The 126,946-nt window shown below is 56.7% G+C and overlaps 3 protein-coding genes across 5 annotated transcripts; 1 reads left to right on the top strand and 2 right to left on the bottom strand.

The window, feature by feature from the left end:
* Nucleotides 1-12,708: 12,708 nt before the first annotated feature.
* On the top strand, nt 12,709-33,504 carry Tollip (toll interacting protein). 3 transcript variants are annotated; one of them, XM_003465687.5, is made up of 6 exons: nt 12,709-12,895; nt 21,154-21,303; nt 23,038-23,220; nt 23,974-24,126; nt 24,797-24,887; nt 30,854-33,504. In XM_003465687.5, the coding sequence occupies exons 1-6, from the start codon at nt 12,863-12,865 to the stop codon at nt 31,066-31,068; spliced, it is 825 nt and encodes a 274-aa protein (XP_003465735.1). In that variant the 5' UTR covers nt 12,709-12,862; the 3' UTR covers nt 31,069-33,504. The 3 variants fall into 3 exon arrangements, with proteins under 3 accessions (XP_003465735.1, XP_023419027.1, XP_013003499.1); XM_013148045.3 differs by lacking the exon at nt 21,154-21,303 and having other exon boundaries at nt 12,725-12,895; XM_023563259.2 differs by lacking the exons at nt 23,038-23,220; nt 23,974-24,126; nt 24,797-24,887 and having other exon boundaries at nt 12,724-12,895; nt 30,854-30,913.
* Nucleotides 33,505-40,478: 6,974 nt separating this feature from the next.
* On the bottom strand, nt 40,479-66,148 carry Muc5b (mucin 5B, oligomeric mucus/gel-forming). The gene is made up of 47 exons (XM_063249779.1): nt 66,085-66,148; nt 65,516-65,777; nt 65,324-65,438; nt 65,117-65,207; nt 64,882-64,988; nt 63,519-63,720; nt 63,031-63,156; nt 62,619-62,736; nt 62,402-62,540; nt 62,145-62,258; nt 61,908-61,977; nt 61,549-61,686; nt 61,276-61,440; nt 61,075-61,169; nt 60,233-60,359; nt 59,857-60,112; nt 59,211-59,266; nt 59,003-59,103; nt 58,624-58,775; nt 58,356-58,494; nt 58,160-58,273; nt 57,413-57,592; nt 56,914-57,153; nt 55,458-55,614; nt 55,054-55,182; nt 54,797-54,941; nt 54,671-54,714; nt 54,391-54,596; nt 46,730-53,999; nt 46,374-46,552; nt 45,986-46,157; nt 45,304-45,560; nt 44,967-45,153; nt 44,646-44,880; nt 44,375-44,553; nt 44,232-44,301; nt 43,951-44,051; nt 43,646-43,677; nt 43,336-43,516; nt 43,000-43,098; nt 42,860-42,897; nt 42,505-42,618; nt 42,225-42,311; nt 42,017-42,139; nt 41,834-41,882; nt 41,504-41,606; nt 40,479-41,128 (listed from the first exon to the last, which is right to left on the bottom strand). Exons 1-47 carry the CDS (start codon nt 66,146-66,148, stop codon nt 40,936-40,938), a joined length of 13,521 nt encoding a protein of 4,506 aa, XP_063105849.1. The 3' UTR covers nt 40,479-40,935.
* A 14,850-nt stretch (nt 66,149-80,998) lies between these two features.
* Nucleotides 80,999-105,763, bottom strand: Muc5ac (mucin 5AC, oligomeric mucus/gel-forming). The gene is made up of 50 exons (XM_063249780.1): nt 105,697-105,763; nt 104,471-104,542; nt 104,341-104,350; nt 103,348-103,650; nt 103,090-103,204; nt 102,668-102,758; nt 102,251-102,357; nt 101,946-102,159; nt 101,731-101,856; nt 101,537-101,651; nt 101,280-101,418; nt 100,526-100,636; nt 100,034-100,103; nt 99,820-99,957; nt 99,572-99,736; nt 99,029-99,123; nt 98,529-98,655; nt 98,182-98,437; nt 98,049-98,101; nt 97,715-97,815; nt 97,328-97,479; nt 97,034-97,172; nt 96,846-96,959; nt 96,580-96,759; nt 95,805-96,044; nt 95,374-95,530; nt 95,069-95,197; nt 94,830-94,983; nt 94,448-94,491; nt 94,187-94,365; nt 94,115-94,121; nt 87,086-93,787; nt 86,748-86,917; nt 86,260-86,434; nt 85,904-86,154; nt 85,640-85,823; nt 85,350-85,557; nt 84,858-85,036; nt 84,468-84,555; nt 84,266-84,369; nt 84,153-84,184; nt 83,630-83,801; nt 83,413-83,514; nt 83,212-83,249; nt 82,711-82,833; nt 82,532-82,636; nt 82,170-82,289; nt 81,938-82,010; nt 81,755-81,866; nt 80,999-81,490 (listed from the first exon to the last, which is right to left on the bottom strand). The coding sequence occupies exons 1-50, from the start codon at nt 105,761-105,763 to the stop codon at nt 81,265-81,267; spliced, it is 13,134 nt and encodes a 4,377-aa protein (XP_063105850.1). The 3' UTR covers nt 80,999-81,264.
* Between the last annotated feature and the right edge of the window lie 21,183 nt (nt 105,764-126,946).

A 126,946-nucleotide genomic window follows, 5' to 3' on the forward strand; every position in this document is an offset into this window, starting at 1 on the left:
TACCCAGTGCCTGCCTCCACAGGACTCACTCTGTGGCTCGGGGAGTCTCTGCAGGCCTCTGCAGCTCATCTTCTGTGCACTCCGTGCTCTTCCGTGGAACTCCAGCCCTCTTGGCCTGCTTGGCTCAGGACTACCTGGTCTCTGCTTCAGTTTCCCTTCTCTTTGAGACACAGACTCACTTCATCTGTCCCCTGCCTCTCTGGTGTTACACACTTCATTGCCTGGTGTCCACTGACTTGAAGACAGCTGCTTGGTAGATTTTTCTGGATTTAAAAAATGTACACAAGTTGTTCCACAGACATCTGCCCTGCTAGCTCTCCCCCTGTGGGGGCACCCAGCATGCTCTGTGAGCTCCTCCCTCTGCAAACACGTGAGCCCACACAGCCGCATGGACAACCTGAGCCTGCAGCCCAGCACAGCCTGGCGCCCCCTCTTGCCCATCCAGTTTGGAGAAATAGACGGTGCTCTCACTGCCATCTATGTCTCTTAGCATCATGGAGGTTGAGAGCCCCTGCGCATACTTGCTGAGCATTTGGGATTCTCTGTGCTTTACTGATTCATGGAATTAATGTATTTATCTACCTCATGTCTTTTTCCTTTTGATATTTAGGAGTTATGCACATATTGTGTAAGTATGAGGGTTTTTTTCACTGTATTTAGGCTTTGTGAACATTTTCCTCTTGCACCTGTCTCTTAGCCTTATCTATAACACCAATAACCAAAAAACCTTCCATACCACTGTATTCGCAATAAAACATCACTTAGAACTGTGCCTGGCACCTAGTGAGTGCTCAAAGATGGTATTTATCCTTATTATTATTTGAGAATCCTGCGTAAACACATGCAGAACACTCACCCGTGGCTTTTGCCCATGAGGATGCTCTGCGAAGGTCGAGACCCCTGCCCCTGGGCATGGAAAGCCAGGATGAGTCTTCTCACAATGGCATAGCGAGCCCCCCACCCCCAGGGGAGGTGTCAGGCCCTGAGTCCTGGCAGTGTCTGAGGAAATGGAAGCACCTTCTCAGCTCACCAAGTGTGAGAGTTAGGACCCCTCCACAGTCTGCTCTAGAGACAGAAACACGTTTGGCTGGGCTTCCCTTCTCGGTCCTCCTTCCAAAGACACCCTCTCCCGTCACCCGCATGGCCGCGCCGCTCGATGTCACAAAGCCCCATGAAGCCCACTGGTCCTCACACCCGTGATGGTTCCTGCGGCCCCACTCTGGAGCGAGCCCCTTGCTAACCCACTTAGCTCTTGTTTTCCTGCTTGTAGATTTGCCTTCCCTGTTTCAGGGGTGGCCATCCGGAGCCCATCAGTCAGGCCACCCTGCGGGGCTTGCCTGTCCCCCACAACCCTAACTGATGACCCCCTCACACACTGCCTCACTACTCCTGCTTAGACGGTTATGTGAGTCGCAGAACAGTGACACCTTTTCCCGATTTGAATCCTTGTGATCTCAGACTCTGAATCTGTCAAGCGTTCAGGGGCTGAATCAGCCCTTCGGGAGGTGCTTTTTGGTCTGAACTGCTTCACAGGATGAATTCAGCAGATGGGCAGATGCCAGCAGGGGCTTCTGTTTGCTTACTGTTCTGTTTCACAGAGGTGTTGGTCCAATTTGACTTTTGGGGAAGAACAGCAGAGCGTTTTAGCTGTGGACTGGAACCTGGAGCAGCTCGAGGCTGCGGGACCATGCGTATCCTCTTGGCTTCCACCCCGGCTCCTCTGCTCTGCCGCCCCCCCCCCCCGCCCGGGTCCAGTGTCTCAAGCTTGGGTATTATGACGCGTTTTTGGTTTCTCCCACGAGCCTCCCTTCTGTTTTCTCTTTGTCTTCATTCTTCTAACCCATTCTGCTATTATTACATTATTATTATTATTTTGTTCCGGACATTGAACTCGCGACCTCGTTCTTGCCTGGCAGGTGCTTATGCCACTGAGCTAAATGCATTTGAGAATCATTCTGTTAAAATGCACTTAAAACCCATTTGGAGTTTTAATGAAAATTGCTCTTTTAAATGCTTTAGGGGACAATTGATGTATTTCTAAGACTGAGGCTTCTGCTGTCACATGGCAGATATTTCTTATCTTATTCAGCTCTTCCTGAATGTCTTTAAATAAAGTTTTATGATCTTTCCTTCACTTTCCTGCCCATGTTTAAGAAATTTTATATCCTGAATTCCTTAGTGTTGGGGTTTTCTCTGCCACATGGTATTTTTACAGAACTGGGTCTTCTGGCCTTTGCTGCTCTGGACACATGTATATATCTGACCTCTATTTGTCCTGCTAGACCACTGTGGGCCCCCCCCACCTCACCTTGTGCCCAGGCTGATGCCCACAGGGACACTGGCCGGTGGAGCTCACAGGAGGAGGAGACCAGAGAGGAGTCTGAGGTCCAGGGTGGGTGGCAGCTTCATCCTACCAGAGGCCAGAACCTCTGCCAGGGACCCTCTTTCCCTGGTCACTGCACCTCCCTGTGTGCTCAGGAGGCCAAGAGTAGTCTCAGCTGTCCCGGGGGCTTCACCATGCCTCACTTGTCCAACTAGCTCCACCCCACCTCTGTAAATAGTCCACTCACAAAAGCTGTACCAAAGGTCTCTTTCAGCTCGCTTTGCAGTGTTGATTTTTGGTGCAATTCTGTTGTGTTTGGAGAGGAGGCACTGTACAATGATTTCTATACTTTTAAACCAGGTATATTTATGACCCACAATGGGTCCAGCTCGCTCACTGCCTTGGGTATGGCCTCATCCAGATGCAGGACACAGCTGGCGCTGAACAAGGTGGATTTTGACTCACCCAGTGAAGGAGGCAGAAAACATGGGGGACCCCGAGGGGCTCAGGAAGAGGTCACTGGATGGGACCTGCTGTGGGACCTGGGCTCCTGGGTATGGGACCTCGGCTAGTATCAGAAAGCACGGGCTTATTCTGGATTGATGCTGTCAGGTAGCACAGGTACTTCCATGACTAATGATGCTGACCTAAAGGGGGAAGGCAGGGCTGAGACTGGGGCCAGAAAAAGTGAAACAGCAGGAGAGTGTTTGCTGGGGCAGCTTTCACATTGCTCCCTGAGCGGCTGGGTTTGTGCTGATGCACTGTAGTCACACAGTGACCTTGTACTGCTTTACTGTTCAGCTAAATTGCATATTTTTATCCAAATACAATGGCCAGTTGGGAGTCGGCCTTTTCCACGTTCTCTGGTGGAGATGAAGGCCTCCACGGAGACTTACTGGGGGTGTGGCCGAGGAGAAAGCTTTGACAGTGGCATTGGAAAGAAGTCCCCAGACTCAAATCATCAGTGCCAGAAAGAATGCACTCAGATTCGTGGCAAGAGGTCTCAGCAAGACAGCTTAACATTTACTTCTGCAGGAGAACAGAAGCATGAGTTGGCGGGGTTCAGGATAAAGGAGGCAGAGGTGCATTGCTAAGTTAGAGAGAGGGGATGTAGGGTTCTGAGGAGATGGCCAGGTCATTTAAATCCAAAATGGTGTTGTTTTGTCCTTGTCCCCCCCCCCCACCTTTTTGAGACATATGCAATTCAGGCTGGCCTTGGGCTTACTTTGTAGCCCAGGCTGGTCTTGAACTTGCCATATTCCTCCTGCCTCAGCTTCCTGAGTGCTGGGATTACAGGAGTGTGCTGCCATATCTGGTTTGCCCTTGTGTTTTGACAGAAAAGACAAAGCATATTTCTCACAGTAGGCGAGGCCTCCACAGCTATGCAGAGGGAAGAGTGGCAGCTGTTCTCTTCTGGTTTGCCATTGCGCCAAAAGTGCTTGTGGTAGCTAGCGCTTCAGTTCTTGCTGGCCACGCCAGCCATAGGAATATATGGCAGGTAGCGCCTTGCATTTGGCACATGGCTTTTGGATGAAGACAGAGTGTAAGAGCAGATGCTGAGAGACAAAAAGTGGGATTCCTGGTTTTGCTTGTTTTCATTTGCTTCTCCTACCCCCAAGTCCCTTCTCCAGAAGTGACAGGTTGCAAAATCCCCACCCACTTCACCCTCAGATAAATTAGTGTTTTTCCATCTCTTGAATCTGAGTTGGCCGTGTGATTTCTCTGGCCGCATGATGTTAACAAATTTGACATAAGAGGAGGCCTGAAAAATGCTTGTCCATTGGGGTTTGCCCTCCAGCTGCCTCCGGATGCCCCAGCAAGGCTGCTGGACAAGTGATAAGGGATTAGGTGAGCCAAACCCATAGCCTACAGCTGGACTTGCAGTCGGGACTGTCTGGGAATGGCCAGACTCCAGCCAGTGCACTGAACTGCCCTGCAATCCCAGGGTGGGGCCAAGGGGTGAGCTAATCCCACGCAGGCCAGACTTCCCCGCACAACTGTGAATCAGGCCTGCTTGTGTTTCAAGCCCCTAAATTAGGGGTGGTTTGCAACATAGCACAGATAACTGGTGCACCCCTCACTATCCTGCTCTGTGCTCAAAAGCTCCCAAAAGCCATACACCTGGCTTCCCTCAAGCCAGGGTCCTGTCGGGTTCAGCCAGCAAAGCCATTGGAGGAGAACAGAGGGAGGCCAGGAAGACCCATGTTAAAGCGCTTCTTTCCAGGGCTACATCTGCAGTTTCTTTCTAGGCAGCTCCCACTGTCCTAGTATCAGCCCTTTTCCTGTGCCTTGGGGCCCTTTCTCCCACTACCCTTCATTCCTTTAAGGCTGCCCACACCCTGAGACAATCATTTCCCTAAAGTGCCTTTAACTACAAGCACTTTCTAGGTGACATTTGGCATCTGCATGAACCCCCTTTGGTCTAGTAAGGATGGATTGTTGAGTCGCTTTGCTAAATTCTTACTTCTAACTTTTACTCACATAGTAAAACTATGTGATAATCACAGCACTTATAGTTTCTTTCTTTGACAACAGTGCTTTGCTGTTTTCCTCTAAGTTTGTAAGACCTAAGCTTAAACTAGCCACTCTGTCATCTATTTTGAAGATGTCTTCTTTTGTCATTAACTTTTTATTATTGAGACAAACTTGAATATATTGAAATACACAGATCACGGGGCTGGGGATTTAGCTTAGCGGCATAAACGCCTGCCTTGCAAGCAGGCAGTCGTGAGTTCGATCCCCGGTACCGATAAAAAGGAAAAAGACAAAAAAAAAAGAAATACACAGATCATGAGTACACAACCGAATGGTTTTGATAAACTTACATGCTGTTTTTACCACTTGTTATGACTTCAGTTTAGATGGCCCCCAAAGCCCCATATGGTCATAGGATTACAGACAGCTAAGTTAGGTAGAAATGTCATAGGCAGTCAGACAGGTCTGGGCACTTGAGAGATCAATGCAGAAGACAACTGTGGGGCAGGGGAATATAGCTCAGTGCAGGCCCTGAGTTCAATTCTGAGTTTAAAAAAAAAAAAGAGAGAGAGAGAAAAACAGACAGCTGTGGCCGGAGGCATATTCACTGAAGGCCAAACCTCAAGCAGACTTTTTTGATCTAAGGTAGCAAGGGTACATGGGTGGCATCACTAACCTTGGTCAATAATCTATAGTGTTAGTCTTGGTTTTAGTCTTAGTGGTTTTAGTTTTAGTCTCAGTAGGCAGGAGAGGGTGGCCTACCCCTAGTGAGATAATGGGAAACCTCTGAAGGGTGACACCAATAATCCCAAGCCTCCATTCATCCCCATAGGGAATTGGGGCACAATTGTAATGTAAGAACACAGTTATAAAATAACAAACCTATAGGTATTTCACAGAGAGCAAGTAGAGGTCTCTGAACAAATTTCTGATCTTGACAATGTCTAAGCCCAACTGCATACCTCTGATAAGCACTGAGTGAAAGTAATTGTCTATACTTTAAAGCACCCTGGACTAATCAAAGAAACCTTTAACTATGCTCACTCTGTAAGGGCCCCCTCCCTTTTATATTATGATAAACAATTCCTTTGTTTCAACAAATCTGTTCAAGACCAGCCTGCCTGTCAACATATGACACAATGCATGTAACCAATCATGTAACATTTTGTTACTTGCTTTGTACCTCCCACTTCTAAATTCTATAGAAACTAAGCTCTCTGTAAACTCAGGGCTGTTGCCTTTGTGGAATTCTCCCTCAACAATCCGCTAACATGAAGCTCCAACCCTCTGCAGGTGTAAACATTAAATGCTGCCTTCTTAGCTCCTCCGTGCAAGGAGTTTTCCTCTTAGTTTGGTTTGGCTTGGGAATTTTCCCTCAACAAGGCACAAATGTAAAACTAGCATGTTAATCTTCAGATGTGCCTCCAGTCAGAGCCCTGATACATCTCGTCTTCTGCACTGCCTATATGTCAACCTCACTTAATTGTCTATTACCAAGATTAAGGTGTGAGTGCTACCCACCCTGAGTAGCCTGACTAAGACAGAAGAGGCAGAAAGACACTGTTGAGATCCCTTGTTGCCTTTGCTACCATCCACCCGCCATAAATTGTTTCCTCTCTGCCACATGCCACCCTGCCTCCAAAGCCAGCTGACTCTGAAATGAAGCCTCTACAAACCCTGAAATAAGTAAACCTTTCCTCCTTTGAGTGTAGGATATTTTATCTCAGCAAGAAAAGTAACAACCACACCAGTCTACCCCAATCGGATACATAATGTTTCCAAAGTCTCCACCCCCATTTGAGTCTTAGAGTGTCCTTCTGTTTCCTGAAATTACCTATCTGATCTTACATACCATCTACCTGTTCCCTGCAAGCCCTAACACTTCAAACTCATTTAAAATTTCTCTGTCATACAGGGTAACATCTGTGTCATATCTGAGTCTAGTCCTATTGATTGCTGTGTCTCTTGGCAGCAAATTAGTTTTTATTTTCTTTCCACAGATCTTGGCATCTGTTGTTGTTGAAAGTTGGAACTCTGCGATGACAGCAGACGCAGTCAGCTCTTTTCCTCTTTCTTGTAACTTATGTAACATGTGGGGAGGGGGAGGAACCAGCAGAGACTTGGGTAAAGGCAACATGGCATGGAAATGACTGTGCCTGGATGCAGGCAGAGAGCATGATAAGACCCTCTGCCTGAACAAAGAGAAGTGTGTCCCTTATATAATGATGATCAGAAGGCAGGTGACATTAGGCAAGAAGAACCCAGTAAACATCTATGGTCAAAGTTCTCTGGCAGTCTTGCACCTCAGTGAGTAGAGTCCTTGAAGTGTCGACATAAATTCTCAGATGTCTCCAGATGTTCCTGAAGCTTGCCAGTGATAACTTTGGTATTGATCTGAGATTCCTGCTGAGAGCTGGTTTCCTGCAGATAGTAGTGCTTCTGCTGGCAAGCAGGCTGGGGCCGGGAAAGTCAGATCCCACTAGGGACTTCCATTTCCAGGGCCTTAGCACAGGAGTTGCAGTTAGTTTAGTCAGGACTCAGCCTAGATGTGAGGTTTGTTATATTATGATTAGCCCCAATGCACCAGAGGTTGGGTATTTCTCTAGGACACCTCAGACCAGGTAAGGAGTGGCTGGTCTGCTTGCTGGTCTCTGGAATCTTGCTGCTGTGCTATGTGGGGGTGGGGGTTATTACAGATAGTTAAGTTACTTAGAAATATTGTAGATAGTCAGAGGGAGCTGGACCCTCAAGAAGTCAGGTCTCAGGACAAAGAGCAATGGTTACGCTCAAATACTTCCCTTAGGGATGAACAGCAGTGGTTGATACCCTAAATAGACATCGCTCCCCAGGAAAGCCCTTGTCTGTCTCCTGAGCACTTGCCACAGGACTTGCTTCCCCACTTGATCCCCATTTAATCAATATTATCTAAGAGACTATACTTATAATTGTTACTGGTTGACCACAGTTCACATCCACCTTGTGACTTTCCATTGGATCAATATTACCTAAGCCACTATACCTGTAATCTTATTGGCCGATTATAGTTTTGTCTCATTTTAGATCCGCCTTACTTTGTCATTTAGCTCTATAAAACTCCCTTGAGAAGCTAGGGTTCCCATTTACCGGCTTGGATCCCCTTCTGCATCTCTTAGACAGCAGCGCCCTTTCTCTTAATAAGTTCTTTCTACTCTTAATCTCTGTTGTTCCTAACATTCTTTCTTCAATTTTAGAGAACAGGAAATCTGTATCCGACAGCTAGCAGGTTGGGAGCTGTATTTCCCCTTTATACCCACACTCCCCAGCTGCCTGTTGGGTTCAGCTTGCCTTGTTCCTTGGTGCTTGCCGGGCTGGCGGAAGGAGCTGGGGAAGCTTCCCTGCTGTCTTCAGGCTTAGTCTTAGGCAGGCATGACACTTCTGTCTCTTAGGCATTGCAGGATTTCTGCCCTTTCCCCAAGTGACTAAAGTCTTTTTTGTTTTTGTTTTTTTTTGAGACAGGGTCTCACTCTGTAGCCCAAGATGGCCTTGAACTCACAATGATCCTCCTGCCTGAGCCTCCCAAGGGCCGAGATCACTGAGGTGTGCCACCATACCTGGCTTAAAAATTGGGGTTTTTCTTTGTTGTTTTTTCTGTTCCTTTCTCCACCTGCAGTGGGCTTTCCCAAGCCTCTGAGAGTAACAGGGGTTTCTATTTCAACCTCCCAGAAGAAAAGTGCCTAAGAGGTTAGCATTTCCTGCATCTGTGCCCCACTTTCACCTCAATCACCAGCTCATCACTACCTCCCCAGTTTCCTAACTCTTCTAGCTGAATCCTTCTACTTGGCAAGAGTTTGTAGCCCCTGTCAACCTCTCTGTGCATTTGGGGCCACTGACTGTGCTGAGGCCTCAGCCCTGGGCAATTCAGGGAAGTCACAAACTTGTAGTTTGTCAGCCTTTCCTGCTCATTTATTTATTTTAAAGCTAACAGTGATGATATTCCCAGCTCTACCTTCCCACACAGAACACAGGAGTCCTAGGAGCCTGGGTTTTTTTATTTTGTTTTGTTTCCTTTTTCTTTTTTTTTGAGACAGGGTCATGCTATACAGTCCAGGCTGGCCTTGAGCTCACTTTGTAGCCCAGATTTGTCTCCAACCTGCAACAATCCTCCTGCCTCAGCCTTCTGAGTGCTAGGATTACAGGTGTGCACCACCACACACTGTTTTAGGGACCTAACAAATAATTTTTGAAAGACAAATAATTTTATTGTTTATGAAACAGGGTCTTTTTGAGACAAGTCTTAAAATGCTTCAACTCATTTTGTAGCCCAGGCTGGCCTTGAACTCACAGCAATCCTCCTGCCTCAGCCTCCCAAAGTGCTGGGATTGTAGGCATGCAACCATGTCCAGCTACAAAATAGATTTGTACTCAAGCAAATACATCAGAGTTTTCTTTTGCATCTGTTCTATCACGTTCCTCTGCTATTTAGAAACCTAAAATATGCACTAGTATGATGAGGGTAAGGGACCTTGTAGCCTTTCCAGTAAAAACCCTTGATATTCATCAAGAAATGTGTATATAGCTCAATGGCATAAGCACTTGTCTGGCAATTAATTACAAGGTCCTGAGTTCAAGTCCTCATACCAAAACAAACAAAAGAAATATGAATGAGAGGCTACTATTTGTCACTGTTTGGGTGCTGTGGCAACATCAGTGAACAAGGCTTGTATGCACACGTGCATGCATGAGAGATGCTGCAGGGTGTGCCTGAATAATCTCCCAAAGGTTTCAGTGCTGAAGTCTGGGCCTCCCCCTTGGAGATCCTCAGAGATGGCAGAGACTTTCAGAGGTGTTCATGTCATCAGAATGTGCCTTGAGGGCACTCTGGGGCCTGGGTCTCTTCCTTTTGCTCTGCTACTTCCTCTTGTCCTGAGCTGAGTGGTTCTGCTCTCCTCCTGGCTGTGATGTACCACCATAGGCCCAGTCAGCCATGCAATGAAACTTCCAAATTCTGAGCCAAATAAATCTTTCCTATTAGTTGTCTCAGCAATTTCTTATAGTAACAAAAAGCTGATGAGTGCAGAAACCTGGAAAGTTATATTTTCTCCTGGAAGATATCAAATAGAACAAGATATCCAAGATGGAAAGTGCTAGAGAACACTGGGGAGAGAGAGTGATTTTAAACAACATGTTCACAGTAGGCCTCATTGAGGAAGATATCTGAGCAGACTTGAAGGTAACAAACTGAGCCACATGGACATCATGGGGCATATCAGGTTTTTGTGCTATATAACAGAATAAATGTAGCGGCCTAAAAAGCTGCATAATCGCCACACTTTATCATGGTTTCCATGAGCCAGAAGCTCAGGCACTGCACAGCTACCTAGGTCCTACAAGGCATCTGACTAAGGCATCTGCTGGGCTACATTCTCTTTTGTGGTCTTGACTGAGGAAGGATCCCAGCTTCCACCAATGGCACACAGAATTCTTTCCCTAAGTTATAGGGTTATGGATCTTGCTTCTTCAAAATAACAAGGGGCAGATCTGCTGATAAGATAGTTTCATAAAACCCGAGGTACTACTGGAATGACACTCAACCGCCTCCATTACAGTCTATTTCGTAGAAGTGAGTTGCAGGTCTGGTTCACACTCAGGAGGAATTATACAAGGATGTGGCATCAGAAGATAGGATCCTGGATCTACCTTAAAATCTGTCTACCACATTAGGGACAGCTAGAGGCAGGTGCTGAACCCAGATGACCCTTGCTGGAGACGCACATTTTAGGACTGTCAGCATATAAAGTAGATGGAATTTGAAGCAACGGAATTGAGAATGTGGACAAACATGTCTGAGGAGTCTGACCCCTGAGGTACTCTAGTATCAAAGGAGAGATTAGTGATGGAGACTGAAGATGTGGATTTTGAGACTAGAAGAAAACAAGAGGCTATTGTTATGGTTTGAGTCTGTAGGTCTCCCTAAAACCTTATGTGGTTATGAGGGCAGGCTTCTAGAGTTTGTGACTGATGCAAGGTCCAATGCTGGAATTATGGGTGTGACTCACCCTAGGATGGGTGTGGCCTATATACAATACAAGGGACAGAGTCTTCTCTCTGCACTTTTTCCTTTTGCTCTTGTTTTTGCTGTCTTCTGCTGCCATGAACTGATGCTCCTCTGCCATGTGCCATTCTGCCTTGGAACCAGCTGATTAGAGACCAAAACCTCCACACACTGTGAGATAATAAACCTTTCCTTTCTTCATTTTGGGTGTTGGGTATTTTGTTTCAGCAATGAGAGAAAAGTAACCAAGATAGCTATGATGCCCTGAGTGCCAATGCAGAGCAGCCCTAGGAGGAGTGACCACCATATCCTAGAGGATAAATCTACAGGTGCCCAGTGTGTGTTGGGGGGAAACAGGATAAGCTAGGCATGGTGTCATACATCTATAATTCCAGCAATGGGGAGCCTGGGGCAGGAGTTTGGTCATGTGCTTGCAGCCTGGACTACAAAGTGAGTTCAAGATCAGACTGAACTACACAGCTAGACCCTGTCTCAAAAAATATAAATAAATGCAAGATAAAGCTTGCATCTTCTATCTTTGTCTCCTTTACTACCTGGCTCCACACATACACGTTAATCACTTAGGGAATGATTACAAAGTTTATTGGCCCTAAAAGTACCTAACCTGTCTTATTCCCCATCAAGGCTGAGGATGTTGATATCAGTGTGATTAATTTTCAGGAGTGGTAGGAGCTACCAATTTTCAGCTTTTATAACATCCAGTTCAGACCCTCTGAGTGATGCCTACAAGTCTCCAGACAGTGTCCTAAGCCTGTAATCACATTCCTAGAAAAGCAGAGAGCCTCAGAGGCTGCCCCAAGATAAGATCACCTCCCCAACAGGAGTCTCATGATAGAAACCAAAGCTGCCACTCTCTCTCTCTTTTTTTTTGGTTCCGGGGATCAAACTGATGACCTCGTGCTTACAAGGTAGGCGCTTATGCCGCTGAACTAAATCCTCAGCCCTAAAGCTGCCACTCTCACACAAGGACAGTCGACTCACAGGATCCAAACTGCCTCTCAAACCACGAGGATTCCACTAGAGCTATGAAACAAGAACGGAGGTAACAGTCCCTGGGGCTCCAGTCTTCCACAGCACCCCATAAAACTCCCTTCCTTTGCAGGCCGGCCAGTCCCCTCGGCCTCCTCAGCCCTCCACCCGCTTCAGCTCCTTCAGCTGAAGCTCTTCTCTACCTAAGCTTTCCTTCGTGAGGGGGCTGCCTTGGTTTTTGTCAGAGCTGTGCCTTCTCCCCTTCATTTTTTCTTACTAATTAAAGCTTTTTCCTGTAAAGTGGTGCTGAATGTCCCCATTTTAATTTCCACTACCACTGAAGCAAGGACCCACACTAGCCAGTGCTAAGTCCACGCTAAAGGGAACCAAGGACTGACAGCTCAGCTCGGTGGGAGACCCGAGGACAGGTCGTCGTCGTCCTCGGGACACCTTCCAGACTCTCAAGCCAGAGCACGAATCTGCCCTGCCTCTCCCCTGGCCCACTCCTAAGAACTGAGGGTAAACCAAAGGCCTGGGTGATTGCCGGCCTCACTGCCATCTGCTGTTTGCGGCCACTAAACACTGCGACTTTCCCTTCACTAGCGCTCAGACATCGGCAAGTGTCGATTCTACTGCTAACTAACCCCGCGAGCTGACCGGCCCTGCCCGACTGCCTTGAGGCCATCTTCGTGGTCCTGGGACTGGGGTGCCCGCCCATGGTCGTGCACTCGCAGCCAGCCAGGCACGGAGCCATTTCTCCCGGTTCTTGGTTCAAGGCAAAAGCTATGCGCATGCGCCCACTAGGCGGCTGGACCACGCCCTCAAATCGCGCACGCGTGCGCAATGGCACTGGAAGAGGGTGGGGCCGGGCGGGGCGCCTGCGCAATGGGCGTATCGGGGCGGGGTGCGGTGGCTGTCAGCTGACTGGGGCGGCAGCAGTTTCGCTGGGACAACCGACGGACACGCAGGCTCCGCGGGGGCGGAAGAGCTCTCCCGGCCGCGTCACTGTTGGGTCGGCTAGGCGCGGGGGCCGCCGCAAAACTATGGCGACCACTGTCAGCACGCAGCGCGGCCCGGTGAGGGGGCCGGGAGTGGGCGGCGACCTGTGGCGGCGCGCGGGCTTCGGGCCGCGCTCGTTCCCTCAACCGCGCGGGTGGCCCGCGCCAGCGCCCACGGGTCTTGGGCTGGGCCCCGACTGGCGGGCTCTAGGCGGAGGAGGCCGGAGCTCCCGCCCTCTGGACCCCAGGAAGAAGAGGAGAGGGAGGGGGAGGGGAACTCAACCTTGATGGGCCCCAGGAAGAAGAGAGGTTTCCTGCCGTGATGTACCATCAGGAAGGAGGGCTCCTGCTGTGATGGCCCGTAGGTGGGCGATGAGGAGAGTCCACAACCTTGTTCCTCCCCAGGTGGGGGAAGGTCTTGGCCCCTGGTTGTTCCCATGAGAAGGAGAGCTCCTGGCTCAAGAGGTTCCCTGGTGGAGGAGGCTTGGCCCTGATTGCCCCTGGGCTGGAGAGACCAGAGCTCGGGTGGCCCTCGATAGAGAAGAGTCTCGCGCCTCATTCAGACTCTGAATGAGGCAGTTTCCTCTCTATCTCCCGCTCAGAGCAAGGGCCATGCATCTGGGGGGTGGGGTGGGGGCTGTTATTGTCCCGGTTCAATGCCTCAGGTTCTTCATTTGCAGATGATAGAGTAAGAGCCATGAGCTTCGGGGACTCTTGGAGCTGGAGATCCTGTTGAGGGTTGCCTGGGTTTCCACAGCGGTGCTGTCTGTCCCTGCAGGAGAACTGCTGGACTGGTCTCTGGAGAGCTCCCTGAGACTGACTGGGGTTGGGGTGCTATGAGCAGTGCCAGTGTGCAGTGGGCAAGCAAGGCTCTTCTGAACACACCGCAGAGCCTCTTGCCTAGCGTCCAAGCACCACATGTACTTGTGAAACCCACAGTGCCCAGGACTCCTCATTTTTACCTCTAGGTGTTGACAATCCTGTTTCTTCCACGAGCAAATAAAAGATTCCTTAGTTTAGACTTTTTTCCCCAAGTTTGGGAAAGGTACTTATTATTTTGGTCTTTTTCCTTTTTATTGGTACTGGGGATCGAACTCACGACTGCCTGCTTGCAAGGCAGGCGCTTATGCCACTGAGCTAAACCTCCAGCCCCCTGGAAAAGGTACTTTTTCTGAGGACTTTGAAGCCTACCTCCTTACTTACTACCCTTGATGTGGCTGCTTTCCAGAGTCAGTGGAAAGAGGGTTGCCTCTTGTGTCCCTTCTCTTGTCTTTCGTCCCTTCCAGAGAACTACAGCAAAGCTTGGTTGTGTGTGCAGAGCAGACAAATAGAGTTCCCTGTGCTCTCCCCTCCTCGCATCCTCTATAAAATAGAAGGCATAAGGCACCATGGGGTCTGGGTGTCTTTGTCTTCTGAAACAGCATGTCAGCTAGTGTGCGACTGAACTTGCATTCCTGTGGTGGTGTGCCCAGAGTGGCTTGCAGTGAGCTGTCAGCCCCTGTTGCTGAGAGAGACTATCTCTGGTGGCTACACAGAGCTGGAATAAGTTACATGCTTCGATGAGTAATTGGGAGTGGCAGACAGTGTTTTAGACTTGTGAGATCTGTGGTGCCAAGTTCTGATGTTTGCTCTGACTTCATACTCTCCAGTGTTGCAGAAATCACGTAGTCACGTATTTATGCTGTAGGCAGATGAACAAGTATTTTAAGGGCACCCTTAGTGCTCTACAAGTGAGATTTGGGCTTTAAGAAGGTACCATCAGCTGGGGTCTTGAGTTTTCCAGGGGTACCCAAGGAGTCCGTGGTGTATCCATTCAGCAGTGTGAGTGACGACAGTATTTAAGGCAATTGTGATAACAGTCAGCTCTGTAGGTGTGTAAGATAAGGATAGAGGGCTGCATTTGGTGGTTTAGGTGAACTGGGCAGTGAGAGTTAACAGTTTCCATCAGGTCTGGAGTCCACAAATTAGGTGCTGTGAGTTTGTTCCCTGGGCTGGTTGGGTCCATCTGTTTGGGACACTTCACTCGGCTGGAAACTTGAAGCAGCAAAAGTGTGGGGTGGGCTACCACTGAAAACAGAAGGATTTGAAGACAGAGAGGGAGGAGGATGATGGGGTTGCATACCCAGGTAAGGAACTGTCTCTTGAGCTTTATCTGGATACTGCACACTTTCTTGACATTTTAGGGGGGCGCACCATCTGAAGTTGCCACCTTTCCCACCAGACACTTAACCGACAATGACTTGCTGCAAGCCCTCTGGATTCACTGACACTTGTAAAGATCTTTTGGTCAGTTGCTATTTACTATGCTACCCTTGTTATGCTGTGGAGTGAGGAAAGTATGGAGATAACAGGGTGCTGGCTTCCAAACAGAAGGCCCTGAACAGCAGCCTTCTTCCTATCAGCTACTGACAGGGTCAGACCATGGCCCAGGGTCTCCCACCCTGGACCTGGACCACCACTTGGGCAGCTAGCTGAGGTTGACCACTGTCTTCCTCTGTGAAGGAGGAGTAATGGATGGTCACTTTGCCTGGTCTGAGACTGCCGTCTGTCTGTAGTCAGGACTTCTGGAGGTAGGGGGCAGTGGTGGAGAGGCCCTGCCCAGAAGCATCTCAGCCACCTGTGAAGGAGTCTGTGGTCTGTCAGCAACTGGTGCAGTTCTTATTCTGGGAGATGTAGTGCTTCCTACTTAAGGATGTTTTGCTGAATAACCACCGAGGGATGCCGCACTCTGCTCTGTATCCACCTATTTTGAAAAATGCCTATATTTTGCATTTTTAAATTTTATTTATTTATTTATGTCTTTTTGAGACAAGACCTCACTATGCATTTCAGGCTGGCCTTGGGCTCACTTTGTACCCCAGGCTGCTCTCTAAATTGCAGTGATCCTCTTGCCTCAGCTTCTCAAGTGCTGGGATTACAGGTGTGCACCACCATGCTTGGCTCTTACATTTTAGAATTAAAGCACTTGATGAGTTCACTCACAGTGAGTGATGGTGGAGGGCTGACCTCTGTGGGGACTCAGCTGGAGGTGAGGCATTAAACCTCACTAGACCTGTGGCTGGAGGCTGTGTCAGGGCAGGGCGGCATTTCCAGTGGGACTCCCTTGTGGATGTGGAGCCTGCTTTTGGAGGTGCTGGGTGTCAGCAAGCTGGGTCTGAAGCAGCCAGCCTTGCCTGTGCCCCTTGCAGCCTCTTGCCTAGGCCCAGGGCCCTGTCAGTTTGGCGTGTGTTTGGTGACTATTAGGGTGGCAGGGTGCTATTTGAGTTGGGTCATTTGTTCCTGGGGACTATGCATGAAGATGAGCTTCCTAATCAACCCGACTATCTAATTGTTCTGAAGTGCAAGGCCAGGCAGATGCCTGGTTCTTTGCCCCTACTTATTAGGGACAGAGGAAGAGTTTTATCTAGACTTTGTGTCTTCACAAATCTGTGGTTTCCTGTAGCTTCCACATCTGAGTCGGTAGCCTGTGTGCGCGTGCTCATGACTCAGGTGCTGAGCAGGCCGGCAGGCCTGTGTCTCTGGGTCCCACTGAATGTCTCATTCTTGGGTTTTGGGGCACAGTTACTTGTGTATACGAGAATGTTACTGCGGTGTCTTCCTGTCAATCAGACTGTGGCCGTGAAACGGTGTCCGAACTGGCCTCTCACCTTTACTTACGTTATCTGATAGCAGCATGGCTCCTCTTTCCTTTCAGGGAACATTTATTTATCTGATGTTGTCTTTCATTTTTTGACTTTAGGGTTTATCCAGTGTTATGTTTAAGATAGAGTCTTCTATACAGAGTATAGCTGCATTCCTAAACACCCAGTCTTAAGTAGTTCAGGTCTCACTGGAACATATTAGTCTTGTTTTTGTAGTTACAAACACATACACTTTCAATACTTTTATGCTTTTATTTGTCCCACTTGTTCCTTTTCCACTCCTTGCCTTCTTTGGGATTTTTTTAAACACAGGTTTTTAAAAATTCTAATTTACACAAATTCAATTCACTAGAAATTCTCTACTTACTTGGAAAATATGTAGTGTATTTCTGTTAGTGGTTACCATAGACATTTTAACATGCACAGTGATGGAGCTCTGGGGTCAAGCATATCATCCACCTCCCAGATTGGTGCAAAGATGGACCAGCCTTGTTTCGAGGGCCTTCTCCCAGTCCAGGAGCTCCTGCAGGGTGTGTTGTGTGCTGTGTGTGGGAGGTCTGCTCTGCTGACTTCTGGCCCCTTGCCTCTGAGTCCACTTCTGGTCTGTCTCCAAGTCACTGTTTCTCTTCCACCCCTTGAGTTTTTCGTGTAAAGTAGTTGAGGCTTTTAAGTGCAGTGACAGCTTTCTAGCTTTGGGCAGTTTGCCATTCACAAAATCTTTCCTTGTGGACTCCTATGGTGATGGGCCAAGGCCACACAGGCCCTGGGAAATGGCTTCACTAGTGAGCTGCTGGGTGCCCAGTACTCAGTTCTCATTTCTCAGAAATCTTGCCCATTCCTGTGGCCAGGTCCCTATACTGACTTTACTCTGACATCATCTGGATAGCGAGCTGAGTGCAGGTTGTTTGTATGGGTGCTGGGGACCCTTCAGAGGCAGGAAAGAGGAGTGGCCAGCTGTAAAGGTGGTGGGGAGGGACAGCAACAGTTTGTCTTGTGTTCATAGACCCCCAGTGATCTGTCCTCCCTTTGTCTCCAGGGCAGCAGCCCCGTTCTGGCTTAGCCAGGACATGTCACTCTTGACACAGCTGCTGACTCTCCATGGCAGGTTTTTCCCTCATCCTCCAGGGTCTCACTGGTGCCACAGCTTCACACACTCTCAATTATTGTCTGCTCTGCTCTGAACTCGACCCATCCAGCAGCCTTCTCCTTGGTTGTCCCAGACACACAGGCAGGTCATTCCATCCTGTTGCTTAGGCCAAAGTCTGGGATAACCTTTCCTCTTCTGTCCCCTGTTTCCTCTTCTAGTGGGCTCTGCCCTCTGGGGACACCAGCACTGGAGTCCCACAGCCTTCCTCATTCACTCTACCTGTCCTTGTCTGTGATCAAGCATGAGGCAGGCGTAAGTGTGAGGCTCAGCACACCCTACTTTCTGGCCCCTCTCTCCAGTGACTCCTGGGGCCATCTCTCAGGTACAGGAACACTCCTGTGTCAGCTTGTGGGACTTTGGCCTGCAGGTGTTGCAGATACTTCTGTCTGGGGGAACCTGGGGCTCCTTGGGGGCCTGTCTTTCTCTTGGGGTGAGGCAGAGCATGTTAGTGCTCACACTTGTGATTTCCATGCCTTGGTGCCCAGGGGAGGGATTGTTGGGTCTACACTGAGGCTTAAAGTGCGTTACTACTACCAAGTCACAGTGTTCATCTTTATCTTCAAGCAAAACTGTGTTTAAAAACTGTATTATGTATCCGTTATCTGGATTAATCATTTCTTTATGTTCCCAAAGATCAAAGCATGAATGTGAACCAGGATAAAACATGTATTTTTATATGGCAATTTAAACATTTCCTTCCTCATAAAGTGGCAAAAATACATTTTAGGGTTAACATTGAATTTTTAAAGTACTTTAAATGCATATTTACTGATGACATTCTCCAGTGCTGTTGCTGACGAGAGAGAATTGAGGCCATCGGCTGGGCTCACCGAAACTTGGGGAACATTAACTTTGTTAGCAGAGGAAGCTCTTCATGTGTAAAAACTGTCCTCACTGGGATGAATTTAGTCTAAATTGAGAACTCTTCAAGGACTTGCAGCAAGAGGCAGGCTTGGCTGTCAGTGTATTGCATAAGCTGCTGTTCCAGAGGGCCTAAGTTTCCCCCTCCACTTCTCTTGCTCTCCTTCCCCTCTTCCTCATTAGGTTAAGTTGCAACTTTTCCTAACAAGCTTCTGATATGGGGATAATTTTATATTTAAGGAGAAGCTGCAGAGATGATAGCGAGTCTTTTTTGCTTTTTGAGACAAGGTCTTGTTCTGTAATTTAGGCTGGTCTTAAATCCACTTTGAAGCCCAGGGTGATCTGAAACCTATAGAAATCTTCCTGCCTCGGCCTCCCAAGTACTTGGATTACAGGTGTGCATCTGTGCGTAACTAGTCTCATCTAGCTCCCCTAGGGTTAGTGTGCCCATCACCATGACAGCCATGAAGCTGACTTTGGTCTACTCTTACTGGTTCCAGATTCTGCTTGCTCCGTTATGGCACCCCATCTGACTTGGTGCTTTGCCTTTGACCAGCATGTCTCTCTAGTCTGGACTGTATTTCAGGGTCCCCCTGTTTTTCAGGGTCATGAGTTGGATGAGGCACACTGGTCTAGCTCCCTGGTGCCAGCTGGGGATGGGCTTGCTCCCCTGGCCTGCCCAGTATGGGTATCTTCTTCCTTAGTTTACTTCTCTGCTCTTTTTTTCCTCCAGTCATACTGTTTAACTCACATTACAAAAGCCCTCCTTTCCTACTTGTAATTTTTTTGTTAAATCCTTACTGAAAAATAAAAGCAGTTTGCTTTTTTAAAAATATATTTTCCCCATTAAAAAATGGTCCTACTAAGCAGGGGATTTAGCTCAGTAGCATAAGTGCCTGCCTGGCAAGTGCGAAGTCGTGAGTTTGAGCCCCAATAACGCAAAAAAAAAAAAAAAACAAAACAAAAAACCAAAAACAAACAAACAAAAAAACGGTCCTACTCCAGTGGAAACTGGAAGAATATAATACAAAGGACACCTGATGCCTGGAGGTCCCAGCCCCAAGAATGGAGCAGCATGCCATGGCTCTTCCCAGACTGGCTGGCCACCTGTGAGCTGCATCTCAAGAAGCACAGCCCCAGTAGAGGCTGCCAGGCACCATGGGGAGCCAGGGCAGGCCTGGCAACCTTGGCCGCACAGGCAGTCCTTTGCCAACAGGAGCTGCCTAAATGAGGCTGGGATCCTTCCTGGTCCCTGTCTGTGCTTGTGTTTCAGAGGTATGGAGGGGTGTGCCGCTGGCCTCCTGTGGGAGTGGCTCCTCCAGCAGGCAGGGACACTGTGTGCCGACCCATGTGAGGAGGCAAGTTGGTAATCTTGCTGGTGTGATTGGTCTATGTGCTCTGGAAGCACCAGGATGGGGAGACAAGGGCGGAGCCTGGCTTTCCTGGAGCCTGTGGTGGAAACACCCAAACCTTCAGGGAGAGTCCCCCATGGGGACTGTGTGCAATATCTTTCAGCAGCGTACCTTGCCTGACTCACGTCCGTGGCACTGGTCTCCATCACATGAATGTTGGCTGCTAGGACCCCTGTGGGCAGCAGGGGCTGCAGGCAGGTGACTCAGGCCACTGAAGGGCTGGAACTTCTCCCCCAGCAGCTCACCCCCGTGTCCATGAAGGTTCAGGCCTGGTGGGCTTGGTCATCACTCTTTGATATCATAGACATTCTTACATGTGACCTCCAGACACTGCACTGACCATGTACAAGGAGGAGCTGTCATTGCAGAGTTGGTGGACCTGCCTTACTGAAGGTATAGACAGCCCTGTGCTCATCCCTGCGGTGGCCTCCACTGCCTCCAGTCCTTGGCCCCCAGGCAGGTGGGCCATTCTGACTGCCAGTGTCTTGCTGTAGATCCACAGGATGCCTTCCTTAGGAGTACATCCCTGGATCTCACTCTCAGTTTCTGTGCCCCAGGGACCTCTGCTGAGCCCAGGCTGTGAGCCTTGGCCAGGGGCTTGCTAGGAATTGCTGCAAACCCTTTCTATGGTTTCCTCCTGTTTCTCTAGATGACTTCTTTTTTTCAGAGGCCTTCTGGTTTCTCCCCAAACCCCTGCATTCCCCAAACCCCCACTCTGGGGAGTGTCCCCAAGGACCCTCACTGTCAGGAAGCCAGTCAATAGGGTTAAGAGAGAAGAGGCAGAGAGCAGAGTGGTGAGCCGTTCTGAATAAATTTGCTTCTTATTTTTCTTCCAGAATCGAATTTGAACCATTTCAGTTTGAAATAGTTGTTTTTTAGGACAAAAGGTTTTCCAAGTAACTTTGGTTCCAAGTTCATCTCGTTTATGTGTTTAACCCAATGATAACCAAAGTTCACTGGCCTTGCATTTAGTTGTGATCCAAGAGAGAAAAAAAAAGATCATGGACATAGACCTCGGAGTGGGTCCTGGAAACCATCCAGCAAGCCTTATTGGAGGACAGATGCCTGATTTTAGGGACTGAAACATATTCCTATCATCTCTGGACTCTGGCTTGTCCTAGAGCAGGGAAGCCCCAGGGAAGGTCTGGTGGAAACCCTCATTCCTTGTCCTCATTTGTAGAAGGGGAAGCTAAGGAGGCAGGGCACATCCAGGCATGATCAGGAATTGGGGTGGGGGCTGACTGGCTGCTGACACTGTCCCCTCTCTGCCTGCAGGTGTTAATTGGTGAGCTGCCGCAGGATTTCCTCCGCATAACACCCACACAGCAGCAGCAGCAGGTCCAGCTGGATGCCCAGGCAGCACAGCAGCTGCAATATGGAGGCACATTGGGTACCGTGGGCCGCCTCAGTATCACTGTGGTGCAGGTGGGCACTGGACTGCCCTTCCTGTTGGGGGGCTGGCACCAGTGGGGGAGGAAAGAGGCAAGCTGGGCTCCAGGAGGCAGTATGGATTTTGGCCCTTTGTAGCATTTCCCATGTGGACAGATGGAACTTTTCTGATTCTAGTGTTTCTAAAATCTTGTATATGAGGTTGAAAACTGACATATATGAAAAAAATACAATTTCCCAGGGTTCTTCCTAAAATAATTTAAAATAGGGGCTGGGGATTTAGCTCAGCGGCATAAGTACCTGCCTTGCAAGCAGGCAGTTGTGAGTTCGATTCCTGGTACCGATAAAAAGGAAAAAGACAAAAAAAAAAATTTAAAAATTATAATGAACACTGGTGGGCATCTGCTCTGTCCTAGGCACTATTCCTCCCCCAGGGAGACTCAGTGGCTGGGGTGCTGATGTTGCCCAGGACCACACTAGTGTGTGCCCAGCAGTGACATCTCAACTGCACAATTCTGTTCTGTCCTAACCATGTGTGCCCACGTGTTATCCAGGGACAGTTGTCTCGGTTACATTTCTCTTGTTGCTGGACACAATACCCAACGCCCAAAGTTAAAGAAGGGAAGGTTTATTTAGCTCACAGTTTGTGAAGTTTTGGTCCATAATCAGTTGGTTCCAAGGCAGGGTGGCATGGTACAGGGACAACCATTCATTGGCAGGTACCAAAAGCAACAAGAGTAAAAAGAGAGGGCCCAGGAGAAGACTCTTTCTGTACCTTATACTGTTTGCAGGCAACCCACCTAGGTTGGGTGTAGCACTCAACCCATAAGAAAAGGAGGGCCCTTTAGGGATGAGTTGCAGTCCGGCACTCACTCCAGACATGCAGAAAAGGACCCTTTCTCAGGGAAAGCAGAGAGACCCATGCCAGTGCAGGGTATGGCTGAGGGCTGCACTGCTGCCTGGATATCTAAGGGCTGTACCTGGCTTGGGAAGGTGCTGCATTGTCTTCTTGTGGTCACTCTGGTGGGTTCAGAGGAGTCTCTCTTGGAGTTGTGATTTTCATCTCTGGTAGCCAGTGACAATGGACATGTGATTTCAGTTATTTCACATCTACTCCTGAGTTGTATGCTGAACAGTAGGTTTTTAGGTTTTGTTTTTGTTTGTTTTGAAAAAAGGGTCTCACTATATAGTCTAGGCTGACCTTGAACTTGAGTTGATCCTCCTGCCTCAGCCTCCTCCAGAGTGCTGGTGTTACAGATGTATGCCATCCCTAGTAGTTTTTTGTGCCGCATCTTCACCTCATAAGGGCTCCTGGTTTTGCTCCCTGTGACACAGTTCACAGCAGACCATCAGACTTGGAGGTGGGGCTGGAGGACTGTGATTTGGACACCTGGTGCAGGAAGAGGGTATTCTATCCTGTGAGCTGAGAGGCTGCCATGAGTTGCAGGAAGCTGAAGCTGGGGAAGATGCCTCCAGGTCCGTAGGACTCTGGAGCAGCTTAGCTCTGGGGCACCCCGCCTCCTCCCCTCCTCTCAGCTGTGTACTGTCAGGTGAGGCCTCATGTGCTTCCTGCCAGGGTTGGAGTGACTCTTCACTCCTGGAGTCCTGAGAAGCAGGTTAGCAGCATGTTCAGATAGATTTGAGTGGCTGAAGTGCTTGGCCCAGGAAATGTGGCAGTGGACAGTCTGAGGAGGCCAGCAGCTTAGGGAAGCACCCACCTTTTCCTCTGGTGCTGGGCACTGCATCTTTCTGAACTTGCGTTTATTTCAGGCAAAGCTGGCAAAAAATTATGGCATGACACGCATGGACCCTTACTGCCGCCTGCGCCTGGGCTATGCTGTGTATGAGACGCCCACGGCCCACAACGGTGCCAAGAACCCTCGCTGGAACAAGGTCATCCAGTGCACGGTGCCCCCAGGCGTGGACTCGTTCTACCTGGAGATCTTCGACGAGGTGAGAGCTGCCTGTGTCTCGAGGCTGCATGTGGCTCAGATGGGGCAAGGTGTGGTGTGCTCCATCATCTGAGGCCTGCTGGTGACAAGGCGCACGTCCCCCCAGAAACAGCACCGGTGGCCCAATGTTAGACACGCTAGACAAAGTCGATAGTGTTTAATCACAGATAGGCTGAGTCCCACGCATGTCTTGGGATGCTGTTTCTGTAGCACATGGTGCAGGTCTGGAGCAGTGAGCCCTGTATGTCATAGTCCTGTCAGGAGCCTGCATGCAGCAGGCTTGAATGCCAGGCAGGAGCCCAGGGGCTGAAGAGATGCCTTCAAAACTGTCTCTGGGCACCAGATACCTCCTGCCACAGGGCTGCATACAATAGGGCTGATTATGGAAAGGGTAAGGGTCTCACTGCTGCCCTCTGCCATTTCCTGTCCCTTCCCCAATCCTGTCTGGAGGGGCAGAGCTTGTGGAAAGGAGGTTGGGCTGTATGTGTGCATCTGCTTCCATCTTGTGCCTGCCTAACGTGCTTGGGTCTTGGGGGTTGGAGCAGCAACTCTGGAGGTCCTCCCTTTCCTGTCCTAAACCTGGCCTGTACCAGCTGGTGGCCAGCAGCTAGGGTAGAGGGATGGGCCTGAACCTTACTTGAGCAGGAACTCCCTGAAGGGGCTGGGAGCCTTGCAGAAGTCTCATCACTATAGCCCCGGGGAATGTGCCCACCTCTGTGCCTTGATGTGCTTGCCTCCCTCTCGTCCCCCTCAGCGAGCCTTCTCCATGGATGACCGCATTGCATGGACTCATATCACGATCCCGGAGTCCCTGAAACAGGGCCAAGTGGAGGATGAGTGGTACAGCCTGAGTGGGAGGCAGGGTGATGACAAAGAGGGCATGATCAACCTGGTCATGTCCTACACGGTGAGTGCTGGGCTGAAGTGGCCTTGGGGTGGTCAGCCTGGGCCCACTGCATGGCATTGGCTCCAGGGCCCATGGGCCCTTCCCAGGAGGCAGTGGCTGGCCATGAAGTATGCAGCATCTTGGTGGGGACACAGGCAGTGTGAGGGCCCTACCCTAGGGCCATGGAACAGAGGCTTACATGTGCTTGGCAGTCGCCCAATGTGTCATCCTCCCACCTGCTGCCTCCATTCTCAGAGCAGGTCAGCTCCTGGGACCTTGGTGGGGGAGGGCGGTCACAGGCAGGCAGGTTAGGGCTCTCTCCTATGGTGCTGGGCAGGCATTCTGCTACTAAGGTACATCCCCAGCCCTTTTAAATGTTATTCAGGGACAGGGTCTTACTAAATTGTCCAGGATAGTGTTGAGCTGCGAGCTGACACTGGGCTGTTGTGAGACGCTCCTTGTGCTGACGTTTTCTCTTGGGCAGCAGGTTCCGAAGTGTCCCTACCAGGCTGCTTCCTTGAGTCTCACTCTCCCGACTGCAGCACCCAGTTGTCATCTTCTGCTTTGCCAGCCAAGAAGGGGTGCTGGGTGTTGGTGGGGCCGATGCGAGTCCTGGGCTCCGTACTTGCAGGACCATTACAGTGAGCTGGAGATGAGATTTTGACCCCACAATCCTCTTGGTGTTTTTCAGTCACTGCCTGCTGCCATGATGATGCCACCCCAGCCCGTGGTTCTGATGCCAACCGTGTACCAGCAGGGCATTGGCTATGTGCCCATTACAGGTGTGTTGATGTTTCTCCTTTGGCAGATACTAGGGTGGAGCCCAGTGTCACAGTGAACTTCCTAGCACATGTAGCAACCAGAATCTGTGCCCTAGTTGTTAGCCTGTGGGCGGGGAGTGACCTTTGTGGAAGTGTGGAAACGAGATCTTGATTTAAACGCTTGTGTGTGCGAGTCCATTATTCAAAGCCTATAGTCTTGTTGGTGGAGCACACTGAGTCTTCAAATGAGTACTTTGTGTTAGAATCATGTACCTGTGTGAAGCCACCACTTGCAGCAGCACACGCCATCATGTTAAAACACAACTTTGTATGCCTTTGCATCCTTGGATTTTGTGTTAACCTCTTGGTCACCTCAGCCATGACTGGTGTAGCACCCCGCAGCCATACCACTGGCCAGGTAGTTTCCAGGTGTTACCCAGCAGGCAGAGGAGACTGCAGCCTCAAGAGCAGAGATGCCAGGGCCGGTTCGCAAACACCTGTTCCATGCCAAAGTCCAGGAAGCTGAGATCACAGCAGAGGCTGGTGGTCACACTGCCCCAAGAGGACCAAACCAGAGTCCAGGGTAGTGGCAGGGGGGGGAGGGCACCCCTGGCCCAGTGGGCCCTCTGGTTGCTGGTGCTGGCAGCTGAGTAGTGTGAGTTCATCTGGGGTCCTTCCAGCCAAGGCAGAGAGGCTTGTCGATGCCTCTAGCCACCCAGCGTCTGAATGGAGCAGAGAGAGCTCCAGGAGTCAGGATCTTACCTCAGAGCTACCTGCACTTGGCTGCATCCAGCCCCAAGAGTAGGCAGCACTGGGCCATTCCAACTGTGAGTGCATTTGGGGATTTCTGAGCCATGACTGCTTGCAGGAGTAAAGGGAAGCACTTTTAGAGGAGAGGGGAGGCCCAGCATCCATGGGAGACCTTGCAGTGCTGGCTGTGGTAGAAAGCTACCCAGTTAACGGGATGACCCAAAACTAAAGCAGCTCAGTGTTCAGGGCTCCAGGAGAGACCTTTAGCACAGGATGGCAGCACTACAGCAGGGACATAGGGACCACAAAGACCTGGGGATAGCTGCTGGTGACAATCAGGCTCAGTGATAGTCTCTTGCATCAGAGGAATGAGGGCCGAAGAAGGAGCCCCATCTGGAACCAGGTGAGCTTTTGAAACCACACAGTCTGTTCTCCCAGTTCTTGTGACCAGATGCCCAAAGCAGGAGAGGCTGGGCCGTGCCTGCCAGAGGCTCTCTTGGGGCCTCCAGTGCCCTCTGCTTGTGGCTACCCCACCCTGGCCCATGGCTCAGTCTGCACACATGCCTTCCCTGTGTGTCCGTCTTCCTGTCATTGCACGAGGGCCATCCCACTCGCGTGCAGCTGCATCTCAGCTCTCTGAATCTGCAGAGACCTTTAGCCGGCATGGGGTCAGGACTTGACGTATCTGTGTGGGGGTCACGAGCCCATCCTCTTCAGTTACCAGCGCCACAGTACATTTGGTTAATGGAAAAGCAGCTTCTAAAGAGGCGATGGCCTGTTTTTCTCTGGGTCCTGTCCTTCATTCTCTGTAAATGCCTTTAAAATTTGTCCTAAAATGTTTATTTAAAGAAAGACTAGGATTCCTTATGAGCAGAGCCTTTGAACTTTCCTTTTGATATACATTTTAAAATTTTGGAAGTCTCCTACATACAGAAAAGTTACAAGAGAGAGCAAGTATTTTTCTGTTGGAACTTCGGGAGGCTGTGGGCCCCACCCGCCATAAGCAAGAACGTATCTCTTTGAGTGCATGCATGGGCACTGGTAATCCTCATCCTGCTCTGAGAAGGGCACTAGCCAGGCCTGGCCCCACGTCCATCTGTCCAAGCTGTTGCCTGTTGTCCACTGTTCTGGTGGTGACCTGCTGCTGCCTGAGGAGGCTACTCTCGTTCATCCCTGCTGTTGACTATTTGTGTGGCACAAGGTGTGACTGCAGGTGATGGCTCATCCTTAAATGTTTTTTTTTCTTTTTTTCCCGTATCAGGGATTGAACTCATGACCTCATGCATGCCAGGCAGGCACTTGTGCCGCTGAGTTAAACCCCGACCCCTGAACATGGTTCCTGTTTCTCACAGACTAAACTGCCCACTGCAGGTGTTGCTGTGGGGCCTCACAGTTCGTTCAGTTCCCTGAACAGAAATCTGTTACTCTTACTATTTATATTGTTTCCCAGAGAGAGTTCTTCAGGTGGGGCTTGCTGTCCCCTTGGCCTGTTCTGCGGCCACTGAATACACTATTTCCTGACTGGCACCCCAGGAAGCCTCTGTTTCCTTGTGCATTTCCTGCCTCCACCCTGGACTACTAGCTTCCAGGACCCTGGCGTCCCTTAGTTAGTTGAGACTCAGTTGGACTACTAGCTTCCAGGACCCGGCATCCCTTAGTTAGTTGAGACTCAGTCTACAAGCATCTGTAGTTTAGTGATCTTAAGTGTTGAGAGGCTTATAGTTGAAAGTTGAGCTGGTTCTTCCTGAGTCGTGCAAATCCTGAATACTCTGAGAGGCAGCCCTGACCATCTAGAGCATCAAAAGTCCAGTGCTTAAACTATATGCTCACTCACACATTTTGTGCTTCATTCTGCTCCGCAGTGGAGGCCTCGGGCCCATGATTCGAGTATGGTGCGTGGGTACTGGGTCAGAGGTGCCGCCTCCAGTCCCACAGGAAGTGGGCAGGCACAGCCAGGCTGACTCCCCAGGGACCATCTGCCCACACGTCCACACCCACTGAGCACCAGCTGCCTGGTGGTGCACTGGGGAGCTCATCCTAGAAGCCCCAGGGCAGTGGTGGCTAACCCATGGCACGAGTGCCACAAGGGTTGTTTGTGTCATTGAAAGCTCTATACAGTTCACCATCACTGCCACAGCTGCTGCCGCTGCAGCAATCTGCTTTCCAGCCAGAAGCCCAAGCTCAGGTCCTGGGAGCCTATAGAGCCAGGGAGTCCTCCTAGGTCCTTTCCCTCTTGTTTTCCCATAAGTCATGGTTCTCACCTCACTGAGTGAGATGGTGGAGAACAGGACCGTGGTGTTCAGAGCTTTCCTGCTGTTGTAGCCCTGGGTTTTATTTGATATTTTTTATGGTTCTGGGGATTGAACTCAGAACCTTTGCACGGAGCTGCATCCCCAGACCTTTTTTAAATTTTCAAACAGGATGTCACTATGTTGCTAAGTGGCCTGGGCTGGGCTCACACTTGTGGTCCTCCTGCCTCAGCCTCCCGAAGCAGAGTGATGGAATCATAGCAACACATCACCTCATCTGGCTTCTCATACCCCACCCCCAGTGCTTGGATTACCAGATAAATGATTTTCCATCAAAACAAAGATAAATACCTAATAGGCATCACATGGTTGGGTGGGACTTGACCTTGACTTTGGAGAAGTATGCCTGAGTAGGAGAATGGCGTGATGGACCACAGCCTCTGCTGGGTTTCTGAATTCCTGGGGCAGGGAGCTATTGTGTGTTGCTTACACTGGTGGCCCAGCAAAGCTGTGGGCTGGGGAGGTCAGGCCATAAATGTAGGTCCAGGTCTGCGTGTGCATGTCAGGAGTGGTGACACTTTGTTGTCACAATGCAGAGAGGGCAGGCAGCACCCACTGCATGTTGCCTATTTTAGACAAAATGACCTCATCTAATTTCCCTGATCATCTGGGCTGCTATTCTGCTTCCTATTTGCATGCAGCATGGAGAGAGTTGGTGGGAAGATTAATTCCCACTGCCGCCCCAATGGGGCCTCTGGTAAACACTGCAGGTGAACCAGACCTCAGGTCTTCCCACTTGCTGGGAACTACAGCTCCTCCTGCTGTGGCCACAAATGAATGTTGCTGTCTGTACCATCCTGTGCCACCGTTTCTCTGCAGGCCTGCAGTGCTCAGCTCTGGGCAAGTGCTCATCCAGTCCCATGCACTGCGACATCCATGGTTAGAGTGCTCTGAAGTACAGTGTAGTGAGGTCCTTTTCTCCTACCCATGAAGCTGTCCTGCGTCAGGCTCTGTGGGCTTCATTGTGTGTGCAGGCTTCTTAGAGGCCTTCTCAGTGGCTGCCTGGGACCTGTACTTCGTGAGGCCAGGCAATAGCCATTAGGTTGCAAGGGCCCCGTGTGATACCCATGGTCATCCCCTGGCTTGTGCTGGCCTGGGCTGTGGGGGTAAGTGGGGCTTTGGTCATGTGGACCACGTTCTGTCTGTGAATGGATGGTGTGAGTGCACTGTGGTACTGGCCAGAGGTGATGGGGTAACAGCACAGGCTCTGGCTTGCTGTCTGCTGCAGTTCTTCCTTGCTTTGGCCCAAGTCCCAGGGCACCTCACTTGTGCCTCACTGGGGCAGCTGGGCTCTCATCCATCTGAGCCTGCCATGTCCCCAGGCAGCCACTGATGTGTCTGCTCCCACAGTCACCCAGGGCTTGGTGAATGATTCCACACAGTCTTAGCAACAGTCAGGCTGGCATCATCCCCTGTGTACACAGTGGCCCAGTCCCTGGGGCCTGATAGAACAGGTGACAGCAGAAGGTGCCTCACCTGCCTCCTTCCCTCACCCGATCTCTTAGTTACTTTTCCCGTTACTGAGACGGAATACCCCACACCCGAAGTTAAAGTAGAAAAGCTTTATTTTTGGTTCACAGTTCATGGAGGTTTCATTCTATAGTCAGCAGACTCCAAGGCAGAGGGACATGGCAGGAATGGAATCACAAAGCAGAAACAAGCAAGCGACAGTGAAGCAGGAAGCCAGCCTCATTCAGGTCACCTGCCCTTTGGGCAGTGCCACCCACACCCAGGGTGGGACACTCTTAACCCCAGCATCATGCCCTAGATCCAGCCTGCTCTGGAAAGCCCCACCTGTAAGTGTTTGAGGTTCAGAGGGGATATCCAGGTATATGCCATAACACCCACCTAGGCTGACTGTGTTGGCCTATGCTTGCTGACCTTTGTGTGGACATAGCGCCCTGTCTGTGTGCAAGGCTGCCTAGATCCTCTGTGACAGGCTGCTGTCCCAGACCTGGGCCGGGCAGCACCTGAACTGTCATCCTCTGTGATGGGGCATGTGGTCCCCACCTGACTTGACGTGGTTTCCCTTCTCCTTGTTACTGAAAGGCCAGGCAGCAAGGGACGACAGTGCCACAACCCTTGCCTGTAAAGGGTGGTGACAGCCTGTCTTGGGTTGGGAAGGCAGGTGTCAGGCACAGAAGGGTGTATAGTGGAGGATGGGTAGAGGGCTGGAAATGCTGGCTTTCTGCTCCTTTTTATATCCAGGCTGGCCTCAGACTCAGGCCTCAGCCTCCAAGTGCTAGGTTTACAGGTATACGACCAAGTCCAGCTACTTTTAGGGCTCCTGATACTTTGTTTCAGCTAGCATTGGAGGCAGCATTCAATTTCATTTACCATCTTCTAAATGTAATGGGAGAAGAAAAGCCTTGCCCCCTAAGTGATGACTCTGCCTCACACTCTGGGGGGCCTAGTGGGGAGGATTGTTCACACTTTTAAAGCTTAAAGAAGTAGCAGCATTGTAAGACAGTGTGGCCCTTTAGAGAGAGATATGTGGGAATTCTGTGATATGTGGTTGCTTGGTGTCACCACACGTCCTGTCTCACCTGCCTGTGTCTTCCAACCTGAGGGCTGTGTGGCTTCTGCCGGCTCAGCCTGCAAGGCTGTGCTGTTGACTCTGCCTTCACTCTTTTGTTGCCTCTTCCTGTGATCATGAAATAACTTAAATGAGGTTTGAAAGATCTGATTTGCATTTGGGACAGAGACATGAATTTGGAGAGGACATTGCTTGTGGAGAAGCCCAGCCTCACCTGCTGTCCAGAGAGGGTGTTGGAGGCTGCCAGCTTCGTACTCCTGCAGGGTCTCTGTCTTGTGCAGCTCGTGATGGCCTTTCCCTTCAAGGAAGCTGGGAGAGTGTTGTTTCCTGCAGCTTGAGCCAGCCTGCACTTTGTGTCACTGATGTTTTTAGCAGACTTGTGTTGTTTCTAGGAATGCCCACCGTCTGCAGCCCTGGCATGGTGCCCATGGCAGTGCCCCCACCAGCCGTGACCGTGCAGCCCCGCTGTATGGAGGAGGACCTGAAGGCCATCCAGGACATGTTCCCCAATATGGACAAAGAGGTGATCCGCTCCGTGCTGGAAGCCCAGAGAGGCAATAAGGATGCTGCCATCAATTCCCTGCTGCAGATGGGCGAGGAGTCCTAGACCTGTCTGTTGCCCTAGGACTCGCCACCCCCGGTTCCCTGGGGTCCTCATCCCAACAAGATTCCTCTGAACCACTACCTGTACCCTCTTCCTCAGATACCTGGTGCCCCTCCCCACCTGTTTTCAAGATGCATGTGGGTCTCAGTTCCCAGCAGCCCTCTTGACTACCAGTGGGGGTTCCCTCCTCGTCTTGGTCGGATGATGGTGGCATAGTGCCACAGCACAGACCCACATGCCTGTGCTGGGGATGTGTGTCTCTTCCTCACACTGCTCTGGAAGGCATTCTCATAGAAAGCCACCCTCTGCCAGGGCATTAGAAGCTGTCGAGCATCCTTTTGAGCTTTTGAGAGACACAGTCACTTGGCTTGTTTGGGGTGGACCTAGTGACTTGCAGCATGCAGACCCCCATGCCCTGGTTTCCAGGTCACCTTTAGAGATCGAAGCCGAGCGTCCGTGTTCCTTCCTGACAGTGTTTAGAGCATGGGTCTCTTGCCTGGTTCCGCTGGCCACAGAGCTGGCCTGCCTCTGCCTTGCCCTGGTCACTTAGGCCACACTATGTCCTGCTGACCTTGCTGGCTCCGCAGGCCTTGTCCCACCTTCTCTTCCTAGGGCCTAGGGTGGCGCTACTGTGTCAAGGCACTGTCCGTGCTGTGCGCCAGTTCTAGTTGGGGGATGGAGTTGAAACCTAGTGAATGTTCACATTGGACCTTGCTGAGGCTGAGCTGCTGACACCTGGCTGCCCAGTCACTGCTGTCACCTCTTGTGGACCTGTGTTCTGGCTGCAGGCAGATTTAGGGACTGATGGGTGACACCATGTTGTAAGACTCAGAGCCTTGGGAGACACCTCAGAAGCAATGCACTTTTATGTAGGACGTGCACCGTTGGGAAGCCCTGTAGCCTGGTGTGTCACAGTGTGTAGCCCACAGTGCGTAGCCCACAGTGCGTTGCTTCTCGTTCTCAAGGGTATTTGTACCCAGCCTCTGAATGTGAGAGTCTACTGACATGGGTGTGACCATCAGACCTGACAATTTGGACCTCTTTGAATGATTCAGACTGAGTAAGTTAGTGCTTAAATTTCAGGTGTGTCTGTCACCACCACCCCCCCAACCCCCCCCCCGTCCCCACCCCATCAAAAAAGAGAAAATTTTAATCTCAGCTGCAAAATATTGCTTTCTACCATGATTGGGGTGCTTTTTGTCAAATATATTGATCATAAATCATTATTTTTGTAAACTGAAGAAGAGTGGGGTAGTGGTACAGGTGGAATGGTGGCACTGGGTGCTTTTCTTTAGTTGCAAATTGTTAAGGCTTTTCATCTTGTGGTAGAGAAGAAAGACACCAGTGTTTGTTAAGTAAGTTTGACCACCCACTTTAACTAGCCAGTCACTGGAGGTCTTCCTTCCAAGCCACTGTGTGGTCTTGTGCCTGCAGCCGGCCCCCACCCTTGGGGACGGATGTGTTGGCAGAATGGGATTCCCTTAGCTCCATCAGCAGACTTGGCCCAGAATAGCGCAAGCCTGCCGCATCTGTCCCCAGGCCCAAGTGAGGCTGCAGGTGCCTGGCCTCCACCCTAATGTTGCCGAGCTGCCTGCACTGCCCCTGCTGAGCGTGTCCTGGAGAAGGCTGTGACTCAGAGCAGTCTCTTTCCTTTTTCCTGAACACTTTATTTTTTTAATAGATCAAAGATGTATCACATTTTCTATGGCCTTAGTCAAATAAGATCCTTCATCCCTCATTCTGTGCCACTTCCATTGGAGCCTGTGGTGTTGTGCCTGTCTAGTGTGTATGGTGGGGGGGGGGCAGCAAGGCCACAGTGCCTGCTCAGGGTCTTGAGCACAGCCTGATTCACTCAGCTCACTGCCAAGTCCTCTTGGTGTGGATGAAAGGTGTCACCTCAGAAGGAGTGGCTTGTTCCCAGCTTGTAGACAAAAGTGGCGGTGGATTGAGGCAGGCACGGACGGGAGCTGGGCCCTTGCTGGATCTTGCTGCTGCTTCTGACCCTTGCTCTGCAGAGTCAGGTTGCTAGCAAAGCCCCAGGGATGGACGGTGGGAACAGCCTTCCTGGGCAGGTGTCAGGGCAAGGCCTGGGCCATGTTTTTTGAGGCAGATGTTGGTTGGATTTGGAGCCCCTGAGCATTGTAGTCTGACGTGGCCTCCAGCTCTGTGTCACCCTGTGAGTGAGACGTGTGTGCGTGGCTTTGTTGCACTCTTCCCCTCCCCAGACTGCCTCTTCATTGTGGCATTCGCTGATGTGCATGAGGCCCGTGTTGGTGGGTGTGATTCTCAGAACTTCTCTGTTTCTACGGTTACGTTCACAGGGGGTCTGTGTCCAGGTTTTCCTTTGATTGTAAAATACATTTCTACTTTTCAGCCTTCTAATTTAATAAGTGGCCCATATAAAAATAGAGAAATAAAGTCCTGAAAGGGGAAATTTGCCATTCTTGCACCTGAGTGTTTTGTAATGTAGCTCGCAGCATTCAGGAGAGACTCGCTGGTCAGGGTCACCGGCTCAGGGTTCACTCATTCACAACCATTCCAGGACTTCACAAAGGAAGACTAACTGGGCGAAAGGAGTGGCCCGTGGGAAAGGCTCAGATTCTGCTCCAGGTCTGCTGTGGTGGTGGCCACTCGTCCTCACTGAGCATCTTGTTAACTTTGTTCTTACGCTTGGAACTTCTCCGCCAGGCGACCTGGTGTGGCTGCCCTGCTTGGCTGTCCCTTGCTCAGGGATCAAGTGCAGTCAGAAGCATGCAGGTGTGCCTAGTGCCTGCTCACCACAATTCGAAGCAGCCCACCATGTGCTGCCACCCACCTGGCAGGGTGGGCAAGGCTGCCAGCAAGATGGTCACGATGTGGGGGTTCTCTGTCCTTGTGACCAGAAGTCATTGTGTGCAGTGGCTGCAGCTGGCATGGCTTTGTTCACCCAGCGCTCGTCTCTCCTTGATGCAGGCTGTTGGGAGTGCAGGATGGGCATCTCTTGGCAGCAGGTGCTGCTATCGTGGTAACTTGGATCTCATCCTGAATGTGGTGTTCCTGCTAAGCTTGTGATCTTCTGACCATTAACTTGTGGCAGTGTGAATGTGTTTTATTCAAAACAGCTGACAGAGTTGAGTTGTCGTTACCATTGGGCATGATGTGGAGAAGCAAGTGACATATACTTAGGAAGCTCCTCTAGGACCAAACACCTAAAGTGTTGGGGAGAAGATGTAGACATCTTTCTTTATGTGTAGGGCTGAGCACGAGAAAGTAGAAGTTCCTAAGGTTTGGGGAGTTGGGAGTGTCCGCAGGCTGGGAAAGAGCTCAGCATCTGTGGCTGAATGCAGAGCTGCGAGGCTCTGGGTGCAGGGCGTTAGCTGTGGCAAGCCTGGAGCTCCAACTGCTGGCATAGGGCCTGAATATGAGACCATGACCCTGTCCATCTGGGACAGCAGAGGGGCAGTGCCTCCATCAAAAGTGGATTTAGGAAAGAATCAACTCATGGTGCAGAGACAAGCAGAGGCAGAGCCTGCGCCATTGTGGCTTCAGTCCGGGAACCTTCAGCTGTGTTCCTGCTGGAGGAGGATGTAGTCAATGTGGTGTCTTGGGTTCCAGCACTGACAGAAACCCAGCTGTGCACCTGCAGGAGACAAAAGGTGCCAGGAAGCAGCTGTCTGCAGTGTCTGCAGAAGGGAGCCTCCAGGGTCCCACACAGAGCCTTCCCAGAATGAGGTGTGCTGGGCTTTAAGTGCTTTAAAAACAGACTAAGCTGCAGGGCAAGCGAGGTTTAGAACACAAGGTTTAGAAATAAAAAACAGGCAACTGGAATGAACATCACAGATGACTCACGAGTAGGTTGGACAGCTAAGGAAGTGGGGCTGGAGAGATTGCCCCGGAAACAGCAGGTGGAGCCAGGGAGTCAGAAACAGGTGAGCACTGCGAAGAAGGGCCCACTGGAGAGCAGACACCAAGAGCAAGCGCTCCAGGGCAGCCCGGTACAGGGCCACAAAAAGCCCAGGGAGCGTGAGGCAGGTGTGTTTAATGCAGCCCACATGGGACACTACAGCTCCTCAGGGTGCTGACGCAGAGGTGAGCTGTCCATCCTGAGGCCCAAAGGACTCCTAGGACAAGAGAGAAACGAACACCAGGCATTGCAGTGAAGGAGGCTCTGCTCCCTGTTAGAGGGAGAGGAGACTTCACCTTCATTCCTGAGTGAAGCTGCACGCTAAGATTTTCAGAGCCACATGCCACACCACACTGTGGGCCAGTTACCAGGTAGGGGATGCAGCCTCTCTGAGCCACTAGTGTTTCTGGACCTGTGGGCCAGAAGAGTATAGTAAACCAGGATCAAGCGGGACCATGCTACTTCTGAACCTTCCGCCCTCCTGGTGGCCTTGCTCTGGGCTCCGGACTCTGGGCACTGAGCTGTCAGCTTTTACTCAGGTCTGGGCTTTCACCAATCCACTCCACACACAGGGCAGGTGTGCTGTATTAGTTTCAGGCCCCCTTGAACCTTTCCTGCTGACATGCTCTTTCTGATACTGGCCGAGCACCGGAGGCTGAGTATCCATCTGGTTAGGCAGGAAATGACCAGAGGGCGCATCATGAGGTAGATAGAGAGGCCCCACCGCCTTCCTTGGGGACTCAGGATGGACATCTCACCTCTGTGTCAGCACCATGAGGAGCTGTAGTGGCCCATGTGGGCTAAGCAAAAGGTACAGTCCTTGCGCCTGTGAGGCCCTTTTCAGCTGGCCTCAAGCTGGCGGCCTGGAGCAGGGTGAGGGGTTAGGAACTCTGGCCCAGGACCTGTCCTCATGAACACTGTCAGTGAGACCCGTTCAGACCTCATCTTGGGCCTCTGGCCTGAGGTGCTGGCCCTGGCTCCTGCCTCAGCTGTGTGGGGAGGCTGAATTCCTGCTTCCACCTGGTCTTCTGTCTCCACCACATTGCACAGTGGAGAGTTCCTCCTGAGGTCCCTGCCCCCATGCTCCCTCCCCTGGCCTTCATGGGCAGTGTGTCCTCCAGGTCCCTTCACTCGCTACCAGAAGCGTCATTCAGCCTTTACTCCCAGAGCTTCTGGCATGCCAGCGTCGGCTCCAGGGTTTGCTGCCATCAGCATAGCAGCCTCCACGTGCAGCTATGTCTGGTTTGTGCCCTTAGTGTGACATGCACACATGTGGGCAGCCTCCTACCCTGTCCACTTAGCAGCCCACTCCACACTGCCATGCTCCCGTGTCACACTTAAAAGCTGTCCTGGGTGTTGACTGTGCTGGCGCATGCCTGTAAGCCCAGCACTGGGGAGGCAGAGGCAGGAAGTTTGCTGTGAGTTTGAGGCCAGCCTGAGCTGCCTAGTGAGACCCTGTCTTAAAAAAAGTTGTCCTGGAGAACATAGCCACCCCTCAGCTGCCAGCCCCCACTGTGTGTCTCCCCTGGGGACACTTGGTTGTGTGTCAGAGCACTAACCAACACAAGTGTTATTTGAGTCTCCCTTCCTGGGAGCACACTCTGCATGTTCAAGAAACGCTGCTTTCCCTTCTCGAAGTCTCCTGTCTGTGGCCACGTTTTCTTTGGGACCATTGGTCTCTGGTTTTAGTGGCTGTTCGAGGTGTTAACTCTGATACTCACTCTAGGTACTTCGCCCACTCTGCTGTTCGGCTTTCTTTTGGGGGGGGGGGGCGCGGTTTGAAACAGGGTCTTGCTATGTAATTCAGGCTGGCCTTGAGCTCAGGAGCTATCTTCAGCCTCCTGAATGCTGAGTTTATAGTCGTGTACCACCATGACTGGCTTTTTTGCCCCGAAGATGCTCTTGATTCTGTTTCATGTAAACGTTTTCTTTTTTAAAAATGTTAAATTGATTAACCTTTTCCCTTATAGTTGGTGGGTTTTAATTCATAATTAGAAAAGCACTTTAACTTCTCTTTCTGGGCCTTTCTGTCACTAATCTGAGAGGTGGCTGTGTCCCGGCGCGGGCACGAAGGAGGGCTGGGTGGGCCAGGCTCTGGGTTCCATCCCAGCCCTGAAGAAGAAAGATCGAGCTCTGCAGGGTGCATCCAAGCCTGACTGTCCTGAAAGGCCTGCCACTGTTGCCCAGGCCCAGAGTTTCCTCCCAGCTACTGCCTTCTGTTTTCACCACAGCTGTTCTTCGTGTGCTTTTTGACTGTTCTTGTTGGAACTCAAAAGGAACATTGTGGTAAGTTTGTTTAGCGCTAGATAAAAGGGTGATAGTGGTTTGGCTTGGTTTGATTTGGTTTTGCAGTTCTAGGGATAGAACTCAGGATCTTTGACCTGAGCTACAGCTCCAGTTCCATTTTTAAAGTTTTAAACTTTGAGACAGAATCTTGGCAAGTTGCCCAGGCCAGACTTGAACTTTCTATCCTCCTGCCTTAGCTTCCCAGAGTGCTGAATTATAGGTATAAGCCACTGTTCTGGGCTTATAAATTAACTCAGAAAAATCCACATATGAGGTATTACGAGGTCAAGGATCCCCACAGCATTTCATGCCTCCTGTGGGTGTGGACCATTCTGATATGTTTGCGCGTAGGGTTCCTACTGCCCTGTTGTCTTCTGTGGTGCTTTTTAGCCCACGCCGCCCTCTCCAGTGGCTGTCAGGCAGATGAGGTGACAGGTGTCTGCTGGCTGAGCTCAGACCTGCCACCCACCACAGCTTCGCTGAGCACTCTAGGTGTTCGTGGTCCTCCCATTGATTCTCCAGAGCCTTCTGTGTGTGTTTCAGGTCAGCTGAAAGGAGCACTGGCTCTGTTTTCCTTTCCGCGGCGTAACTGCCCTTGGCCTCCACAGGAGTGGACAGGCATCTGTTCGCCCTGAGCCCCAAGGCAGGCTGAGGTCAGAGGGACCTAAGGACTCCCGCTCCAGGGCAGAGGGCAGCACTGGCAGCCGCAGCCAAGGAGACTGTAGAGAATGTATCCCGCTGCCTGCTGGGCAGCCAGACACCTCCGGCCCCAGGTGCAGAGCAGCCCCAGCTAAGCCTGGACCAGATCAGGGCAAAGAGCAACGCCCCAGGAGGAGTCGGGTCCCATGGGGCTACACCCTGGCCAGAGAGCTCCTATATGTGGACCCCTTCCAAGATGCTGACAGAAGAGCTTAGTGGAGGGTAAGGCCAGTCACCAGGCCAGGAGAGGGTGAGGCCCGCAGCATACCACTCGGACACCACTTGTAGCCAGATCAGAACATAAGCAAGGAAATCGTGGAGCTTCCAGGAACTCTCCTGGAACACAGCATTCCCAACCCCAGGCAGGGAAGGGTGTTCTTAAATGAGACCCCGTCACCAGCCGTGAAGAAAGACGGCACCTGTGGGGCGTGGAAATGATATGGTGTCTGGCCTCAGGCGCCATGCGCACTCTGGATCCAGATCGCACACGTCTGCCCCACTCACCCTGCCAGCCCAGAGTCTCATCCTTTCTCCTGCCACTCTTAGCTAACACTTTGGCTCAGAGTCTCACTCCTTAGGTTCTTCTTTTTTTTTTTTTTTCTTTTTCCTTTTTATCGGTACCAGGGATTGAACTCACAAGCTTGCAAGACAGGTGCTTATGCCACTGAGCTAAATCCCCCGCCCCTTTGCTAGGCACTTCAGACACACATGCCCAGCTCCGTGCCCCCTACCTTACCGAGGGCAGCTGGCACCCTGCTTCTCCACGTGCAGCAAGTGAACTGCATCTGTCCTTGCTCTACTCCCTGGCACCACGGTCTCCCACCAAGTACCAGGCGTGGATCTGTTCTGTCTCTGGGTGCTCTGCTAAGAGCTCACATTTGCAATTTGGAAAAGACATTGTGAGTTTTCAAGTAGTACCGCTTTTCCTGTCTTTTTTTCCTTTTGGAGCTCATGAGGGTATTGAAACTTTGGATCTGATCTCAGTATCCTAAATCTGAAAAAGAAAAACACACATCCTTTTACACCTTTGAGCTTTTTATCCCATTTTGTTTTCTGAGCTTTGGCAGGACATTAGCCTGCCAAAGGGGCTTGGTGATTTGATTGTAAACGTGGATTCTTTGTCTCTATCTCTGTCTGTCTCTCTCTCAATACTGGGCATGGATTCCAGTACTGATCCCTGAGCCACATCCACAGCCTTTTTTATTTTTATATTTTGAAATGGTGTTTCCAAGTTGTCCAGGCTGATTTTGAACTTTAAACCCTCCTGCTTCAGCTTTCCCAGTCATGAGCCACCACGATGGCTTGAATGTGCATTTTTGATAAGGGCTTTGTGGAAGCCTCTCACACTGGCACTCCCCTAAGACCTCCATCTCAGAAGTGTCTGTCTTCAGGATCTACCATCCCCAGGCAGGGGTGTCTCCAGGTCCCTCAAACTTCCTTGTGCTGTCTTAGCTCCTTTCCTGTGTCTGCAGATAATGGCCAAGTGCAGGATTGAGCTCCTGAGCTCCCTGCAGAGAACGGAAGCAGCTGCTCAGCCACCAGAGGCTTCCTTGATGGAGAATTTGTAGTCTGCGACCCCCTCATCCCCCCCTCAGGCTGTGGCCCCTGGAGGCCACTTCTCACCCTTCCTGTATAGCTGAGCCCAGAGCCAGGTGTGGCACCTTCCTGTCCCCACCCTCATATAGCAGCCCTAGCCCTGAGTCCTGCACAGCCCAGGCCCCTGCTGCATCCTTTGCTGGAATGTAGGACGGGAGATGAAGGCAGAGCTTGTGGGTAGAGGCATGGATAGGCCACGTGCTGCACCCTTACTGGTGTCTAGGCCCCTTCAGTCCACAGCTCCTCATCTTCGTCCATGACACACTGACCTCTGTGCACCTCGTAGGTCTCTCCACTGGCCGGACTCTCCAGCCTGCCCTGCCAGCCAGCAGAAGTACTGCTCTCTGCAGGGAGCTCAGCCCCACACTTGACCATCATCCACAGACACGGGATAGGAGGTAAGACAGGACTAGGAAATTTGCAGGACCTGGAGATACCCCCAAAATCTATAGCAGACACTTCAAGGACATGAGGCTGGCAGAACGCTTTGACCACACAGGCTTGTTAGCCCTCCCTGCCATCTGGGCAGCCTTATACAAGGGGCGTGCTTCTCTTCTGTCAGGCAGGCAGCTTTGTTGCTCTCGCCTGCCTGCAGCCGGTGGGGACAGGAAGGTGCCACACCTGGCTCTGGGCTCAGCTATACAGGAAGAGTGAGAAGTGGCCTCTAGGGGCCACGGCCTGAGGGGGGCGCAGACTACAAATTTTCCATCAAGCAACACACCTAGTTGCTTTCACAGAAGCCTGTCATCTGGTCTCCTCGTGTTTCCTCAGTTCTCTGTGTCAAGTGACTGCGCTGGGCCCTGCCTGGCCAGCTGTGGCCATGCACCTGTACCCTGAGGCCAGTCCCCAGGGGCTCCTCAGGCTTGAGAGCACTGGCAGTCTCCTCACTCTACCACGTCCTCCCAGTGACTCTGTGGCCCCTACCCTTGCAGGATCCTACTTCATCTTGTCTGCTGGAACAAGGGGCAGTGAGCCCAGGCATGGAGGCAGCAGGAAAAGACACCAGAACAGACACACAATGGCAGAGTTTATTGTAGCAAGAATCGACCCTGCAGGAGGGTTCCCCTGGTCCCAAGTCCCGGCGGTAGGTGGGCTGTGGGGTCCAAACATGGCACACTGCCACTTCACTGACAGCTCCTGGGCCTGACCTTGCAGGCAGGCCTCAGTGACAGCCGGTGCCGTCAGGAAGGCTGAGACCTGAGGGTCTCCCAGGCAGGACCCGTGCCCAGCCCTTCCCAGCAGGCCCTTGCTGGTCCAGCACCCTCCATGGTGCTGCAGGGGAGGGGGAGATGAGGCAAGGGAGCCCTCCGTGTCTCCACGCACTCCAGAACAGGTCCCCAAGGTCCTCATGGTCAGTGGTGTGTGCCCTGGCTCCAGGAGTCAGAATAAAACCTTCCAGCCAAAACCTAGACGGGGGCACCCATGGGGGTCATGGGCAAGGGCACACAGGCCGTGGTGCAGCTGCACGCATCCACCTGGGTGTAGCTGTGCTGGATGGCTGTTCCATTGGGACACAGCAAGGTCACGGCCAACTGGTGGGTCCTGCTCTCCTGGCAGCAACTGCAGTGGTGCTGCATAGTCTGGGCCTCCATGGAGTACCTGGGAGCAGTACAGCTGATGAGGCAGCCCCTTTGTCCACCATGTGATGAGGGCCTCTCAGACCCTATTCTGTCACCATAGTCCCCTTCCTGAGCCCACTTCTCCCCTGGTGACCCTGACTGACCCCACCTCTGGATACCTCTGTCTCTGAACACTTGCCCCTGGCCTCCAGCCACCTGAGAGAGCCACCTTCTTCTGCCCTCTAGCCACTCCTGCACATAGCAGGCCACAACTTGGTGTCCAGAGCTAAGGCACCTGGTGCCCATGTGGCACAGCCCAGGATCTGCACAGATGGACATGGGGAGGGCTCTGTAGGAGCCAGCATCCAGGCCGAGGGCCCTGGAGCCTGGGCAGGGAGGCCAGGCACCCACTCACTTGGACACTCCAGGGCAGGTACCCTCGCAGAAGGTGACAGTGACCACAGCTTCACAGCCCTGGTGCTGCAGGATGGTCATCTTGGCATGGACTTGGCAGGCATCTGGGCAGGTGACAGACAGTGCTGAATCTTCAGACACTCGTTGAGACCCAGCTGGGTGCTGTCCACCCTCAAGGCAGGAGTACCACCCCCTGCCCCCATAACCTGAGGCTCAGGTGGGCTCAGGGTATTAGGATCCCACTGCTACCCAGAGGAGAAAAATGTACAACTTCCAGCAGGCACCCTGGGTGGGGATTGGACAGGCTGGGTAGGAAAGTGCCTCAGTTTACCCTCTGCCTCTTCACAGGTGTAGCAGCAGCCAGTTCTCCTGAGGATCCCCTGTAGGGCCAAGGACAAGGGTAGAGCTAGAGGTGGAACTGGGGCCCAGGGTGGGATCCTGGGGTGAGGACTGTAGGGCCTGTGAGCTCTGCAGGAAATAGGCGGGATCTTGCTAGGCGGGATTCCCAACACACCCTGCAGAGGGACACGTCTGGACAGAGTGTGGGTTGTGGCATCAGCACAGGGACCCCGTTCTGGATCTTGCAGTGGTACTCGGTGCAGTTGTCCACATGACTGTTGATCCAGATCTGATTGGTCTGGAATGCAAGGTGAAGGCAGAGGCTGCTCGGCACCAGCTCAGGGCCAGCCCAGTGGGCTCCTAGGCAGGCTCCACCCCCTCACCTGCAGCATCTGGCCCTCCGGAGTGAAGCAGGCATCTGGCACGCAGTTCCCACAGCACTGCCCGTCCGTGCTGAAGTGCACAAAGCCCTGGGGCACAGGACGTAGGTCAGTCTCCCTCAGCCCAGCCTGCCCACCAGCCCATGTCCCAGGGCCCAGGGCCACTTCTCTTCCCCAAAGTCCAGCTCCTCCAGCACTGCCTCTGTCCACTGCTGCCTCCCAGAACCTGACCCCGGCCAGGGAGTCCTCGCCCCACTCAAGGAGGGTGGGCAGCTGTGTGCACCTGGGAGCAGGGGTCGCAGGTGTCCTCCTCACACTGTACGACCAGCTCCTGGCTGGCCCCGAAGAGGCAGGTGCATGTGTGGCAGGGAATGACTGCTGAGAAGGTTGTACCGACCTACAGAGGACATGGGGTGGCCTCAAGGGCACTGGATGCTGGCTGTGCCTTGCTGAGAGTCCCCAAGGCTGGCCAAGCCATCGCAGTGTGGGGCCCAGCCCTGAAGGGCTTTCAGCAGCCAGTGCAGCCTGTGTCCCAGCCAGGGCCCACAGCTTGTGCTTGGACGGGATGTGCAGACCCGAGTGGACACTTGGACCTGGGGCTCCCCCGCCCCAGCCGCCCTGCCTGGCTGAACCCTTACCCCGTAGAGCTTGCCATCATACTCGCACAGCTTGGGCTCTGCAAGGCAAGGGGACCGAGCGTAGCAGTGAGGCCGGCCAAGTCCCTCCACACCTGGAGCCTACCGGGCCCACCCCACCCCACCCAGCCCTCCCCGCTCACTGCAGTGGAAGGTGGGGCAGCAGTGGCCTTCCTCCTGGACCAGCTCCTGGTCTGGGGGACAAGTGGACAGGGCCTGGCGGCAAGTGGTCACGTTGCAGACTGCAGAGATATGGGGCCTGTCAGAGTGCTGCCCGCTGGCCTGGGATCTGCCCCCTCCTCCCCCAGATCTGGAAGAGCCAGTTTCCAGTGCATTTTTCCTTGAAGGCTGGTGTACTCTGTCACCCGTGGCCCCCAGGTCCCCGGGCCTCATGCTTAGATAGAAATCAGAAGCACTGTGACCCGCCCCCTGATCCAGCAGGACAGGCTGCCTCTTCTTCCCCCACTTTCTCTGCTTACCACACAGCATCTCAGGGCAGCAGGGGTTGTTGGCCTGTGGCCTGCTCACAATCACAAAGCCATCCTGGTCACACTGTGGGGCAGGCCCCTGGGCCTCACACTGTATTGGTGTGCACTGCACCGACATGGAGGTTGCGTCACACACGCAGGCCTGGCAGTCACTGACCCATCGCTGGCCGGGCTGGAACACACACAGGGCGGGTCTGAGGGCCTCAGCAGCACAGCGTGAGGAGGGCTGGAAGGACAGCCCCATCCCGTGGGTGCACCCCTCCCCTTCCCTTCTCGGCCCAAGTAAGGCAGCACTACTCACAAACTTGGGGAGTCCATCTGGCCCCACACAAGCTGCAGGGAGAGAAGACGAATGGTCACAGGTATTAGAGCAGCGGGCTGGCAGGGAGGGGTCAAAGGGACAGAAACCTCCAGATCCTGGAGAACTCGGGGTATGAGGCTGACAAGAGGCAGGGGTTGGGGCAGGGACGGAGAACTTGGCTCCCAGTGGGCCTCATGGTGGTGATGTGGGGCAGTGGGCCCAGGAAGACAGGCAGGACCTTGGCCTCACTGTGACCACTGCTGCCCTGTCTGGATCAGGGCTCTGGTTATGCAAAGGGTGCTTACGGCATTCTGGCACACAGATGTCCTGGTGTGAGCTGAAGAGGAGCTGACCCTCAGGGCAGAAACAGCCCTCAGCCAGCCCCCCACTCAGGGGGCTCTGGTTCCTGCAGGGCCAGGAGAGTGAGCCTCTGAACCAAAGCAGGCTGCCTGAGGGTAGTCAGGCTTGGGCATGACTGGCCCAGGAGCTGGTGGCCCCGGGTTTGGGGCTGCACCCAGTCTGATCCTCTAGGCCTGACCAACCCTTGGCACAGCTCCTCCTGCAGAGGTGCTCCTGCCCCGCTTACCTGGAGTTGCAGGAGGCTGGCTGCACCGGGCCACATGACTGGTACACCTTGGTGGCTGGGCAGGGGAGCTCTGTAGGCACAGAGATGGGGTCAGGGAGGCACCCCACAGTTGGGAGGCAGTGCCCCAAGGCTGTCCTGCTTACCGCATAGCCCACTGGTAGCATTGCGCCAGTCTGTGCACACGCCCCGGGCTCGGCAGAGGGCTGCATAGACTGCCAGGCTCTGACAAAGCACCTCCGGGGGGCTGGCCTGGCAGTGATCACTGGCGCAGCTGCTGAAGAAGGAGTCGGGCGGGACGAAGGCATGGCACTCGGCAAAGACCCTGGGGGTGGTCAGGGCCGGCCTCAGTGCTCAGCAGCAGACTCACCGCCAGGGACACCCTGGACCCATCCTGGCCCTGAGAAGAGGACTCACGGGCTCAGCAGCAGCTCACAGAGTGGTCCTGGCGAGCACAGGGTGGAGGTGGTAGCTGTGGAAATGCTGGGAGCTGGGGGCCAGGGGCTGGCACTCGGGGGCGGGCCGGGTGGTGGCCTGCAGTCCTCTCTGCTGCTGTCGGGCACCTGCCAGGATGGGGCCATGTGCCCGCAGGTGGGGGCCATAGTGCCACCCGGCAGGCGGCAGTCGTCACTCTGGCTGTTGGTGCAGGTGCCTGGAGAGTGGGCAGGTCACTGAGGAATCCGGGGAGCCTCGGTCCACAGCAGCCCTGCCTGGGGGCCCAGGGCAGGGGGCACTCACCACACTGGCCCTCTGTGTTGTGGCTGAAGTGGCTGTAGGGCAGCCAGACCTGGAAGGTGCTCCTGGTGAAGGCAACGCTCATGCTGATGGCTGGGATGTCGACACGCATGCTGGTGGCCACTGTCACAGACACGCTCACACCGTTCTTGCTGAAGCCCCCACTCACTTGAACGCCATCAAACAGGACCTGGGTGTGCCAGGGACCCATAACCAGGGCAGGCCAGCACAGAAGAGGCTGCTCAGGGCTCTGCCTTGAGCATGCTCTCAGCTTGGTTTCCCTTCGGGGCGTCTGTTCCCCCGGCTTCTCCACACCTGCCCCGTACCCCTTTGAGCTCACCAGACTCTCCTCTGTTCCACTGGTGCCAGTGGTGGTGGTGAGAATGATCTCCATGGCCTCATAGAGCACTTGCAGGGCACGGGGACAGCTGGTGCCGCTGACCGTGGCCCTGCAGTAGTGGCTGTGGAGGAGGATGCTCAGGTTCCCGTAGCGCGGGCGGATCTCTCTCACCAGGATGTAGGTGCAGTTGCCCAGGAAAGAGTAGGTCGTGCCATCAAACGTGGAGTAGTGCCTGTGCCCCCACCCGCTGCAGGCACCTGTGGGACACCACTGGCTGAAGCCCCTTCCTGGCCTCTCACCACCCCATGCCATCGCCCTCCACAGGGGCCACATGAACCCCCAGGCCTAAGTTGCCTCATTGGCAAAATGGGTGTCACAGCTCAATTGTCATCCCCCAAATCTGTGTCTGCCTTGGACCTGGGAATGTCACCATGCAGATGATGGGGAGGGACTGTTCTGAATGACCTAGGTGGTCCTCAACTCTTAATTCCTAAAGAGACAGAGAAGGTGAGACATGGGAGGAGGCTGCAAGCAATCAGGGCAGGGGTGGAGAGGCCAGGGTGCCCAGGGCCCTGGACTGAGCCTGTAGCCACACGCCGGAGTCTTGGACACCTGGCTCTGGGACTGTGACCGGGAGCTGCCTGAGCTCCCCCCATGGCTTTGCCCCCTCCCCTGAACTCACACTCGCACTCGTAGTGGGTATGACAGGGCCGGCTCTCCGCCCACACTTTGACAGGCAGGTGTTTGTTCACACAGGTCACATTGGCCACGGGCTCTGGAGGCAGCAGGACCACCTGGTTGTTGCCTTCGCACCTGGCCACTGTGCAGTTGTCCAGGGTCCAGGACTCATTCACCTGGGTAGGGAGAGGTGAGTATTCTCCTAGGTGCTTGAGGGCCCCAACCTGGCCCCCAGCGAGGTCCCTATAACCTCATCTGGTGTGCCTTGCCCTAACTACCAGGGATGCCCAGTCACACCAAGGGACCAGCCAGGGCACACAGACATCAGCAGCCCTGGCCAGACCTCAAATGCTGTGCCCACAGCAGGGGAGGTGGCGGACAACTGGACCCACCTGTCGGGGAGGGATGGCGTTGTCACAGCCAGGGGGTGGGGAGGGTGACACCGGCGTGGAGGACACTGGTGGAGAGGATGTGGGGCAGGTACCCTGGGAGCGGGTGATGTCACAGTGTTGGTTGCAGATGGCAGAGAAGTGGCACCCGGCTCTGTCAGTCTTATTATAGATGACGTCCCCTGTGGAAGAGAAAGCTGTCATAGGACAGAGCTACAGCCCAGGGGACAGGCAGGCCAGTGGCAGGGACAGCAGGCAAGGCTCACAGGGATGACAGAGAGGGTGGGAGGGCTTTGTGCCCAGACAGACAGATGCAGGCACACAGGATGCGGTAGGGCAGTGCAGGTCCACCTACTCACCAGGTGAAAACAGCTGTCCAAATGCTCGGCAGAAGCAGGGCAAAGGAGAGAAGTGTGGGCTAGAGAGGACAGTGGGTCTGAGCGTGGTGAGATTCGAGGAGGGGGCCACTGACACACTGAAGGTCAGTGGGCTGCTGGTGGGGACCAACGGGCTGGCGACAGTCCCTGGGGTGGAGGAAAGAGGCGTGAAGGAGCCCGTAGTCATGGGCAAGGTGGCTGTGGTGGTTAGCTCTGCGGTGCTCCAGGCCAGTGGTGGGGCTGTGCTGGAGCTGCTGGCCAGGGGTGAGGTGACTGTGGGCATGGTGGCTGAGGTGCTCAGCGCTGGGCTGGTGCCTGGGGACCCTGGAGTACTGTGAAGGCGAGTGGTTGTGGGAGCAGTCCTGGATGTGGCAGTGGTCAGGGTCCCAGAAGTCTGCAGCCCTGAGGTATGTGGAAGGTGGGTGGTGGATGCTGGCAGCGTAGGGAGACTCCTGGGGATCGTGGGGATGCTGGTGCTGGTGTGGGTTGTGGTCTTGGTAGAGAGTCCTGGCTCAGTCCATCTGCTGGTGGCTGAGGGGACAGGGACCTCGGTGTGGGGCCCAGGGGATGGTGTGGAGGCAGTGGTTGAGGTGCCAGGGCAGTGGCTGCGGTCACAACAGAGCACACGTACATTGTAGTTAAAGCACACAGTGAAGTTGCCTGTCTGGTTTTCGTTTCTGCAGGTCAGGCCGTTCTGCAGGCTACAGTCCACCACCTGCCCAATCTGGTCGATGCTCACCTCTGGGTACCTCTCTGCCCGGCACTCGATCTTCTCAGGTGCTGGGCACAGGGTGCCACCTGCGGCCCTGATGTATTCGTAGGTCTCCATGTCCCCATGTGGGACTCCCGATGTGGGGTGGTCCACATCGAACCACTCTGTCCACTGGCACCTGGGCTCACAGCTTGTCGTGCCCTGGCTGGTGGTAGCCTCAGTCGTGGTGCCCACCTGTGTCGTGTGTGTGCTGACCTCGGTGTGGAATGTGGATGGCCCAAGAATGGATGTCGTTTGCATCAGGCTCGTGGTCAGGGATCCTGTGGGGATGGTGCCAGCGGTGCCTGTCAGGATTCCTGTTTCAGGCCTGGCTGGTGACGTCCATGAGGTCCCAGGGACCAGCGTGGAAGGCCCAGAGGAGCCCAAGGTGCTGTGAGGCCTCGTGGTGGTGCGCAGCGTAGTGTGTGTGGGGACAGATGTGAACCCTCCATGGCTGGTGGTTGCAGTGGAGCCTGGAGATGTGGTGGGACTGCTAGTGCTTGCTGTCATGAGGGTGCCCACAGAGCTGGTGGCTGCTGTGGTGCTGGCTGGCCTGCTCGTGGGCTGAAAGGAGGGGACCTGCGTGTGCATGGTCACTGTGCCCACAGAGGTAGCTGTGCCCTGTGTGGTTTTGTGCGGCACGGTGCTGACCATCACTAGGGTGGTGCTGGGTGTCCCTAGAGTGGTGGTCAGTGATGTAGTGGTGGCTGTCCCCGGTGTAATGGTGTATGGAGTGGTGGCCATCCCCAGAATGGTGGTGGCCGTGCCCTGTGTAGTGGTGTGTGGTGTGGTGGTGGCTGTCCCCTGTGTAGTTGTGTGTGGTGTGGTGGTGACTGTCCCCAGTGTGGTGGTGGCTGTCCCCTGTGTAGTGGTGTGTGGTGTGGTGGTGGCTGTCCCCTGTGTAGTGGTGTGTGGTGTGGTGGTGGCTGTCCCCTGGGGAGTGGTGTGTGGTACGGTGGTGGCTGTCCCCATGGTGGTGGTGGCTGTGCCCTGTGTAGTGGTGTGTGGTGTGGTGGTGGCTGTCCCCTGTGTAGTGGTGTGTGGTGTGGTGGTGGCCGTCCCCTGTGTAGTGGTGTGTGGTGTGGTGGTGGCCGTCCCCTGTGTAGTGGTGTGTGGTGTGGTGGTGGCTGTCCCCATGGTGGTGGTAGCTGTGCCCTGTGTGGTGGTGTGTGGTGTGGTGGTGGCTGTCCCCTGTGTAGTGGTGTGTGGTGTGGTGGTGGCCGTCCCCTGTGTAGTGGTGTGTGGTGTGGTGGTGGCTGTCCCCATGGTGGTGGTGGCTGTGCCCTGTGTGGTGGTGTGTGGTGTGGTGGTGGCCGTCCCCTGTGTAGTGGTGTGTGGTGTGGTGGTGGCTGTGCCCATGGTGGTGCTGGTCATCACCTGAGTAGTGGTGTGTGGTATGGTGGTGGCTGTCCCCCGAGTGGTGGTGGCTGTCCCCTGTGTAGTGGGGTGTGGTGTGGTAGTGGCTGTCCCCTGTGTAGTGGTGTGTGGTGTGGTGGTGGCTGTCCCCATGGTGGTGGTGGCTGTGCCCTGTGTGGTGGTGTGTGGTGTGGTGGTGGCTGTGCCCTGTGTGGTGGTGTGTGGTGTGGTGGTGGCCGTCCCCTGTGTAGTGGTGTGTGGTGTGGTGGTGGCTGTGCCCATGGTGGTGCTGGTCATCACCTGAGTAGTGGTGTGTGGTATGGTGGTGGCTGTCCCCCGAGTGGTGGTAGCTGTGCCCTGTGTGGTGGTGTGTGGTGTGGTGGTGGCTGTCCCCTGTGTGGTGGTGTGTGGTGTGGTGGTGGCCGTCCCCTGTGTAGTGGTGTGTGGTGTGGTGGTGGCTGTCCCCATGGTGGTGGTAGCTGTGCCCTGTGTGGTGGGGTGTGGTGTGGTGGTGGCCGTCCCCTGTGTAGTGGTGTGTGGTGTGGTGATGGCCGTCCGCTGTGTAGTGGTGTGTGGTGTGGTGGCCGTCCCCTGTGTAGTGGTGTGTGTCGTGGAGATGGCCGTCCCCATGGTGGTGGTGGCTGTGCCCTGTGTAATGGTGTGTGGCGTGGTGGTGGCCGTCCCCGTGGTGGTGGTGGCTGTGCCCTGTGTAGTGGGGTGTGGCGTGGTGGTAGCTGTCTCCATGGTGGATGTGGCCGTCACCAGCCCCATCGCTGGTGTGCTGGTGGTGGAGCCCCTGCAGTGGCTGGTTTGGTCACAGCACAGCACACGCACCCTGTAGTTGTAGCACATCTGGAATGGTTCCATCTGCTCCCAGTTGTAGCACACAAAGCCAAAGCTGAGGTTGCAGTGCACGTGCTGTTGCAGCTCCTCGAGGGTCTTCAAAGGGTCCATCTTAGCCCGGCACTCGATGTCCTGTGGCTGAGGGCAGAGATTGCCACCTGCAGCCCTGATCTTGTCATAGGTCTCCACGTCACTCCCAGTGATATTGGATGAGGGGTAGTCCACGTCGAACCACTCTGTCCACTGGCATCTGGTCTCACAGCTTGTCATGCCCTGGCTAGTGGTAGCCTCAGTTGTGGTACCCGCCTGTGTCTCTGTCATGCGTGTGCTGACTTCGGTATGGAGTGTGGGTGGCCCAAGGATAGATGTCGTTTGCACCAGGCTTGTGATCAGGGATCCTGTGGGGATGGTGCCAGTGGTGCCCGTCAGGACTCCTGTTTCAGGCCTGGCTGGTGACGTCCATGAGGTCCCAGGGACCAGCATGGAAGGCCCAGAGGAGCCCAAGGTGCTGTGAGGCCTCGTGGTGGTGCGCAGCGTAGTGTGTGTGGGGACAGATGTGAACCCTCCATGGCTGGTGGTTGCAGTGGAGCCTGTGCTTGCTGTCACAAGGGTGCCTATAGGGCTGGTGGCTGCTGTGGTGCTGGCTGGCCTGCTCGTGGGCTGAAAGGAGGGGACCTGCGTGGGCATGGTCATTGTACCCAGGGAGGTAGCTGTGCCCTGTGTAGTTTTAGGTGGTGTGGTGGTGGCCGTCACCAAGGTAGTTATGGCTGTCCTAAAGTTAGTGTTGGCAGTCTCTGAGGTGGTGGCAGTTGAGGTGGTGGTCGCCATCCCTTGTGAAATAGTGTGCAGTGTAGTGGTAGCCATCCTGAGGGTGGTGCTGGACATCCCCTGTGTAGTGGTATATGATGTGGTGGTGGTGGTGGCCGTGCCCTGTGGAGTGGTGTGTGGTGTGGTGGTGGCTGTCCCCAGGGTGGTTGTGGCCATGCCCTGTGTAGTGGTGTGTGGTATAGTGGTGGCTGTCCCCTGTGGAGTGGTGTGTGGTGTGGTGGTTGCTGTCATTTTGATGGTGGTGACTGTCCCCTGTGTGGTAGCGTGTGGTGTGGTGGTGGCTGTCCCCCAGGCAGTGGTGGCTGTCCCTTGTGTAGTGGTGTATGGTGTGATAGTGGCTGTTCCTTGAGTAGTGGTGTGTGGTGTGGTTGTGACTATCCCTTGAGTAATAGTGTGTGGTATGATTCTGGGTGTCCCTTGAGTAGTGATGTGTGTTGTGGTGGTGGCTGTCCCTTGAGTAGTGATGTGTGGTGTGGTGGTGGCTGTCCCTTGAGTAGTGGTATGTGGTGTGGTGGTGGCTGTCCCTTGAGTAGTGGTGTGTGGTGTGGTGGTGGCTGTCCCTTGAGTAGTGGTGTGTGGTGTGGTGGTGGCTGTCCCTTGAGTAGTGGTTTGTGGTGTGTTGGTGGCTGTCCCTTGAGTAGTGGTGTGTGGTGTGTTGGTGGCTGTCCCTTGAGTAGTGGTGTGTGGTGTGTTGGTGGCTGTCCCTTTAGTGGTGTGTTGTATGTTGGTGGATGTCCCTTTAGTAGTGTGTTGTATGTTGGTGGCTGTCCCTTTAGTGGTGTGTGGTGTGGTGGTGGCTGTCCCTTGAGTAGTGGTTTGTGGTGTGGTGGTGGTTGTCCCTTGAGTAGAAGTATGTGATATGGTGGTGGCTGTCCCTTGAGTAGAAGTGTATGATATGGTGGTGGCTGTCCCTTGAGTAGTGGTGTGTGGTGTAGTGGTGGCTGTCCCTTGAGTAGTAGTGTGTGATATGGTGGTGGCTGTCCCTTGAGTAGTTTGTGGTGTGGTGGTGGTTGTCCCTTGAGTAGAAGTGTGTGATATGGTGGTGGCTGTCCCTTGAGTAGTGGTGTGTGGTGTAGTGGTGGCTGTCCCTTGAGTAGTGGTGTGTGGTGTGGTGGTGGCTGTCCCTTGAGTAGTTTGTGGTGTGGTGGTGGCTGTCCCTTGAGTAGAAGTGTGTGATATGGTGGTGGCTGTCCCTTGAGTAGTGGTGTGTGATGTGGTGGCTGTCCCTTGAGTAGTGGTTTGTGGTGTGGCGGTGGTTGTCCCTTGAGTAGAAGTGTGTGATATGGTGGTGGCTGTCCCTTGAGTAGTGGTGTGTGGTGTGGTGGTGGCTGTCCCTTGAGTAGTGGTGTGTGGTGTGGTGGTGGCTGTCCCTTGAGTAGTGGTTTGTGGTGTGGCGGTGGTTGTCCCTTGAGTAGAAGTGTGTGATATGGTGGTGGCTGTCCCTTGAGTAGTGGTGTGTGGTGTACTGGTGGCTGTCCCCAGAGTGGTGGTAGATGTGCCGTGGGTAGTTGTGTGTGTCGTGGTGGTGGCCGTCCCCATGGTGGTGGTGACTGTCCCCTGTGTGTGTGGTGTGGTGGTGACTGTCCCCTGTATAGTGGTGTGTGGTGTGGTGTTGGCTGTCCCTTGAGTAGTGGTGTGTGGTGTGGTGGTGACTATCCCTTGAGTAGTGGCGTGTAGTGTGGTGGTGACTGTCTCCTGTGTAGTGGTATGAGGTGTGGTGGTGGCTATCCCTTGAGTAGAAGTGTGTGATATGGTGGTGGCTGTCCCTTGAGTAGTGGTGTGTGGTGCAGTGGTGGCGGTCCCCATGGTGGTGGTGGCTGTGCCCTGTTTAGTGGTGTGTGGCATAGTGGTGGCCATCCCCGTGTTGGTGGCAGCTGTCCCCTGTGTAGTAGTGGGTGGCGTAGTCGTGGCTGTCCCCATGGTGGTGGTGGCCGTCCCCTGTGTAGTGGTGTGTGGTGTACTGGTGGCTGTCCCCAGAGTAGTGGTGGACATGCCCTGTGTAGTGGTGTGTGGTATGGTGGTGGCCGTCCCCATGGTGGTGGTGGCCATCGCCTGTGTAGTGGTGTGTGGTATACTGGTGGCTGTCCCCAGAGTGGTGGTAGATGTGCTGTGGGTAGTTGTGTGTGTCGTGGTTGTGGCCGTCCCCATGATGGTGGTGACTGTGGTATGTGGTGTGGTGGTGTCTGGCCCCTGTGTAGTGGTGTGTGGTGTGGTGGTGGCCATCCTCTGTGTAGTGGCGTGTGGTGTACTGGTGGCTGTCCCCAGAGTAGTGGTGGACGTGCCCTGTGTAGTGGTGTGTGGCATGGTGGTGGCCTTTCCCATGGTGGTGGTAGCTGTGCCCTGGGTAGTGGTATGTGACATAGTGGTGGCTGTCCCCTGTGTAGTGGTATGTGGTATGGTGGTGGCTGTCCCTGTGGTGGTGGTGGCTGTCCCCTGTGTAGTGGTGTGTGGCGTGGTGGCCATCCCCGTGATGGTAGTGGCCATCCCCTGGGTAGTGTTATGTAGTGTGATGGTGGCTGTCCCCATGGTGGTGGTGGCCGTCGCCTGTGTAGTAGTGTGTGGCGTGGTGGTGGCTGTCTCTGTGGTGGAGGTGGTCGTTGCCAGCCTTGTCACCGATGTGCTGGTGGTGGAGCCCCTGCAGTGGCTGGTTTGGTCACAGCACAGCACACGCACCCTGTAGTTGTAGCACATCTGGAATGGTTCCATCTGCTCCCAGTTGTAGCACACAAAGCCAAAGCTGAGGTTGCAGTGCACGTGCTGTTGCAGCTCCTCGAGGGTCTTCAAAGGGTCCATCTTAGCCCGGCACTCGATGTCCTGTGGCTGAGGGCAGAGATTGCCACCTGCAGCCCTGATCTTGTCATAGGTCTCCACGTCACTCCCAGTGATGTTGGATGAGGGGTAGTCCACGTCGAACCACTCTGTCCACTGGCACCTGGGCTCACATATGGTGGTGCTGGGAGCCCTGCTGCTGACCTCATGGGTTTGTAGTGAGGCTGATGAGCGGGACCCAGTCTGAAAGGTGACCTCTGTGATTGGCAGAGAGCTTGGTCCTGTGGACAAAGTGATCTCCCTTGTGAAGGAGGTCACAGTGGGAGTGGACAGTGTCCCGGGAGTAGTGAGGACAGGTGTGGATGTGTTGGGTGCCAGGGAGAAGCCGCAGGGCCTGTGGTCACAGCACAGGACCCGCAGCTCATAGTTGTGGCAGTGTGGGGGACTCTGCTCGCTGTTCAGGCAGATCAGGCCATAGGCTGGGTCGCAGTATACCTTCTGGTGCAGGTCCTGCATGGCCAACTCTGGGAACTTCTGTGCCCGGCACTCAATGTCGACAGGTGCCAGGCACACAGGGTACCCCTTCTCCTTCAGGGTCACAAGTGTCTCAAACTCCCCGCCTGTCGTGTTGGACTCTGGTTGACTCCCATCAAACCAAGGGGACCAGTGGCAGATCTCTCGGATGCACACAGTGGACATGGTGGGCTCATAGCCTGCACAGGTGGGATAGGCCACTCAGGCTCCTCTGGCCCTCACCCCACACAGGAGTGGGGCAGGGGTTACCCAGGGCTGGCCCAAGGCCTGCTTGGGCTGTTTCTCTCTGAAAGACCCAGCCTGGTTTAGTCTGCGGAGCACAGCTGGACAAGGGAATAATGCCATAGGTGAGAAAGCATCTGGGAACGTTTTAGGCCCCTGGCACAGCCCCACCCAGTCACTGTGCTGAGGGAGCCCCATGGCAGGCAGGGCTCAGGGCCAGGATGAGGCCCAGCCCAGGAAGCAGGTGGGTGAGTGGGACCAGGTGAAGCCAGGCACTTGCTCTACACGCCCCTGCATCTTCCCTTTCCCAAGTGTGGCCGCGCTTCCCCCGGAGGTGCACCTGCCTACCTGTTGTAGAGAGGGCAGCAGAGGTGGTGGTGAAGGTAAACGGCACTGTGGTCGGTGTCCCAGGACACTCTGTGACCCTGCGGATTAGGGTCCCATTGTCTCCACAGATGGCAGTCAAGCAGGCACCAAGGCCATCAGTGGTGTTGTAGATAGTGTCCCCATAGCTGTAGATCCGGTCCTCGTAGGTACATGTGCAGGCTGGGGACAGCAAGGACCATCTCACTCAAGGCTCCAGCCTCAGCCCTCAGCCCCAGCCCCCAGCCCCTCCTTACCCTCAAGGCTGTGATCACACTGGAGGCCACTTGGGGTGCAGCGACTGGAGGAACAAGACACTGAGGGCCTGTGCAGCCCAGCCCCCACCCTGCCACTTGGCCGCCCGCCACCTGCCCAACCCTCACCAACGCTGGCAGTTCTCAGCTGTAGGGATCAGTGTGTCGATGTCATAGTAGTTCCCATCCTGGTCATAGCAGCCGCACTGGGCCACACACTTCATCTGGTCCTCGCTAAAGTAGGGCTGGCTGCGTGGGCACTTGGGGTAGCAACCTGGGGTGGTGTGGGGGTCACTGGGCCTGAAGCCCTCTTGGGACAGGGCTGAGCAGCCCAGTGACACCCTTCCCGCTTCACAGCAGGGACATTTCCCTGGGTGCACCCTCACCTTCAAGGCCAGGCAGGTCCACTAGGCAGCGGCCACTGGGGTTCCGGCAAGTGCGCAGGCAGGGTGCCCCACAGGGCTGATAGTGCCACTCACACTCACCAGTGGGATTGTAGTAGTCACAGAAGAGTGCTGGGCACAGAGGGCAGAGGCTCAGTGGGTACCTGCCAGGCCCCCTCACCAGTGTGTCACCCAAGGGTTCCTTTCCCCACACTTGGGGCCCTCCGCCTGGGCATCCACCATCTAGGTTCCCACCCTCGGGCCACCTTGTTTGGGAGCTGCCTTCTGGACCACACAGGCTGACAGTGCACACGCACGCGGGCACACAGTGCTTGTCTAAGTGTGGCCATGCACCTGTCAGCCCCAGCCACTCAGCCCTTCAGCACCACGGACAGAGCCCCACTCACGGCAGATGTCAGGCGTCCTCCAGGACACACACACACCCACGTCATGGCAGGCCTGGGCATAGGCAGCCACGGCGGTGCAGAAGCACTCGCAGTCACCCCCTGAGTCGCAGGCGCATGCATCACTCACGCAGGCCTCATAGTACTTGGTAGAGTCGACCTGGAGTGTGGGATAGAGGTTTGGAAAGCTATGGTCCACCTGGTCAGAGTTGCTGAGTTTGGGCGGTCCTCGGGGCAGCTGTAGGCCAAGCCCCCACACTGGTAGTCTGATTTCTCTGATCCCCAGGCAGTGAATGCCTCGGTGTGGCCTGAGCAGTAGCTGTCCCTAGCACTGAGGTCCTTGTTCACCTATCTACCTGCCCAGAACCCACCTGTCCACCTCCACCTGCCTGCCTGCCTACCTGCCTGCTTGGCCAGGTCTGCCTGTGTGCCTACTTACCTGTCAACTTGTCCATCTGCCAACCTGTTCAGCTGCCTCTCCACCTCTCTTCCCACCTCCCTTTCCAGCTGCCACCCATCCACCATGTATCGGCCCACCTGCCCACCTGCTCACCTGTGAACATGTACTTGCCCCTTGGATTCTCGTATCACTGAGTCTTATTGTGTGGGTGACTCAATCACTGTAGCCTGGTTTCCCCTCTACCTGTGTGCCTGACCCCTCTGCTCCTGCTTGCCAGGATCTGTATCACTCTGCCTTTCATTGGCTGAGTCCCCTTCTGCTCCTCATTGCTCCTTGGTGCAGAGCCCCTCCCCACCCTGAACCTTGCTTCTGAAGGTAAGCTCCCTGCTGGGTCTGTCCCTGTTCACAGCAGTGAGGCTGGCACCCAGGACATGCCCTGTCACAGGCCCCAGCCGAAGTGCCGTGGGGAAGTTGTGGGAGCCTGACTTCCAGACCCTGAATGCCCCCAACATGGGTGGCTACCTATCTGTCCTCGTGAATGGGCAGAGCCCTGGCCCAGGCTGCTCCTGGGGGACATAGCTCAGAGGGCACCCCATTCTCATTCTGCTACATGGCAGCCTCTGCAGTTGAAGTCAACTGTCAGGCTACACGGGACCTTCTCAAACGGTGCATGAGGCAGCCAGGGCATGCTGGCCACTTGCTCCAGGGATATGTGTGGGAGGGGTGGGTTCACAGTTCGGGGAAAGGATTGTGAGCACCAGCTGGTCCTTCACGAGCTACCCCTCTTATCCTGACCTAGGAAGCCAGTGGACCTCAGTGGACCTTTGCTAAGGTTTAGGATATGGCTTTTAGAGCCTCTCCTGCAGGCTGATCACCTCCCCTGGGAGCCCCACTGACTCTCTGTCCATGCTGTGGGGCCATCAGTCAGCTTTGTGCCAGAGACAGGGGCCACAGGCACCTGCCTGGTGGGAGGTCCAGACGCCCCGGGAACAAAAAGCAGCTGCCAACCCCACTGGCCCTGCCTGTCAATCCAGAGCCCTGGACATCTCTGGGCCCCACCTGGGAGTGGCAGGCGGCGAAAGTGGCGCTGTTGATGATGCTGCACTGCTTCTGGGCCCAGGACCTGCGGTATGGATTGGCCGTGCAGGGGTCCTTGGGTGCCAGGGCGTCCGGGCAGGAGGGTGACAGCTTCCAGCTGTTCCCGAACTCCAGCGTGTCGCTCACCACAGCCTGGCTGCGTGTGGTCAGGTCGTTGACAGCGTTGTCGTCGAAGTTCCCACACAGGCCACAGACCCTACCCTGCAGGAGAAGGGAGACGTGGAGCCAGGCAGCAGGGTGGAGGAGCCTTCAGAGCCTGACCAGGAACAGCAGCACCCTGTGAACTTCCAGAGGGGGATGGGTATGAAGGGGAGCTGGCCGGGCACATGGCCACTCCTGCCCCCTGGAGGGCCCTTTGCCATTGCGAGGTCAATGGGCAGGACGGCTCACTTAGCTGTGTGCCAGTGCTCCCCTTGGTCAGCATGGGTTCCACGCTCTCAGAGTCCCCCGCAGGGTTCACCTTGTAACTCTGCGGCAGCCAGATGAACACACTGGTCTTCCGGTCCCAGGACACGGCCATCCCACTGCGGGTCTCAATGACCAGGAAGATGCCCATGTAGCGGATCTTGTAGGGCAGGCTGTTGCCGGGTCCCCTTTTCACCACCTTGAAGCCCCCTTCATGGAGGATCAGCTCGTAGCTCTGCAGACAGAGGCACACGGGGCAGGAGGAGCTGGGCCTGGAGCTGCCAGCCCCGGTGGGGCTCCAGAAGCTCAGGGCTGGTGGTGGGAGGGGTGTGGCCAGAGGCAGGCAGGATGTGCTGGGAGTAGGGAAGGCCTCGTGCTGTAGGGGAGCCTCCAAGGCTTGCATGACCCAACCCTCCCTGTGGGGGCACCACTCTGCCTTGTGAACGCTGTCATCTGTGGCTGGACACAGGTGCCACAGACGTAGTGAGGGGAGCCGTGGCCTGAGAGCTCTGTCCACACAGCCCAGGATGTGACCTCAGGAGAAGTGGGACCATCCTGAATGACCTGGGCAGCCTTAAACCCAGTGACAGAGAGAGGGTTGACACAGAGGAGGCAGCCAATAGGATAGAGGCAGGAGGTGGAGGGTTATGACCGCTGGCTGGGTGCCTGGAACCCCTGACTGGGCCTGTCCGAGATGTGGCCTGCCAGCTTGAGTCCTGGAGCCCCAGCCTCAGGACAGATCCATGGAGGCCTCTGTGGCCTGGGAGAGGGAAATGGTCCCCACACTACGTGTGCACCCCACCTCAACGAAGATCTTGATGGCCTTGGAGCAGGTTGTCCCAGTAGTTCCACAGGGAACATTCTCAGTGACCACGCGGAAGGTCCCATTGGTGCTGGCAGAGCCTCCACAGTAGTCCTGGAGCAGGTAGAGATGATGCAATACTGTCATAGGCCAAGGGAGCCAGCCTGGGGTGGTAGCTGTGTGAGGGGCCACGCACCTGGGCCAGTGTGTACTCGCAGCTGCCGTCGAAGCTATATCGTTCACCATCGAAGGTGATGAAGTGGCCATCGCCGTAGGCCACACAGGTGCCCAGGCAGGGCCGGTTGCTGCACTCCCAGCGGCGGTTCCTGCAGGTGCTGGGGAAGGCAGTCATGGTCACCTCAGAGACCCCTGTGCCGACTGTCACGTGGGGCTGCAGGCCAGCACTGGGGCCACACTATGCTCCTGTGGAGCCTCCCTGCCCTGACCCGAAGCCCGAGACACACCAGGTGTTGCAGCCCACACGAATGGTCTCCCCAGGCCGGTAGCTGGCCTCGTTGTGCACGCAGGGACAGTCCTCCTCAGCCACGCAGCCCCCGCTTCCATCAGACACCAGCCCCAGGGGGCAGACGCAGCCTGAGATGCAGTGCCTGCTGAACTGTGGGACACAGCTGGTCAAGACCGAGTGTGGTGAGCTTGCTGGCTCCCCCAAGGTCATGGACCCGACCAGGGGACACTGCCCATCCTGGGAGTGCTAGGTGGAGGCCACATAAGCACAAGGGTCAGGGAGCCCCACAGTCACCACCTGCAGCAGCACAGGGGTAATGGGGCCCAGGAGCTGAAGGGCCACACCCTCTCCCCACAAGCTGGGGGCCCAGCACTCACGCATTCCACATCCAGTGTGTGGCAGCTTCGGAGGCACTCAGCCCCAGGGCTGCCGACTGAGGAGTTGCTGCAGTCAAGGTACACCATGGGCGCCACACACCCTGGGGGACAAGGCACAGAGCATGTCACAGGCCAGGCAGAGACCCGCCCAGCACCATGAGCCCTGGTGCCCAGCCCCCCTCACCATGCCTGGGCAGGTGGAGGATACCTGGGCTCCTCTGCAGCAGGGTTCCCAGGCAGCTCAGCTTCCCACTCTCACATGAGCTGCAAAAGAGGGCGCACAGCACTGCACACAGCGTCCCCGCCTCACCAGGCTGGGATGGTGCAGCTGCTGGGGTCTCTGCCAGCACCAGTCTGCAAAGGCTCTTGGGGGCAGGAGGCAGGTGGACTCAGGCTTGGGTCTGATTCTTAGCTCTGGCTGCCCTTGGAAGCTTCCCCATCCCCCAAAGACCGGGTGCTCAAGGCTTGGCCTCACTGGGGTGCACTAGGGAGACTGTTAGGAGATGGGCCCAGCCTCTCCCCAGTCTCTTCTCTACTTCCCCGCCATGGGATGCGCAGTTTTGCAAGCACAGCAGCCAATGGACTGGAACCTCCAAGGTGGGACCTCCTCAAGGCCAATGTGGAGTGGAAGCAGGGGCACCGTCTGCTGAGCAGCTGGGAGCTGGGGGCAGAAGCCTTGGAGGGTAACCCCCACCCCACTGTGGCCCCAGGACCACAGTTTTGGCCTCCTCCCTGAGGTCTGCTGCCATGGTGCCCCCACAGAAAGCTCTGGTGAGGAAGATCCGCCTCAGAGAACCCACTGGCTGGGAGTGGGAGGCCAGCAGGAGCATGGCCTGGAACCCTGGCCTCCTTACCACACCACACCGTCATCCTGTACAACCTCCCGGGGTGCCACCACACTGCCACGGAAGTAGCAGGGGCACTCATGGGCTGGCACACAGGCTCCCGCCTCATCCAGGAAGGTGCCTGCAGGGCACGTGCAGCCATCCACGGGCACAAAGGACACACCACAGGTGATGTCGGCCTCACTTAGGCCACGGCAGGTGGGCTGGCAGGTGTCCACCACATACGCATAGCTCTGGGTCTTGGGGCAGCTGCTCATGTATTTGGCTGCAGGGTGGGGGCAGAGAGAATGATGCAGGCTGCAAGGCTCGCAGAGAGGGAAGCGCCACAGCCGCTGCCCTCCAGGGTCCCTGAGATGCCCACCCAACCAGCCCACAGGGCACTCACTGCAGACGCCATCCCGCCAGCCTCGGAGCAGCACGCCCTTGGTGGCGCAGGCATGCACATAGGAGGACAGTGCGGCACACAGGCAGTCCTCACTCCTCTCGCAGTTGCAGGTGTCAAACATGCAGTTCTGGGGACGGGCGACACGTCAGGGACCCCCAGGACCCAGGACCATGCCTATCATCCATCCCATCCCTGCCAAAGACAGAAAGCACCAGAAGGGGGCAGCCCTGGTAGCTGTGCTTGCTGTTAAGGACACAGTGGTGCCCCAGGAGAGGGGATAGCAGGGAGAGGGGAAGCAGAGGCTTGGGGCAGAGACCCAAGGAGTGGTGGGAAGACAGGAGGCCAGAGAGGTTGTGTCCCGGAGGGGGCCCCACAGGACAAGGACAGGTAGAGCTCTGACCACACGGGTTGGGAGGGTGGGTGAGGTGGGGAGGGGCGACTGAGACAGCAGCAGCTGGAGAGGTAGGGTCCACCCGTGGGGTGGGCTTGGAGATACAGTGGGGTCTGTATCTGGAGACCCTGGTGCATTCAGGGCTTTGGCTTCCAGGAACGTGGCCCAGAGCCACCTGCTATGGGTTGAATTGTGTCCCTGCAAAGGCTGGCTGGGGATGGACCCAGTGCTGTGGCTGGAGCCTCACTGGGAAGAGTTTTGCAGACAGAACTGAGATGAGAGGAGGCCGTGAGGAGGGCCCTAGTGCGGTAAGTGGTGTCCTCACATGAGGGATGCCAGGACATGGACACAAGGCAGCCACCCGAAGGCCAGGGCAAGAGGGGCCTCCCCAGGCGCCTCCCATCCATGCTCAAACTGCAGGGCTCCCACACGATCCCTGTCAGGTCCTCACCGAGTGGAAGGGTACAGGGTTCACGGTGGAGTGGCAGGCAGAGAAGGCCCCAGCAGGGTCGGTCAGCAGCGAGCACCAGTGCTGGGCATAGTTCTCTGCAGACGAACACATAGCACTGCCCTCCTGCCCTGAGCTCCTCTGCCCCTGCTCAGGAGCTGGGGCCCTGCTCCCTCTTAGCCCTGGCCCAGGGGAGAGGGGTACCGTTCTCCACGCTGAGCGAGCAGGGGTTCTCGAAGCTGTTCTTGGCATTGGGGCAGGAGGCCTGGGTCTTCCAGGTGTTGGCGAAGGCAGCGCCTGTGCCCTCTACCACCCCGCTCAGGGCCGTGAAGTCATCAGCCTGGTTCTGGTTGAAGTTTCCGCACAGGCCTGGGCCAGGCCAGAGCCATCAGTGGCCTCCTGGCTGCCTGCAGTATCTGAGGCGGCCTCCCCATCCCTGTCCACCACTCATCCCCTAGGGCCGCCCTGGAGTCTCACCGCACATCTGGCTGTGGTATTCTGGGTCCAGTATAACATGCACCTGCATGATAGGCACCAGCTGCACCTGCAGCTGCAGACCGAGCCCCGTCTGCACCAGGATGAAGAAGGATGTGGGCTTGAAGATGGTGATATTGGCTGTGGAAGAGGACATGGCTAAGGGGATCAGTGGTCCCCATCACTACCCACAGCAACCAGGGTCGGGACCCTGTCACCCCATTTCTCAACTAAGCAACCAGTCCCTGGGCCACTCTGGAACGAGACTACCAAGAGCCGGCCAGGTTGGACCCAGCTGGGCTCTGGGGCCACTTGCCTGCCCTGCGGGTGTCCACCTCACCTAGCCAGTAGGGGCCACATACCTGCCGACACAGGCAGCTGGGTGTAGATGGAGTTCATGAACACAGCGCCACTGGCCTGGACATGGATGGCCTGGGGAGCAGAGGGATAGGCTGGGGTCAGTGCCCACTGTCCACTCAGAAGGCGCAGCAAAAGACTACCCAAACCTGCCCTGAGGAAAGGGTTGCCCTTGCCCTGGGGCTCCCTGCCTCTGCCACTCCCAGGCCTGTGGCACAGGGTGCAGGGCAGTGCACTCTCACCGTGTCCCCGCCATTGAGGCTGAGTGTCACCGCCTTGAGACAGTTCTCGGTGTCCGTCAGACCACACTTCTGAAGCTCCACCAGCACGGTGAAGGGGCTGTCTGCGGCGCATCTCTGTTGGAAGCCAGGCTTCATGGGCTAGTGCAGGGTGGGTGCAGCCCCCAGGGTGCTGCTGGTCCCCAGGTTTGGGCTTCCTTCTCCGCACTGGCCTGTCCAATGATGGCTGCCAGGGCCCCCCTGGGCAGAACGGGCCTCACCTTGGACAGGACGTAGCTGCAGTCACCGTGTATGTCATAGAGCTTCTCATCGTAGGTGGAAATGTGGGACCCACCTTGCACAGAGCAGGTGCCGGGGCATGGCCATTCCTGGCACTGCCACAGCCCCCCAGAGCAGGTGCTGCGGGGAGACCATGAGCAGGAGGGATGTGAGACCAGGGGTCCCCTCCCCCACAGACCCCTGAGGTTGGGGCCCTACCAGGAGCTGCAACTGGTGTTGAAGGAGGTCCCAGGAACAAAGGTGCGGCCGCCATGCATGCAGGGACACTGAGCCAGGGGCAGACAGCCGGCATGTGTGATGTCATCCAGCACCGTGCCTGGGTGGGAGCGGGTGATGAGCACGACACAGGCCAGCTGCCCAGCACATAGGGATCTTGCCTCAAAGGAGACCCCAGCTAGGGCTCTACCCTGCTGGGGCCCAGTGTCTGGGTGAGCACTGTGCTCTGCTGGCCTAGTGTCCCCTAGTCCCGGGACTGTGACACCTGTCTGCCTCTCTCAGGAAGCACCCCCCTTGCTTTCTATGGTCAGTGTCCACCTGCCCTGGACCCTTAGGTGAGACCCATCCTGGGCAGGGGCAGGGCTGGAGGTGAGGCACAGGGTATGGGGCCTGCCTGGGGGGCAGAAGCAGCCGTCCACGCAGTGGTCCTCGCACAACTGGGAGCGATGGGGGTTGGAGCAGGTGTCAGTGCAGGGCGAGCCGCACTCCTGGTACTGCATGCCGGATGAGCACGTCTGGGCTGCTGAGGGAAGTAGAGCTCAGCCCTGCCTTGAAAACCCTGCCCTGCCACATTCCTACCCACCGCTTCCCCATGATCCTGAGGTCCCCAAGGCCAGTGTTGGGCTAGGCTTCTCCCTGCACACCTGAGGCCATGGCAGTCCTGGGAGGCTCTGGCCAGCACCCACACAGATCCTGGGGGCCACATCCTCCCTCTAGGCCCATAGGCCCCAGCATCTCCAGGCCCTGGGCCTCACTCATGGCTCTCCCCGAATCCTCTCTTCACCCACTTTTGCTGTGGCCCCTGAGTGCCCCTGAGCCTGTGTCCCAGCCACACACCAGGCCTCCATGTGACCCTGGCCCAGGCCCTGTGGGAGCACTCACGGCAAAGCTGGGGGCCCCTCCAGTTCTGTGGCTGGCCCCCACTGTGGGCACACTGGCGAGAGTATTCAGCGAAGGTGGCACAGGGACATGTGGGACAGCGGCACAGGTCCTGGACGCAGGCAGCCACATATATGCTGGCATCCACTAGCCCATTGCACTCGGAGAAAGCAGGGCCAAGCAGGATTCGGCGGCAAAAGTCCTCCTGAGGGCATTGGGAAGGCTGGGCACTCTCTGATCCCTGGGCAGGTGGCCATGTGCCTGTGTGGGGACCCTGCCCCTCACAGACCAGGCCCTATTCCACCTTAGATTTCCTTCCACAGACCCACCCATCACCTACTCCTCCTTCCATCCATACAACCACCCACCCATTGATCTACTCATCCACCCATCCATTCATCCACACAACCCACCTTCCATCCACTCACCCAGCCATTCATCCAGCCACACCACTACCAACCATTCACTCATCCCACAACCACCGCTCATTCACTCATCTATCCATCCACACAACTACCCACCCACACATACCCACATACCGATGCACATACCTACTCATCTATTCACCCAACCATCCATCCACCCACTCCCCCATTCATCTGCCCACCCATTCACACATCTATATATCCATCTATATACCCACCTATCCATCCATCCATTCATCCATCCATTCATCTGTCCATCTGTCTGTCCATCCATCCATCATCCTTCTATCCACCTGTGGTTCCTCCTGACTCTGAATCACTGAGCTCAGAACTTTGCTTGGTTCTGGAGTGTGGCCCAGGACAATGGACTCTCACACGCAGGCTTCAGGACATGCCTTCCCATGTTTGAGTACACAGGAAATGCAGACCCTGGGTGAACCTGGGGTCCACCCCCGGTGGTGGCTCAGAAAAAGGGGAGGCAGAGGCACCTGTCTGCCTCAGGAGGCCCTAGCACCATCTGCCTGGGACAAATGTGCTCCTGCCCAGGACCCCAGCTGGCTGTGTGGGGCTGCAGCCCAGGTTTCCTTTATGATTTAGGGGTCAGGGATTCTGCTCGTTTGGGAGCCCCTGGAGCTTCAGGGCAGCGTCCTCCCCACTTCCTCAAGGGCTGCTTGCTCCAGCTCCCCATGTGCCCCGCGGTGCCACTCATTTCAAGCATAGCTGCCTCGGTGTGCAAGGTAGAACTCCCCACAGGGGTGTCCTGCTTCCTACACTGCCCCCTCAGCTGGACCCCAGCGAGCAGGGGTCTTTCCTCAATGACTTGAGGGCTGGGAATGCTCTCTGCCCACCGGGGACATCTCTTGGGCCTCAGCTGGACTGTCCTTGCCCTACATCAGTTGCCCTCAGGCTCCTGCTGACTCCACACCCCAGGGTGTGCTCACCCCGTCCGTGCAGTTGTCGGGTAGCGAAGGCAGCGGGTCCTGGCACAGCTCCATGGGACCATCAAGCTTCTGCAGATTCCCAAACTGGAACGGGCTCAGCCTGGCATCTGCCAGGGAGAAGGCTCCGCATGGGAGGCTCTCCAGCTCCGGAGGCTGGGTCCCACCCCGCCCAGCAGTGCCCCTCCCTCCCCCCTTTCCTCCACCACCCGCTCAGCCCCTGACCCTGGCCCCTCACTGTGCACGTAGAACTCGCTGACATCCGGAAGCCCATTGAAGTCTCCACACAGCCCGCAGGTCTGGTTGGTGAACTTGGGGTCCAGCTCCAGCTGGGGGCAGGCAAGGCAGCTCCAGCCTCAGGCCTCTGCCCTGGCTCCACAGCCCCCTAATTTGGGCCTGGAGGTTCTCTCCCACCCCGGGGTCCCCTGAGGCCAGGCATCCTCACCAGAGCACTGTCCTCTCCATTCCACAGGAAGGTCAGGACCAGCCGGACATTGACTTTCACATAGTCACTGCTCTGCTCCACCAGGAGGCCAGCACGGCTGTAGGGCAGGTCCTCCCTAGGGGAGTGCAAGGTCAGGACCAGGCTGCCTCACAGCTCTGGGCACTGCCCTAGGTGCAGGGCTGGGCCACTCACCGCTGCCCGTTGACCAGGACAGAGCCGTTGGACATCTCCAGCACCAGCCCATGGGTCTTGAGCACGACTCGGGTGATGGTGGGCCTGGCACCCATGAGGCTGCGGCGCAGTTGCACGTTGAAGTCCTCGTAGGCAGCACCGCAGTGTGCGGAGAACACGTAGTTGCAGAGGCCAGGGAAGCGGAAGACGGCGCCATCAAAGGTCTTGTAGTGGAAGTCGCCCCAGGTGCTGCAGATGCGCCCGGTGTGCGCCGGGTTCAAGGCTGCAGGGAGCTAGGAAGTAGGCGACTGCCAAGCACCCCTATTTCCTGCCCAGCTCCCTTGGGCAACCACCTGAGACCAGGTGCCCCATTGCCCTGCTTTGCTCCCCCAGCGCTTGACTCCCCCAAGACCCCAACCCATCCCTGGCCCTCCCATAGGTCCCAGGGCTGCTGGCCTCCTGGGTGGTCAACAGATGCCACTAGGGGGCACTGGCCCTGGCCAGGGTTGCCCAGTGCCCATAGGTACCATCCTTACCCCTAGGCCCGGCAGAGCCCTGCCCCCAGCTGGCGGAGGCCACATCCTACTTACGGCTCACATTGGGGAAGACAGCGAGGGGTGGGATGAAGGTCAGGTGCCCGGCAGACGAGGACATGGGATAGGCTGCGAACAGGGCCAGGTCACTCTGGGGATAAGGCTGGGGAGACCATTCTCTAACCTTGCTGTATGAGTCCCCCCTCCGGCCATCGAGGCCTAAGACAAAAGACAGGGCTGTCTGGCTCCTTTTAGCCCCTCCAGACCCTCCTGGGCACTCCTCATCTGCTGACCCACTCTGGCCCATGAGCTCTGCCCTGCATGTTGGTCTCCCTGGGAGCCTGACCCGTCTGGCACCCAGCACTGTCTCCAAGTGGAGGCCAAGGAGACCCACCCTACCTGCCTACCACCATCTACCCTGGCACCATGTGCAGTGAACACTGTGTCCCCTGGACTGAGCTCCATAGGGATCTGGATCTCTGCAGGGAAAGGGGTGGGAGTCAGCAAGGCCTGAGTCATGATGGCCACCTGACCATGACCACCAGCACACTCCTTACAAGGCTGGAGTCCTCCCTGGCCTGACATGACAACCCTACCGGCTCTCCTGGTCTGCAAGTGTGGGGCAGCCTTCTCATCCTCCAAGGGACAGAGAAGAGGTACCCACCATTCAAGGAAGAAAACAGAATCAGGAAGCAGCCTGGTCCCAGAATGCAGCCACCCAGGGTGTTCAGCCCCCTTCCCTGTTCCTCGGAGGACAAAGGCCAGCTTTGTTGGACACGGTGGGAGGTTCCCAGGAATTACTTAGCAGAAACCCAAGATCAGAACCAGCCCAGAGCTGGAAGTGGGAGTTGGGTGGGCCGCACGAGGCACCAGCACAGGGAGGGCACCTAAGGTGTTCTCCCCTCTGCCACCCTGGCCCCAGCCTGAGAGAGGCAGCACCACCCTCTCGTCAGAGGGACGGCTTCTCTGCAGCACCTACGGCTCTGCAATGGCCTTCTGAGGCTGACACCCAGGCTCTGCGTGCAGCCTGCTCGCCTAGCGCTGTGGGCAGCTCACTTCCTGTTTGCCTTTCCCACCATGGCCTGCTGACATTGGAAACCACAGGGCCCGTTCATCCCTCCTCTCCAGCCCTGCTTGACTGCATTTCTCAGAGGTACAGCAGCTTCTGTGTCCCCCCGGCCTGATCCTGTGGACCCTGACCCTGACAAGGGTTTTGGCAGTGCAGTGGCTCCCCCACTGCAGGCCACTCTTCCATCTCTGGTCCTGGGTTCTGCTCCCGCTTCTGGTGCCCTTCGTGCTCTGGAGACATTAAGGCCTCACTGCCCAGCTAGTGCTGGGACAGCTCATCGCACCCTCCAGGCCTCGGGTAACCAGGCCCAGGCCACAAGGCCTGGAAGAGCCCGAGATGGGGGAGCGTGGCCAAGCCCCACGGCTGGCCTCCAGATTGAGCAGCAGGCAGGGGCTCCAAGGAAGGGAGTGTGGGGACAACACCCCCTCACCACACCCTTCACAAATGGAGGGGTCTCAGGCTGGGTTTCCACCTGTCCAGCCCAAGACAGTAGTGCCACTCACAAGGGCTGTGCAGCCCCAAGGTCTGAGATGCCTGTGGGGAGACAAGACGGCTGGCCAGACTTGGCCCTGGCATGAGACTGTGGCCAGCACCCTGCTTGTCTGCTTTGCTTCAGCCCTATCACCTGGAGGTGGGGTCCACTTGTGGGGCCTTCTGACTGCAACCAGAGCACAGAGGGCTGTCCCTGTCTTCTCTGAGGCTGAGCCTCTCAGAGCCCTGAGATGCCAGCCCCTCACCCCTGGTGAACTGCCATGCCTCTCCCAGCCCACACCCTGCCCTAATGCCCATCCAGGCTGGGACTCTGGGTCCCTGACCTGCTGCCCCTGTGAAACACAGTTGAAAGCCCAGGGCTCATGGGGCTGGGGACACCACAGTGGGCAGTAGGAATGGCCTGTGCCCTTCAGTAGAACCCACAAGAGACAATGCCTGGGGAAGATGGCACCCGAGGTGGGGGCTCCGGCCTTACCTGCCAGCTGCACCAAGAGTAGAGCCTCGAGGACCCAGGCTGGTGCCCAGCTCTGGCTCCTGGGGCCCATCCTGAGGGCCAGCAAGGTGGGCAGCAGGTGAGGGAGTGGGGCTCGGCACCTGCTCCCAGGGGCCTGGGCTTATGTAGCAGAACTCCTTGGCCCCCTGCCCACTCTGGGCCATGCGGAGCAGTGTCCACTCCCCAGGGCAGCCACGTGTGTTTGCTCTCGGGGAGGGGCCATGGAGAGAGATTGTGGCCTGAGGAGGAAGGATTTGCAAGGCTGTGCCACCAGTCGTAGGTGCCCCCCCCCCACATATCCGAGGGCTGGAGGGAGAGGCTGGGTGCTGCCTGTCTGGGGGGGACCCCTGAAGTGTCAGCGAGTAGGAGGGGGTCCTGGGGGCCTCAAAGTCACTGCTTAGCTCAGGACATGGGACCTGAGCACACTGATTAGCCCCATTGGGGAGCGCTGGGGTGCGTGCTGGATAGGTGCCTGGTCTGGTGCCTCGTGGCATTCTAGAATGGGGCTCCAGGCCTGGGGACCCCACCCGTGGGGCTGGCCAGAGCCTCTGGCAGAGTCTGGAGATCTCTGGCCTCTTCTCTGCTACAAAGGCCAGCTCGAGGGGTAACTGAGGCCCAGCCCAGCCCTGCTGAGACAGCATTCTGCTTGGTCTCCCTCTCCTGTGAGTGGCAAAGGACCCCTGGGCCTGGGGTCTGCCTGGACCTCAGCTGGCGGGCACCGTGACACATGCACAAGCCACAGGGTGGCGGTGACGAAGCCCAGGCGTGCTGCCCACCCGGAATGCTCTTGCTGGGCTTCCAGGGGTGTGGGGCAGCCTTTCCCAGCAGTGACGGTCCTCCCTGTGGGCACTGTGACTTCTTCCTGTTGGTGCAACTTGAGCTGTCTCGGTACCTGCTCTTACAGCGAGGTTGCCAGCTTCAGCCCTACAGGCCCGCGTGGGAATGAGACATCCGGATGCAAGAACGTGGAAATGTTCCCAGGATGGACAGACTTGGGGTGGGGGCCCTGGCCTTGGGGACTTGCCCACCATGGAGAGCCGTTGGGTGGTTTCTAGGTTGCTTTGCTTTGTAAATGTGCACCCGTCTGCTCCCCTCTGAGGGGAACTGGTAGGGGCGGCACTGCTGGAGAAGGGGAACCCATCAGAAAGTCTCGTGAACACAGTGAACACTACGGCAGGACCAGCACCCCTGAGTCCACGTGCAGGAGGCCCCACAGGTGCCAGGCACACAGAGACAGCAAGTGGGGTGGAGTGGGAAGGGGGCGGGAGCAGAGACGAGGAAGCCTAGCAGTGCTGGCTGCAGTGCCCCAACGTGCACTCCACCAGGGCCACAGCAGGCATGGTGTTTCAGGGGCCTCTTGCTGCAGTAATCATCCTAAAGGGCCTGGGACGAATTTTGCTGATGGGGCCCCACACACAGCCAGTGGCCCTGGAGACTGCTCTGGTGTGCTGCCTCCACCACACGAGTGGCCAGGTTGGGGGTGGCATGGACTGGCTAACCTGGCTCTCCACCCCAATGCACCCTCCTGGTTGTGCTTGGGCTACTGGCTGTACCCCAACCCTGATGTTCCCAGGTTGGAGAAGCCAGTGCTAGGCAGCCAGGGCTCTCTTTCTTCCCCAGCCCACTGGCAGCAGTGCCACAGAAAGGGCTTGAAGGATCCAAGGACCAGTTCCCACACGTGGACCCTGCAACCTCCAGCCCCCATTGCCCTCACCTCTGGCCTGCTCACTGATGCTCATGGACACCATGGCATCTAGCCTGGAGCCAGCATGGACATTGCCCACTGCCTAGACAGCTGCTCCCCAACCTGCCCGATGGCTGGGCAGCTGCTGTGCTCCCCAGCCTCTCCCAGGTGGTGCCAACAGCCTGCCCTCCTCACCCTGCCTGGAAGGGCCCCATAGAGGGGCATGGGCCCGCACAGCATGGCACAGCATGGCATGCACGGTGGGCCCTCAATGCCCTGCCCCTGGTCCTGCCCCGTCCTAGGACAGCCGGACCACTGCCACCACCCCAAGGGTCCGCTGCAGAGACTTCCCGGATGCGGCTACCCGGCCTGTTTGCTCAGCCGCAGGGAGTTTACCTCTTCACAGTTGAAGGACTGGAGATAGGGGTAAGAGAGGAAAGGGACACAGCTGGCCCGATGAGGAGGTGCCTGAGGCCTTCCCGGGACCTAAGGTCACGTCACCACCACTGTGCCAGGAAGTTGCCTGTGGCTTGGACCTGGGCGTGTACCTGTCTCTCATTCCACCTCTGATTGCTGGGCCAGCAGAACAAAAGGGACTGTGCTGGGCCATGGAGGGTCTGGGGTGCCCACAGTCCCTGTGGATACAGACCCCACCAGAGCCAAGGTGGCCATGGTGGCCATGAACACAGAGCCCACAGTGAGCTCACCTACCCCACAGGAGCCAACCTGTGTGCTCCCACCCCCTGGGGCCTCTCCATGCACCCTGCAGAGGCAACCCCAGAGATAACCACCTCTCCCACACAAGCTGCACTCAAGTCCGCTGCCCACCACGAGCTTGGCCACGACTGGGGCCGCCTAGCCCCTCCCTGCTCAGCCTGCCTTTCCCTCCACCTGCAAAGCAGCGCAGATCCGGGACACAGACTCAGAGCCACCAGCCCAGGGCACCATGACCTGACACACAGATCTGAGCCCCTGCTGTGCCTGCTCTGGTGTGCACCTGGGCACAGGCTCCCTGGCCCCGAGTTTCACCGGCTCACTGCTGAGCCCTGGAAGATCTGCCACATTATTTTCCACAGTAGCGGCACCAGTCTACACCCCAGCCAGGCACCAGGGTCCATTGCCTCTCATCTTCACTGCACCCGCTCTCCTCCTCACTCCCTCCCTGGACCAGGGGCAGGGTCCAACCCCGGGACTTTCTATCACTGGCGCTCAGCCCTTTTCATTTTATATTTTTGACACAGGGTCTCACTAAGTTGCCCAGGCCGGTCTCAAACTTGCCATCCTCCTGCCTCAGCCTCCGAAGCAACTGGGCCCGTGTCTGGCCGATTTCTCCCTTTTTGATAGCAGTTGTGGTTTGATAAGGCTCTCTCCGGCGGCTCTGAGGCTGAGCACAGGGAACTGGCCACTGACATCTTCTTTGGAAATGCATCTTCCTGAGCACTCGCTCTTGTGTGTCTTTGATCTATGTCAAGTTCTTTTTTTATCATTGGAGGGAGGTAGGGTCTGGCTTCGTGTCTCCTTGTGCAGTATCGGCTTTTCCAGCACCGCTGTTGTAGGAGAGAAACCTCTGAACCATGCGGGCAAGCTGGCACCTGACTCCCTCCCCAGGGCTGCTCTCCAGCCGGGCCCCGGTGCTGATTCCTGCCACTTCACACCAAGCCTCACAGTCAGGAAGCCAGTCCTCCAGCTTGTGCTTCTTTTTCAAGAATATTTTGGCTATTCAAGCTGTCCTGGGATTCTGCATGAATTTCAGGGTATATTTTTCTATTTCTACAAAAAAAACTATTGAAATTTTGATAAGGGTTGGGTGGAATCTGTAGATTTTCTGGAGGTATCATTATAACCTGACTAATATTGTCTTCAATCATGAACACAGAGTATTTTCAACTTTAGTCTTTAAATTTTTTTTCAGCACTGCTTTATAGTGTTCAATGCACATGGTTTTTGCCTCCTTGGTAAACTTGTTCCTAAATCCACTGTGTCTGTGGAACTGTTTTCTGATTATTCCTTGCAAGGGTACAGCAGCTTGCTGAATGCATTCATCAATCCGAACCATGATTTGGTGGGATTTTAAGGTGTTCTGTGTGTAAGCTCTTGCCGTCTTCCTGCTCCTCAGCTTGGGACGCTTTATTTCTTCTTCTTACTCCTCTGGCTGGAGCATCCAGTACTATGTGGAATGGACGTGGAGAATGCCAATCCAGGCATGGTGGTACACATTTGTAATCCCAGCACACAGGAGGCTGAGGCAAGAGGGTCACAAGTTCAAGTCCATCCTGAAAATTTAGCGACTTGTAGGACCTTCTCTCACAATGAAAAATGGAAAAGCTGGGATGTAGCTCAGGGCAACGGTCCCGAGTTCAATACCCAGCACCAGCATAAACAAAGTGGTGAATGTAAGTATCATTGCTTGGTTCCTGATCTTAGATGTGACACTCAGTCTTTCACTACTGAAGATGAGATTAAACATAGGCTTTCATAGAGACACTTCACCGTGTGAAGTGCTTTGCTCCTATTTCCACTGCGCTGAGGAGTTTTTTAATCATGAAAGGATGTTGAACATCGATTGAGATGATCATGGATTTCCCCACTCCATTCTGTAGTGTAATTCACGAATTGATTTTTATATGTCAACCATGTGTGCACCCCAGGAATGAAGGCCTCTTGTTCGTGGTGTGTAGTCTTTTTAAATGCTACTGACCAGTTTGCTGGTATTTGTTAGCTGTTCTTGTGCCGTTATAAATGGGGAATATTGGACTTAGTTTTCTTCATATTACGGGGTCTCGTTATGTAGAGCAGGCAGGCCCAGAACTCACTACGTAGTCCAGATTGGCCTTGACCTTCCAGCAATCCTCCTGCCACAGCATCCTGAGTGCTGGGATTACAGGCGTGCACCACCACAGCCACCTATTGTTATTTATTTGTCTTTTTTGTTTTTCTAGTAATTTGTTTTGTTTTGGTTTGTTTTTCCCTCTAATACAGAAAAGATAGGTATACATGTAGAGGCCTATACACGCATAGAACTTCTCCTAAACAGAATACAAAAATTGATTATATTATGTGTGATGAAATGAACAGCCACTTTGAATGAAAAGAAACATTATGGTGTCCATTGTCCATATCATCATGCTGTGAAATCCAGTAATGCTTTTATTCTTTGTTCAGAGTGGTGTTAGTCTGTTTTGTATTGTTTAATTTCAACATAATGAAGGTATGGACAGCTAATTAAAATGAGAACAAGAGACATTATGGCAGCCATTGCTGATTTTCCTATCGTCTGGTTTTGAAGCCTTCATCATTCTGTTCTGATCACTTTAATACTGTTTTGTTTTGTATGAATTCATTGAGTGTGAAGATATGGACAACTATTTGGAAGAAAACAAAAGACATTACGGTAGCCATGGTAGATCTCCTGTTACTTGCTTTGAAATCTGTGTCACTTACATTGTTTTCTTCTGATATGCCTTGTTCTGTTTTGTTCTGTTTAGTTTTACCCTCTTTAAAATAAAAAAAAAATGGAGTTTCTCTCTGTGAGTTTCCATGTTCCCTCTTCTGCTCTATGTTTTATAATTGCTGCTCAGACCTTTATTATCCCCTCCATTTCTCCAGCTTAGGGTCAGTTCTCTCTTCTTTTTCTAGTTGGTTCACAGTCAGGTTATTGATCTGAAATCTGTTTGTATTTCTTCCTATTGTACCAAGAATCGAATTCAGAACCTCATGCCGGCCAGGCAGGTGCTGTGCCACTGCACTGTATCCTGGCCCTTTTTCCTTTTCTAATGTAAGCATTTGCAGGAATAGATTCCCTTCTTACTCCTGCCTTGTGTAATCTTATACAATTTAGCGTGTTATGCGTTTCATGCATCCAGCGTTATGCTTGGTCCAGTTTGCCTCGTGGTTTCTGGTTTGACCTGCTAGGTACTTAGGAGTGTGATGTTTAACTTCCACAGGTTTGTGAATGTTGGCTTTCTTTCTATTACTGATTTGTAGCTCCATCCCTTTCTTGGTTGGAAAGCACACTCTGTAGGATTTCAGTCTCCTTTAGTGATTTGGTTGTTGAATTTTCTTAAATTTAAAATTGCAGAGTCATGTTTGCAGCGTGTGATGGTGACATTCGTCACAGGGAGCTGATGTGTGTACAGGATACATCTTCGTTCTTTTTGCTTCCCTTTGCCTTCCCCTGCCTCCTCTATCTCTTGGTCCTCTTCTATTCTGGATTTTAGTCTTTTAAAAGTCTTCTTTGAACCTAACACAGAATCCATCCTGGAGAACACCTCATCCGCAGGTGAGGACCACGCAGGCCGTGCTGTTCCTAACATGACCTGTGTGTGCATCGGACCAAATCGTCACGTGATTCCCTTCCAGTCCTTGCTCATCTGCCCGGTTCTGCTATTGAAAGTCAGTGTCAGAGTCTCCAGTGATTACAGAACCATCCACCTCGCCGTAGCTCGGTCAGTGCTGGCTTCAGGCATGTGGGACTCTGTTGCTTGGGGTAGATGGTTGTGACGGCTTCTTGTCGAAATGATCCTTCTGTTGTCTCTTGCCTTGTGAACTGCTTTGTCTCATGGTATGACCATCCAGTTCTCCTTTGCTTAGGGTTCGCATGGAGTGTCTTTCCCACCCTTCACCGGCTGCCTGTTTGTGTCTTTGGTTCTAAGTGGAGTCTCTTCTAGACAGCATTTTGTGAGACTGGATGAGGGTCTTGGCCAACTTGCCAGCTGCTGTCTTTGCAGTGGAGTTTAAATCCATGGACATTTAAAGTAACTCCTCACAAGACCGGACTCAGCTCTGCGTTTTGCCACACTTCTCATCTTTCTGTTCCTCATTCCCTCCACCACAGTCACCTGTGTTTAGCTGAATTTTTGAAGTGACAGCTTTGATTCCTTTTGTATTTCCTTTTGCATGTATTCTACAGAAGTCTTCTTTGTGCCAACCAAGGGAACTACATACAATGCTCTGAAGTTAAAGGCTCTAATTTGAATCAATACCAACTGAGCCACAGTCACACACAAAACAACTCCTACACAGCTCACTTACCTCCTTTCATGCTCCTGATGTCACAGATTATAAACATGAAGTTACACCCAAAAAGACAAGAAGCTGGCTTTTATATTTGCCCATGTAAAGTGACACCTTGATTCACAAACTCAAATTCTCTCCATGGTTTTGGTCATAAACAGAACTGAATAAGAACTGAATTGAAATTCCTCAAGGTCAACACTGAACCTAAGCACTGAATTTGATTCAGTTCTCATCCAATTCAGTTTGTGACCGGAATCGTGGAGAGATGAAGATTGTGAACCAAGGCACCACTGCAGGTCATTCCCCTGGAGATCCAGCCCTTCCCAAAGCTCTGAGTTCCTTTGTTCCCACATGAAGGCCGGCATGGCACTGCTTTCAGGGCGAGACCCGTGGCGACGGCCCCTTTGGGTTCTGTATGTAGAAGAAAGTCTTAATTTCTCCTGAATTTTTGAAGGCCTGTTCTGCCCAATGTGGAAATCTTGATTGAGGTTTTCTCTCGACACCTTCCACACATCTCCCAAGGCTCCCTGGCCTCACGTTCCCACTGACAAATCCCGCCTGAGCCCTTCGGGGACTTTCTTGTTTCTCAGCTCCAGAGTTCCTGTTCGGTTCTTCTTCTGTTTCAAACCTCTTACTGTGCACAGTGCTGCTTTCCTGATCTCCTCTGGCCCTTCTTCCTGTCCTGCTTTGTATGTACGGTAGTTGTTTTCAGTCTCTGTCTACTGGAACTGAGGTTGGGATTTGCTCAAGGATAATTTTTCTTAGTTAATTTTATCTCTTTGAGTGGGCTGTGTTGTTTTGTTTCTTTATAAACCATCTACTTTTCGTTGACAATCTGGATTTGACTATTGCAATGCAGTAATGTGGAAATTGAATTCTGTCGCTTCTTCAGCATTGTCTTCTCTTTTTCTTTTCTTTCTTTTTGCTGAACACTATAGTGATTCTTTCTTTCTTTCCTTTAATGCAGTCTTGCTAAATTGCCTGGGCTGGGCTTGGGCTCATGATCTCCCTGCCTCAGCCTCCCAAGTGCTCACACTGCAGGTTTGTGCCACCATGCCTGGCTGAGGTCTATTGTTCGCGAGATGTTTTCAAACTTCTTTTGCAGAGGCAATGCTTTCTCCTGTGTGCACACTGAAAACTGTTCTTTCAGCTTGCATTCCACTCATGTTCTATTAGGCTTCCTCAAACACTAGACCCCTCTACAGATTTGTCAGCTTTTGGCATTGAGATGGGCTCATCTGAGCCCAGGGACCAGCCACAGGTGCAATCTTGCCTGGGCGTAACCACAGCTTTCTAAAGTTGCTGTATATTAGTGGGGTGCTCATGGGTGTCCCGATCTCCTGAGGCTGTTACCCTGGCTATCTGGGCCTTTGAGGGTCTGCCAGATGTCTCCTGCTGTAATCTCTCATCCCAGGATTCTGAGAGTCTGCCAAAGGCAAGACTGTTCTAAGCAGTGCCCTCACTGTTCCCACCTGTGTTCCAAGTTCAGTGAGACAGCTGGCGCCTTGTATCAGTGCTCCAAGCGCCCACCACGCAGGTCAAAACCACAGCACAGGCTTTGCAAGGTGGCCTCCCTGCTCCGCTGCCCCCTGGTGCTGGGGGGCTGCCCACGCAGTGGGGTGGAGCCACAGACGTAGGTTGAACCGCCCTCCACCACCCTTTCTTTGGAAAAGTTTTTCCTTGTTGGACATCTACTCGTTTGCTGCAAACCTGCCTCCAGAGCCTGATGAAGTTGGCCAGGAAGCTTCTTGTTCTGGTCCATAGATGTTTCTATGGAAAAAGAGTGCTTAGAACTCTGGAACACTATTTTGCCGGTTTATTTTTATTTTTTAAAAGATCCCATTCTGAAAATAGTAGCCCATGAATCTATACACAGATTAATGAAAGCTAAATAAATAAACAAACAAATGGGAGAGAAGAGAAAGCCCTTCTGACAGCAGAGCAACAGGGAACCCTGGGAACCCATGCAGCAGTCTCGGCGGGCAGGCTGTGGGCTGGGAGCCTGTGGCCCAGCACCTCGGAAGGCCCTCATTGACTCCCCAGGCAGTGGTACCTACCAGTGGAGAAGCCCTGAGCCACACCACGCAGGTGGGCATCTGGCGTCTCATCTGGCGTCTCGTACCTCTGGACACCACAGTCCGGGACAGACTCGGCTCTGCTGGGTCCCACCGAAGCATGCACTAGCCTTAACATTCCTCATGAGGCCAGGTCTGTAGCCACAGAGTCTGAGTAGAAGGAGCAAAGCATGACTCCTGTGGCGTTCAGCCCTGGACCAACTTGGGTAAGAAATGAGCGGCTGTGACAGGTGCAGCCTGGGTGATGGCCCAGGTCTGGACTGCTGTGTGCTCCTCTGGGTGCGATGCCAGGGAACACCTGTGTGTCTGAGGATAGAGGGACATGAGTGTGAAACACCAGTGGTCCAGAAACACGTGCGTGCAGAAAGAGCGAGAACAGAATGCACACTGGGCCCGGGGGAACTGGCGACAGGGCACTCTGGCCTCTGCTGTATTTCTGCAACTTTATCTATAAATTCAGAATCGTATCAAGAAGAAGTGTAAATGATGTACAATAGATATTGTGAAATGGGAAGACACTGTCCGAAAGGAAAGAGGAGCTAGAGTGGGGGAAGGGGAGCGGTAGGAAGGGAAAGGGAAAAACACGCAAGATAGTTAAGTTTGTTAGACTGAGTTTCTCCTAGTTCACTGAAAGGTTTGTGCTACTATGGTTTGGAGAAGTTTTCACGCCCATATCTTGTACTCTGAGTAACGATTTTGACAATAACAATGTGCAATGTATTAACTATTGTTATGCTATTGTTTCAAAATTTTGTTTTATATTTTTCCATAAAATTAAAGAAAAAGAAAAAGTCCCCAGAAATCTTGGCACTGATTGTGATTTGAAGAGCCGACCAGTGGGCCATCAGAGAAGGACTGCCCTGATGGCTTAACCCAGACCTGGACATGGAGGTGAATTCCGGACGGGGAGGAGGAAAGGGCCCTCGAGGGGAGGGGTGCTGTCTCTGGGCAGCAGAGGCGCAGGACCATGACCAGACCCGCCCTGGCAGCATGCGGAGTCCCAGCAGCCATGGGTACTTAGTCCTCCTCCCTGCTCCTCCACACCCGTGGTCCCAGATGGGGCCAGGGCCCTGTCGCTCCTCAGGATGCGGGGCAGGGCTACACAGAGCCAGAGCCGCTGCATTTGCTCAGGATTAGACAGCTCTTGGGAAAGCAAACAGCAGGGTGCAGCATCCCATCCCTGGATGAAGGTGCCAAATGTCACAGGCAAACAGGCCCTCCCTTCCCTCCAGGAACCCCATGTTGACTTAGCACCGCAGGATTTGCAGAGGGGCCCTAGGCAGCAGAAGCCACCTTCCCGATGGCCCGGTGCTGACAGATGCACCTGGCACCAAAGCTGCTGGACATCCACACCCAGGACCTGCTGGCCCCATTGTTGCTGAGCCCACCCCCCTGGCCTCTGGGCCCAGGGAGGACCAGGCCTGGCCAGGAGACACAGCCCAGTCCCCTCCAGGAAGGGGGGCACAACCTGTGCTGCAGGGCATCCCCTGAAGGGATACAAGCCCAGGAAGAGTGCTGGCCCTGGCCTTGGTGCCCAGGTTGTCCTGCGCCTGCCAGTCACCAAACATCAGGGCAGAGCCAAGCTTGGGAAGCAGTGTGTAGTGAGTGGAGTGGCCGAGGGGCCCACAACCTGGGGCTTCTAGATCCACCGTGGGGATCCCCACCCTACCCAGACCAAGGGCTCAGTGCACGAGTGGGGGCGTGGCAGAGACAGCTGTCACCTGGGAGCCACTCAGCCAGGTCTGGAGGTGGTGCAGGCGAGGCGGTACAGGGTGGTCACCAAGTCACTGGTGATAACAGAAGGTGACTGGAGAGTGGGAGAAGTGGCCCCTGTCCCAGGTCCACAGCCTTGCTGGCTTCTGTCTATACTGTGCTCCCTCGTGCTCACAGCAGCTATCACCACAGGCCATGACCCAGTGGTGGCTGGGACCCTTAGTTACCCCAGGGCTTGCTGCTGTGACCCCTTGCAGTGGCCTCTTCTATGGGCACCACAGGTACATCTTGGTCTCTGCCCTGCCCTCTGTCCCTTAGTGTTTGTCCCTGAGGGCAGGAGAAGCAGACACTCATGCCTGCCCGGGGAGCCTCCCCCAGCTCCTTCCTTCTCTCTGACCCTTAGACAGGTCCCCTGCGCTCTCCCCTCGGAGTAGCCCCAGGGCCCTGGTGCCTGGCTCGGGTCTCCAGCAAAGCAGCCCCCCTACGTCAGAGCTGGGATAGAGTCTGTGAGCGCCACCCTGGGGGTTCAGAGTGAGAGGCCTGGTGGAGGGGCTCATCCAAGCCCTGCACAAGTCATCTTGCCAGGGAGTCCTGGCCCTTTGCCTTGCAGAGGTCATGACCGGTGCTTCCCCCAACATTGATCAGGGCAGACCTTGAATCCAAGCCTCCCCAGGCCAGCCCTGCCCAGGCTCTGCCTGCTGCCTCGGTGACAAATGACAGGTCGTTCCACCCCCTTGATCCCCAAGGGTGGGGGCTGTAGCCAGCTCTGCACTCCCTGTCTGCGACTTGCGCAATCTGCCGGACTGTGGCCAGGGCCAGGGCCACAGCCGGAGGGCAGCTGTTCCCACCTGGGGATGTGCGGTAGGGTTACTTCCTGCTATGCCATGTTCCAGGCAGGGAGGGACGAGGGATGCAGTGACGGGAGCAAATGTCTGGGGGGTAGAGGATTAGTCACCAAGGAGTCCACCCCGGAGAAAGAGGGACACCTGATCCGCTCCGGGGGCAGTGCTGATCAGGGCCTTGGCAAGCTGAGGACGGTGGGTTCAGCCAGGTACCCAAGCAGAAGTTCAGGGCCAGCCACCTGGAGCCCAGGGCACAGCTGGGAGCCAATGGCCAGTCCGCAGGGGCAGCTCAGGGACGGGACCAGCAGAGCTCAGTCACCTAGGTGGAACCCACACTCAGGCTTGCCAGGCTGCCCTGATGCAAGTGGCACAATGAGGCGTGGAGTCAAGGCCTTGTGTGGCCTTGTCATCCGGGGGCTGGACACAGCTGTGCCCCGACCTCCAAGGTCCTTCCATGGGACCTTAGCATGCAGTGCCTCGAACATCACTGCAGAACCCAAGGCTGTGTGCCTTAAAGGAAGGCGAGCTCCTGTGTCAGCTATGACCTGAGCAAGTAGAGAATGGAAAGATAGGACACAGGGTTGGGGGGCAGACTAGGCAAGACCCTACCTCATGGCAGCCCCAAGGAGCAAAGATGCCCAGGGCTGGGCTGGGGCACTGGCTACCCGGGGGAGGGAATGCCAGCCCAGTGTCCACCCTTTTGCTGGGCCTCGGTTTCCCCTGAAACGGGACATGGCCCCATCCAGCCTGTCTGCAACCTGGTCTCCCCCACTGAGGGTGTGTGCCCCCAGCCCAGCCTGCATTGTTGTGTAGGGCAGAGCCTAGCCTGTCCTCTGCCCCAACCACCTGGCCAGGACTGGTCACTTCCTAATTCCTGTGCCCACTCCTGGACCGTGGGCCCTCCTGGTTCTGCTATGTGACAGGCCTGAACCATGGCCAGCTTCTCAGGGAGTTGGGGCACCTAGGCCTTCAGGAAGAGGGGCCCAGGCATCAAGGCGAGGGTGTGGGGTGGATGCAGAGGCAGGAACAGCTGGGCCCAGGGCCTTGGCCACCCGCAGGGCCTGTGGGTCTGGAGTAGGGTACCATGTCACACACCTCACAGCCTCGGGAGGAGCCCAGAGCTCGGGGCAAAGGTGGAGCCATGTGCTGGGCGTGGGAGGGCCCCGTTCTGCTGCCCGCGCCCCCCCCCCCGCCCCGTGTGCTCAGCCCTCCGCTCCCCACACATCTGCTCACTCATCACCTGTCACTCTCTCACCCACTTGTCTCTGGCCACTATTCATTCACTCTCATGCCACACAGTCATGTGTTCACTCTTCTACCCCCTCACCAGTTGCTCAGCCCCTCGGCATCCGTTCACACCCTCGCTCTCACTGTGCTCTGGGCTCCTCAGGGCCCTAACCCTGTGGCATAGATTGCAGGTCTCACCTGTCCCCCAGCAATGCATGACCCTGTGCCCCCACCGCACAGGCAGCAGGACTCCCAGGTGGCCCTCACTGGCTGCTGGCACTGGGCACACATGAGCTTGGGCAGTGGACCCGCCTGTCCCGTGTGGACGCACGCGCAGGTTCACACAGAGTACACATGGTGCAGTACTGCAAACACGTTTATGCAAAGATCGTATGTGTCCCGAGGAGGGGTTTAGCAGGGCTGAGCCTGTCACCCAGGAGCCCAGCGTGGTACTGGGGCCTGCATGGCCGAAGGCCTGCACCGAGCGCCCATTCTCCATAGCCCCAGAGCCAGTGCAGTCCATTCACTAACAAAGAGGCCATGGCCAAGTGGATTGGGCAGGTGGTGGGGCCAGGTCTCAGGAGCAGGGGTCTGAGGACTTGGGGGTGTCTCCAGGTGCTGCAGGGTCACTGTGAAGGCCTGGGTCCCTGCTCCTGGCTCTCCCTGGACTCTGCTTCCCAGGACGTGGGCGCCTGGCACTGCAGACCCCGGCAGCCACACTCCTCCACCTGGGTGTAATTGAAGGCCCGGGCAGATCCATCCATGCAGCGCAGCATCACCGTCCTGCTCGAGGTCCGGCGCTCCTGGCAGCAGTGGCATCTGTGCTCCATGGCGCTGGCTTCCAGGGAGTACCTGTGGGCACAGCTGTCATTCCTTGCCACCCACCTAACTGCTCACACAGCTGCCCCGGGGGCATAGTCACCAGTTCTCCCCACTGTGGTGTCCCCTGGAACCACAGCAGGTGTTACCGAGGGGGAACCAGGGTGTCATTCTCAGTCCACATCAAGCTGGGCCTCCAGGCCATACAGTGCCCTCTGCCTACCTTGCCCGAAGCCCCCTGGCCCCAAGCCTGGCCGCACCCCACCACCAGGAACCCCAGGGCAGGAGAGGCCGTACTTGGCAGTGCTGTCCCCACAGACGCCCTCACAGTAGGTGAGGCGCACGGGGGTGGTGGAGCTGCAGTTCTGGTGCTGGATCACCTGCTCGCGGTGGCGCAGGGTACAGGGCCCTGGGGAGGCACAGGTGTGGGTTTCCGGGACAGTATCAGCCCCACCCCGCCCCTGCAGTCTCGTCACGTACACTTTTGAGGCTGCGCTGGTGGCGTCGGTGGACAGAAGAGGCAGCAGCCATCCTGGCTCAGGTGGGCCTGGGCCTGGGCCAAAGACAGGGTGGCCAGTGCAGGGGCAGGGTGGGAGCCAGGATCCCAGAGGGTGGCTGGTCCTTGTGGGGGGGAGGGGTGAAGGCTCCCACAGGAAGGTGACAGGATGGGCAGTCCCACAGGAGGGCGGGCAGGCCCTGCAGGTCATCTCACCCGCGTACAGCTGAGAGGGGGGCACTCCCTCTTCACTGTCACCACCTCCAGCCCGTCTTGGTAGCGCTCACACGTGTGGGTCACACAGGGGTCCCCTGGGTCGGTCCAGGACTCACCAGGCTGGAAGGAGCCGGGTCACAAGGTGAACCTTCCTGCACCTGCTATATCTGTGTCCCCAGCCCTGCCCACCAAAGTGAGTGTCCAGGACAGCTGCACAGCCTCTGTTCCCATGGCAGAACCTGGCCTTCTGGAGCTCGGACAGTAGCTCTGTCCCCAACCTGCCAGGACCCCCAGCCACATTTCCCAGTCCCCCACCCTGCTGGAGTCTGCCTTGCTCAGTGGTGGCGGCAGCAACAACTCACAGAGAGTAGGCGGGCTGGGTGTCCGGTGCTATTTCCGGCGATGACACAGGTCTTCTGTACACACTTGCCACAGCACTGCCCGTCCTGGGGCTGGTACTCAAAGCCCTGTGTGGAGTGGGGAACGCTGGTCTGAGCTCAGGTGGGCCCCTGGGGCTGGGGCAGGTGGGGCCGGCACTCACCATGGGGCAGTGTGTGTTGCAGAGCTGGGTCTCACAGCTGACTATGAAGCTGTCCATGTCAGGGCCACTGGGCACTTCACAGCGGCAGGTCTCACACGGGTTTGAGGAGACCACGGTGCCGGGCTGGGGCAACAGGACCAGGACTGAGTGAGCAGAGCTGGGGGAGCTGTGCTACCCCACCTTGCAGGCATCCCAGCAGCCCACCAGGCTGACCCTAACCCCAGGGTGGCCCTTGGTGTCCTCTCCCAGTACAGAGCCCACAGAATGCCCAAGGGTGGTGCCAGTGAGTACTCTCAGGGCCCAGCTGGCACAAATGGAGCCAGGACCCAGCTCAACCAGGGTGCCACGGGGAATCACCCCTGGGACTCCGGTGGGGGACAGGACACCTTAGGCCTGGGCTCACCAAGCTGTGCTGTGTTTATTGTGCCGCTCTGGCTGGGGTTTGCACCAGGGCTTTGAGGCTCTAAGGCCCCGAGTCTGGGGGCCTCGGGGCTGGCTCACCTGGTAGAGGGTCCCATTGATGTTGCATGCTGTCCAGTCTGCGGGAGACACAAGGCTGCACCTACCCTGCACCACCCACCAGACCCCTGGATGCAGGCAGGTCTCACCCACTTGCCCACCCTCCATGGAACTCGGAAGGGTCATCTGGTGGCAGCACCGTGGGACAGCAGCTAGCATGACTGGCCAGGACAGGACACTCACTGCAGTACTGGCTTGGGCAACAGTCCCTCTCCTTGTGGGTCAGGACCGGGATGGAGCCTTTGGGGCAGTCTTGGGGCTTGGGGCAGTAGCTGGAGTTGCAGACTGCAGAGAAGTGACATCATCAGGAACCAGACTACTCCACACACACCATCCCTGGGGTCACCAGGAGCAGAAAGCGGCAGCTCTCTCCAGTACAAAGGGCCCCAGCCTCACTCACCACAGCTGTACTGGGGGCAGCACTGGCCCACCTTGGTGATCATGGACACTGGCACGAAGCCAGGCGTGTGGCAGGCGGGTGGCAGTGGGCAGATCTTCTGGTGGCAGTTCATAGACTTTGTGACTGGGTCACAGACACATTCCTGGCAGTCCACACTGATGTACTGGCCCGGCTGTGGGGAGGACACGTGAGTGTTTGGGGTTGGCTGTGTGGACAGGGCAGCTGCAGCCAGGGTAACACGCAGAGGCTCAGGGCACAGGGTCCAAGCAAGCAGGCTCAAAAGCACAGACGATTCCCGGGCTGGCGAAAGGGGTCCCAGGAATGGCAGGGCGCAGACATAGCTCAGCACACACAGAGGAGACAGATCCCACAGCTCCCTGAGGCAGGCAGGTAGAGATGTTGGGCACCTCCTGGCTTCCCTTCCTGGGGCCCCAAAGGCAGCCAAGTCCCCACCCCAGCCCCACACCCGCCTTTCCAAAGATCTGGCCCCCAGGAGCCCAGAATGACCTCCATCCGCACGCACCTGAATTGGCTCCCCGTGGGGCCCAAGGCAGCCTGCAGGGAGAGACCAAAGTCACAGGTCATGCATGGGGTGGGCGTGGGGCAGGAGACACCCACCGCACCCTCCGCACATACTAGGACAATCTTCAGGCACACAGACGAGGTTGCTATCGCTGAACAGCTTCAGGCTTCCAGGGCAAAAGCAGCCTTCTGTGATGCGGTAGGCCTTGGGGAGGACTCTGCAGGAAGGAAGGGTTGGCTGGGTGCCCTGTCCCCCGGAGGAGTCCCAGGGGCCTGGAGCTCCCAGCTGCAGGTGGAGTGGCACCCAGGTACATACAGGGAGCTGGCGTTGTCACTCTGGTAGCAGTAGGATGGGTCTGACGGGCCGCAGGGCTGGTACACTTTGTCCTCAGGGCAGGGGAAGGCTGCAGGCGGGGATCCCAATGGGCCAGCTCAGGCCAGACCTCTGGGCTCCCCAGCCCTGGCCACCCACTGAGCCCCAACATCTGCACAGAAGCTTCCAGGAGCTGCCTATGACCATTCCTGGGTCCAGGCTCCATGGCCTGAGATTCCCTGCACCCAGCTCCCCAGGCCACAGGCCCCAGCCTGGAAGCCTGCCTTTCTCCTGTGAACCCACTGGACTTTGCCCTGGGCAGGCCCTCTGCTTCCTCTGCTGCCTCCTCCCACAAGCCTGCCCAGGTTGTCCCCAGGCAGGCCAGGCACTCACAGCATGAGTTGTTGGTCCAGCTCCTCCAGTCCACGCACACGCCCTGGGCCGCACACAGCAAGGCATAGAGCTCCAGGCCAGAGCACACCACCTCCAACTCCATATTGTGGCAGTGGTCAAAGACACAGCCTTCATGGAACGGTAGTGGTGGGATCACAGCGTGGCAGGGTTTGAAGACACTGCAGGGGGCAGGGATGGCACAGTAGGTGCAGCCTTGCCTGTCCTTCCTGGTCAGTCCCGCAGTGGGGGTCCCAGGCTGGGGATGTCCCCAAGGGGTAGCCGTTCTGCGCACTTGGAGGTCAGCTGACTGGCAGATGCATCTTTTCTGCAGAGCCTCATCCCCAGACACCCCTGTGCTGGCAAAGCTGGGTGTAGCCCCTGTGCGGACCACAGGGTGAGCCGTGAAGGCTCAGAGACTGAGCAGCTGATTGAGTCAGGCCACTCTTGCCCCTCCTAAGCCAGGCTGTCTCACCACCATGACAGGAAACTTACTCAGTCAGGATCAATTCGCAGATGGGCGATGCTGGGCATTCGGTAGGTGGGGGGGTTGGCACCAAAGAGGTGGGTGTTGGGAGTGGCCCACGGCAGAAGAGCTCGTCAGGGTTGTCCACTCTCCAGTGTAGGGACATATCTGAGCAGGAGGTGGCCACTGCTCCCCCAGGCATCCGGCACTCGTCCTTCTTGTTGTTGGTGCAAGTTCCTGGGGGAGAGGACTGGTGAGCCAGCTGGGTGGGGGTACGCAGTCCTGCCCCTCTTCCATGCCAGGCAGGCCCACAGCTCACCACACTGGCCCTCAGTGTTGTTGGCAAATGTGCTGAAGGGCACCTCCACCGAGAAGATCAGGCCTGAGAACATGACCTGCACGCCCAACTCCTGGATGGTCACATACATCTTGATGCCCACGCGGGACACGGCGATGCCATTCTTCTGGAAGCCAGGGGCGACCACCTCACCATTGAAGAGGATCTGCCAGGGGCGTGGCCATGGGGTGAGCACAATCCTCTGCATCCCCACCACAACCCGAACCGCTGGCCCCACAGCCCCACCTGGTTGGTCATGGCCCCCCCAAACAGCCTTCGGATCAGCACCACCCGGTCCTCATGGTACTCGACAATGATGGACTGTGGACAGGACACCCCGTCCTCTGTGTCACAAAAGACGTTATCCACCAGCACACGGAAGTGGCCAAACACCGGCACAATCTGCTGCACCAGCACGTAGGTGCAGTCGTCCAGGAAGGTATAGTAAGTGCCGTCAAACGTGATGTAGTGCGGGTCGCCCCAGCCACTGCACACACCTGCAGGCAAGACGGTCCCTGTGAAGCAGGTGTTCAGCCCCAGCACACTCCCCACCCCATGGGCTGCCCAGCCTGAGTGCTGCTGGAACCAATGCCCTCGCTCACACTGGCACTCGTAGTGCTGGCAGCAGCCGTCCGCATCAGCCACCTTCAGGGCCGGGTAGCCATTGGCGCATGTCAGTGGCTTCAGCTCTGGGCACTGGCGTGAGTCCAGGGAGATGATGTCATCACCCTTGCAGGTGGCTTGCTGGCAATTGGGCACTGCCCATGTCTCACCTTTCTGTAGAGGTCAAGGCAGCAGGGGTCGGAACTACCTTCAGCCCTGCGATCCCACAGAGAAGGCCATGCCCTGGGGACCCCACGGTCCTGGTACCACCCAGCCCAGCAGGCAGAGGTGCTGCTTTGGGAGCCGACCCCATCGTGGCCCCACAGCTGTGCCGTCTCACAGTGTTTACCACTGCTTGCTCCCCACCATCCTACCTGCGGGCAGATGCCCTCCCAACATGGAGGCAGACCATACACCACAGCAGGCCCCTTCCAGGATGGGACCCTAAGTGACATGTCTGGGGATCGTGAGAGCCAGGAGGGGTTACCTTCCTTGGTGGGAGCACATTTAGGCACGATGGTGTAGAGCTGTGAGTGGGCAGAATTGGTGTGGGGGATGGGCAGGTGGAGTCCACACCTCTGTCCACGTGGCAGTCCCAGTTGCACCAGGCATGGTAGCAGTGCCCATCAAAATCTCTCTGATGGTATATGACTGACCCTGTGAGACAGCAGTGCACCATGGAGAATGGAACCCTGGGTCACCCAGCAGTCGATATCAGAGGTACCAAAGTCAAATAAGGATGACAGCCACAGAAGGGAAGGACAATAGCTGAATCACAAGCACTGGACCATCCCTTCCTCTTGCACAACACAGAAAAACACTCACCAGCAGGATAGAGCTGGCCAGACACGTGACAGAAACAGGATGTGGATGAGTTGACCACAGAACTAGAGGATATTGTGGAGGAAGGCCTTGGAGAAGTGGTTTCAATGGCAGAGGTCTCACTGAAGGGGCAGCCATCAGGCACTAGGCAGCAAAGCACGCGCACCTCGTAGTCCAGGCACTGCCCCTCGGGTCCCTGCTGGTCACGGTTGTGGCACACCAGGCCCACGTCCCGGTCACACTGCACCACCTGGCCCAGGGTGGCGATGGGGACCTCGGGGTAGAGCCGGGCACGGCACTGCAGCCTGGTCACCTCCTCGGGCCGGTGGCAGATGCTGTGTCCCCTCTGGAGGATGTGCTGGTAGGTCTCCACATCCCCACCTTGAGGCCCTGGCTTGGGCGAGTCCACGTCAAACCAGGGGCTCCAGGAGCACTGTGGCCTGCAGTCTGAGGTGCCAAGGTGTGAGGTGGTGACTGAGGATGTGTGACTCACGGTGGGCCCAGAGACAGGAGTGGTGAGGGTGTGGGACCTGGATCTTATGGTGGAGGTAGAAGCAGAGTGGGTAGTGGTGGTGGGGATGGTGGTGGTGCTGTGGTGTGCTGTGGGACTAGGTGTGGAGGTGGGGGTGGTGTTAGGGGTGGAGGTGGTGGTGGATGGGGAGGAGGAGGCACCAATGTAGGTAGGGCTAGGGGTGGAGGTGGAAGTGATGCTAGAGGTGGAGGTGGTCTTGGAGGTGGAGGAGGTGCTGGGCTGAGCTCTGGAGGTGGCCGTGGAGGTGGCCGTGGAGATGGAGGCAGAAGTGGACGTGGTTGTGCTGATGGAGGAGGTGCTGGGTGTCTCAGTGGTGGAGGAGCGGGCTGTGTGCACAGAGTGTGAGCTGACTGCCCTCCTGGAGGCTGCTATGCTTGTGGAGGTTTCGCTGGTTCCTCTGGTGGAGGCCTCAGGTGATGGGCTGTGGCTGGTGGTGCCCTCCTGTGTGGCCGTGGTCACAGGTGGCAAGGTGGGGCAGCCATCGGGCACTCGGCAGCAAAGCACGCGCACCTCGTAGTCCAGGCACTGCCCCTCGGGTCCCTGCTGGTCACGGTTGTGGCACACCAGGCCCACGTCCCGGTCACACTGCACCACCTGGCCCAGGGTGGCGATGGGGACCTCGGGGTAGAGCTGGGCACGGCACTGCAGCCTGGTCACCTCCTCGGGCTGGTGGCAGATGCTGTGTCCCCTCTGGAGGATGTGCTGGTAGGTCTCCACATCCCCACCTTGAGGCCCTGGCTTGGGCGAGTCCACGTCAAACCAGGGACTCCAGGAGCACTGTGGCCTGCAGTCTGAGGTGCCAGGGCCTGAGATGGTGACTGAGGATGTGTGACTCATGGTGGGCCCAGAGACAGGAGTGGTGAGGGTGTGGGACCTGGATCTTATGGTGGAGGTAGAAGCAGAGCGGGTAGTGGTGGTGGGGATGGTGGTGGTGCTGTGGTGTGCTGTGGGACTAGGTGTGGAGGTGGGGGTGGTGTTAGGGGTGGAGGTGGTGGTGGATGGGGAGGAGGAGGCACCAATGTAGGTAGAGCTAGGGGTGGAGGTGGAAGTGATGCTAGAGGTGGAGGTGGTCTTGGAGGTGGAGGAGGTGCTGGGCTGAGCTCTGGAGGTGGCCGTGGAGGTGGCCGTGGAGATGGAAGCAGAAGTGGACGTGGTTGTGCTGATGGAGGAGGTGCTGGGTGTCTCAGTGGTGGAGGAGCGGGCTGTGTGCACAGAGTGTGAGCTGACTGCCCTCCTGGAGGCTGCTATGCTTGTGGAGGTTTCGCTGGTTCCTCTGGTGGAGGCCTCAGGTGATGGGCTGTGGCTGGTGGTGCCCTCCTGTGTGGTCGTGGTCACAGGTGGCAAGGTGGGGCAGCCATCGGGCACTCGGCAGCAAAGCACGCGCACCTCGTAGTCCAGGCACTGCCCCTCGGGTCCCTGCTGGTCACGGTTGTGGCACACCAGGCCCACGTCCCGGTCACACTGCACCACCTGGCCCAGGGTGGCGATGGGGACCTCGGGGTAGAGCCGGGCACGGCACTGCAGCCTGGTCACCTCCTCGGGCTGGTGGCAGATGCTGTGTCCCCTCTGGAGGATGTGCTGGTAGGTCTCCACATCCCCACCTTGAGGCCCTGGCTTGGGCGAGTCCACGTCAAACCAGGGGCTCCAGGAGCACTGTGGCCTGCAGTCTGAGGTGCCAGGGCCTGAGATGGTGACTGAGGATGTGTGACTCACGGTGGGCCCAGAGACAGGGGTGGTGAGGGTGTGGGACCTGGATCTTATGGTGGAGGTAGAAGCAGAGGGGGTAGTGGTGGTTGGGATGGTGGTGGTGCTGTGGTGTGCTGTGGGACTAGGTGTGGAGGTGGGGGTGGTGTTAGGGGTGGAGGTGGTGGTGGATGGGGAGGAGGAGGCACCAATGTAGGTAGGGCTAGGGGTGGAGGTGGAAGTGATGCTAGAGGTGGAGGTGGTCTTGGAGGTGGAGGAGGTGCTGGGCTGAGCTCTGGAGGTGGCCGTGGAGGTGGCCGTGGAGATGGAGGCAGAAGTGGACGTGGTTGTGCTGATGGAGGAGGTGCTGGGTGTCTCAGTGGTGGAGGAGCGGGCTGTGTGCACAGAGTGTGAGCTGACTGCCCTCCTGGAGGCTGCTATGCTTGTGGAGGTTTCGCTGGTTCCTCTGGTGGAGGCCTCAGGTGATGGGCTGTGGCTGGTGGTGCCCTCCTGTGTGGCCGTGGTCACAGGTGGCAAGGTGGGGCAGCCATCGGGCACTCGGCAGCAAAGCACACGCACCTCGTAGTCCAGGCACTGCCCCTCGGGTCCCTGCTGGTCACGGTTGTGGCACACCAGGCCCACGTCCCGGTCACACTGCACCACCTGGCCCAGGGTGGCGATGGGGACTTCAGGGTAGAGCTGGGCACGGCACTGCAGCCTGGTCACCTCCTCGGGCCGGTGGCAGATGCTGTGTCCCATCTGGAGGATGTGCTGGTAGGTCTCCACATCCCCACCTTGAGGCCCTGGCTTGGGCGAGTCCACGTCAAACCAGGGGCTCCAGGAGCACTGTGGCCTGCAGTCTGAGGTGCCAGGGCCTGAGATGGTGACTGAGGATGTGTGACTCATGGTGGGCCCAGAGACGGGGGTGGTGAGGGTGTGGGACCTGGATCTTATGGTGGAGGTAGAAGCAGAGCGGGTAGTGGTGGTGGGGATGGTGGTGGTGCTGTGGTGTGCTGTGGGACTAGGTGTGGAGGTGGGGGTGGTGTTAGGGGTGGAGGTGGTGGTGGATGGGGAAGAGGAGGCACCAATGTAGGTAGGGCTAGGGGTGGAGGTGGAAGTGATGCTAGAGGTGGAGGTGGTTTTGGAGGTGGAGGAGGTGCTGGGCTGAGCTCTGGAGGTGGCCGTGGAGGTGGCCGTGGAGATGGAGGCAGAAGTGGACGTGGTTGTGCTGATGGAGGAGGTGCTGGGTGTCTCAGTGGTGGAGGAGCGGGCTGTGTGCACAGAGTGTGAGCTGACTGCCCTCCTGGAGGCTGCTATGCTTGTGGAGGTTTCGCTGGTTCCTCTGGTGGAGGCCTCAGGTGATGGGCTGTGGCTGGTGGTGCCCTCCTGTGTGGTCGTAGTCACAGGTGGCAAGGTGGGGCAGCCATCGGGCACTCGGCAGCAAAGCACGCGCACCTCGTAGTCCAGGCACTGCCCCTCGGGTCCCTGCTGGTCACGGTTGTGGCACACCAGGCCCACGTCCCGGTCACACTGCACCACCTGGCCCAGGGTGGCGATGGGGACCTCGGGGTAGAGCCGGGCACGGCACTGCAGCCTGGTCACCTCCTCGGGCCGGTGGCAGATGCTGTGTCCCCTCTGGAGGATGTGCTGGTAGGTCTCCACATCCCCACCTTGAGGCCCTGGCTTGGGCGAGTCCACATCAAACCAGGGGCTCCAGGAGCATTGTGGCCTGCAGTCTGAGGTGCCAGGGCCTGAGATGGTGACTGAGGATGTATGACTCACGGTGGGCCCAGAGACAGGGGTGGTGAGGGTGTGGGACCTGGATCTTATGGTGGAGGTAGAAGCAGAGGGGGTAGTGGTGGTGGGGATGGTGGTGGTGCTGTGGTGTGCTGTGGGACTAGGTGTGGAGGTGGGGGTGGTGTTAGGGGTGGAGGTGGTGGTGGATGGGGAGGAGGAGGCACCAATGTAGGTAGAGCTAGGGGTGGAGGTGGAAGTGATGCTAGAGGTGGAGGTGGTCTTGGAGGTGGAGGAGGTGCTGGGCTGAGCTCTGGATGTGGCCGTGGAGATGGAGGCAGAAGTGGACGTGGTTGTGCTGATGGAGGAGGTGCTGGGTGTCTCAGTGGTGGAGGAGCGGGCTGTGTGCACAGAGTGTGAGCTGACTGCCCTCCTGGAGGCTGCTATGCTTGTGGAGGTTTCGCTGGTTCCTCTGGTGGAGGCCTCAGGTGATGGGCTGTGGCTGGTGGTGCCCTCCTGTGTGGCCGTGGTCACAGGTGGCAAGGTGGGACAGCCATCGGGCACTCGGCAGCAAAGCACGCGCACCTCGTAGTCCAGGCACTGCCCCTCGGGTCCCTGCTGGTCACGGTTGTGGCACACCAGGCCCACGTCCCGGTCACACTGCACCACCTGGCCCAGGGTGGCGATGGGGACCTCGGGGTAGAGCCGGGCACGGCACTGCAGCCTGGTCACCTCCTCGGGCCGGTGGCAGATGCTGTGTCCCCTCTGGAGGATGTGCTGGTAGGTCTCCACATCCCCACCTTGAGGCCCTGGCTTGGGCGAGTCCACATCAAACCAGGGGCTCCAGGAGCATTGTGGCCTGCAGTCTGAGGTGCCAGGGCCTGAGATGGTGACTGAGGATGTATGACTCACGGTGGGCCCAGAGACAGGAGTGGTGAGGGTGTGGGACCTGGATCTTATGGTGGAGGTAGAAGCAAAGCGGGTAGTGGTGGTGGGGATGGTGGTGGTGCTGTGGTGTGCTGTGGGACTAGGTGTGGAGGTGGGGGTGGTGTTAGGGGTGGAGGTGGTGGTGGATGGGGAGGAGGAGGCACCAATGTAGGTAGAGCTAGGGGTGGAGGTGGAAGTGATGCTAGAGGTGGAGGTGGTCTTGGAGGTGGAGGAGGTGCTGGGCTGAGCTCTGGAGGTGGCCGTGGAGGTGGCCGTGGAGATGGAAGCAGAAGTGGACGTGGTTGTGCTGATGGAGGAGGTGCTGGGTGTCTCAGTGGTGGAGGAGCGGGCTGTGTGCACAGAGTGTGAGCTGACTGCCCTCCTGGAGGCTGCTATGCTTGTGGAGGTTTCGCTGGTTCCTCTGGTGGAGGCCTCAGGTGATGGGCTGTGGCTGGTGGTGCCCTCCTGTGTGGCCGTGGTCACAGGTGGCAAGGTGGGGCAGCCATCGGGCACTCGGCAGCAAAGCACGCGCACCTCGTAGTCCAGGCACTGCCCCTCGGGTCCCTGCTGGTCACGGTTGTGGCACACCAGGCCCACGTCCCGGTCACACTGCACCACCTGGCCCAGGGTGGCGATGGGGACCTCGGGGTAGAGCCGGGCACGGCACTGCAGCCTGGTCACCTCCTCGGGCCGGTGGCAGATGCTGCGTCCCCTCTGGAGGATGTGCTGGTAGGTCTCCACATCCCCACCTTGCGGCCCTGGCTTGGGCGAGTCCACGTCAAACCAGGGGCTCCAGGAGCACTGGGGCTGGCAATGTGTATTGCCCGGCGGTGTGAAGGTGGTGGTCCTGCTGGTGAACGCCTCATTCGTTTGCACTCCCTGTGTGGGGGTGCTGGCCGAATACACCGTGGGCTGAGTGGTGGTCGAAGTTGCAGAGTTCCCTGGGGTCTCCGTGCACCTGTCTACCCACTCACAGCACTGTATTCGGATCTCGTAGTTGTAGCAGATCGGTGGTAGTTGCTCTCGGTTCAAGCAGAGAAGCCCCACCTCTGTGTCGCAGGTCACCTGCTGTCCTAGCTCAGCCAGGGGCGTGTTGGGGAAAAACTGTGCTCGGCACTCCACTTTCCGGGGCTTGGCACAGAACTTGTATCCTCGGGCCCGCAGATCAGCTAAGGTGTCAAAGTCTCCGCTGTCTCTGCTGGGCCCGGGGTAGCTGCTGTCAATCCACGAAGTCCAAGTGCAGTGCTCCTGTCGACAGGACGAGGTACTTGGCGACAGCTGCAGGCTAGAGGTCCAGGTCCTGGTTCTATCTGACAAAGTGCTCCCCAAGGCAGTGGGGATCGTGGCTTGGTCCGTGGGTATGGCAGGGGTGGAGGAGGAGGCTGTGGAACAGGGCACCTCATGGCAGCACAGGACCCGGATCTGGTAGTTGTCACAGAGGCCCGATACCTGGTCCTGGTTGTGGCAGATCAGCCCCACGGTGGGGCTGCACTCCACACGTTGCCCTAGGACACTGAGGGGCACCTCAGGGGCATCCTCTGCCCGGCACTGCACCTCCTTGGGTGCTTGGCACAGCTGGTGCCCGTGGGCACGGAGGTTCTCCAGCGTGTCAAAGTCCCCACTGTTGATGCCACGTCCAGGGTGACTGATGTCCAGCCATGCAGACCACACACACTCCCCACAAGGCCAGGTGGTTGTGGAGGCCTTGGCTGGTGTCTCCTTGTGGGTCATGTGGGTGGCAGGGGACGGAGTGCTGCTCTGAGGGCTTGAGTGTCCTGTGCTCCGGGTGCGAGGGGAATGTGTGTCCGGGGGGTGCTTTGAGCTCTTGGCTGTGAGCAGAAGGGCTGGGTGTCAGGGGCCACACTCACCTCCCTACACCCTGGCCTCAGTGTTCCCCCCCCCCACATGAGCTGCCTGGCCATCAGCTTGGGTCCAACCTGGCAGTGATAGCACAGGACACAGCCAAACACAAGCTCATCCATCCAGGGGACTCACTCTGGCTGGCCCCAGGCAGAGCCATCATTTGTACCTCTCAAGCCAGGGCTCCCGGCTCTTCACTGAGGGAGGCCTTGGTGATGCCCACAGGCCTGAGACCCTGGAAGGGTGAGGTCCCAGGGTACCTGTTGCCCAGGCAGTCTCCCTGTGGGCTGAGCAGCAGGGAGGCTGCAGGGTGACCAGTGGTATGAAGGAGCAGTTACCCTGTGGACAGCAGTCTTACCCTCGGACACCGTGGAGAAGGTGAAGGTGGTGGGCGGCATGGTGCTGCCAAAGCCGCAGGCGTAGACCTTCCTGTCCACGGTGCCATTGACTCCACAGCTTGCGAAGAGGCAGCCACCTATGCCATCTGACGTGTGGTAGATCTCGGCCCCTGGCTGGAAGCGCTGCCCATCATAGGTGCAGAAGCAGGCTGTAGGGAATAGCAATGGCCCATGAGGGGCTGGGTCGCAGATGGGGCCCCTGCCCAGCCCTGGCTGCCCGTGGCTGCTCACCCTTGGTATCATAGGTGCAGTTCACACCACTCTCAGTGCAGACACTGGTGAGGGGAAGAAGGGGTTGACATTAGGGACCCTGGGCCCAGTGCTGGTGGCCGAGGCAGTCACTACAGTCGCTGCCGAGCCCCTTCTCCACAATCACAAACCCCAGTGAGACCCCAGCAGTGACCGGGCAAGGGACAAGACCTCAGGCCATGGCCATGTGTGGGTTGAGGGGCATTACCCTTGCATCCCTGGGTGCTGTCTTGGCTCAGCATCCCCCTCTGCATGGCCCTGGAGGCCTCTAAGTTGCCCCAAAGCCAGCCAGGATACTCAGGCCACAGGGACAAGGCCACTGGGGGTTGGTGTACCCGGCCATGTGCCTCCCACAGGGACTCACCAGGAGTAACAGTTCTCTCCAGAGGGCACTGTCTCGCCTGGCTGGTATGACTTCCCATTGACGGTGCAGAAGTGGTGGAAGGAGCACTTGGCCACGCACTGCCTCTTGTCCTCGTCGAAGATGGGGGCCTCCGAGGGGCATGTAGGGTAACAACCTGTGGGCCAGGAAGGTCTCCATCTGTCCCCAGCACCTACCAGCCACAGGATAGACCCCAGCCCCTCACACACAGCCCAACCCACCTTCCAGGCCGCGAAGGTCATGCAGGCAGCGGCCGCTGGGGTTCCGGCAGGTACGCAGGCAGGGCACCCCACAGGGCTCGTAGTGCCACTCACACTCGCCTTCAGGGTTGTAGAAGTCACAGAAGAGAGCTGGAAGGAGGGTAGAGAGGGCTCAGCCCAGACTGCACCCTGAAGACTAGCCACCATCCCTGTGCCCGCCAGCAGGGGCTCCCCCAGCCTCCGAGAAGCCGGCCCAGCCCTGCCCTGGGCCTCGCCAGGGTCCTCAGCTCCTAAACCAGCATCCCGCACCCAGCCTGTGCACTCACGGCAGACTTCGGGCGTCCTCCAGGACACACACACCCCCACTGTGTGGCAGGCCTGGGCATAGGCGGCCACGGCAGTGCAGAAGCACTCGCAGTCACCCCCTGAGTCACAGGCGCATGCATCACTCACGCAGGCCTCATAGTATTTGGCTGGCTCCACCTGAGGGACACAGGGTTCAGACACCAGGACTGCAGCTCCCCTGGGCTCTAGAGGGATCGGGCTGGGTGGGTGACCTGTGCCAGTTGTCCAGTGCCTAAGCACAGGCAGCCAGCCAGGCCCGTCATGGTCCCCAGACCAGTGGGACCCTGGCCAGCTTCAGTGGCACAGCTGTGAAGCCATGGCCAGGAGAGCTATCGGCAGTCCCCTGCATCCAGCCCCCACTGCTGATGACACCAGCCCTTCCCTTTCTCAGCCACTGCCCTCACAGGCATACATGGGCATGGCAGGCGGCGAAAGTGGCGCTGTTGATGATGCTGCACTGCTTCTGGGCCCAGGACCTGCGGTATGGATTGGCCGTGCAGGGGTCCTTGGGTGCCAGGGCGTCCGGGCAGGAGGGTGACAGCTTCCAGCTGTTCCCGAACTCCAGCGTGTCGCTCACCACAGCCTGGCTGCGTGTAGTCAGGTCATTGACGGCATTGTTGTCAAAGTTCCCACACAGGCCACAGACCCTTCCCTGAAGAAGAAAGAGGGTGAAGGAGAGGCCACTGGCACCCTGGCATGCACACTGGCCCCCACCTTCCCTGTCTGGAGCTGGAGCTGCAGGTAGAGACTTGGACCGGGCTTGCCGGTGACTCCTGCTCCTGCACGAGTGCCTCCTCCCTCCTCCCCTGACTCAAACTGCAGGTGAGGCCTGGTCACTGCAGGGGACTACAGAGCACTGTGGCCGGGCTGTGGCCAGCAGTGCAAAGAGGGAGCCAAAATGCTCTGGCTGCCCACCCTGTCCACCAGGGTCTCCAGTGCTCTGCCCGGCATCTCTCAGGCTTGCTTACTTTCTCCATCTCTGCCATCTCTGTCTCTTTTTCAGTCTATCTGTCTGTGCTTCTTTCACCACCACCTCTCTCTCTGTCTCTGTTCTGTCTCTCTGTCTCTGTTCCTTTGCCTCTGTCTCCCTGTCTCTGTGTCTCTCTGTCTTTGTCCCCCCACCTGTGTCCAAGTGTCCAGCAGAGCCCATGGGGCTGATGGCAGTGGCCTCCCTTGCTGGACCTCACCTTGAACTCGGGGCTGAGCCTGAGGAAGAGACTGGTTTTCCGGTCCCAGAGCAGCACGAGGCCAATGTGAGTGTCCACCACCAGGTAGATGCCCATCTGGTATACGGTATAGGGTGGCTCCTGCCCGGTGCCCATCTGGACCACCTCCACCTTCCCACTATTCAGCTTCAGCTCATAGCTCTGCATGACAGGGTTGCTTCAGCATGTGGAAGGGACCCCTTCCCACCCACCACTCACCCCATTCCCACCCCACAAGCCCCTCGCACCCCCAAGAAGATCTTGATATCCTTGGAGCAAGTGGTCCCCGTGGTGCCACAGGGGATGTTCTCTGTGACCACACGGAAGGCGTCCCAGGCACTGACATTCCTGCCACACTGGTCCTGAGGAGCAGAAGCTGTGATCAGTGGACTGGGACCCCCAGTCAGGAGTCCGAGAGCACCTAGCGGCCTCTCACCTGCACCAGTGTGTACTCGCAGGCCCCGTTGAAGGTGTAACGCTGCCCATCAAAGGTAAGAAAATGGCCATCTCCATAGACGGCACAGGTGGCCAGACAGGGCTCGTCCGTGCAGTGCCATGTCCGGTTCTCACAGGTGCTGTGGGGGTGCGGGGTCAGACAGATCTTGATGCCACCAGGGTTTCCAGCCCAGGCTGCCGAGCCTACTCATCCTCCAGGCCCTGTGCTGCTCACTCTGTGCCTCTCTCTGGAGTACAGGTGGCAGCCTCAACCCTGGGGCTCAGCTCCACCTACCAGGTATTGCAACCATCAAGGATGGTCTCCCCGGACTGGTAGCTGGCCTCATTGTGTAGACAGGGACAGTGCTCCTCAGTGATACAGCCTCCATCACCATCTACCACCAGCCCATCAGGACACACGCAGCCAGAGATGCACTGGGTGCTGTACTGTGGGGTGTGTGCACACGGCTCAGGGGGCAGCGATGGTCAGCAGGCCCCCCCATGTGCCCGAGAGTGAGGTGGCCACAGGATGCAGAGCCATGGGAGCCACGAGCCCAGAGCCAAATTCAGACACTGTCGCCTGAGAGGGTACCCAGCAGCCCCAATCAGGACCACATGACACCTACAGGGGCCACAAGGAGTGGCTGAGGGCCATGGTGCCCCCGGAGTAAGCAGCACTCACGCAGGCCATGTCCAGCGTGTGACAGCTCTTCTGGCAGCCAGCCCCAGCAGCCCCTAGCGTGGCATTGTGGCAGTCGAAGTACACCATAGGCGCATCACACACTGTGGAGGGGATGGCACTTAGGGGACCCCAGTGCAACCCTTGGGCCTGCTCAGGGACTCAGGCTATGGTGTTCCAGATGGCCAAGTGTGTGCCTGCCTGTGCTCCAGGTGGGAGTTGTACACATTGCATCGTGTATTGTGTGTGTGTCTGTGTTCCACACATGTGTAGGGCAGCCCGCACCCCTCATTCCCCACCAGCCTGGGGTGTCTCATGGTACAGGAACTGGGCTCACCTGGACTGGGCGTGAGCTCCCCAATGCAGGTCAGCACACCCTGTGTGCAGGTGCTGGAAGGAGAGGGTGGTGAGCTCAAGTGTCCCTTAGGGAGTAGGGGGGTTCCCTCCCCACCCCTGGACCAAGGCCTCACCAAACGGTCCCACTGTCATGCACAGACTCTCCATTGGGAACCACAGAGCCCCTGTGGTAACAGGGACACTCGTGAGCTGGCACACACATGCCTGCCTTGTCCAGCAAGGTGTCTGTGGGGCAGGCGCAGCCGTCCACAGGCACAAAGGACACACTGCAGGTGACATCCGTCTCACTCAGGCCACGGCAGGTGGGCTGGCAGGTGCTGAGGTGTTCCTGGTAGACCATCGACTTGGGGCAGGTGGTGGTGGGCTTCGCTGGGGAGCAGGAAGAGAGACACTCAGACCCAGGGGGCCTGGACCCACAGGTGGGGCAGTAGGGGCCTCTAGACAGGCACGGGGCACTTACTGCAGACACCATCTCGCCAGCCATGGAGCAGCACGCCCTTGGTGGCGCAGACATGCACGTAGGAGGACAGCGCAGCACACAGGCAGTCCTCGCTCCTCTCGCAGTTGCAGGTGTCGAACATGCAGTTCTGGGGGCGGGCGGAACGTCAGGAGCCAGCCCCATATCATGTGTCCCTGTGCCCCTCTAGTGCCCTCCCAAGCCCTACAGCCTCAGGGAACTTGTACTGGCATTTGGGAGCCAGGCTTCATGGGCCCAGCCTCCCCTTAGCTCTGTGACTCAGAGGCCAAGCTCAGCTCCACCACCGTCCGCATTCTGCAACCTTGGGATCTGGCCAGGGATGGATGAATGAGTAGGGGTGGGTTGGAGCAGGGAGTCAGGCTTGACCTTGGACCTGCGTGGCCCTTGAAGCAGTCACGTGGTGCCTGCCAGCCTCCCTGGGCACCTCAAGACCACACGAGGCCATGCAGGGCCATGGCAGCAGTAGGGTCCAAGAGCCTTACCGAGTAGTAGGAGTCAGGGCTCACAGTGGCATGGCACTGGGCAAAGGGGCCCTTGGCGTCTGTCAGCAGTGTGCACCAGTGCTGGGCGTACTTCTCTGTGGACAGAGGAGCTGTCGTCCACCACGTGCCTTTGTGGCTTCTGCCTAGTGCTATAGGCACCTGGCACAGCCACACTTGGTCACATTATAGGCAACACCAAAGGCAGAGACACAGCGGCCCCCAAAGCATGGGGCGGGATGAAACCATGGCATCACCACCTTCCCTGTGCCCAGCCCTTCCTGGGGGCACAAGGACTACCTGCTTTCTGGGCCATGGAGGGAGGGGACAAAGCAGGCCCAGTGCCAGCTCCCCACCCCAGCCCTGTCTAGGGGCTGCATGCCAGGATCACCAGTATCTGAGACCTGGACTTACGTCCTTCCTGTTACCCTGAAGCAGGGACCCATGCTTGGCCCTGGATAAAGCAGCAGCAGCTGGCAAGATCTAGTGGGCAGCATGGACACTGCCTCTGCTTGGCACTGGGGCACCCAGGTACACGCCACACACCATTCTCCACGCTGAGCGAGCAGGGGTCCTCAAAGCTGCTCTTGGCATTGGGGCAGGAGGCCTGGGTCTTCCAGGTGTTGGCGAAAGCAGCGCCTGTGCCCTCCACCACCCCGCTGATGGTCCGGAAGTCATCAGCCTGGTTCTTGTTGAAGTTCCCGCAGAGACCTAGGACAGGAAGGCACTTGAGGCCCTGTGGGGCTTGGGCACAGGCTTGAAAGCAATTTGGGGACCTCAGGGTGGCCTCCTACCACAGGTCTGTCCCTGGAGCTCAGATGCCAGCTGCACAAACAGCTGCATGGTGGGCACCAGCTGGACATGCAGCTGCAGCCCCAGGTTGGTCTCCACGATGATGAAGAAAGTTGAGGGTTTCAGGATGGTGACATTGGCTGTGGATACAGAGGGCACATCTCACTGCCTGGGTGGTTGGGACCCACAGCAGCCCATGCAGGGGTTGGAGCTCACCTGCAGAGACTGGCAGCTGGATGTAGATCTGGTTCATGAACACTTCCCCGCTGGCCTTCACTACCACCACCTGGAGGCAGCAGCAGTGAGGTCAGCCCAGGGCCACGCAGGACCCTATGTCCTGGCCCCAGGGGCTGCACACTGGGCCTGTTCCTGCTGGGAGCACCATGCACCCCACCAAGGTGGGCTAACAGCCTGTTTCTGCCCTGGGCTCATCCTAGTTTTCCAAACTGTCCATGAGGACCAAACATTTTTTTAAACTATGCAAAAGCCAAAGTTAATTTATACAGAATCAATTTCAGCAGGGCCTCGACCCACTTTTCCCTGTGATCGGGAAGGGAGCGGGGGGCGGGGGGCGGGGGAGGCTTCAGCCCTGCCTGGGGACAGTCACTCAGTAACTCGGAAGACTCCATGAACATTGGGTCCTGCGGCCCCACACTATGCTCACGAGGTAGGCCTTGGCTCAGGCAGAGGAGCCCAACCCACACTCACCATCTGCCCCCCGCCCAGGCTCAGCGTCACGCTCTTCAGGCAGGTCTCACTGTCCGTCAGCCCACACCGGCGCAGCTCGGCCAGCACGGCGAAGGCATTGCCCTGACAGGGCTTCAGGGATACAGGCATTGACAGCTCTCACCACCACCCTGTCCACAGAGCCCCTCCCCTGGGCGCCCCTCCCGCCCCCTCCACCTGTGTGATGCCTGGGCTAAACCCCACCATCAGAAGGAAGGGAGACACCCTGCAGTGCCAGGTGGGGACTGGCCCTGGAGAAGGTGGCCACCATGGGATGCCAGTGCAGGGGCCTCTAGGGAAAGGCCCATGTGATTTTCAAGGGTGAGGAGGGTGGCAGGGATGGGCCTAGCATGTCAGGACAGTGATGTTGGTCTGTGTGGTGCTGATGGAAGACACAGGACGTCATACATGTGGTCCCCATGGACAATGAGGATGGTGGCGTGTCAAGTTCATCTCATCCATGATGACAAGTGCTTCAGAAATGTTAGTAATAGGGGAGACGGTTAGGGTATGTGGGGTTTCCGTATTTTCTGCTCAACTTATTTATGAACCTAAAACATAACCTAGTGTAGAGTAAAACCGCAGGTCAGAGGGGTCACCCAGTGGTCTGGCCAGGAGCCCAGAGGCCTGCAGGCCCCAGAGGCTGAGCACCTCCTCAAGCCCAATCCTGGGGGTGCTGCAGTCTCCCCAGTGCAGCAGGGTGTGAAGCTGGGGGGGAGGGGCCAGGCTCCCATACCTTGGTCAACACGTAGCTGCAGTCTCCGTGTACTGTGTACTGCTTCTCATCAAAGGTGGAGAAGTGGGCGCCGCCCAGCACCGAGCAGGTCCCAGGGCATGGCAGCTCCTGGCAGTGCCAGTGACCTCCAGTGCAGGTGCTGCACATGGCGGGAGGAGATGGCCCGTTTGGGACTGAGGACAGCAGCTGCACAGCCTCCCAGGCTGAGGCCGCCTCTAGCAGCTGGGACTTGGGCAGGGCAGCCCCAGACCTACCACTCGGTGCAGTCTGTGGAGTAGTTGGCGCCCGGTGCATAGCGGGCCCCATTGTACACACAGGCGCACTGGGACACAGGAATGCACCCAGCGTGGTGGATGTCGTCCAGCACCATCCCTGCAGGGAGCGGCAACATGGGACCAGGCCGGCAGGACTCAGACCAGCCCAGAGGCCCCATGTTGAGGGGCAGGCTCACCCTCGGGGCAGAAGCAGCCGGCCACACAGTGGTCCTCGCACAGCTGGGAGCGCTGGGGGTTGGAGCAGGTGTCGGTGCAGGGCGAGCCACATTCCTGGTGCCGCATGCCGGATGAGCACATCTGGGCTGCGGGGGGAAGGGGGGAGGGGGGGCTCAAGTCAGGCCCCTTTCCTGCCTGCCTGGGATGGGACAGGGTGACAGGGCAGGGCACTCACGGCAGAGGTCTGCACTCCGCCAGTCCAGGGGCTGCCCGCCAGCATGGGCGCATTGCCGGGAGAACTCGGCGAGGGTGTGGCAGAGGCAGTCAGGAAGGTGAGTGCTCTCGCAGTGACAGAGGTCCTGCTGGCAGGCTTCAATGAAGCCGCTGACCTCCACCAGGTCGGTGCAGCCCACAAATGGCCGGCTGTTTAGCAGCTCCTCGCAGATGGTCTGGGGGTGGTCAGGATCCCAGTAGTCAGGCCCAGCCCCACAGAGGTATCCACTCCTGCCCTCCCCACTGCCTGAGCTCTCTGAGGCTTACGAGATTGGCGGAGCAGTTCTGGGGTGTGGGGTTGGGGTCTTGGCACTGCTCTGTGGGGCCATCCATCTTCTGCAGGTTTCCAAACTCCAGAGGAGTCAACCTGGCAACTTCAGGGAACACAGAGCAGCACTGCTGTGGGCCCTGGACCCCAAACTGCATCCCAGAGGCCCTCACTGAGGATGGCCAGGCACCCCTTGCTGGAGGGCTATTGGGACTCCATGGGCCAGAGGCAGGGACATAGGGCAGGGTGCAGCTCGGCCACCAAGGTCCTGGGGCCTGACAGGCATTTGTGGTCGCATGCACTCAGGAGCCACAGGTCTGTGCACGTGCACAGTGTGAGCAGGTGCTAAGGCATGTGAGCACAGGTGTGCATGTGGGATCATGTGTGTTCCCAGCGGGGAGGTGTGTGGGGCTTACTGTGGGACAGGAACTCGCCAACCTCTGTGACTCCGTTGAAGTCTCCGCAGAGCCCGCAGGTCTTGTTGGCATATTTGGAGTCCAGCTCCAGCTACAATTAGGGAGGACATCAGACCCTGGCCCCAGCAGGTACCCGAGCACTCGAGAGGAGAATCCCCATGGAGGGGCTGAGGTCTCCTGGAGGGGACGTGTCTGAAGGTCCCTCCCCATGGGCTACACAAAGCCCCACAGGCAGGTCCTCCTTGGGGCACAGCTCCTGGGCTCTGCTGGCACCTGGATCCCCATCTTCATTCACCTGCTATGTGGGGGACCAGCCTTCTCACCCTCCTTGCCCAGAACCCTTTGTGCCTCCCTGGAAAGGGCGTCAGGAGGGGGCACCTCCATGCTCTGGGAGGTTCTGTCTGCCCCCTGCCCGCCCTCACCGTGAGGCTGTCATCCTGGTTCCACGTGAACACCAGGCCCAGCTTGGCCACCACCTTCACATAGCCACTGCTGCGCTCTATGAGGACCCCAGCCTGGCTGAAGGGCAGCTGAACCCTGGGGGAGGGGCTGAGGGTTAGGACAGGAGGTGACTCCACCAGGAGGGTCCCCCACCACTGTGTCCCTGGAGAGCTGGGCCTGGCCACCACCCTGTCCCTTCCTGGACTCCATGCCCTGCTCTCTCCTGGCCCCAGACGCACCGGTGGCCACCAACCAAGACGGAGTCCCTGGTCAGCTCAACAACCAGGCCATTGAGCTTCATGATGACCCTGCTGGGAGCTGTGGCGTTGGGCATGGGGCCGCGGCGCAGCTGCACGTTGAAGTCCTCGTAGGCAGCACCACAGTGTGCAGAGAACACGTAGTTGCAGAGGCCAGGGAAGCGGAAGATGGCACCGTCGAAGGTCTTATAGTGGAAGTCGCCCCAGGTGCTGCAGACACGCCCGGTGTGCGCCGGGTTTAGGGCTGTGGGGAGCCGGAAAGTGGGCGACTGCCAGGCGCCCGCCCTGTGCCCAGCCCCTTACAGCCCTGGGCCCCCAGGGCCATATCTGGACTCTGCCTGCCTCAAGGAGCCCTAGGAACATCCAGCAGTGACTCTGTCCCCTTTCCAAACTTGCTCAGTGCCACTCCAGAAATGGGAACCCCATTTTCTGCCAGCTCACTTCTATACCAAGCCCCGCCAGTCCCTAAGGTGCTCCCCATGGCACCACCTTGAGGGCATGCCTCACCTCGAAGTACAGGGACGGTCGTCTGACGGGGGAGGATGGTCACCCCAAGGAGTGTGTGGCCTATGGAGACAGGATTTATGGGAAGTGTCCAAGGTGGGAGCCCCTCCCGTCGGGTGCAGCACCTTGAGCATCAGGCACATGGGATGCAGTGCAGGGACACCCTGGGGCCGAGAACCATCCGTCTGCCCCAAGATCTCAGAGGCCCCAGTCTATCCAGTCTCAGAAGCCAGACCTAGGAGCAGGCTTCTCCAGTGTGGCCTGGCTTTCAGCAAATGTAAACAAGAGGCCAAGTTAGCCCCGGAGCCCCAGACCCCTTGCATGGACACTTGGCTGCCCGCTTCCCCCATCCTCTGCCCTGCATTCCTGTGTGGAGCTATAGATGGCCCTGCCACTGCCCTCTCCCCAGAAAAGCCTCAGCTTGGGGCCTTTGAAGTAGAGGACATCTGGCAGCATTTCTGTGGCTCTCACAGGGGCTGGGCTGGGGAGGGACAGGCCATTCAGGCCAGGTGCCCCCAGCCCCCCATATCCTGAGCCTTCACAGTGGCCACTGGGGTAGGTCAGGATCAGCTGGCCTGGGGCACAGAGGGCTGAGACTCACCGCTATGTCCTCCGTGGGAAGAGAGGTCGGGGGAGATCTCATGGCTGGATTTCGAGGAGTCCTGGGCCCAGCCTGCAGTAGAGAGCAGCGCCTAAGCAGGGTGCAGGGCACCTCTGTCTATGGAGCCTGGTAACTGAGATCACCCTAACTGACTGCTGGATCCTCCACTGCCCCATCATTGGTGATGCCTAGCACCTGCCCTCACCAGGCACTGTGCCGTGCTAGGGGCTCAGGGATGGAGCCTGGACTCTGGCCTGGGAAGCAGTTGGCTGAAGAACCATGCAGCACAGCTACAGCCAGGGATGTCAGAGCTCTGAGGGCTTCCCTACGACACAGATCCAGGTTCACGACATCACCAGGTACCAGCGACATGGCCTGGCCCTCAGCGTGGCTTGGCACTCCCGGCCCCTACTCCTGCACAGAGGGTCTTGGGCAGGGCTACCTCACTTCATCCCAAGCACCCCTACCCACTCCTGGCCTGTCTCGGCACCCTACCCCCCATATCGTGCTGCCCCAAGGCAGCTGCCAACACTTCCTGTGAGGGCTGGTGGCCGGGAGATGCACACAGAGGATGGAGGAGAAGGTCCCCCATGTGCATTTGCAGCTTCCTCCTCTGCCTCCCCACACAGTCCCCTCAGAGTTCCATTCCTGCAGTTTCAGTCAGGGGCTAGTGAGGCCTGGGCAGCAAGGACATCAAGGGCAGCATGAGCAGCGGGGAAATCCCAGCCCGACCCTAACCTTAACCTCAACCCTCACCCTAAGGCAGCAGGTAGGCCAGTGAGAGACCACTCACATCAAGGCAGGTACCATCCCTGCCCTTATGAGCTCTGGCCCTCGCCCTCTCCTGCCTCTGCCAACCCTCCTCTGGACATCCGGGGAGGGTCCCAGCCCCGGGGAGGCATCCAGCATGGGCACTGAGGTCCCCAAGGAGAGCCCACACCCAGGGAAGAGGCGGCCAGGAGGGGGTCTGCAGCTTCCTCTGCCATTGACCTCATTCCACATGCACCCAGAGGCTCTGCCACCACCACACCTGCACAGAAGCAGGGACCTACCACCCAGGTTGGAGGGATCCTCCAGGTGTCACAGGACCCTGGGGACAGACCTAGGTAAGATCTCAAGACACCCAGCAGGTCGAGGGCTCCGAGATATGGGTCCTGTGCCCAGCCAGGAGCTGCAGCCTCCAGCCGTGCACATGGCCACATGAACTGCCTGGACCGCAATCTCACCTGAGTGTTGGGCACAGGCCAGTGCCAGGGCCCAGAGCACGGCCAGCGTCCTGTGGCCAGCACCCATGGGTGAGCTTGGAGACAATCCCCGTGATAGCCTCTGAGGAGGTACTGGGTGGTGGCGGCCTTTTGTAGGGGCTCCCTGGAAGGCGGGACAACCCCTTGCCAGGGTAAACATGGGAAGCTCACCCTGGGTCACCTTGGTGGAGGGTGGGGCCACTACAGGCCCCTGCCACTTGACCCCACCCAAGGGCTCCGGCACCTCTGTGGAGCTGGCTGAGGATGTACTGCTGCCTCCAGAGGCTGCTGGGCTCTGGCTGAGCCACAGTGCACGTGGTACCGGGCCTCAGTCTCAGCCCCACTTGGGCCCAAGTGCCTCAGAGAGGCTGGAGCTGCGAGTGAGGGGAACGTGCCTGCGTGAATGAACCTGTACAGAGGCAGCGGCTGGGGTCTCAGAATCCAGACACAGCTAGGCCCCGTCTAAGCTTCACCTGGACACATCACCTGCGGCTGACAGAGGCAGCAGGATATACCAAAGGCAGGGTGGGTGGCTCGAGGCTGGCACTCAGGGCCCTGCACCCAGTGTGGTGGTGGCCATGGGGCTGCAGGCCATGAGCTGGCCAGGTAGCAGCAAGGGGATGACAAGGTCCTGCCCTCCCCTTTATCTCCAAGAGGCAGGAGGTAGCACAGCCAGTGCCTGTCCCCAGCATAAGGCCCTGGGCCTGAGTCACCATGGGGTCCACATCTGGCCCCCTGCCCAGACTGAGTCTCTGTTATCATAGTCCCTGCATCCAAAGCTGGGCTGAGTGGCCAGCAGCTGACAGGTGGGCCAACCAGAGCCCACAGCATAAGGAGGGATGAAGGGCTGAGGATGCTAGCCAGGTGGGCATCCTTGAGCATTTGAGCTGTGGGGCATGGCACCTGAGCTGATCGCCTAGCCACACAGAAAGCCAGGCCCAGGCACTCCTCAGATCCACACAGAGAGGGTCCATTCACCTGGGCCCTTGTGGCTTATGGACCCTCAGCTCCAAACCAGCCTGACTGGGGATCAGAGCCAACATAGCCCATAGGTCCAAAATGCAGAGCTGGAGACCTGGCCTCCAAAGTCAGGCTCTTCCTCCCACATGACTTCGGGGAAGGAGGTGGCAGGCTGGGGACCATGCCAAACCAGCGAACCTCACTCCTGAAGGGGAACTGCACACAGTGGCACAAGGGGGCACATGGCCAAGGCCCCAGAGGCTCCTGCCCTGGCTCAAGTGCCTCAGCTCTGGCCAGGATCTGATAAAGACAAGGTCACTGGAGTCCAGCAGGAAAGGGCTGGGTTATATCCCCAGGTGTCACCATAGAGACGGAAAGAACACCGGGAATCGGGCAGGGTGGAGCCTCGACCACATCCCAGAGCATCACTGTCATGCGGGCATCAGGCCACTAATCCTGCCTCTGGCCCCGATTTAGGACCGGAAGCAAACATGCAATAGCCCCTTTGTTCAGGTGGCTAAACCCGGTGACTCAAGGGAGATTAAACCCCAGGCAGATCTGGTTGGGATCAGGCCCCAAGGAGGGGCGAGAAACGGCTGCATCTAGATGCATAGACCGGGCAGAGTTGTTGTGGCCCGAGTGCCAAGGGGCATTCACCTGCAGCCACCCTCCTGCCCTGGCCTGTGCTCCCCTGAGGATGAAGCCAGGGTCCTGGCCACAGGACTCCCCGTGCAGCACACCTATCTCAGCACCCTCAGACACCAGCACAAACATCACACACTGACCACCCCCACTGGGGAGCAGGGCCAGGACCCCCAGCACCCCAGCACGTCACTTTGTCTGGGTGTGGCCCCTGCAAGGGGCCCTGCAGGGTGTCAGTCAGTTGGGGCACTGGGGCCAGGGACATTGTCTCAAGCTCAGAGGGCAAAGTGAGTGGATGAACCTTGCAGCACCCACCACACTGCATCTGGTCCCCACACAGGACAGCCAGGGCTCTGTGCCTCCGCCAAGACAGTGGACAGAGAGGTCTGCAGTAGGGGAGCCCGTGTCCTTCTGCAGGGTGGGACTTTGAGCCGTAACTGGAGAATGGCTTGTGAGAAAGATAGAGGCCCCCCGAGCTGGTGAGCAGAAAGTGGGCCCCTGGGAGGGGCTCCTGTCCAGGTGGGTGACTCCAACCAGGGGACCATGTTGACAGAGGGTGGATTCACAGGGTTTCCCAGCAGGGCCATCCTGGAGGAGGAGAGATCATTCTGGGTCTCCTCCAGGGGAGGAAGCCCATAGGTCTGGGGTGCGGGTAGGGCCTGCACCCTGGCACTGGGAAAAAGGGGCAGCGCAAATTTGATTTTGTGGTGGGGCCACACTGATTTGAAGCTTGCGTATGTTTGCTTTCTGAATCACAGGGCAAACAGAATTCCTCCCAAGACTGGGCGGGGGCTGCAGGCCACCTGCCCCTCAGAGGCTCTTGCACAGTACTCGATCCCTGCTCTGTGTCCTTGGTGAGTACCTCCCCAGCGCCCACCAAGGGCAGGCATTGGGCTTGCACAGCTGGGGTCCTGTGGCCCCGCCTCCTGCCCCTGGCCCATCACCCTCCCACCTTGAGGGCCTAGGCACCATCCTAGTGGCCCCAGCATATGTGTACCTGCAGAAAACTCAGGAGCCCCACACCCTGGGGCAGATCTGTGGACCCCAAATCCTTTTCTGGGGCCACCCCCAGCCTGTTGTCTCCAACCAGCGTACAGCGTGATCTGAGGATGCAAGCACTGTCCACAGCACTGGGCTGCAGGCTGAGCCCAAGTCATCACCAGCCCATCCAGGTGCCCTGCACTGCTGGCCAGACCTTCAGGACCTCTGGCCTGGGAACAGAGGGCGCATGGTGCTGGCAGGGATCACCAAGCCCTGCAAAGAGCATTTTCTTCAATGTAAAATCTACACATAAGAATTAAAGTACCGCTCATGGGCTTGCACCAAAAATAGCAGAGAGCAGGGTCACTAGAGGGATTTGCGCATCCAGGTTCAGAGCAGCATCAGTGATGAATGTCAAAGTGTGCAAACAACTAAGAGTACACTGATGGACAAATGGACACATAGCCCATCTGCATGCCAGAGCACTAGTCTCTGAAAAGGGAGAGGACTACTCCCACAGTGGGGAGGAGGCTTTACAAGGCAACTGCACACAGATAACAGAGAAGGCCTAGAGTCCACAGGTCCTCGGGACAGAGAGCAGAATAGGCCAGGGGCCTAGGGGCCTGGGGTCAACGTCCAGTGGGGCAGAGCAGGTGCCAGGGAAATGGAGAGCCCTGGTGGTGCTGGCTGCACACGATGTAAAAGGGCTCAGCACCTGGCCAAGATGGACTGTGGTGTCCATTCGAACACATAGAGAACCGGAAGTGGTTCAGAACAGACTCTGCCTCCCACGCTGAGGGATCCATAGCTCACCAGGCCAGGCTCTTCTGGACCCCAGTAACACTTGTGCCCCTCTAACAAGAGGCAACTCCATCCATCACTATCCATGCCAGCCTTTGCCTTGGAGGCAGCACAGCCCTGGTCATCAAGGGAGATTCCTTAAGGGGTGATTTTCCTTGTCTTCAAATTGTCCCTAAACTCCCTGGAGTGGCCTGGTTCTCTGGGGAAGCCCTATTCTGGGGCAGCCAGGCCAGGGCATCCAGTTCTGGGCCCAGAAGCCCAGAGGCTCTGGGTGCCCCCTTGACATTCAAGGCCAGCAAAGTCTCAGGGGAGCACATGGTAACACCCGTGGGCAGGCACCCTGCTCCTCTTCTGTGCCTGCCCACACCCTGCCTGTGCAGGCCCCACAAGCCTCCTTGTGCCCCTCAGAGCCAGCACAACGCAAGCACTGACAGCCTCATCTGCCAAGGGATCATCCAGAGCTGGGAGACAGAGCCCAGGTCCACTCAGGACCAGGACAGAGAGCAGGGGACACGGCTCTGTGCAAGACAGTTGGAGCCTCTGACCCGGGAGACCACAAAGAGAACAGCGCCAAGGAAATGCCTCAGAATGGAGCAGAGCTCGTCCCCAGGATGGGGCAGGGCCACAGTCTCAATGGCCAAGCAGGAGGCAAAGAGAACGGGCTTACTCACACATACACATGCACAGCCATGCGTGCACATACCCACATACATGTAAACACACACAGCCATGCACTTGCACATGTGAAAACACACAGCTGTGCACATACTGCAAACATGCATAGGCACACATAACCATGCACACATTCATGCACATGCACAGACACAGCAGTGTACACACATGGAAATAAACAACCACGCAGAAATACACATGTATAGACATTGAACCATGCACACATGTACCCAGTGCAACATACACAACCAGGCAGACATGTGCAAACCCACACACAACAGTGTTTCTGGACTTGCACATGTGCAAACACAATCACAAAGACACACATTTACACAGTACAAACACAGACATGAGGCAAATATGCATTCACAAACATACAAACACACTACCATGCATACACTCACATGGGTGCACACATAATAACCAATGTAAGCACAAGCACAGTCATGCAAACACACATGTACAAACACACGGAACACAACCATGTAGATGCATGCTCTCAATGTGCAACCCATCAACCCTGCAAACCCACACTCAGGCACATGCAAACACACACAACCATGCAGACAGACACACTCATGTGGAAACACACATGACCATGCACACACAGTGCACTCACACAACCATGTGAACTTGTGCCCACATATGTGCATACATTCACAAACATGTAAGTGTATAGCATCGAAAATCTGCTCACAGACATAAAAACATACATACAACCACGCAGACACATTCAGAGTGCAAGGACACACAACATGCAAGGACCACACTGGATGCACACGTGAACAACGCACTAACGCAGAGGAACGTGTGCCTGCAGCCTCAGACACGGCACGCAGGCTCGGCACAGCCTGTGCTCAGCCTCCGCCTGCAGGGCAGGACCACACCCTAGTGCACACATGACCTCACCTGCTGGTCCCTGAGAACTCACTATCCCTCTCCCTGACCAACCACACCTCAGCCTCAGCCTTCACCCGCTCTGTAGAGTTGCAGTGAATGGAGAGGACAAGCTGATGACCTCCATGTCCTCCCTGGAGACACTAGGCCCTTGGACCTGCACACTGGAGTTTTAGTGGGAGGTTCTTGTGGGCCTGGGGTACAGCAGAGTACCCCAGCTGTGGTTGCTCAGAGGCTAGACACTGCCTCTGAACCCCAGCTGGCAGAGGGGCCCCGGAGGCCATAATAGGTGGCCAAGCCAGGAGGCCAGAAGCTCTGGCCAAGCCCTGCCCACCAGGCTGGGAGTGGGCAGCTGTCTGAACAGAAATCCCAGGTTCCCAGCGTGTCAGCAGAGTGTGGCACCCACCTCCACATAGGAGGTCACCCCACGACTGCTCCCCACTGCAAGCTCACAAAGCCCAGGTATGGCTCCAGGACTCCAGCAAGGATGCCTCTCTAAGGGTCTCCATCCTGCCAAGGGATCCTCGGCACAGTCTGCACCTCGAGCCGGGGTCTCCCTCCACTCTAGCCCTGCCCCCTCCCCCCATGAGGGGTGAGTGGCACCAACCTACTAGGTGTCTTGCATGCGGAGGTCGTGGTCTCATGGCGTGGGGGAATGAAGCTGCAAACCAAAGAGGGAGTTTTATTGGAAAGAAGTAGAGCAGCTCCTGAATTACCAGGAGGGGCTGCCAGGGGACAGACAGCATGAGGCCTCTGTGTGGACCAATTACACAGCAAGTCATGACGCGGGTCAAACTGCAATCAACCGGTAGGGTTACACGCACAGCGGCTCCGCCACTGTCCACCCGGTGGGGAACTGAGTCACACAGCAAGGGCACACGATGAGAGTCCCCAGCGTCAGCTTCTGACAGTGGATCACAGGCATTCCTGGAGAGGCACAAGCAATGGTTGAGGGTATTCTTCTGGTCGCCCACCTATGCATCCCATGTCCGTCTGGCCCATGGGACCAAGTGGTACTAATCACAAAGGCATCTTGAGCAGACATGGCCTGGCCATCGAAGCTCCACCTTGAGGCAGAAATAAGTCCCACAGGACATGCAAAGCATGAGTGCTAACAACTAGTGCACCAGGGAGAGAAATCAGAGGTCTACACACGTGGAGACAAGCCCGTCCAATGCACACGCCCAGTCACAGTGTCTTAATTTTCCCGTCAACTTCCGTTAAAATCTGGAAAGAACTTTTGAGGGTGTTTGCAATATACTAAACAGGAACCCGCCGTACACTCACTTCCCACTGCTGTAACAAAGTACTTGAATGATCAGTTTGTGAAGAGAAAAGGCTGCAGTTGAGGTCCTCAGGTCCCTTGCTTTGGGCCTGGGACTCTGTGGTGGGGCAGGTGGTGGAGCAAAACCACTCACCGCACAGCTAGGAAGCAGAGGGGGCTGGGAGGGACCGCAGGACACAGTCCTGAGAGAGCCCTTGACGCACGTTAAAGCTGAGCTGTGCCAGTGGGTGTGGTGGTGCACACCTGTGATCTTAGAACATGGGAGACTGAGGCAGAAGGAACCCTGCAAGTCTGAGGCCAGCCTGAGGTACACAAGCAAAAACCTTCTCATAAAAAAAAAAAATCAAAAACTGAGTTTTCAGCCAGGTGTGGTGGCTCCTGGCATCTTTCACTCTTCTCAGCCCGTCCCAGCTTCGTGGCAGGGGTGGGATGGGTCTGACCCCCTTCACGTCCGGGCAGGCGCAGGTCTCTGCCATCCCAGCCAAGCTGCTGCCCACTCTCCTTGACTTTCTATTCTCTGTGGTCAGAGTCGTGTCTTCTGCACCTTTTTGCTCTTGTGGATTTTCACTCCATTTTAATTCACAGTGGAAACTCTCTCTTTAGAGCCTGGAGTCTGCTCCCCTTCAGGTTTTTCTCTGGGACCCTGAGCGCCCTGGAGGCAGCCACTGAGCGTCCCTGGTACAACCCACCCACCCATCCTGTGTGTCTATGCGGAGGTCACTGTGACTGGAGAGTCTCCGTGTGCCCCTTGGCTTTAGCAGGAGCTGCCAGTCGATCCCTGCTGACCTCTGCTCTGGGCCTCTGTGCAGGCCCTGTCCCGCCTGCCATGGTACCCATTTGTCCGTGCCCCTCCCAGGCCACGCCCTTCACCTACAGCCCCCACGTGCGCCCCTAAACTCGGCCCGTTGTCAGTCTGGGTTTGCATGTGTGATGAATAACTAGGTGCTCCACAGCGAGGGCGGACGAGCCGATGCTCGGCCCGGCCTGCCCGCAGTCCCATGGCCTCAACTGCTGGGCAGCACCAACCCATCGCTCTTGGCCCCTCTTCCCTCACACCTACTTTTGCATGGGAAGTCGACATCAAGATGCTTTGGCTCTGCTCCACCCTGCACACCTGGGTCTCATTTCGGGCACCCCTGCCTGGTCAGGGTGTTAACTCACTTCCCTCAAATGTGCATCCCCTCTCATCTGTTTTGGTTCTGGCTTTTTAGAAGATTTTTCTTTTTACAATTCCTTTCTTTTGGCGGTGGGGCTACCATGTTCAGAGATGCAGTTTCTTCATATTTATCACACTTCACGTTTGTTCCTTACGACCTAGGGGTAGTGGTTTTAATCAAACTTGAAAACATCTGGTCCCTTTCTTCTCTTCCTCAGACGATACTCTCCTGGTTACTAAGGCCTTCGACGAAAGTCACAAAACCTGCTTTCTCTGGTTCCCAGCATGGTACTTTCTGTGACGGTATTTACCTATTTACTGTCCAAGGCAGGCAGATCCCTTGGCCCTGGGGAGAGGTCTCTGGGGTTCACCTGTGTGCTGCCCTCAACCTGGGCACAGCCCTCAGTCCCAGGGCACAGCCTCGCCTCCTGAGGCCCTCACAGGGTCTCTTGAAGCCCACGGTGTGGATCAAGCAGCACAGTGTGGCCTGTGTGAGCACCTCTCACCATGCCCCAGGCTCTTGCCCCCCAGCCATCGTGATCTCTTCCTCTCGGATGCTAGGGCCACCACCTGTCACTTGGAGTCAGCTGGTAACTCAGGGACCACTTTTCCTGCAGCCCCCAACCCATCCTCTCTGTACCAAAGCCGGCCTGAGCTCGTCATCCTGCTGCACAGGGGCATCTTCGGGCCTCAGGCCTCGAGGAGACGGTGTGCTGTAGCCTGAATGGGAGGCCTGTCTGCTGGGGCCCCGCCTCAAATGTCCGAATACAGCCAAAAGGGCCCCGCACAGTGCCCTCCAAGAGAACTCGGCTCCCCCACAGCCCCGCAGCCTCCTTGGCTGGCTCTGCAGCTGCCTGTGTGGCTGCCTGTGTGGCTGCCTGCGTGGCTGTCTGCGTGGATGGCCCCTGCAATGCACTGCAGCTCCTGGGCCTCGATTGGTCATCTAGAAGTCTGCTCACCAGAACAAAGGTCTGCTCAAGCCAGAAGGCTGCCCTGCTGTTTGGAGGGAGCGCAGAGCGCAGCCAGGCACCACAGCCCAAGGGGAACTCTGCACTAGCCCAACGTTCAAGTCTACTGCTCTGATGTCGGGCTGACAAGGTGAACACACTGAGTGGAGAACCAGGGCCTGAGGGCTGGACAGCAGGGCAGCAAGGCCCTGGGGAGCGGGACTGCGTGGGAACTGTCATGTAGGCTCTGGATGACGGGGCAGAAGAGTTCAGAGACAGCCAGCACCAGGAGGCAAGGTTTCCCAGGACAGAAAATGTGGGGCTGAGGTCAGCTGCAGGGCGGGGGCAGCCAGCAGACTGGGCATTCAGGAGGCACATGGTGCCACAGGGCTATACCAGTACCCTGAAGCGCAGGACTCTGCAAGGTACTGGCTGCCCCAAAACACCTGACAGGACCACATGGCAGGAGCAGCAGCTACACAGGGTGGGGGACAGTGGCGCCACCCCACCTCCCCAGGCACAGCCTTGGCTCAAAATCACACTGGGCACCTGGAGTAGGGGTTCCACAATTGGCAGTGCCTGGCTGGGGAGAAGCTCAGGAGACTGGGCCTTTCACACGGCTTCCCCAAGGTGGTGGCTGTGAAGGAGGAAGGAGGAAGGGCAGAGGTAAAGGAGGCAGGAGGCCCACTGAGGCAGGTCAACAGGGCCAGCATGGCCTCCCCAGCACAGAGCCCGGCTGTCTCCTCTGTCCCCGGGGCTGGAGGCACACAGCCGGCTGTAGAGCCAGCATCCTGCAGCCTCACTGCTTCCCCCGACAGAACTGGGGGTCTCTCAGACCCCGTCCCCTGCCCAGACGGTGTCCACCCAGGCAGCCTGTCCCCTGAGGGTGGCCAACTGTCTAGATTTTGAGGCTCCTCAGACCCTGCTTCTGTCCCCAAAGGCTGCACACAGAGGGCTGTTTGCCTTCTCCCGGCCTTTGACAGCAGGCTGGCGTCCGGCCAGCTGGGGCCCCAGCCCAGGCAGCGACGAGGACAGACCCAGTCCTGGGGTCAGGGAGGGACAGAAGAGGATGGCTCCATGGACCTCCACTGGGGGGCATCATAGCTGGCCTTGGAGCAGGCCTTGGGCAAGTGAGCAGCACCGTCACGGGCCAGTGTGACCAGGATGCCAGCCTGTCCACAGGGGAGGCTGGACAAGGATGGGAATGTGGGACTGGGCAGGTGGTCCATGCCACCCTTTCCACCCCACTTTGCCTCCCCACATGCCCTCTGGACCCCAGGGTGCTGGAACCCCAGCAGCAGCCCCTCACTTGGCTGTGTGGAGGGAACCCACCAGGCCCCACCTGATCCCAGCACAACTTTGGCATTTCTTCCCACAGGCGTTCGCCCATTTCAGGCCCTTTCAGTGGTGTCACACAATGGCCTGGATCTGTCTTGAGTGAGGTTTAACCTTGAAGGGGCAGCGAGGTTCTCAGAACTCAGTCTACCCATCAGTGAATGAGACTCCTCTGCAGAGAGTCAGACAACTAAAGTGTGGGGAGTCCTCAGTAGGCCAAACCTGGGGTCCGTGACCCCATCCACCCTGCACACGCAAGACGCGTGCAGACCGCCCCAGTGAACGTGGTGGCAAGAACAGGAGCCCCAGCAGCCCTGCCCTCCCCTCCAGGACCATACCGCCCAGCCCTGCCCTCCACCCCTGGGAGCTGGGCATCTCGTGCTGGAGCTGGAATGCCTGCCTGCCAGGGCTGGCCCGCCTGGGAAAACATCCTGCCCTGATAACACCATGCTCTGTCTTATCTGCCACTTCTGCCTCACCTGCAGGAGCTCCCCACTGGAGATAAGGGGCCTCATGGGGTCCAGGGCCCAGCAGGGTCTCCTCCCTCCCACAACAACCTCAACCAGGAGCAGGAGCTGGGCACCTCTGACAATGGCAACCCAGACAGGGGACACACTGCAAGAGGGAGGACTCTGTGTCCCGACCTTGTCCCTCCCCTTGGCACTGTGGCCGGGCCGCTCCACACCGCAGGTCAGCTGAAAGGCATGCTGGTCACTCCGGGCCTGTTTCCCCAGAGCAGCTGGGGCCCTGCTACCCCAGGGCCAGGTCCCACCTGGGAGGGGCCCAGTGCAGCTGCAGAAGGGGCGGAGAAAGGAGAGTAAACATCCGTGACCTCCAGTGGGCAGGCTGCCTGTGGAAACTGGAGTCACTTCCCGGTCCCACAGGATCAAGGCTACCAAGTACTGACTGCCATGGCTGGTCAGCTCTCCTTGGGGATGGCTCCTGGCCTTGCCCTGGACTATGCTCCCTCCAGCCAGCCTCTGCCTACAGCACAATCCTGAGTGCCTCCGTGGACCTCTGAGAGCCCAGGACTGGACAGGGTCAAAGGAAGGGGTACAGAGGACATGGAGTATGGGATGCTCCAGGGCTGAGCCCAGGGCCTCACAGGCACTGCCAGAGGGGACCCAGGCTAGAGGCAGGTGGTGGGCATGGCAGAAGGTCCCTGGCTGAGGGACATGGTGGGAAGAAAGCACAGCCCAGCCCCGATCGTACTCAGAGTCTGTCCTGAGATGTCACCACCCGCCTCTCACTCCCCTCCTTCCTGCCATCTCAGGGCACTGGGCTGTCAAATTCACCTTGCCCTCAAGGAAATCTGCCACCAAGGCCACTCCAACTTGCAGGCTTAGCGCACCTCTGGGGTCACTCGATAACAGGATGGCAGAGTGTGGAGTGGGAACCCAGGGTTGGCAGAGTGGGGAGTGGGGAGCCGTATCAGCTAGTATCAGAAGGGATAGAGCCCTGGAACTGCTCAGGGCCAAGTTGCCTAAGCTGCCTCTGCCAAGGTCTCCCAGACACTTGGAGACCAGAGCCAGTCTCCACCAAGGACAGGAGTTAGAAATGGCCACAAAGACAATGGCCAGGCTCTGCCCAGGCACACGAGGGGCTGCACGTGGCCCATCTGGCCCCTTGGCACTCCTCCACCCCTCACCCCACTCCACCTCGCTTTCCCTTCAGTGTCCCTACCAGAGGCAGGCAGAAAGGCAGCCATCTGTCCTGTGGAGCTGTGACAGTGCATGGGTCAGGAGGCCCTCCATGGGACATTGTCCACACTAAGCCATGCCCCTCTCTGCCCCCCACTGACATCTGGCCAAGGGTTCCTGGCCAGGCTCAGTGCCATCCTCCCAGGATGCCACAGGCAAGCTCAGCATCCCTACACAGGCATCACAGCATCTCCCTGCACGATGTGGACTCCCGTTTGACCTGCCAGGTTGCAGAAGAGTGACCTGCACCTGCCCCAGGTGCCTGGGGACTGCAACATCTCCAAATGGGGATGATCATGCCCCTCACCATGCCCACATCAGCCACCCAAACTACCCCCATCCTGTGTCCCTGTGGTCAGCACTGGAAAGCAGGACACTAGACAAGGGGTTGGCCTGGCCAGGCAGAGCCAGAGATGCCCCAGCTGTCAGGCAGGGATCCATGGCCCCAAGTGGCACATGTGCCCACTTGGACTCCTCCACCTATCCCACACATGGGTTTATTCATCCCATGCCTGGGGCCCCTTCTGGGCTGGCACAGGGTCTCCCTCCAGGAAGCTCACCGAGACCTGGGGACAAATGTCCACAGATGACATGTAGCTCTGTGACAGTGTGGAGGAACCAAGGTGGCCTGATCCGGGAATCCCCATGCCTATGTGAAAGTGGACCTTGCTCCATGTTCCCCCCACTCTGAAGCCCAGCAGCTGGAGCCCAATTCCCAATGTCTTCCAACCAAGGGCACGGATGTCCTTGGAGCTGGGTGGGACCTAGGTGATGCTGGCCTCTCAGAGTCCACATAGGGCCAAGTCCCGAACCTGGGGTGGCACTGAGCCAGGACACAGCCAAATTTTCAGCCCTTGGACAGTGTTGTGCATGACATGGCAGAGCCTGCCCCCAACCCAGGAGCTGGCCAGGGTGCCAGGTCGCTTCCTGAGGGGATGTAGGGGCTCTTGAAGGGCTACCAAGCCATGCTGCATGCAGCTGGTGGATTAGTTCACAGGGGACAGCTGTGACAAAGCTTTGTGGCTGCCTCGGGCAGATCCTCCTGCTCAGGTGGGTGGGTGTTCCGGGTTCCCGGGGGAGGCCGAGTCACGTACAAGGCTGCAGCCCAGAGAAGTTCTGGGATGTGGGCTGGGCACCTTGGCACTGGTGCCCGTGGGAGGCACAGTTATTCACAGAACGGGAAATAGCTTCTCGTACCCTCCTCCCTGGGAAAACAAACAAAGTATACCTCTCACCAGGCATGGGAGCCACCCTAGGCAGGGAGGTCGCCGGGCCCACACTGTTCCCCTGCTCAGGAGGGCTGCTCTGGCCACACAGACCACACCAGAGGTAAGGCATCTGTGGCTACCTGCAAAGCCACCAAGACCTAGGAGCCTGTAGGCAGCAGGTGAGGCACCCGGGCTTCCAGGTCCTCCTGTCCCCAGGGCCCAGAAGGACTCAGGGCTCTGCCTGGCTGTCCACAGTGTGTAGTTCCAGTGCCTCTTGGCCCTACAGCCAAGGTGCTGTGCCAGGACCCCCATGGAGACAGGACCAGGAGGGACCAGGCCTTGCTGCTCTGCTCAGGCAAGCAGATAGCTTGTGGGCAGTGACACATGGGGACCTGCAGAGTGGGAAAGGGACAGATGCTGGCTTGGCCAAGATGCCACCATCCTGGGGAGTCAGGCAGAAGGAGAGCAGAACCAGACAACAGCAACGTCCATGCAGAGGAATGTGGGACTGAGGAGGTTGGTCAGGGTGGGCATCTAGTCCATCCTGGCCCTGGAGCCAGGCTGAAAGGCAGGGTTTCCTCAGGGGCAGAGTCCCGGCCTCAGCCAAGAAGGTAGCAGAACTGGAGTCCTGGGCATCATGAGGAGGACTCCAGCCAAGGGACTCCCAGGATCCCACAGCCTCTGCCCAGAGGGAGCCTAACATCTAACCCACACCTGCCGGGGCACTTGGTCAGGGCTCCCCATCCAGTCTTTCTCATTCCCCGCATGGCCACCACACTCTACCTGGCCAGGCCGTCCCCGTCCATCCTGAGCATGAGTCTCAGGGGGCTGCAGGAGGTTCCCACCAGGCCCCAGCAGGTGCACGTGTCTGGAGCCTGTGACCCTGTGGCCCTGTGACCCCGAGGGCCACTTCCTCTTTGATCTTCCTGGTCCGAGCCCACTATTCCACCCTGTCCAGACCCACATGGGCCTGGCTAGGGGAGGGTCCCAAAGCCCCACAGGCGGGCCACACGGATGCACCTGTTTGCACTTAAGGCTGGCCCTGTTTGGCTATGAGATTTGCAGGGTTTTTAAGCCCTACACACCAGTCAGGGCCCAGCAAGGCCAGGGCGGAGCCCCTCCTTCCTGGGGACTCAGGTGGGTGCTTCCTGTACCCCAAATCCCAGCCCTCCAGACAACATGAGGTCCCCACTTGTGACCTCTTCTGCCCTCTACCCCAGCCCAGAGACACTCCAGCCCCCCTTCCTCTGCTCACCCTACATGGCCACCTCCGCCCCCTAGGGACCTCACCACAGCCTCCTCTCACTTCTCAGCCACCCTTGGCCCCTTGCACCCCTGCCTGCTGACTCCACCCTGCTCACAGCACCCCAGAGAAGGTGTCCTGTGAGGCATCTGCAGGTTGGAGTCCCCATTCCCCAGGGCTGTCACTCAGCCATGTCCCTAAGAGGGTGCTCAGTGCCTGAACCTCAGAGCTTCCTCCCTCTCCCCACTGGCCTGGGGGCCTAGGGTTCCCCAATACTGCACCTCAGGGATAAAGTCCAGGCCCAGGAATGGGGCAGGGAACCAAACCCAGGGTTCCATGCCCATTGACCTGAATCTCACACCCAATTCATCCTGACTGCAAGCTCTGGCTGACCTGCTGCAGAACCCCAACTCTGCTCAAGCCAGGCAGACGACCTCCAGCGCTTCCCGCATGGCCTGGAGGGGGACAGTACAGCCTCGCAGTCTCCTCCTGAAGGAGGCTGACAGGATCTGAGGCTTTCCCAGGGACCAGGACTCAGATGGGGGCAAGACTACAGGGAACTGACCAACATCATGGACCCTGCACAGGGCTCCCAGGGGACCAGCCATGTCGAGCTCTGCACCTGACTCAGAGGAGCTGCCTCAGGGCTGTGGATGCAGGATGCAGCAATGACCCACTGCCAACCCCCAAGGGATAGAGAGCTGAGCCCCACAGCCTTGGAACAACGGGCAGCAGCCCTGCCCCAGCTCTGGGGTCAGCAGAGCCTGCTTGTGCCCCACGGCCCTGGAGTGTTGAGACTCAGGGCTACCGTAGGGCTTGCAGGATGGGCTCCCAGAGAGACACTGCTCCTACTACCCAGAGCCCACTCATGCCACCCTGCAGAGAGGGCACCTCAGGCCAAGTGAGCCTCAGAAAGACAGAGACAGAGAGACAGGCAGAGACAGAGACAAAGGTGGGACACAGAGAAGGAGAGGTGTGGGAGGGGGCAGACAGTGACAGGCAGAGACTGAGATATGGAGGTAGAGAGATAGACGGAGGCTCAGTTGGCTCTGTCCCTAGACCTAGTGGTGGGCTGCATAGGGCCTGACCCTTGGTGGCCACTTGATACATGGTACTGCCTGAGGGTAGCAGAGAAGGGAAGTCAGTCATGTGATTTTACACAATTCCAGTGGATTTAGCTTTAACGGATTGAGAAGTGCTGAAGTGGAAATGGGAACAAATATGTTAAAGACACAGAGACTGCAGGACCACAGAGCTGAGCCAGAGACAGCTCTACAGCTGCCTGGCATGTCGGGACCCCCGCGTGGCGGCCTTCCCGCAGGATGGTGGCTCGAAGCCAGGGGCAGGCATGGCCACCTAGACAGGCCCTTAACCTGCGCAAGGCCGGTGACCTGGGAAGAGCGGCGGGGTCCCTGGCAGGGCGGCTGGTCTCCCCAGGCCCAGAGGACTCTGAGCAATCTCCCCTGGCCTCCGTGCCCCGTGTTCCTTGGCTCTTGGTCACTGCGACAATATCCCCGAACTGCGCCTACACCACCACCTGGCACCACACAGGCAGCTTCCGTCTCTTCAGGATTCAGCCACATAGGAACAGCCTGCTTCCCGGTGACCTCACCGTAACCCAGTGGCCTCTGCACAAACAATTCGGCCAAGACAGCCACCTTCCACGGTGCTGGGTGTTGGCTCCACGGATGAGCCTGGGGAGGGAACAGGTGCAACCACCGTGGTGGGGTCACCAGGGCGTCTATCAGCAGTGGAAGAACTAAGGCTGCAGGGAGTGTGAAAGGCACAGTGCCACGCAGCAGGGAGCACAGTGGCGCTTGATACTCATGGCTGCATAAATCTAGCCAAAGCCACATAAAGAGGCACCAATACTTGTGACTCCTGCACTGGAAGCAGGGGGAGAGGAGCCAGGGCTCCCATAAGCATGCCTGGGAGGTCATTGTCTCCAAGAAGAGGAGGGTGGGCTGCCCACAGGATTGACTCAGACTCCTCCACAGCTCCTAGTCAGACAGGGTTGAAGGGCTTATGGGGCTCAAGGAGAAGAGTGTGGACCCTAGACTTTATTTCCAGCCATCTGTGCTGGCCAAGAGGACCCAAAGCTGCCCTGTGGTTGTCAGGGGGCTCAGAGCAGAGGCTGAGGAGAGGAACACAGGCTGGGGACACGTCCCATCATTACAGGACACACCCCAACACTCTAGGACACATCCCGACATGCCAGAAGAACATGTCTTGGCACAGAAGAGGCAGGACCACAGGTGAGGACCAGAACCCTGACACCCCAGCCTCGGGAGACATCGAGCGCAGGTCAGAGGCCCAGGATGCATTCCGTGGAAGAGGACAAGTGTGTTCCTCAGAGCCGGGGCTGTTATCATGAGCTGTACACAGCCCTCAGCCCCTGCTGTCCCTGTGGGACATAGGTGGGATACAATGGGGCAGTGACTGGGCCCAGCACATTAGAGAGGGCAGGAGGGGAGGTTCCACGGGGAGGCTGGCACCGGGTCCTGTGGCAAGCTCTGGTCCAACTTATCAGGAGCTGCAGAGCTTAGCCACAGGAGGGGATAAGGCGTCCCCCATCACTAAGCAAACTTCCGTGCCTGGAGCATGGCCATCCCCACTGCCCAGCACCCCGAGATGCCTGTGGCTTGGCAGAACTGCCACTCTGGTTCTGGGTTTTACTCAGTCTGAGCTTAGGGTCAGGAAGCCCTTGGGGCGCCAGCATCTTTACAGAATGCACTCTGCTCATACCCAGGAAGCCTGGCCCAACTTCCTCACAGAGCAGGATGGGGCTCCAGGGAAAAACCCACCAGTCCTCAGGCTCAGCCTTCAGGGCAAGGGCCGCACACCCTCATAGGTCCATTTAAGCAGCACCGGTCACAGGCACCCAAGGTTGGAGTGCAGTACAGTGGCAACCCAGGATCCTCCATTGTCTTGACAATTAGGGAGGCTTCGTGGCCCAAGATCACCAGCAGCCACTGTTTCAGGGCAGAGTAGCCCACTGTGGGCAGCAGAGAGGCCTCACTCACCTCCCCCTGTGCAGGTGAGGGCAGGTATGCTGGACCTGGACCAGAATTCCCTAGCTGTGCCTGGTGAGAGCTCATCGGATCAGGGGTAGATGCCAGGTTCTCTGGCCACCAGAGTTCCTGAGCCCATAGCCCTGGATGTGTCCTGGTTGGGGCCTGTCCCTCCCAGCAGTCTGTGGAGTTGGAGGTCAAGGGCCACATGTGAAGGAGTCCTAGGGGGAATCAGGGTCCATTTAGCTCCCTGCCCCCTCTCAGAGTGGCAGCCCAGCCCCACAGGTGGGCCTGGTGGCAGAGCCACGCTTGCCTGTGCAGGAAGTGGAACAGCAAGGGTGACTCCCCCACTCAAAAGACACCAGGACCTGTGGCCAAAGGCCTCCCCCAGGAGGAGCCCCATGATGAGAGGACCCAACTGGCCAGGCCACCCAGAAGAGCCCCTTGACATGGGGGCTGCAGGCACCATCTCCCTCCTGCCATGGGGAAGCAGGCAGGAATGCTCAAATGTGCAAGAGGACTGGCGGGGGGGGGGGGCAGCTTCAGGCCTGAAACAGCCATGAGGTCGTCTGGGCCTCGGTGGGAGACAGCGATGGGGCAGGTGGCCCAGCTGCACAGTGGGTGGGACAATGGCACTCCTCAGAGCTCCAGGGCAGCTGGAGGCCCAGCCCCTGAGACGCAGTGCCCTGACCAGGTGGCCGGGCCATGCCCACCCACCCAGGTCTCAGGTCACATCTAGACTGATTAGGCAATGTCACCTGCCCAAAACTGTCACTGGGACAGCGGCAAGGGACTCAGCAGCTGGGCAATCAGCACTAGGCCAGCTCTGTCACCTCATGCCAATGATCACTTTCTGTCTCTTCTACCATTGACATCACCAGCCGTGCCCAGGAGGCTTCTCTGGCCTCCACGTCCCATCTGCCTGGATCCACTTCCAGCTGTCACAGAGCTGATGGTGGCAGGGGTCCCCTCAGCCTTGTGACTGGCAGGTGCCAGACCGATGGACGTGAATCTCTTGCTTCCTGGCTTCCTTGGGGGGCATCTCCTCCTGCCCTGGCCTGCCCTCCCCTGTGCACCTGACTTCGAGCTCCCTCCTCCAGGCCCCCCAGGGACCTCATTCGGTGTGATCATCGCTCAGAGGTGCAGCCTCAGCACGCACATTGCCCCTGGGGCCCAGCTCAGCCCTAACCATAAGGTAGAAATGGCCCGAGGTGCAAGGGGAAATGAAGGTCAATTCCTATCTGGTTTTGGCAAGTGGGCAGGTGAGAGCAGGCCCCATTTTCCACAGCTCTGGGCAGGACAACTGCAGTGCAGTCCTTGTCACCCAGTTATATAAGAGGCTGCACTGCTGCTCTTCCAGGTGACATGCAGGTGAGGTATCTGTCCCAGTTTTGGGGGCTGCATGTGCAGGGAGCTGTGTCTCAGTTCATGATCTGTTGTTGTAACAAACACCCAAGGCTGGGCATTTTATAAAGGAGAAAGAGTGCTTTGACTCAGTTTTCAAGGCTGGAAGCCCACGATCTGCTGCCACATTTGCCCACTTGTCCCACCTCTAGGACTAGCCACTTTACAACCAGGTGAAGAAGCAGGAATTGAAACAAGGTATGTGGGGTGTGCAGCAGGTGTGCACGGAGTGTGCGTGAATGTGCATAGGGTGTGCATTGAAGCCCAAATATTGCATATTGTAATCCAAGTATTGTAATTTCTGCTCTAATTTTCCTCACAATTTGGAAATTTATATCTGTAATCCCATAGAAATGTTATTAGAAACCCAGCAAGTTAATTCCAATCTACCACCTCCAGTGCAACCCAGAGCAAGACAAAGACACCAAAACATATTCCAAGTTAAGGACCGCCAAGGGGTCCTAAGCCCGATCCAATGAGGATGTGTGGGCAGAGGCCTTGATCCAAGGCCTCTCCCAGAATTTATTATCTCGTGAAGAAGGGGGTGGGTTGAGGATGAGTGACAATGAGGATGGCGGGAACTGTGTGAGTAACCTGAGCTGGCTGGCCAGGTGGGGACTAAAGCATCTCTGCAAAATGCAGGGAGAATGATACCGAAGAAGAAGGATCAGTCTGCATAACTCAATTAGGGTGGCATTTGAATGATTTTAGGAGGCTGTTGCTTCAGTTTCTGATATGTAGACTTCTGTGCCCTGGGGAGGCACAGCCCCTTACTGTGAGGCTCACACCCAGCTGACACTCCTGGAGCTGGGCGGCTCTGCCAGCCACCTGTGCTTCAACCGTTTACAGAGAGCACTGTGCCGGGAAACAGGGAACTGTCAGTCGGCCTAAAGATCACACACTAGTACTTTAGCTGACCTTATCTGCATCACTTGGAGCCAACTGAAGGGAGAAGGAGTGGCACAGGCCCCTCTGCACACATCAGTACATGGATATAAGACTCATTTGACTAATGTTGCAGCAACTGTTCTGCAGTCAAGGGGAGCTGCTCAAATTGCTCCTGACAGTTGTGCAGTGGGGTACGTGTAGATATACAGTGGGGGTGTGCAGCAGGTACACACAGGGTGTGCAGTGGGGTATGTGGGAGTGTGTATGGCGTGTGCAGTAGGAGTGGGGGCTGTGAGTGTGCATAGGTGTTTGAGGGTGTACATGGGTGTGCAGTGGGTTGTGTGGTAGGGTGTGAGTGTGCACAGGGTGTGCAGTGGGTATGTATGGGTGTGCACAGTGTATGATGGTGTATGTAAGTATGCACAAGTACACAGTGGGAGGGTGGGGGTGGGGGTGTGCAGTGGGGGATGCACCAGTGTGCAACGGATGTGTGTGGGTATGCACAGGCCAGCTTTGTCAGAACTCACTCTCCAAGGACCAACCCAGGTCGAGATGATGGTCACCCACCAGGCTGAGGTCCAAGCCCCTGGCCTGGAGCCCTTGGGATCACTTTCAAACCCAGCACATCTAGGAAATCCCTTCTCAACAGAGAGCCTTAGTTTCTTCTGAAAGTTTTCTGGTTTTGCTCTTCGCAGTTCACTGTGTACCAGGCTGGGTCTCTGGTTTTGATTCCGGTCACCTTCAATGCCCCCTGGCAGCACAGCCACTGTCTCCCTCCAGCATGAGCTGTCCCCTCGGCCACTCACAGACAGCCGCCTAAGCTCTGGGGCCACCTCTGGTGGGGATTATTTTATTTTTTTAAAGTTAGGATATATATGTTTATTGCAAAATAAATTCAAGGTACACTGAAAGTGGTATAATTAATACAGATGTGTTTTCAAGACTATAGATTGGGAAGATTGCAAAGCATGGCTAAAAGGAAAAGGCACAAGATGGACACATTTTTTTGCTACCAAAAAGTTCTCCTTCATTTCAGCTTAAAGATGAGATATGCAAAAATATTTACAAGCAAAAGGCCAGTGAATTGTTTGTTTAAAACTTGGTCAACAATTTTTGTTTTCCTAAATGTGCAAAGCATTTTTTAAAAAATGAAAATCTCTTATAGATTGAAAGATAAAATATTGATGAAAGGTAAGCCAGGCAGCAACATACCCTTAAGGTAATGCCTAAAATATAACCAACTCAGCGTTAATGCAAGGTCTTCTGCCAACATCTCACCTCAAGGCCACCTGCACGGTTCTTCCAACCCTGGCATGGTGTTGGGGCCACACGGTCAGTGCAGTGGGGAAACCATCCAGTATTATGTTTGCAGGGAGTTGCTGATAATATTATATAAAAGCAACTCAAAGCATAGACAGCTGTTTAAATTTTTATGTCTAATAGTCCATGTTTGCAGGGTACAGTGACCACAGACATCGCAGGGAATCAGGGCACGGACCTCAGGCTTTCCAAACTGCACTCTAAGCTTGGTGTCCCTGGATCTGTATCATTTCTCTCCATGCACCCCATGTCCAGTCGTGCCCAGCCCTATTGGTAGTTCACAGAATGACAAAGCTCTCTCAGCATTGGCATCCCAGAGTTTTAACCCTGTAGCTGTGACAGGCAGGTGTGCGATCTCGGCACAGGAGTGTTAATATCAGAGCAGTTTTCCCTCCATCCAGTCCTGACATCAGCCACTTCCTTGCCTGGCTTCTTGCCTGGGCGGAAGATGCAAGGCAGGGGCACAGGTGTGCTCTGTCCAGTCATTCATGGGACTGCCCCCAGGAGCCCAACACTACTGCCAATGTCCCATCACAGAACAAGGACACCTCCCTGCAGCCAAGCCATTTCCCCACCAGCTCAGTCTTTGCACCTGCTAAGACTGAGGTCTGTGAGGTGGGAAAGCTGGGACCTGGGCACAGCTGGCGACAGAGGTGGAGACTAGGACGGGGACAGAGCTTAGTGACTGCCTCTGGGGATTTCTGCTAAGCACACTTCCTCAGCTGGCTTAGTCACACACGGGAAAGCGTGAGAGCAAAGTAAATCAGTCCTTTCACTGTGGC

The sequence above is a fragment of the Cavia porcellus genome, unplaced genomic scaffold, assembly GCF_034190915.1.
Source record: "Cavia porcellus strain 051 isolate PalLab524CR breed Dunkin Hartley unplaced genomic scaffold, mCavPor4.1 scaffold_6, whole genome shotgun sequence".
Taxonomy (NCBI): domain Eukaryota; kingdom Metazoa; phylum Chordata; class Mammalia; order Rodentia; family Caviidae; genus Cavia; species Cavia porcellus.

Bases quoted from the DNA above. Each gene is read 5' to 3' on its own strand.
- Tollip (XM_003465687.5), top strand. From the start codon at position 12,863: ATGGCGACCACTGTCAGCACGCAGCGCGGCCCG. The intron at 21,304-23,037 runs GTGGGCACTGGA...CGTTTATTTCAG, and splicing joins TCAGTATCACTGTGGTGCAG to GCAAAGCTGGCAAAAAATTA. The intron at 24,888-30,853 runs GTGTGTTGATGT...TGTTGTTTCTAG, and splicing joins TGGCTATGTGCCCATTACAG to GAATGCCCACCGTCTGCAGC.
- Muc5b (XM_063249779.1), bottom strand. From the start codon at position 66,148: ATGTCCTCGTCTGCCGGGCACCTGACCTTCATCCCACCCCTCGCTGTC. The intron at 65,439-65,515 runs GTGAGTGGCCCA...GCACTCCCCTAG, and splicing joins GTCCTGGTCAACGGGCAGCG to GGAGGACCTGCCCTACAGCC. The intron at 54,715-54,796 runs GTGAGGGTTGGG...TTGTTCCTCCAG, and splicing joins GCTGAGAACTGCCAGCGTTG to TCGCTGCACCCCAAGTGGCC.
- Muc5ac (XM_063249780.1), bottom strand. From the start codon at position 105,763: ATGGGTGCTGGCCACAGGACGCTGGCCGTGCTCTGGGCCCTGGCACTG. The intron at 95,531-95,804 runs GTATGCCTGTGA...TGTGTCCCTCAG, and splicing joins TCGCCGCCTGCCATGCCCAT to GTGGAGCCAGCCAAATACTA. The intron at 86,155-86,259 runs GTGAGCGAGGGC...TCTTGCCTGCAG, and splicing joins CCAGCACTACGAGTGCCAGT to GTGTGTGCAGTGGCTGGGGC.